Genomic DNA, 115,122 nt, shown 5'->3' with positions numbered 1-115,122 from the left:
CCTTTGTTTTTGCATACCTGGGGTTAAGTCACTTCTCTGTGCATTAAAGCAGGTTTTATCTAACTGCCCACCAGAAAATAAATTCACGACTCGACCCAGATTGATTGCCAGGTTGGGGGGGTTGCACGAGCAACGTCTTGTTCCATTTCATGCACACACTTAACGTTTGGTTACATTAATCACACAAAACCTATCACTAGGCCATTTCTTCTGCCAGGCAGAGGCGAAACTCCCTTGCTCCATCGTTACAGACTGCAGAACACGATCAGTGCTGAAGCCACGAGCTAAGATAAATATGTTGCGCAGATATTTCAAACATTTGCAATGGCTCGAAATCCAACTGTTTCCAGGACAAGGTTCTGTACAAGCTTCACTTGTTACAGACAAGTGTCTGTAAGGCATCTCCAAGGCTTTTATCCTATGCACGCTCCATCTTTCAAATGACTACTGTGGTAAATCAGCATGAGACATCTACTGTAAAAATCTGCTGCATGACAATTAAATGTGTTTGCTGGTGCCACTCATCCTCATTATATTTAGCAATATGAGCACCAGGTGGGCCAGTGAGGGCTGACCTGCTGCAAGGGGGAGCGTGGATGATCTCACTCCCCTGCAGCCCAGTGGTATGAGAGGGGAGGAGGAGGTGTCAGCAGAGGCCAAGACGAACAAAGGATATATGTCATTTTTCAGTTATTCTGCTGTCTTTTTTATTGTTTGGTACAGGTCACAGGGAAGCTGGTGGCCAAGACAAAGAGACATCTCTGCCACCTCTCTGGGGAACATTTCTCTGCAGCACCAGTAGCCTTGGTCCAAGTGGTACCCGCTCAGTAGGAGCTCACGTCCACTGGTGGCAACCAGATATCTTTAAACAGTAGAAAAAGCATGGTCCAGTAGTTGCACCCCCAAGAGATGATGTGATGGGGCACAACGTTGGGGGAGGGAATTGAAGCCCAGATAAGGGTGAAACGTGCACGATGAGTTGCGGACACAACACAAGCCGTCGAGTGCCATCTGCTGCTATCTGGAGATCATGTTAGCTCTGCGCAGGGCACGACACTTAGGGGTCTGCCTAATATGGAAGGAAAAGCAGGAATGAGCTCAGTGGTACTGCATCTGCTCTCCCAGGCTAAGGACAAGCAAGGAACGGGTCTGGAAATTGTATAGATCCACCGGCTGGCTCAGCACAGCCCTGTTGCAGAATTCAGCCATGCCCCTGCACTGGGGAGGAAAGTCTTTCCTGGTGATGTTTTTCTTGCCACCAAACGTTAATAACATGGTGTGAGGTCCTTACAGACAGGCAACTGCTGCCCTTTCTCCTCCCACTGCAGAGCTCTCTGAGGTGATGTTTTTCACTGCTGCAGGGACGGCTGGTTTGCATGGCCCTTGCTGATGCCATGGAGGCCCTCCAGCAGCCAGAATGGCAGAGCAAGGCTGGCAAACGACTACCAGGAGCTCAGGAGCTGCTGTAGCTCCAAAAATAGTTGGGTTGTACCGTTTTGGTCCCAGTGGGCCAAACCCAGCATCCATACAGAGCAATCAGGAAGCTGTCTGGGCAGCATTCGCTGCTTGCACAACCCTTCCTTGTCTTCTCTGGATGGATGGATGTAGCTGCTGCACCGCAATGTGACCTGTGGGCCACCAAGGGAACTTCGCTGCAAAGGGGGCGTGTGACACACGGTTGCCTGCCCTCCTCTTCCATAGCCCACAGCACCCAGAATTATGCCTTAATCATGGCAGGGCTTTGCCAGAAGACAGAGGCTACACTCTACAACAGCACTACAGCCAAAATCCCCGTGCCCATGCCTGACTCAAGAAAATGCAACCCCTTCCCTTGCCTTCCTCCTTGACCTCTCCCTAAGTGCAAAGTGAGGTCCAGCTCTGGTGTCCATGCCTTGTCTCAGTGCCTGGTGAGCTGTACATACAGGGCTGAGGCTGCCAAAATACTTTACCCTCAGGCAATGCAAGACCTGCAGTTTTTGAACAAGTGCTCCGATGATTATTTCATTACAGCATCACCATGTGAGTTTGGCCCCTCCTGTCATTCCCTTAAGAAAGACTGACTCGGCTAGGAGGGCAGGTTCATTTGTCAGTGGTGTAACAGCTGCAGTTAAATCCAGTTCTCATCCCTGCCATGCAGCTGACCAACTTGTTCACAGGCCTACCCTGATCACCCAGCCGCGATACCATAACCTGCTCCGTGCAGTACTCAGCACTGAAAATTGTGATTTCTTTAGAAATACAGATGTATCACAGAAATGATGAGACAGTTTCTGGTGGAAAACGCTTTGTTTTCTGATGCCAGACTCCCCTTGTGAACTGAAAAACCCTTTCTTCCTCATCGAGAGGTAAAGCAAACAGTAAAATTGCCTTTTTTTTTTCACCTAGATGGGTCTTTGGGTGTTGTGAGCTACTTCATGGCGTCATTTCTCTGACCCCACCATCAGCAGGCCAGGTCTGGGCAGAATCCGTCCCCAGTGCTGGGGATGGGGGATGCTGGGGGAGCAGTGCTGGGGCTTGGTCGGGAGGCAGGGGTGGAGAAACCAGCACGCGCCGTCTCTGCCAGCAGCACCTGCTCGTGTGTGAGTCAACTGCGGAGCGGGAGGCTCTTGAGAGAACATAAGAAGGAAAGCAGATATTTAAGAAATTAGTCACAAACATAATGGCTTAATCAAGAGCCTGTTGGAGGCAGTTAGGCTCTGTTTCACCAGAGGCTGCTCCGGCCACCTGGGCCGAGACGTGGGGGTGAGGGGTCCCGTTCAAGAGCGCGGCTGGCTCTCCGCATCCCTGCACCTCTCCCCACTTCGTCCCTCACCAGTGCCAGGGAAACCATCCTGCCACATGTGGCATCTCCATGAGCCAGCCCAGGAAACTGATCCAGATGGAAAATAACACAGGGAAGGAGAAAAAAAAATCACATTTTCCCCATGGCCAAATCTGATCTCTGCTGCTGTCCTCACCAGACCCTGGTACCCTCCCGCAAGCATGGCCAAGCGGATGGAGCAGGGCAGGAGCAAGTGGCTGGAAGGGAGGGGTGTGAAGGGTTGGTTTGGCTGAAACTCAGTGTGGATGGAGCTAATGAGCCCGGAGGTGGGTCACTGGCCTGGGATGGTGCATCCAGGCGGGGTGTCACACCATCCCGTATGGCGCTGGTACCCGGGCCACTGTGCTGAGCCATGCAGGCATCACCTTCAGGCCTTCAAAGTTTCCAAAACAGATGATGCAGTGATGGCCCCCCCTCCCTCGCACCACCTGATGCTCCTTCAGCTGTTGCTGTTTATCATAACAGCAGGTCATATATGTATCTATAATGACAATCTGGGTATTGCTACAGTACAAACCAAGGGAACAGAGGGGTGAAATGCTGAAAAGCATTTGCATGTTTATGCTGTTCACACTTGGTGACCAGTTAGGTCTTCAGTGCAAACTGAAGGTAAACCAAGTGCATCTCCCAAATGGGAAAATAAGGATTATTGCATGAAAAAAGAAAATTCAGATTGAATCATTTGAACCTAAGAATTCAGAGGCTGAAACTACTTTGTATTAATAGCTGTCTATTTAATTTCAAGTACTGACTGGAATACATCCTACTAATAGATAGGAACAGAGGACAGTGCTATTGGTGAATTTAGTTGAAACATTTCTGCTGAAACATTTTTGTGAGCAGAAACAGTAATTTTCACATATAAAAGCCTTTCTCTATTCCATAAAAGAAATCCAGATTTTCCTGAGGAAAGCCAAAATGCTTCAATATAGCTAAAACTTCATTTTGTCAAAAAATATCTCTGTTGGAAAACGAGAGGGAGATAAAGAGAGGATTTTCCTAGTCCACTCTAGCTATTAGCCACTTTGTTGTTCGATATCTTGATTTCATGACCTCTAATAAAAAGTTAAGCTCCAGGACAGGGAATAGTCCCTGCACGATGAAGTTATTTTTTCTGTCTCTACAAAATGCCTCAATAAATGTTTGGCAGAATGCAAGAAGCTCTGATAAGAGATATTGCCAATAAATTCCCAGCTGCATTAGGATGTAAACATAAAAGACAAGTGTTACCAAAAAAAAAAAAAAAAGTTACAATTTATGTTAAGAGCATTCAGGATGGAAAAAGCAGTTGCTATAAACAAAGCTAGAGGTTCAAATTAGATCTTTCTTTTGGTTAGCCCACCTACTTCAATCTGGCTCAGGAACTGAAGGCAGAATCTGACTTTTTCAGTGTATATCTACCATTTGCATATCAGGTCTATGAAAAAGTGCTATCAAACTTAAATCGTTACTTCTCATCTGTTCCCTAAAGGTGAACCCTTTGCAGAAAGAAGTAAGACTACGTGGCCACATTTTCCTTACAGTAAAACAAATGAGAGCAAGGAGGGAATAAAAGCCACCAGCAAAACTCACTCCTTCTGTTTAAAATTATAGATGTAAGCAAAGAGCCCAGGGAGCAGCCCATATTAGGCAAAGTGCACTCTTTTCTTGTAAAAAGTTTGAAGAATTGAAGGTCTGCTGTCCCCACTTACAATCATCAGCACGCCAGCGTACTGCAAATGAAAACAAGAGAAGATGCGAGGATACCAGAGCAAAAGGAGGGACTTTAAACTCCTTGCTGTAGGGACTGAAGGGTGGAGGGGGTGACAAGATGTGCACAGAGGGAAATCATGGGGTCACCCTGGTTTTGGCTTGGTCCCCTCAGCCAAGCCAGGGCTGGCATCCCCGCCACTGCACCCACTCTGCAACCCAGAGGGGACTTTTTGGCCAAGCTCCGCAGGAGAAGGCGCAGCCCCAGCGAGAGCCGCATCCCAGGGATTTGTTTGGGGTGCCCACCTCCATGCCACAGGTAGTGGTGATGGGCTGCACTTTGCTTGGCAGCCCAGCAAACTGCACCCTGTGCTCCCGAAGCTCCATCAGACAATGTGCACCCAAGACACAATGCTCTGCCTGCGATGACAAAATCAAAGCTCATTTTAGCTCTGAGAGCCTCACCGTACGTGACAATGCTGGGTAACCTAGCGAGGACATCGCTGGTAATCAAACCTGTTCAAAGCACGATGTAATGCTATACCTGGGTAAGGATCCCAGGTATGATTTCTGCCAGCTCTGCAGCTGAAAATGTGCTTTCTGGTATCTGGTCTCTCTCAAGCTTCAGGGATCAGATTGGTTTATGAACCTGCTTATATTAAGAGCAAACAATTTATCACTGCAGATTTTCCGTGGAGTCGCCTAGCTGTTGTTCCTCTGGTTTCACAGCTACCTGCCCCCGAGAGCTCAAACCTTGTCCCACAGCTTTCGGGAGCGCTGCAGCTTGTAGGGACTCTGTGGGCACCTCTCCCTCCTTCTGCCTCCAAGGCACACCTCAAATCTGACATTTTTAACCTTTCTTTTTACTTTTCCTGTAATTATTCCTGCAAGGTGGCTTTGATCAGAAACATTTTATAAAACATGCTGGTGCATAACATGAGCAGGGATAGTACACTCTATCCTTTACATGCAGTTTTCTACTTTACGTGCCATGGTTTTTGGGCTGGTTACACCACAATCAATAAGGTGTGTTTTTTTCCAGATAGACTCCACATACCATACAGTATGTTTAAAATTGCTGCATCAACAAATCAAAGTAAACAACCTTCTCTCCCCTGTGAGATGATGAAAAACATAAATTATGTAGTCTTTAAACAAATGGTAAAGAGTTTCCTTATTAGGCTTCAGGGTCCTGTGTGTGTATATGCCCCTTGTAAAATCCTTGTCATTCCTGGGTCTGTAGGTCTGTATAATGTTCTTCACAGATTCAATTGAGTGGTCAGCATACCATGCCTGGGCTGGGGGATTTGACATAGACACACACACATATGCAGATATATATATATATATTTATAAATTGCAATGAAAAAGTTAAAATCTCTGCTGATTCTTTTGCAGAAATTTTCTTGAGAGTGAAAGCTTGCCTTGCTTTTGGGAGAGTTCCTCTTCCATTTCCCTTCTGTAGCATTTTCTCCATTTCTTGGCTTGCATAGAAATGTCTTCTACGTTCAGCATCTGGCTTTACCAGGTAAGAAAGACACAGGCTGGGGACATGACCTTGTCTTTCCCAGCCACGCGTGCTCTAGTCCACCTCCATATCCCCCAAATGATGGACACAGTCACATCCTCACCCACTGCCCTTCCCTGCTCGCCACCTTCTCCTGGGCCACAGCCACCAAGGCACCTGAAAACCAGGGAATAACTTGGTTGAAAACTGAAAAAAGACACTGAAAAGACTGAATAAAAATGTATTGGCAGCTTTGCTCGGTTTCTCTGTGGCATGCTGGGCTGTAGTAAACATCTGGGGGAGCTTCCCAGGGGTAGTGGGTGGGGAGACCCACGAGGTGCTGTGCTCGCTGCCCCAGGATGGCAGGGCTGCCCATGGGCAGGGGACCAGGGCGGCTCACCGCAGCCCTGCAGGAACTGGCTTCTTCAAAACAGGACAACGTGGTGACCGTTGGCTACCCGAGAGCACCTGCGAGTATGAGAGTCACAGCACCGGCCTTCCCTACATAAATAATTTTGCTTAAACAAATAGCATCTAGTTCATTGTACTTGTTATGGGTAATATCTTGAATAAGGCAAATACTAAGGTTATCAGAGAGATATGTCTTATCTAAGGCAAATGGCGATTTTTAGGGGGGTCATCACTGTTGACTGATTAAACATGATCCTGATGGGATGTCTGGCATGTACTTATCCATAGAAATGCCTCACTTTTTCTGGGTAGCCTTTGAGAGCAAAACCCTGTCCTGGTCTCTTGCCCAACTTCTATTTCCCATGCAATTACCTGTTATCTCAAAGCAAATGTACAACAAAGGAGGAGAACCAACAAGAACTTTGCAAAATGGGGTGCTGAACCACAGCTAGGCCTCCAAGGATTACAGCAACACAAATAAGAAGTGTGCATAACCAAATGTACTCAATATCTCACAATCCTGGCAGTTCTCCATCTCCTTTCTACACCAGCTTTTCACCCCACCATGTTGCTGTGTCTAATTTGAGGTGTTACTCACATTAAAGCTACGAAATCTTTCGAGTTACTTTAACTGAGTCAATGAACATCCATCCTAGGATCAAGCCATCAAACTGCAATCTCTGAGGATGATCTTTTTTTTTCCTCTTATTTCTCATGGACAGGTAAGGAACTGTTCCTATCTTTGAAACTATAAAAAGGACTGAAAAACCACATACTGCACAGGTAAAATAGCAGGATTAAGGATGTCTTTAACTACATCATCACCTCAATTTTCTTGCCCCATTGCTAACAATTGCTCTTTGCCGTAGCTGAGCTGTTTGCTGGCATTGAGGAGTTCACCAGCGTGACCCCCTGTGAGACCTGGTGGCATTACATCTTTCTGAAAGCTGGAAAAAGGAAAAACTAGGAGATTAAGGCCAAAATTACCAACTTCCCAATTACTAGGAGTGCTCAGCTTGAGATTTTTCTGAATGCTCCATGTTTTACAGCATCAAGCAGACTTTGTGGTTTGAACATAAAGACTTTGCACCGTCTGTGAGCACTCAGACATCTGGAAATCTGAAGTCAAGTAGTAATCCAGTCCTTGTGCCCTTACATCCCTACTGAAGCACAGCCAAGTCAATGGATGTCTTCCACCCATCCCCTCTCCTCCCTCCCCCAGTGCACGCATACACACCCATTCAGCAGACCCATGAAGGGACAGGAGTGTCAGGAGCAGAGAGCAAATAACGCAATGATCATTATGTCCAGGGACTTCACCTTGGCTCTCCACTTCACATGGAAGGCACTCAGGTGCTGTAAAGTGTGGTGGCAATGTAACACAGTAAAATAAACATCTCACACTGAGCACCTAGAAAATGTGGAACACACTAAAAAATCTCATGCAAGTAATTTGCCATGTATTTTGTGCAACTCACATGATGGGAAAATCACCTCTGCCATTGCCACCAGGCAGGGTTCACCCCTCATGCCCTGCCCTGCTCAGCTGCCCAGCCCCAGGCTGTGGGAGAAACCAGGGGACATGGACATCAGGTTGTCCACCGTGGCATAGGGATGCTGGCCGTGTGGGAGATATCCCAGCTGCGTGACAAATAAAGCCTTGGCCAGATGGCATGGGGTCTTGACTGAAACCAGCCTCTGAGTTTAGTTAAGGAGATTGTTTTCAATTAAATGGGCATTTTCTAAGGTGATGAGTAATTTGAAGGTGATTGTTGGCTTTGATGTCTTAGCACATACTGCAGTTGACTTCTTTAAATCACTGCTTTTTAAAATCCCCGAGGTAAGACAATATACAGTTTCTTCTCCGATTTCAGCACTATCAGTCTTTCATGGTGCCACATGATTTTTATCTGATTATTCCTAATTTTACTTGTCCTGCCTGGTGAGAATTCCCTGAAGTAATAGCCCTCACATCCTCACCTGTGGCTTTGAAGTAGAAAGGTTCATGATCTGGAAAAGTGGGTAAAGACTTACTGGGAGAAAAAAAAGCAGCTCAGGCAAGGAAAGCTAGAGATAAGCATTTAAAAATCTTAAATACTTGCCATTTTACCTTGGTTGAGATTTTCTGCCACAGATAATTCAACGCAGTTTAACATAACATTAGGGACCTGACTCCCGTTTCATTTACCTCACTGAAGAAACAGAATAAATCCATTCTATTCAGAGGAACTAAACCATTTTAAAAGGGATTGGAGGTCACCAGTAGGCGTATGAAATCTAGGCAAATTTACATGATGTAGGAGTCCCCAGCTTTTCAGCCACAGTGTAGCTATTAAGTGAACGATCAGCAGTTCATTATATTAGTGTTGGCACGCAGTACAAGGTAGCAGATGACTGGGTAACACAATTCAAATGATCACTGTGAATCAGATTTAGCTCATGCTTTCATTGAAGGCTGCTCACCATTATCTCCTGCGCAGATCTTTTCAGGCGTCAGCTTCGGGGGAGCGTGCACTGAAATGCTCTCTCCCTATAGATCGATAGAGAGAGAAATGGAGCAGGAGGTCGATGATTTGAGCAGGACCAGGCTGGGCACTGCAGAAAGCAGCCCTTACGTGGACCAGCAGAGCTTCAAAGCCCCATTGCAGCATCTCCTACCCAGGGTGGAAACCACTGCCCACCCCTGCGTTCCCAGGACAGTTCGTGCTGTGGCAGGACCAATAAATAGATGCTGTTTACATCTCCACTTCCTCAGTCTAAATGTCAGGAGGGTTACGGGGTATATTTTGCTTTCATGCACAGCGTTCGTGAGGTGCATCCCACGTTTCCTGCTCTCAGTTTTGCCCGTGCATGCACTGATTGTGTGGATACTGCCTTATCTTTATCCCAGCTAAGCTTTTTTATCTGGACTCTGCTGTTTATTGCTTAATACATCTCCATATAGTCATTTGGTGGCGGTACACATGTCTTGTGAAAGGAAGGAAAGAAGTGGAAGAGCACTTCCAGTAGATTTAGAAACTTATTACAGTAACCAGCAGTTCATGCCAGACACTATACAGCCGAAGCATTGAATAGGATTTCAAAACCTACCAAAATCCAGAGATTTTAGGCTGATTTTTCTGTTATTTCTCTATCCCCCATTACTGGATCAAAATAGCACTTTTCAGTGTACAGACCTGTACCAGTACTACTTTGCCACATGGGTAAAAGAAAGACCCGAGCACAAGCACACAGGTCTCCAGCAGAGATAAGAATTTGCAGCTCTGTGCCTCCAAACAGCTCCCCAGCAGCGGTGGTGCTGGACAAAGCACTCTCCTGAACACTTAGGGAGGAGGAATAGCGCCCGTGACCCAGCAGTCTGCCACAGAGAAGAATCGCTAATGGCATTTCCTATCTCTTGGCAAAAGCTGCCGGTGATCACAATTTCCATTTCCACCCATCCCCACCTCCCATTAGACCAATTTGTCTCCTGCAGCAAAGTAGAAGAATGAAATATTTGTGGCGCTGGTATACATCATCACCTCAGTGGCCAGCAAAGCCAGCCATGCAATGCAACTTATTTAGAATGTCATTGTCATGCTTTAGAGACATTCTGGTGTTTTCTTTGCTTTTTCCTCACTCCTTTTTCATCCCTCTGTTTTTTGCCACCAGGATTGCTGTCTTCATTTTTGGCTTCCACCACAGGCGGAGACACCCGCAGTGACCAGCTCTGCCTGGTGTGTCACTCACCCCAAGCCGACACCTGCACAGCTCCTGGGGCAGCAACGTGCACCATCTGGAACTGATGGTCAGGTCACAGTGCTCCCTCCACATCCATAGGAGGACTTGGAAATAGTGTAAATGTTGCTGCATCCAGGATCCAGGTCCCTGGCTCCAGGAATAGGGTTTACAATCTCAAATCAGGCACCTGCCCCCTCCAAACTGCTTTCTGACCTGTCCCAGTTTGCAGACCTTCCCTTCCCAGGAGGTGCCCTGGAGGGAAACTGAGGCCTGCTGGCAACAGGGCTGCAGTGCCTACGCTACAGATCCATGCCCTTGTTGTTTGGTGGTGAAGTTAGTTGTGCCAGCTCAACAGATGGATGGGATGGTGAGACTGTGGGAGCATCAGGGAAGCATCTGGGGATGTGAGGACTCTTTATGGTGACACTGTTGTCACTTCCACTGCACCAGACAAGCCCCAGCGGTGGATTTGGCCATGAACCTTGGGTTTTTTACCCTGCAAAAACTGGATGGAAGGGTGGCTCTCCCAAGGCAGCAGTACTGCTCTGTGTTTTCCCCCCGCTGGCGGGAGGGCAGGCAGGTGGGGATCAGGCCCCATGAGGTGAGCCACGCTGCAGAGCTGAGGCTTGGAAGCCCCTCAAAGGGCAGCAGTGTTTGGATGTAGGAGCTTCATTCAGTCTGCAGTGAAGACGGAGCCCGTTTGCAAATCTGGATTTCAGCAGGACTCAAAAATCCTGAAGTAAAGACATCCTGTGATCTAAATAGGGCATGTCTTACTTAAACGTTCATTCAGGAAAGAGTTTAGCTCTTAATCCTTCCTTCTTGAGCCAGAAGGGAAGGATCAGTCCTCTCTGTTTTACTCCTATTATACAGCACCCTCTGAAAGATCATTAGACCCTTCATGATGTTTAGATATAACGGTGACGGGCACATCACGAACTCCTTAGAAAAATACATTTGCTTTGACTGTTGTAAATTAATTGGGTATTTATTTTCTTTAAAGCCCAAAGCCCCACCTCTTCAGTGTCTGGGTCAGTTTGAATAGGACTCAGAGGCCCAGCATTCAACCTGGGCTTTGAATAGGATCCCACAAAGCATTTGCTTCGTTCAGACCCTGAATGCAATGGCGAGAGCCCAACAAGTGAGTCAGTGAGGTTCTGTGAATCTGTTTATCAGACAGCAACAATCATTTGTGGAAATGTCTTTTGTAGCAACAGAAGAGTCTATTTGATGGTAGCACTGACTAATGTAAATGAGGATTAATTAATGTTTTCCTGCAGTGATGTTGGCACTGATAGCGCCTTATTCATGTAATTTAATTTCTATTGACAGGCTGCTAATGGAAATGGATAGCAATGGGTGTCTCTTCCATCAGGCACGCTCTGCCACAAAAATAATTCTCTGAACTGGCAGTTGGACTCATTCGTTGCTGGAAACGTGAGGCACTAAAAGAAGACAAGTCAGAAATGGGAAACAAAGGGACTTATTGTCCGATTCGTAGCAGTCGTCTCCAGGTATTTGAACCAGGATAAATTTGTGTGTTTGGGTCTAGTTTGGGCTCAGCTGCCCCTGAAGCCCAGCTTCGATTCAGCTCCAAATCATGGATGTGCAGCTTTACAGTGGGAAGGAGCATAATTAAAGCGGGCAGGGGGATGTGCAGACAGTCCCATAGCTCAGGGCTTGGGCGGGGAGAGGCTCAGCTCCTGACCTCCGCCTCCCTCGCAGCCCAGCACCGTGGCCGGGGCAGGAAGGGTACGGCAGGGTTAATGTGCATTAAGTTGGGTCCTTCCCTCCCCACAAGAAATCCTGCACATACAGATGCAGAGCAGTCCCCACTTTGAACACATCCCCAGGAAAGCCACTAATGTTATTCTAAAGCAGTAACCAGAAACGAATGCTGGTGTTCAGGGATGGTTTGAATTCAGGGATGGTTTGAGTTCAGCAAAAGACTCAGGTTGGGACCCTCTTATGAACTGACAAAAATGAGCCAGTTTTCTTCTGGTGCTCAACTCCACACTTTCTACAACTGTTCTCAATATTTTGAAGTGCAGTTGGGGAACTGCAGTTCATCAGAAATCACAGAAGTAGGAAAGCAGAAAGAAATAATCTGATGAAAAAAACATATTCCCTCTTACCTAGCTAATCCATATACAAAATTATACAAATATTTTTTTCTGTTTAATGTAATTAGTTCTGCACATTGCTTACTTCTTGAGCAAAGATACACTTTCTAAGTGTCCTTTTGTCCATGGAAACTCATGGTTAATTTCCAGGGGACCATGATTGTATCCTGTACTGAGGAAGTCCCACACAAAGCTGACTGAAAGGGCCTCCGGGTGAGCGGGGAATTACCACCCCACCAGAGCCCGACACAAGCCATCGCCCCTCTCCTTGCAGAACTGAATGGCAGGAAACCATCTTTCAACACCTTTGTATCTTCAAGCACCACCAAATGCCTGACACTGAAGAAACTTTAGATGTTGAAGGTCTTTCATACGGTCACCCTGAAACAGTCAGGGCCACGTTTTGGGTCATACTCCCACTCATATGACAGCCAGTAGAAAAATAGCTTGAAATGTGAAATGTGCCTGGTCATAGTAAGTGGGAAGGCTGGAACAAAAGCAACATACCAACCTGCCCACAACCAACCTGGAAACAAGGCACAGCAGCACCTCTCTGAGAGGCTGGAGCCGCCAAAGCAAGAGCCCCGTGGCCAGGAGCTGCCCCATAACTCTGCTTGTCCCCACATGTACCGGCCTGCAGCTCTCCCTCTAATCTGATCAGTCATTTACATGCTCACCATTAGCATTTGCTTAATCTTCATACCTTCACTGAACTCCATCCTTGTCCTTTCAAAGGGAGAGCAATAACCTCTCCCCTCCGGGTATGCTGCTGCCGGTATCTCCATTCTCTAACCAAACTGGAGGCTCTAATTTGACGCTTCTGCTGTGCTCTGCCCTGACTGTGGCAAGAGCAAGGAGAGTCCAGCACCTCAGAAAATGAAATCTTTGCCATCTAAAGTCAAGCACCCAGAACTGGAGGATACTGAAGTCGTGAGGGGCTGCGATGTCCGAGTGGACTGCAATGCTACCCTGTACATCAAGGTGTGGGGCTGGGTGAGATCAGCTGTGCTCAGAGCTGTGCCCTGGGTGCTGGCAGCAAAGCTGTGGTGGCCCAGCCTGCACAAGCCCTCCCAAGATCCCACCAGCTGAAATCATTGCTGCAGTAGCAATTTATTCCCCGCCGCCTTCTGGCATATCTCCTTGCTGCTGTGAGCAGGGAGGATCCCAGCTGTGGGGACCAGATCCCCCTGGTTCCCACCATGGGCACATTCAGACAAGGAGCCAAAACCACTGGAATTCCCCCAGGAGGGCACCCATGCCTGGCTGGGATACAGAGGCATTCTCCATCCCTCCTCCCGCTGATGCTGAATCAAAAATAACTGTGGCTTTCGTTAGCCAGGAGATGAAGAGCAGAAACAGCTCCTCAGCCTTGTGCTCAGGGCACCCCTAAGGAAAGCACTCTGCATTTAAAATTAATCAGATGCTGAAAGAGTTGGGGGAACAGGTACAAGAGCACAGGGCTCTCCTCTCCCTGCCATTAGGCAAGACCAGGGTTGTATGGAGAAATAATGCCCCTCATCAGACAAGCTCACATGGTTAGAGAAAACAGGCAGGTTGCCAGGTCTAAAAGCCCTTCCTTGGGTTTGAAAGAAGCAGCAATTCCAGTCTGGGGATATCTGCACTCAATTTCTTGAATTTAATTTTGTTAATTACTTAAGGTAAGTGAAAAGAAGGGTTAGCACCTGCACAGAAGAGAGGACTATTAGCAAAGAGATAAGGTTAGGAAAAAAAAGAGCAAGAATTCCTGCCTAAGGAAGGGAGAGAGCTTGGTTCAAGGTAAGACCTGAGGTAAAGCGTTAATAAAAGCCTGTGGAGTTTTTTTGCAGCCAGCAGAGCTATGGGGTCTGGTTTCCAGGCTCACCTTTGTCACAGAGGTATTTCATTCCTTTCCCCTCCTTTCCTACAAGCACCTGCCTGCAGAAAGTCCTAAGCATCCCATCTGTGACCAGACAGCTAGAGTGCTCCCCTAAAAGGTGAAGGGAATGGAGCTTGAACCTGTCCCCTCTTACAGAAGTGCTCTAATTAGGTGATGGTACGGAAAGTGACTCCAGCCCACCTCCCTTCCCCTCCTGCCTAGGGAGCCGAGCAGCAGCCCTGGCCCCTTTTAATGGGGATGCCAGTGGGGGTTATGCAGTGTGGCTTCTCTTCCCTTTTTCAGTGTCTCACAGCCATGCGCTGCGGCTGCTGCCTGGATTGGGCCCCTCACTGCCGACAGCATCCTGAACCTCAGCGGGGCTCGGGCAGCAGGGAGGCAGGGGCAGGCAGGAATTCCCACCCAGATTGCAGGTTTGTAGGGGACGTGTGGGAGAGTGGGCAATGCATTCGGGTGCTGGACAGAAACTGCAGCTGCCTGCCACAGGATGCCTGATGCTCAGTGCTCCCTGTCTGTGCTCTGGCCATGCCTGCACATGCCCCTTCTCCGGGGATCTGGCTGTGCTGGGACTCTAGCTGATTTTACAGGGCTGCCCCAAGGCTTTGCTGCCAGGGTGCATGCATGGGCAGTTTGCACCCAGTGCACAGCACCCATGGGACAGCACAGCTCGGAGAGTTTGTGCCAAGGCTGAGCATCGACCTGCTCCCACCTGGGCAGTGGTGGGTGCCCAGCAGCGCCCCCGTGTAGGTCTTGAAAGCCATCGCCCTGACAGAGGCACTGCTAAGGAGGCTGGGCAGCTCTGGGGTGGGCAGAAGAGGTTTGATCTTGGGTGCTTCTTCCTATTTTTATCACCTATATCCTTTGCTGAGCATAGCTTACAGAAGCCCCACACCAGATTATAGCCCATGAGAAGCACAGGGTTGCACAGAGGCTGGCAGATGCTGCCTTGCTGGAACTGAAACAGTTGCATAGAAGACGGGACGTGTTCTGTGAAAATCACTTTTGCACTGTTATGGGGTTCTGCATTTTGGGCATTGACAAACATCTTAAAACCCACTTCCATATGTTTGGTCCCTGGGAGGCTGAGTGCTGAGCATCTATGTGCAAGCCTCCTTATTTTCTGCTGGGGTACCAATAATTTCTTTTTTTTTTTCCTCATTCATTTGCTGTTTGCTAAGCCCATGAACTGACCTCCATGAACACGGTCACTTAGATCATCTGTCGAGGAGATGTGACTGGCAGGACTCACTTTCTGCTGGATCTATCAAGACTGTCTAGCAGTGTCTGATGAGCATGCTTGCTGATCTTCCGATAATAATAGCGTGTCACCCTACATCTTCAACACTCCTACCCCACGCAGGCTTTTCATATCTGTTTCATTTACAGATCACAATAATTATCTGTTTTACACATGAAGATACCAGCAGCAGCCCGGCATTGTTCAGCTCGCAGTGTTTCACCGCAGGTTGCAGTCTCCTCTCGCAGCCTGAGAGGTTAACAAACAGCCTATTTAATAAGTACCAAATTCTGTCAATGCCAGTAGTTGCTATGGTGAGAATTCCTGGGGCGGTGCTGCAGCCCTTGGTCACTCCAGGCAGACAAACGTGGGCTTTTCGGATCACGACACTCTGTTTACCAAGGTAGGTCTGAAACGCATCGGAGGGCAGGGGCAGAGGTTGCTGGAACGGGGAGCCTGCTAAGGAAACCGCCAGAAACAAACACTCACGGATGGGAATATTTAGGAATAATCACAAAACCAGCTCGTGTCGGCAGCACCGGTTTCAGCGCTGGCTGAGAGCTGTTCGGTTTCTGTTGCATTGGTATTTTTCAGGGCAACCCAGAGTGTGCAGGGATCCAGAGCACAAAATCCCTCGGCACAGCAGCCAGCAAAAGCACCACCGAGCAGCTGCAGATGGAGAAATATCTGCTCTTTCAGCCCTCGGGGAAGGCTGTGCAGAAGAGATGAGAAGGCTGATAGCATGTTGCTTGATCTGCCTGCTGCATCCTCGCCTCGCAAGGAAGATTGCAGGCTCCAGGGTTGTCAAACCGTCAACTTTCACTTGGTTTGACAACAAACTCGCTTCGCATATATGGTTACATTTAAAGAAAATAAGAGGAGGAAAAAAAGAAAGCTGTTGGAGCAAGTAATGTCCACAGATGCTTCCTAGAAGTAGAACATTATTTTGCGATCTGGCACCAACATTTTAGCAGCCTATAAAAGGTAAAGTTGGTACTACAGCCAGCCATTTGTACTGTACAAATAAGAGCTGTGAATATATTCTGGAAGTAATGTCAAAGAGGACCAGATGGGAAATGAGCAGCATTCATTCTAATTTAACAAAGACAGCTAACCCAGAATATGCATTAACATGTAGCATTTTTCGTCTGCCTCCATTCAGAACAGATTCTCGGTATCATTTCCAAGCAAAGGAAATTGAAGGAATACTTACTCCTTGGTGAATTACCGTTCTCTCATAATTGGAAAAGTTTGGCATCCGAAGCTAGGTGTAATATGTTTTGCCTGGAAATGTATGCAAGGACACAATACACCCACAAAACCCTGCGTTTGGGCGTGCAGCCAGCTCCGTGTGTTTTGGTCCATGCTGGATGGATCCAGGGTTTCGGAGGCCCCGGGCATGTTGCTGGCCTGCAGAAAGAGATTTCATACGGCGTGGCAGCGAGGGGAGGCTGCGCCAGCCGTACGGTGGGTCTGACACAGGAGCTGGGGGGTCTCTCTCCAGATGGGGGGCAGTTTGCACATTAAAGTAACAGCAGGTCCGATTCCCTGTTTCCTTGCATACATACATCATGGCTTGCGTGTGACATATGCTTTGGACACACACTTTGCAGGCTAAAACCAAATTCTGAGGCTACCAGATCCTAGGTGTATATTTTTAAAATGCAAACTCATTTTTGGCTCTTCTAGGACTGCATCAAGTAGGGTGAGCCTGTTTGAGGGGGGGATCCCTCAAACTGGGATTGCTTCATGTGTTTAGTAGAACCTCTGATCATATTTTTAAACAAAACACCATTTCCATTCCCTCTCTTTTTTTTTCTTAAATATTTAGAAGGGATTAACTACAGAAAACAAGACACATCCTGAACATTTTTTTGCAGCTTGAATTCAATCTTTGTATTCAGAATTGTTCATTACTGGAACCTCTCTCAACTTCCAAGCTCCTTTGTCTAACATTTCTTTTTTTGAAGTCCAGAACTGCTGCAGTTCCCCCAGACCCCAAATCCTGCCACATCACAAAGCCAAAGTTTTATAACATTCTGCTTGGTGGAGCTCTGCGTTTAAAACATATTGTTAATTTATGATAGCAATGCAACTTCAACATGTGGTTAACGAACAGGCATTTGCTGCACTCCAGAGCACTCTTCTTCATCCGGGAGAAATGCAGACACAACCTGTGCCGGGTCCCGGGGCTTTTTCTCTGCCGCTCAGCAGTGTTTTCTCAGTTTGCTCTGGAGCCCCCGGGCCAGATCCTGCCCAGTGAGTGGCCCTTCCTGAACCGAAATCATGGAGCCCTGCTCCACAGCCTCTCTTAATAACAGCAAACTGAGTGAAAGTCTGAAAACGAGTTGAGGTCAGACCGGATCACCATCAAGTTTCCATCTGACCTTGAAAAATCTGATCAAAATGCACAGCTTTAACTGCAAGTTGACACTGTATACAAAATGCTTTTTGTACAACCGAAGCATCTGGTTTAATGGATCCCTTTGGTCCCTTAGCTTTTTCTATGCAGAATCATACTTGGAGCAGCTAAGTGTAACTCCTGGCCAGTCATCTGTGTCTGCAGGGCACAAATCCTCCTTCTATCTCTCTCAATAACAGCTACAATTCATCCAGCTGGTATGTGAAGAAGCCACTTTCAGAAGCAGAATGGGATCTCCAACTTTCCAGGCGAAGGCTCTGCCCTTGATCCCAGGGACAGCTGTGCTGGCCTGGCTCCACGGGGGACGGGGTGCACCGGGGGCAGACCAAATCCGGCAGCAGTCCCCAGCTAAGGTCTGCAGCCAGCGCCAGATCTGTCCCGGCAGATTCACCCAAATCCCCGCTCCCCCCAGCTCTGGGATTCAGCCCTGTAGGTCCCTGCACCGCTTCCTACGGCATCACTGCACTAACATGTATATGCTGTGTAATTCTCTGTGAATAAGATACAGCGGAGCCTGCTGAAAGTAGTGGCAGCCTGTTTCACTACCTGCTTCATCGCTGCTCCGTGTGCTAAGCAGATGCAAAACTGGCTATTGGCGAGTGAAGCAAGGTACACGCATTGAGGCTTGCTTGTTCATGGCTTTGAGAGTTTACAAAGCAATACTGAACAATGTGAGACGGCTGCTGTGTGAGTATGCTAGGGAACATCATGGCCAGGAACAAAAACGCAGGCTGGAAAAAATCTTAACCTGCAATTATGTGCAGTATAGTGCACCAAATCCTCTACGCCCCACAACCTTTTTTTTCCATGCTTTCAGCCTCTGCAAAGCTAATGTGCAGGTTGTGTCCTATTCATTAGGGCTGGAGTAATGACTTACAATGGCTCCTGAAATCGCTACCCTTGCTGGCTAGGGCAAAGCAAGCAGCATGAATCTTTATAGGCAAGAAAGACTAATAATCTCTCTCCCTTCTCCCTTCCTCTAAAATCCTCCCTCACTCCTCCTCTCCCGGAACAAACACACTTTTAAAAAGGCTTTTAAATAATCTCATGTTCCTTAACAAAATTACAGCAGCAGTTTCCTCCTTTAATAGCACTCTTCTTCTTAGTAATCTTGTTTTAGCTACAGTTTTTGATGGGAGAGCGCTGGTAGATGAATCATCTGTTGCCCCTCTTGGTTATTTTGCCTGGCTCCAGGAAGAAGGAATTCTGTTTCAGAGCAAGGTCTCTTGTTCAGAAGAGGAAGCTCTCATTTATGTCTGCTTTTAACTAGGAGTGATAAAAATTTTATTTGAATGGTTAATCAGGGCATAAACAGATGAATTGTGAATGTGACGCTGATCCAGCACAATGGATGGCATGGTCCTGGCTCTGAGTCACTTATCTCAAATGAATTGGCCTGTCTTCTGCAAGCTAGAGGTCTGCTCCTGCACATCGCCTTCTTACAGAAAGGACTGGAAGGCACCGGCTGAAAGAACGGTCAAAGACTGACTGAGATCTGAGTGTTAATGGAGACAGGGGGCACAAGTATTTTAGTTCAAGAGCTCTGATGTGTGGGTGATCACTTCTCTGACAACTTCAGTTATACGTAAGCCCAAAGAGAGAAGTTTTTAGAAAGAGATCTGATTTTATTTATCAAAATATAAGGGGCTGGAAGAGACAGTGAGGAAGAAGAAAGATTGTGTGAACATGCACATCAGATCAAATTATGCGTCAAGCAGTGATACAAATAAATGCATTAGGAACTGGAAAAAAAATCTATGGGAATGTCATAGCTATTGGTCTTTTTTTTTTTTTTTTAAATCAGCGTCACTCTGTAAGTACATTACTGGGCCTTTGCACTGGAAGAGCTTCTCAGGCACACCTCCGCTGCTGAGGCTGCGCTGGCATGATGCTCACACTGGGACATCACCAGCGTGGTGTTCAGCAGTGCCACATACAAATCTCCATTTCCTTAGGTCTGACTGCTTTACTTTCAAGCACATTGCGTTACAGTGGTCCCTACATGGCAGAAGACCCTCATAAAAAGTAATCCCTCCTCCGGCGTTGGTAGGTTTTCCAGGTGACCAGAAATAGTGGGCAGTATCAGCTGAGGATGCTGCTGTGCGAGAGCCTAATATCAGTGAGGAATGCATGAACCCTACTCCACTGACGGTGAGTAGGATGCTTTCAAACAAAGAAGATGGAATCATAGCTTTAAACACCTCACATTTTTTCTTCTGTCATCTACCATACTCTCCACCTTACTCACATTTAAGTTTAACAAGCTGTGAGCTGATCAAGGCCAACCACATGGCTAATATGGTGAAAGGAACGTCTTTGTATGAAGAGAAATGTACCATTACATCTATGTACATATGTCTGATACCTCAGTCCATTGCACCTTAACAATTCATTGCATAGATACATGTCTGCTTTCCTCCCTACTCATTGAATATGTCCCTTCCACAGACGTGGATATTTTGTGGCATTTTCTTGAATTCTGCCACCTCCTCTTGGCAGGGCAACAGCACCTCCTGGTCAACAACAGCTCCTGCTCCTCCAAGTGGTCCAGATGCAGGAGAGGGATGTCAGGCCTCCCTCCTCTGACAGCAGATTATCCAAGATGTCAGTGGCTTAGTCTGAATCTAGATTGGGTTTCAATTAGATAAACTTCTAATTGCATCTTGGATAATTTCCCTGTGAATGTTCCATGGGAATTAGAGATCTGACGCTTTGGCAGTTGGCTAGAATCAACGTAGCCAGAGTGGGTTTTCTTAGCATTGGTCAGACCAGTTCACGTATGAAAGGAGCAAGGGAAAATTCCTTCCATGAATAAAGCACTAGCTATTTTGGTCACAAGTGGCATCAGCTACTTATAACTCTTTTCCTGGACATGAACGCATGGCTGTGCAGGTGGCATCCACCAGGAAGGTGTTGACTTGCTTGAAACTGGATGGATGGTCCAAGACAAAAAATTGGTGATCAGAGCTAGCATTCAACTCACAAGGTGCGAAGAGCATCTCTGTGCCCTGACCTGCTGAATTAATGCAACTAGGATCCTCAAGGACTGGTTTCAAAAGTGAACAGGTAAATACAAGCATCAAGTACTTGGGCAGAGGAGTTATAAACTAGGGGAAATACCATTACTCGTAAGAATATCATTGGAGGGATGCTGAAGAGGATAGGGGATCACCTGATAAAATAAAGCAAACAGCATAAAGAATAAATAAGAAGAGATTAAAACCTTGATACATAATCAAAATGAGAACTGAATTTGACTCTAACAAAAGAGAAGGAACCGCTTATAACATGCAAGAGGAATGCAGCTTGGGTGAGAATGACCATGAAACAACAGAGTTCACAAGTCGTAGGAAAGGAAGGAAGGAGAACAGCAAAATAAATACAATGGACTTCCAGAAACTATATTTCAAAAACCTCATAGAACTGATAATCATGAGAAACAAGTCTCAGAGAAAAGAGAACTCAGGAAGGTTGGCAGCACCTTAAAGAAACAATGGTAAGGACATCAATTCAAACAATCCCAGCAGAGAAGGGAAAGCAAATGTTGTAAGAGACGGGTGATTTCCTTAAATCATGACCACTTCATTGGCCTCTAATGCAAGAAAGAGTGCATTCAGAAAATGGAAAGAGATTTACTTGCATGTGAATTTAAATGCATAGGCTGAAGATGTAAGGACCAGACCAGAAAAGTCAAGTTGTAAAAAGAAATACGACCAACAGGATCAACAGGACATTAAGAAAACATAAAATACATTAGCAAGGACATGAAGGCCATGGAAGAACTAACCAACAGGGAAGGAAAGCTAGCAATGCGTGACATGAAGAGGGTGGAAATACTTGCCCTTTTTGCTTCAGCTTTCAGTAAAGAGACCACTCGCACACAATTAGTGCCACGGATGACAGAGAAAGAACTCAATCTAGAAGGAAGAAAGAATAAGTGAAGAATACTTAGCTGGATTAAATATTGTGTGGTTAGACTGCTTGTTGAAGCAATCTCATGGCTGTTAGCAGCTCTCTGAGACCCCACAGAGAACCAGCAAGGTGTCAGAAGACTGGAGCAAATAAAGAAATGTTCTATAAACATCTGGAAAATAACAAAGTAGTGAGTAACAGCTAACACAAATTTGTTACATCACCCCGATATTTTTCCTGTCACTGGGGCAGCAGGGTATGCGAGAACTAGTAGATGCAACAAACCTATCCTTTATTAGCGATTTTGACACTTGTATCACATTCTCATAACTAGAAAACACGATCTAAAGCTCCAAGGGTAAAAAGCTTCTCGGTGAAGGGCAAACCAAACTGAAGTCAACAACATCAAGCTGTTGCAAGAAAGAAAGAAAAAAAAGGAACATTAAAGCAACCATCATGCTTGCACACATAGCCAGGAGTGACTTCTGCCTGGTCTGTGATGTATTCCTCCCATTTCATCCAGCACTGCTAAGATCTCACTGGAACTCTGCGTCCAATTTGGAGCACTATATTTTAAGAAAATTGAGAAACAATGCCAGAAGGACCATAAGAAGAGGAGCCTGAGGGAAGACCTTATTGCTCTCTACAACTACCTGAAAGGAGGCTGTAGTGACGTGGGGGTTGGTCTCTTCTCCCAAGTAACATGCAATAGGACCAGAGGAAATGGCCTCAAGCTGTGCCAGGGGAAGTTTACATTGGGTATTAGGAAAAACTTCTTCACCGAAAGGGTAGTCAGGCATTGGAACAGGCTGCCCAGGGAAGCGGTTGAGTCCCCATCCCTGGAGGTATTTAAAAGATGGGTAGATGTGGTGCTTAGGGACGTGGTTTAGTGGTGGACTAATGGTTGGACTCGATGATCTTAAGGGTCTTTTCCAACCTTAACTATTCTATGATTCTATGATAAGAATGATCAAGAGCCTAGAAAATATGGTCTACAATCATATAAGACCAGAAAAATACTTTTTTTTTTTTTTTTTCATTTAAAGAAGAGACATCAGAGGGAGGCACAACCGTAGTCTTCAATGACATAAAGGGTAGCAGCAGAGAGGAAGGGAATATGCTGTGCTCCACGTCTGTTGCAAATAGGTCAAGAAGTGGTATCAAAGTGCAGAAATAGAGTAGCATACATTTTCTGATGGTTAACCACTAGAACAGGTTATCACAGCTATGAAATTTCTATCTGGGGATGTTTTTAAGATGAGGTCAGATACCCATCAGTTATGCAAGAAGCAGGCATCATTTGTCCTTCCTTGTGGAATGGGATAAACTAGATAATCTCTGGATATCCCTTCTGACCTTATTTTCTGTGATTCATACATCAAGAAAGTCATAGGTAGAGGTTTCTTTGAGGATAACTGCAATGAACCTGAAGAGCAACAGCTGGCTGTGGATAGTGAATACAGCATGGTCCGGTCAGTTTTGAGAAGGCTTTTCAGATGTGTTGTCTTCTGAAAATCCACAAAGATGACAAACCACTAGGAGAGCAAGAACTTCACTTTTAAGAGAGTGGATGGAAGTCAGATCAGCTGAGCTGGTTTTCTCATTTTTTTTCCCAGGTGACCAGTTAACACCTCCACCCTCACCCCAAGTGTTAACATTTTAGGCAGGGCTTTGAAACATGGAAGGTGATCAGTTAGGAGGAACTCCCAAAGACTGTGTTCAGTAGATCCCTTCATTTTATTATTGCTGTCCTTTAGTACCAAGCTGTAGAAACTGAGACCAACTGACTTCTTGGGCCAGACTTAGCATATGTTTCTGCTGGCAGAAGGCCAGGCCCCAAAAGCAGAAAGCACGCCAGGCAGCAAAGTTGAAACGATAGGAAAACCACCTTCTTTCTGCTCTGGAGCCCGCAGAGACCAGCACCAGCTCAGAGCTGGGCAGCCACTGAAATGGGAAAGGGCGGTGCCAGGATCTCAGCTCCTTTCGTGGCACAACTTCCAACAAGCATAACTTTACCTTTCTAGTAGTACTCAGGAAGGAAGACAGGTATAAACACTACCTTATGCCTTCTCTACTTGGTCTTCTCTTGGGCTGTACTAGCAGCTCAATCCTAACTAAGAGAAACCACTCCCAGGGCTTACACTGGAAGATATTTAAAAACAACATGCTTGTAGTTCAAGCCTGCTTTGCTTCCATGAAGAGCATGCATATGCATGTATACACTCGTTAAAGACATTACATGAGCCATACAAATCCGACAGGACTCTTCAGTCAATGTCAAGGGAGAAGACATGTCTTTACCCTGCCAAGTCCACAGCAAAGCTCATAATACCTTGCTCCAGCCAAGTTCCACAAAGAAGAAAGAAAGAAAAATCCTTCTCCTCTGGTTACCCTCTAGCTCTCTTCCTGAGCAGTCTTCTCCATTCATACTGTTAGCCCCAGCCCACAAGGCTTCTCATGGAGGAGGAAGGAGAGAAATTAATTCTTCACAGCTGGTTCTGTCCTGCAATGCCTTGCTTGTAGGACAGGCAGCTGTAGCCTTTCTGGCCAGAAAGGGAGGGTTAACTCCTACCCTGCCAAGTTTCAGATGGACAACATCCAAAATGATCTTCTTGCCTTCAACTTTCCCAAGCGGATGCGTTCTGGCCTGGGTAAATGAGATATATGTCCATATCTATATCCACGAGTATACTGACAAATAACATCCCTATACCTCTGCCGTCTTTAAGGCAGATGGATAAAACCTGCCCCTTCCTAGCTGCTGTGATCCTCCAGGGATATTTTATGCAAATGATTTAATGAGCATACTTGCAAAGGATTTGCATACAGGCATAAACTTAGCACAAGCGTGCAGCCAGAGCACAAAAGCAAAAATCCTGGCCCAGAGGGCTGGGAACGAGGAGGTGCGGGATGCCGGCACTCCACCCTGCCTGAGACTGGCGGTGAGCGTGTCCCTCCCCTGCCAGAGGGACCGATGTTCTCCGGTTGCGTCCCTTGTGCAGGATGAGTAACTGCTGACTGCAAGCTCAAACCCCAGTTAAAGTCAAGCATGACTTTCCTCAGCCCTGTTTCCACCCCTCTCTCATGTACAGCCCCCCATTCCCACTTGCTACCCTCAGCAGGGGCTGCCAGAGAAAGGAGAAGGAGCAGCGGCAGGAGGAAGCGAGGGAGCAGCAATGGGAGGATATTTATGGGGTTTTTATCTGGATCTTGACAGCCCCTGTTTTGGTGGGGAGGGAGTGAAAGAAGAGCACCTCAAAGCTTGTGCTCGGCATAGGGAAATTTATGTTGACTTCCCCTGAGCGGCAGGCAGGTGCCTGCCTGCACAGGGCTGCACGGACGGCCCCGCGACTCAACGCAAAGGCGCAGGGACCCTTCTCTGGGGAAGGCAAGGGGAGGATGACCCTGCAGCGCAGAAGGAAAGGTCCCGGCCTCACTTGCCGGGGAAAAGACGGCTGCCGGCACAGGGCGCAGCCAGATGCAGGACGGCCGGGAAAGACAGCGGGTTGGGTGACAGCAGGCTGGGCTGCAGGTGTGGGTGTAAGAGGAGACACGTTACACTTGGCAGCCAGGGCCTCGAGCGGGCCTTGGAGAGCGCAGCTGATTGGGAATGAGTTATGGAGCTGGCCGCCTGCAGCATGCTTGCTCAGAGTGGGGGAAGCCCGGTCCCGTGAGATGTCCTGCAGCAGGGGTCCGGAGCCCGGGAAATGCTGGAGCAAGAGGGGGGCAAATCCTGCCACCACACCCCTGGGTGCAGAAGAGTTCGCTGGCCTATTGGAAGAGTCCAAGACACCCCAAGGGCCACACAGGACCTTTTGCTTTTCATCTTATCTAACTTTATCGCCCCCAAAATGCTAGTGGGCGGCAGCCCCCGCAGGAAGGCAGGGACTGCGCGGGAGGCTGGACTGTCCCCCTTCAGGGCTGGTCCTGCATGGATGGTCTGACGTGGGTTATCCAAGCTGCAAGGGATGGCTCCTCTTAGCCTTGCTCAAGCATTCATCTCCAGATCTGGCCACCGGGCTTTTTTAAAAACTCAAAGTTTGTATGTTAAGAAATATTTTTGCCATGTTTTCTGAAAACCGTCACTATCTGTGCATAATGATAATGAAACAACTTTGCATACCTGCAGAAGAAAAGAGTGAATATCCATAGCACTTGAGAAATAATAATAACCACAGTGAGAGAACTAAGGAGCTCAGGCTGAAAATGGGGCTGCAGCACCAAGAAGAATAAAATGAAAATTTCCCTGAGCAGAGAGAATGCCTGGAAATAGCTGCACCTCCCCTCTCTGGTCCTGTGAAGTCAGGTTACAGCGAGAAAAGGCATTTTTAAATGGCACTAGAGTTTTTGAGTACTGTAGAATACTTAAAAAGGCGAAACCAAAGCACAAAAAGAGCATGCAGTGTGCTCAAGGTAACAAAGAAATTCTGTGATACAGCAGGTAACCGAGCTTGGCTCTGTAGAGCCTGAGCATATGCTCTAACTATTGGATCATCTTTCTTCTGTATTACATTTGCTTAGCTTGGTGATAAAAATATATGCCTTCCTCCACAGGCATATTGACCGCATAATGCTGAACGTAGATTATGAGGTTTTATGTTTGTTTATGATGATACATGCAAACAAAATACCTGTCTTGCAAAATATTTTGGCTGCCATCCACCGCAAAACAATCGTTAGGCAGAAAGCTAGTCTAAGAAACTCCTTCCCTTCAGCCACCAGAAAAAGTAATTATAAACTAAAGAGCATTTGCCTATTTGGAAGCCAGCGAGCAGCACAGCTGGACAAGGGTAGGGCCCCAGCAAAGTTTCCGATTAGCAAAAAGCAGTGACTTTAAAATAACACCTCGAACCTAGGCCCTAGCCCTCCCTCAGCTCCCTCCTGCTTTCCCTTTGCCGCCTTCTAAAGGCGGTTACACCAGAGGTTATCTTAACCAAAAAAATGCTTGAATGCAGTTATGTTGGGAGGCACAGTTTCAAAGAGAGGACACAGAATAATTAAAAGCAATATTCACCGCTCCACTTCAGAGAGCTCCTGTTTGAGCTCAGGAGGGATGAGAGGGAAAGTAAGGGATGCTTCCTGGAGAGCAAGTAAGGTGAATCAGGACAGCAGAGGGGTAGGCTCAGGACAGGGGGGAGATAGGAAACCGGAGCAGATTGTGGCGAGTGGGAGACGTGGGTGGGGAAGGAGAAGCAGGTCTGTAGGTGGGGAAGCAGGAAAGCAAGGGGAGCGGGGCGGACAAGAGGATTTTGGAGAGCGGCTAGCCAGCTGGCACACATATAGCAGCTGCTGCTGTGTCAGCCTAGGAGAGTAGCTGCAGCTGCACGCTGGCCATGAATAGCAGAGGAGCAGTGTGCCGGCTGGCTGCTGGAGGGACGGGAGGCAGCCGGGGCGCTGAAAAGGCAGGGAGAGGCTCTGTGAAAGGTTTTCCGTGCAGGGGAACATGACAGCCCTTTGATTTCTGAGCTGTTTGTTCTCCAATTGTCCGCTCCGGTGGATGATCAGTACTAAAGAGTTAAAATGGGGGTGGGGTGGGGGGAAGAGAAACAGAAGGAAAACTTAGGTCCTACATGCGGATCTGGGCTTTGATAGCATATCCATAGCGTGCAGTTGTCTGGATGTATAGCTTTCATAGTTGTCAGCAGGGATCAAAATCACAGGGTGCTTAAACTAAAGGAGAAATCTCTGCTCAGTTACTCTCATACTTGCTTGAGCCACCACTGGAGGAGGACATGATCCCACCACTTGGCCATCTGCTCTGTGTACCGCACATGTCACTGAGAGCACTCTATAAGCGATCCTGTGTGAACTCCTAGGCGGCTGTGGGTGCGTGCACCCTTTGTGCTTCTACGTGAGTGTGGGTGCACGCATCCCATGCGCTCCTCCATAGCTATGGGTTCATGCTCCTCAGCAGCTGCGGGTGCATGCACCCCACGCACTCCTCTGGGGCTGTGGGTGCTCCCACCCCATACACTCCTCCATAGCTGTGGGTACACACACCGTGCTCCTACATGGCTGTGGGCGCTCCCAAGCAGTGCAGTCCTCCATGACTGTGAGTGCATACAGCGTACGTACTCCTCCACAGCTGTAGGTGATTCCACCCTGTGCACTCCTCTACAGCTGTGGGTGCTCCCCACCCTGTGCACTCCTCCACAGCTGTGGGTGCATGAACCATGCATGCTACATTGCTGGGGTGCTCCCACCCCAAGCATTTCTCCTTGACCGTGTGTGCTTGCATCACACGTGCTCTTCCACGCCTGGCCACGCACACACCCCGTGTAGCTCTACAGGAGCGTGGATGCACATACCCCATGTGCTCCTCCACGGCCAGGGGCGCGCCCACCCTCCGCACCCCTCCACCGCCATGGCGTGCACATATCCCACGGTTATTCCTCCAGCACTGTGGGTGCAAGCACCCCCCCCCCCCAGCTTACACACGAGTGTGGGCGCTCGTACCCCACTCGTGCTGCCCGTCCCACCCCCGCGGCCGGCGGGGTAGAGCACGGCACGGCAGGGTAGGGCAGGGCAAGGCGGGGGCCGCCGCCCGCCGCCCTTTAAGAGCCGCGGCGGGAGCGGCGCTGGCCCCACCCGCCGGCCGCGGGGCCGGGCCGTCCCCCTCATTAATATGAAGGCGGCGGCAGCGGCGGCGAATGGGTAATGAAGCTGTCACTCCGGCACCTACTTGTTGGGTGTCCGCGGAGCCGAGGCGCACAGAGGGCGAGCGGAGCCCGCGGGAGGGGAGCGGCGGCGGAGCGCTCCGGGCGGCCCCGCCGGCAGCCCATGCCCTGCGCCCCCCGGCGCGCTGCGGGCGGCTCCCCCGCCGCCCATGCCGGGAGCGGCCGCCGGTGCGCGGCCGGTGGTGGGCTCGGCGGGCTCCTCTGAGGCGGCCGCGCGGAGCAGCAGGCATGCGGGGCGCCGGGCGGCGGAGCCGGGCCCCCCGAGCCGCCGCGCTCGGCCTGGCGCTGCTCCTCGCCTCCTGCGTGCAGGTAGGGGGGCGCGGGGGGCTCCGCTCCCGGCCGCGGGGCGCCGCCGGCGGCGCGGCTCCCTCCTCCCCGCTCCGTTTCCACCTTGCGCGTGTCTCCTATGTATACATATATAAGATATATATGTATACGTGCCGCCGCGGCGGGGCTAAACCCGCAGCCGGCGAAAGTTGGAGGAGGCGGCGGCGGCGGGGAGGGACCGGGGAGCGCCCGGCCGCAGCCCCGCGCTCCCCGCGCTGCCCCCCGGCCGCGGTAGTAACGAGTCCGTCTCCCCTTTGATTTTTATTTTTAGGTGTCCCGGTCCACGGGCTATTTCGAGCTGCAGCTTAACTCGGTGCGGAATGTAAACGGCGAGTTGCTCAATGGGGAATGCTGCGATGGCATGAAAAGCCCCCAGAACCTGGACTGTACCCGGGACGAGTGCGACACTTACGTGAAAGTCTGCCTCAAGGAATATCAGGCCAAGATCACTCCGGTCGGACCCTGCAACTACGGATTCGGATCTACCCCCGTTCTCGGTGGAAATATTTTCTATTTGAACAGCAACAAATACTCCCATCAAGGCAGAACCCCCGAGACGGGCAGGATTGTTATTCCCTTTCAGTTTGCCTGGCCGGTAGGTTGATGATCGGGCTGTTATCGCCCCCCCCCCCTTTTTTTTTTTTGTTTGTTTCCGCACCCCTTCCCCCCGTCGGTTCTGCAGCGCCTGCCCGCTCCCCCGTTAGAAAGCCGGGAGCTGCCGGTGCGCTGCCCGGGCGGGGCCGGCCGCTTCCCGGGGCCGCGGGGCAGGGCTGGCGGAGGGGGGTGCGGGGGCTGTGCGCTGCCCCGGCCCCGCGGAGGGGCGCGGGGGCCGCCGCAGCCTCGCATGGGGCCGCCGGCGGCGGGGGGCTGGCGGGGACGGCCCGGGGTTGCCGGGGCGCGGCTGCGGACTGGCCGCCTCACGGGCTCCCGCACAGGCTGCAGGTGCGGCTCGCAGCGGCTTGTGCGCGAAAAATTAAAAAAAAAAAAAAAAAAAAAAAAAAGCGGGGTAATGGTGAGAAGCCGCCCGCGGAAACCGGAGCCCGACGGCGGCCGCGGCGCCCCCGCGGCTCGGCGCAGTGCGGGGCTGCCCCCGGCAGGGGGCGCCGCCGGGCGGCGCAGGTGGGGGCGCGGGGCGCGTGCCGCGGCTCGCGAAGGGCGCGAGCTGCCGCCCCTCCTGGGGCGCGGGCGGGGCCGCTCGGCGGCGGCGCGCGCGGCGGCCGTTGGGGCGGGGGCTGGAGGGGCGGGAGCCGCCGCCGGTGGGGGTGAGGGCGCGGGCGGGGGCCGCGGCGGGGCCCCGCACCTGCGCAGGGCTGAGCGCGGCGCTCTCCGCCTGCCGGGTGGCGGAGGGAGGCTGGCGCTGCCCGCCTGCGGGCGCATGAATCGGGAGGGAGCGTCCGAAGCGGAGCCCTGCTCTGATCCGGTCAGAAACCGGATCGGTGCCTCGGCTGTGGGCGTGCGAGACCCTGGTGCTGCCCCCGTCCCTCTCCGCCCTTCCCGCCTCGCAGGATCGGGGGGGTTTCTGTGACTCGCCCCCCAGTCCGTTACCTCGGCCCCCGCCTCCCCATGCGCCGCCTGACCGAGGGGGCACGTCCGCAGGGGCTGCGGGCCGAGGCTCGTCCCCCGCCTCGGAGGACGGGGGTCCTTAGGCTTTTCGGGGGTGCTGGGTGCTGAGAGGGGCCCGGGCTGGGGAGCGGCGGGCGGGAGGAAAGGCCGGGCTTCCTGCCCGGCTGCAGGCAGGTAGGATCCTGCAGGGAGTTTCACAGCTGTTGCTCCTGGCCCTTCCAAGTGGGCCACGGGGTGGGAGCTGGCAAGTTGCGAGGCGCTGAGGAATGGGGATGGTGCAATGCCCTAGCTCAGGAGGGAGATGAGTATCGGAAGCCTGGGTACCTGCGGATTGCATTTGGCATCTGGTGACTAACAGATGAAATGGCCCTTGCCGACCTCTTGAGATACGTAGCTCGCAGGATCTTTGTTACTTGGAAAACTACTGCTAGGAATGGTCAGGGACAAAACTGCTCAGTTGTATTTTATGGTAAAGGAACCCCATCCCCATAAATCACTTAACTTTCTGTGCTACCAAGGACCCTCCAACCTGATGGTCATGCACTTCAAATTAAGAACTGACCACTATTTGAAGGTAGGGGTTTTGCTTGAGTTAGACGGTTAAAAAAATGGTACAACCAATGAATTTCTCTGCCCAGAGGCGGTTATGTTCCGATTGCCACATTGGGATGTTTTGATTGCATTTGTTGGTGCTGTGCCCTGTTGAAGTTAGAAAGATTCCTGTTAACAGGTATAGCCAGTACCATAAAAACGGGGTATTTAGAACGCTGCTCTTAAGTTATAAGATCAAAGGGGAAAAATAAGATTCATTCTTCTTTATTGACCATTTAATACAGGCTTGACGAAATCATAAACTCTTCAGTAGGAGATTTTGGTAACATTAGCACCTCAGATTTTATGTTATCTGCATGAGGAAGTAAAGGTAACTTAACTCACACTTTTATTTTGCCAGTTTCTAGTATTGCTACTTGAAACAAGAGGAGGGTTTGATAATCCTTACAATGCAGGTCCCGAAGCCCAGCCTTTGGTTTTTCTCTGTTGGAATAAGCACATTCCTACCTTGCAGCTGCCGGATATTGTTGTTCTATGCTCATCAAGTCCTAAGAAAGGCCTTTTTGACCTACCTCTTGCAGCTAAATTACCACAGTGTCTCTAGCATACAATACTGTGGCTGCTTCTGTGTTTTTATCGTTGCCTCCAGCACTTTAAAGGACTTGAAATATTTGGTCTTTCTGTCCACCGTTTTCTTGCAGCTGTTGCAAAGCAGCCTGTAATTTATTTAAACAGTGCCACTGCAGTTTAGTGGGTGGCTGGCTGATTTTTGGAAGGTTTACTGAATACTCTCCCTGCCCACCCTCGATTCTAAAAATAAGTTGTGGAGTAGTTGTACTTTTAAAAACAGTCCCTGTATTGCAGTCCGTGGAGGCACTTACGGAAAGAAGTTCCTCCTGTATGTTGTAGTTACATCCTGAACTCTGGATGTTCAGCCCGTTGATGGGGAACATGGCATCTTTGTCACAACTGTACGTGAGCCACATAGACTCTGCAAGGAGAGGCTTAATTGTAATGCTAGTTTAACGCAAGGGGTTTTTGAAGTAGGTTGAGTTCCTGGGTTAGGTTTCAACTCCGTGGGGTAATTTTAAAATCATTCTCAAATAATATTCTCTCTCTACTCAAGTTTGCAAATAAGAAAAGACAATATGGACATAGTCTTTTCATATGACTTTTTTTTTTTTTGCTGTGCAACAGTAATGAAATTAATGTTCCTTTATTGAATATGCTGGGAAGGGACAAGACTAAAGAGAATCAGAAATTGTGTCCTTCACTTCAGAAACAAATCTGCCTTGGTGCTGGCAGTGAGCAAAGGACTTATTCCAGTAGTTCTAGGTTGCATTTTTACGACTGAAAAATCCAACCCTAATGAAAGCCAGCATTGGTATATGTGGACTTCTTACTGACCCTCATGTGAGTGATAACTCCCTCACTTAAGGAGACTAACTTATGAATGTATAAGTCGCTCGAGGGAGGTTTTCTTGATGTCTGTTTGATATTGCAGTGTCCCGAGCTAGCAGTAGCTATAAGGCAAGTAGTATCTTGAAAAGTGTTTTTTTGCATTGGTTTTGTTATACTGATTATTTTTTAATTTTATTTTACATGGTAAAATTTTACTGTAAAATTTGGACAAGTCTCTTCTGTAAAGCTGCAGTACCAGAGTTCAATGACTTCTACTGTTTGATACAGTGTCAGTTATCCAGTTTATTCCTATTTCCTGTCTTTTTTTTAAATATCATTAGTCTGATCTCTGATTTGCAAGAGGAGCTTGGGATATTGCCAAAAAGTTCTTAAAATTGCTACCTTGGGATACATCATCCACAGAAATCTGGCAGTGGGAGAGGCTGAGGAACAGCTAGAACAATACAGCTGTCATCTTCACCCACCTACCTCACATTTCTTTCTTTACCTCCTACTGTAAAACTTGAAGCTTAATGCTTGTTTGAGATTGTTAACAAACAAATGATGCAATTAAAATTTATGTGCAACTTTAAAACAAAAAAGACAGAAGAATTCAAGCAGCTTTGAAGAACTGATTCTGATCACTTACGCAGTTTAGGTTTGTTAGTCGAGCATTATTTTTTCTAGTACAAAGCTGTTTGAACACTGAAGCTTCAGAAATACACAGCAGTACACAGCAATATTTAACAATAACAATTAGGTTATTGGCAGAATTTTAGATTTGGGTTTAATTGAAGGCTGCTTCTGAAGATGATGTTTTAAAGTTATAGGTGTTCTGCTGGATGGGTTGTGTGGAACCATTTTTCATACTCCTTTGTAAGAGGGCATGAAATGGAGTTGTGTGTGTGTGGTTTTTCCCTCCACCCTGTTCCTTCCCTCAGGGAATTCACAGCTTTTCCTGCACCATAAATATTGGTATGGCATCCATTACTTCAGTTAATTAGTCATATAGAGGAATTGTTCTGACTAGTTGTGGATGTTGAAATCATGTATTACAGTACGCATCATTATCTCCCCTCGGCCCCTCTGCTTTTGAGATTCTAGTGTGACTGACCGTGCAGTATACATAGGAGTACAGTATACTCTGAACTCCACAGGTGAACTTCAGAGTTCAGGGCCTTGGAGAAAAGTAGCAGAAAAGCAATTTCACCTCTCGTTTTCCTTGGTGCTTAGCTAGGACTCTGGGTACCTATCTGAAGAAGGGGTAGTAGAGGCTCAGGCAGCCCTCATGACTTGCTTGGGTAAAGGGTGCATTCCCCACTGGAATGTGGGCAGCTAACTTATTATTTTTGTAAGTACTGATCTTAAGTTTTTCCTATTTAGAGTGTGATTGTAGCACCTCTCTCTCAATTTCTGAAGTAATATTAACTTTCAGGTGGATAAAAATGTGTGAAAGTATATAAATTTAATATCCAGGCCCTGTGTGAGTTTCATCCACGTGCAGTGCACATGTGAGTCTCATCCGAATGCCTGGAAGGGTTCAGTCTTGATCTAAAACGTACACAGGAGCGTGAACCATCAAATATGTAAAGCTGTTGAGAGGATAACTTGGCTGCAGCAGTAAATGTTGTATTTCTTAGAAAGCAACCCCTCCTCTGCCAAAACCTGAGCAGGAATACTTGAGCTTATAGGTTTTATTACTTAATGGGTACAGTGTTGTTTGGCACTTTCAGGTGTTGTCTACTTCAGTGTAGGATTCTGCATCAAGCTCTCTCAATCCTTCTAATTTGAAAAATGAAGGTGGTTAGGCCATGGAAGGCATCTATCCTTGAAGTGCGTTATCTGGGGTCCTTGGTGCCTGTAGGGAACTAGATAGCCTGACTGTAGGAAACGTTCTTGTCTATTTCTGTTTGACTGGTAGATCTACAGTTGGTCTACCTTCTGTCTTAACACAGCCTTCACTATTCTCTGATCAGGATCTTGAGGCTTTGTAATGAAAACATCCTGGATTAGGTTACTCTGTGCTCCCTGATAGAGTAAACATGCATCCTGTCAGCTTGAATGGCAACCCATTGTGACAGATATGCCTAAATTAAGCAAGCTGAAGTTAGACCATTTAGTGCTGAAAAAGGTGCTTGTACACAGCTGTACCCGAGGAACTATATGTACACTTTTCTCATTTAAAAAGATCAGAATTTTACAAATGAAGCATCCTCGAGTGATACACAGCAGGCTTTACCTCCAAATAGTTGTTCTTTGCTCCATTGACACTCCCTTTAAAAAAAAAAAAAAGTGCATGCAAACACAGAGTCCCAAGCAAGACCTGAGGGCAGGGAATAAGAAGTGAGATGTAAAGTTCAGCTGGTATAGTGATGGCTTATAATGCACATGCATCACACGTCATTAGCAGAGGAGGTCAGCATGGAGAAAAATAGTGTAGTTGATAGCCATATATTGATGAACTACATAAATGTTTAATGTTTTATTTGCCAGCAGCCTAACTTTTTCCCCCCAGGTGGAAGGCTCTGCTGATAGCACAAAGCTTCCTTTTTAATACTGGACCACTTCCCCCCCACACACCCTGAACTGGCTGCTTGCTTACTGACTGCATGATTGGCTTGTCAGTAGACGGGGTCTGTGGTAGACTCTGCTGTGGTAACTGGGATGCCAAACTATTTATTATTTTGATGAAACACCTGCAGTCCTTTGTGCTTATAAAGCCTTCCCCTGCCTGTTGCAGTTCATGGGCAGATGTATTGTGGATCAGAAAACATGGATCCATGTTTCCCCAGTCTTGGGGAAGCAGATCAGGGAATTGACTGCTTTCACCTCCTCAATACTGTGTTTGCCTTCAAACTTTTTTGATCAGAAATGAAAGGTCGAGGTTGGGGGAATGATTTATTATATAAATGATATTCCTTTAGTTTCAAGTTACACAAATGCAAAGAGTACCTTGCAGGTTTTGTTATATTCTTTACTAAAAGAAGATAATCAGGTGACGTTTTGGAGACCGACTTTAGCAATGCTGGGTAGTGACAACTCCAGTTGATTTCAATAGCAGCTGCAGGTGTCACCTCTAAAAAAGAATCAAGGCCTTAATGGTGAGCACTTCAGAACCACTCTTTGAAAAAGGGATTTATTATTGGCATGCTGTGTGTGCCAGCAACTATTTGCAGCTTGCCCAGAATAGAAAGCCTAAAGACTTAAGTTTCATGTAACTATAGAAAATCTGTCTTCTAATTTTAAGCAGAAATGTTCTTCGTGCTCTTAATCTTTCATACATCGATGTCACTAAATCTAGAATTTCGTATATCTTTGAAATAAATATGCCTCAGAGGACAGCATTCTGCTAGCTGTTTAAGCTTTATACCTTAAAGTTCTGGGGAGTTTTTGAATGTCACAGAGATGGTCAGATAGTAAAGAACCCTTCTATTTATACTCCTTGAAAGCTTCCTTAAATAAACACTTGCTTATTTATTAGAAACACTGAGGCTGAACTCAAAACTTGCAGACAAATAACCTTACCTCCCAGACACTGAGAGTGGTATGCTTAGACACCTCTTGTCAACTTTCTAATCTTTGTTCCAGAAGGTACTCCAGCCAGCCTATCAGTGAAATGCTATACTCTTAGCCGCACAGCTGGTGTGGGCATTAAATCTTTGACTGAAAATGGAATAGGTATTAAAGTAGTCAGGGTTACTCTTACACTAGAGGATGTGAGCTGGAGAAGAGGGAGAGGTAGAAACAGAACATGTTCCATTCACCGCAGTGTGATGGAGGCTTCGTAGCACTGTCTTTGGACTGTTTGAAGATGTTTCAAACACTCAAAAAAAACCAAACCCAAAGTCTGTATATGAAAGATCTGCTAGAGACATGACTACTACTTGGAGCTTTAATCTTAAACAATCAGGTTTATCTTTAACATGGTTGGGATAAAACCATAATTGGTTGTGTTTATATCAGACTTGTGCTGTTTGGCCTAATTGGGCTGTGTTCCCACTGTATTGTAGACTTTCAGAGTGATCCTGTGAAGTTCAAGGAAATCTGTCAGTGGAGATGTTGAGAAGCTTTGTGTTGTAAAATCTACCTTCTGTATTTGATGCTACTGCTCGTATTCCTTGCACAAGTCCAGCTTGCTTTGAGTCACTGTTAGAGTTCACTGTTTTTCAGCACAAAAGCTGCAAAAAATTAAGCTTCTGTCAAACAATACATGATGTGAAACAGCTATGTTTTCTGGATGTAAAAAATGCCAAAGATGGTTTAGTGCATTTTTAACGTTTGTCACTAATCAGTTGCAACAAAGTTTTTCTTCTATGAGAAAGATTGTGTTTGAGACAGAAGATTATTTTTTTTAAAACTTTCAAAATGACTTTTGTTTGTGCCATCCCTGTGGGCCAGTGGTGGTCTGGCCCCTCTTTTGAGCAATGCCATTGAGTCACTACGTGTAGGTGAGATGAGTGAAATTCGTCCTTTCTGTGTAGTCTGACTCCTTCACCTGTTTTTCCTGTAGGTGTTGCTTTGTGTGAATGTTGGCTCTGAAATACATGCTGTGAACATGCTTTAGAAACTATTAAGTTCATAAAGCAGCTATGATCGCATTGTATACTTGTTCATCTGCAGAAGCTTAAAATTACTGTGTGCCTGAAAGCTTCCCTCCCTCCTCCTCTGAAAACAAGGCCGATGTTTTGTCAACTTTGTGTGGGTCCTATTTGCATTGCTTGCTCTAGTTCAGAGCTGCTCAGCCTACTGAAGAGACTAAAAAGGGAGGGTCGCTTTCCTGCTAGCACATGAATTTACTTTTGCTTTGTCCTCTCCAATTCTAGCTGCTAGCTATCCTCTGATCTGGAAGAAGCTTGGGAGCAGCAATTTGGAAGGAGAGAGGCTACTTCAAGGAGTGAGGAGTAAGGGTATACTGGCATTGCTTCTGGCTCCTCAATGCCTAGCCCCAGATGCTTACCCAAAAATAGTTGCTGCTGTTCTGTGGCCGTAACTCCACCATTCTCTTCCTCTTCAGCACTCTGATAGGCCTTCGAGCTTCTTGCTAGAAAGCTGCTCTGGTTAGTGGGTGTCTAAAATTGATTGGTCTTTGGCCAGAGATGACCACTGGCAGTACTGTCTGCCGTATCCAGTTGGTGGCTTCTGAGCTGCATGTTCAGCTGTTGTGTGAGCAGGAGGTGGACATGTAGCCTGACTGCTTTCCCCTTCCCCTGCCCCCAGGGTCGGGGAATGAACCAGTGTGGATGGCTCAGACCATCTGTGCTAGGTCGTGTTGGGTACCTGCTGAACTTCTGCCTCTCATGGGGTGGTGCGACCCTCTTAGAGCTGCTGCCTTCCCCTGCTCTACACCCAGGGAGACTTGTCGGGAGGGAGAAGGCTGAAGAGAGCTGTGTGCTGGCTCTTGTGTAGATCATCTTGAGTCAGGGAGGAGTGGCCATCCCTGATTCAACCGTAGACTTTTGGTGCCTTTGCTTAATGTATAAGGAAAAATACTCTATATAAAACTTAATCTTTAAGACTGCTGTCTTAAGTGGAGACTATCATATGTGCATTGATACTATAGATGAGCAGTGAAACTAGACTAGGACTGAACAGATGAGTTTATTTTTAAATTACTGAGATTCCTTTGGCTTTTTTTTTCTGGTCTGATGGCCAGAGTTTTGCTGAAAGATGCTTGGTTTTAGAAATCCAATGTATGCAACATAGTAGATACCATTCAGCATCACCAAAGATTTAAATACCATCCAGCTCTATGAGAGAAATGCTTGCTATTTCCCTGAAATGTCTCTACTGCTGCTTTTGATAATGAGCATTTTTCTTGCAATTATGTTCAGACAGTGTTTTACTGTTACAAAATAGTGTTAAGAGTTGGGCTATAGCTTATGCTCATTTATTAAACTTTATTTCCAAGGTAATTTATTTAGAGTTGTAGTTAGCTTTTATTTTGTATAAAAAGGAGGAAATTTAAAGGTTTATTTTTATTAATTGCTGTTTCAGATACTAAATAAAGTATAAAAAGCATATTTGATGTGAAGATCTTCTGATAGCAAGTGCTAAGAGGAACTCTCAGCTGAAACACATAGTAAGCATGGATTTTTATCTGTGGCTGAAATGACTGTTTGCTCCTCAGTAGCAGTTAGAATGCTATATTAGATGGAAGGGGCAAGGCATTTCAAGGCTAAATTACAATCTTAGTCTTACTTGATTAGAGCTTGCAGAGGTTGCTAAGAAACAGCCTAATAGTCCTTGAGTAACCAATTATATGCCCCTTGGACAGATGCACAGGTGCTTGTTCTCTGAAGTTTTTTTTTTTTTAAATCTGAGATAAGACTGGAGTATTAGTACATAAACTGCAATCTGTTTACATCCTGCTTCGGGCTTGAAAGTCTTGATTATATATATCTTGTTCCCAGAAGGATGTGTTCTGGTGTTTTTTGTTCAGTACGTTACTATTTGATTATTATTACACTTAAATTGTTTTTATAATGCCTCTTCTACTTCCAGATAGTCCACTAGGTCTCTAGTCTCTCTTATGCTTTCTAGTACTCTAAACATACCAGCTTAAGAAACTTTAAGCATCTAACATTCAAATTGGATAAATTTACATTTCTGGACTTCCAGTGAGTAGGCAATATTAATACTGGTGCAGTATCCTACAACTGGTAGAAAGTGCTAGTTGCAGGTAAAGCTAGCTTTCCTTACTCTTGCTGAAACATGTTCTGTACATGAGAATCGTAGTGAATTATCCTATCAGCTGGCAGTTAACATAAAACATCAAATAGGATTCTTTCAGTCTTTTTTTTTTTTCCTCCCTGAATATGTATAATCCTGTTTATAGCATTGTAGAGTTGAAATGCCTACCTTAAAACACAATCTACCCTTTTAATGTTAAAGGTCCATGATTCCAGCTGGAGAACTTAAGCTCTAATTAGGGAGCTTGTTCATACTTGGAAGGTTTGACTGATATGTGCTTTCAGCAGTAAGTTGAGAAATATGTAAATAGCTTAATTATTGATCTACTCCAGTCAAGACTGAAGTAGAACTTTTTTAGGGTGTGCAGTTTTTGGTACCGTTTACTGTTCTTCCTATTGATTGAGGACAATCTTAATAGCACTGGTCTGGTAACCTGTGCTGCTGCTTAATAGATTGTAGTGGCAGTTCTTTTCTTTTACACCATGTACAAAAAAGTTTTTTGGGGTGCTTTTGATAGTTCTAATTCTCTTTTATGTTACAATAACATGATTTTCCTTATATCACAACATTGAAGGTTTTACTGTAACTGGCTGCATGTAATCAGCAAAGTCCAGAATTCAGACCATGTTTACTTGGACTATTAAAAGCAAGTATAACCATCTGCTGCCCCTCGCTAATGACTGTTTTTTGTACACAACAATGAGCTGATAGCACCTCCTGTGTTGGTTATAAACTGTTGTTTAAACCATATGTTTATATATAGGCCCAAAGCGTTTTAGTGTTGTACTTGGCTGTTGGAGACTTTTGTAGAACCGAGTATTGTTTCCATGGTTCATCCACACAGACCAGTGCTTTCTTTTATCAGAAAGTGAGGAAGGGAAGGAAGTAGAGAAACTGAAATGTTTAGACTTGCATACACACTTAAGATGTTGGTTGTCAAATATTTAGTGCTCCTGCAGTGCCTTCGGATGTTTGCTGTTAAGCTGTGATAATTTCAGGGTTGTATGGTTTGTAGCTTGCAGTCACTTCACATCTCCTTTTTTGTAAGAGGTGAAGGGTAAAGTGGTTGCTCAAACCTAGCTGGTGGCAATTCTTTAGAGGTTAATTTCCAGAATTCAAATCCCTTTTTTCCTAACACTGCATGTCCTGGACTTAAACTGTGGACTGTCAGAACGTAATTGTCACAGGGCTTAGAAGAACAAACTGTTGCATATCAACAGATCTTCTACGTATGTTCGTATGTACTCCCAGATCACTGCAAATGTAAGGTAAATAAAACAAGCTTTAGCTGGCAGGAAAATATAGTCTTGACTTGTGGCAGCTTGCTGTCAGTGATAATTTGTTTGTCCCTAAGCCCTTAGGATGGATTTTCAAGATTTGGTAGTCTGTGAAACTTCAGCTTGCCAAGGAATCTGGGGAAGACAAAACAGTGGAAGAGTCAGTGGCAAATGAAGTACTAAAACTGAAAAGTATTCACCAGTAAACATTCTTGAGTTACGAGTCCATCTTTGCACTAGCAAAATTAGTTTCCATTTTTTTTAACATTCACTTATTTCATGTGGCTTCATTCTGTTCTCTATTAATATTCATCCTTATGAGGAAAGCTCTAACATTGGTACTCACCAGAAAAGTAACTAGGGGTCAACAATGAAATGAACGCTAAGACTTGGTGAGATAATCTCCCTTTCATAGCTTCCAGATCCATGTCAACGGGAGGAGAAGGGAAAAAATAGAGAAGCACTCTTAATTCACTTGTTTAGAGTAAATTTACAGGGCAAGTACATGCTTTCAAAGGTTGTTTCATGCACTTTGCTGCACTTGTTACAAAGCTTTCCTTCCAAAGGCATGCCGATTTGCGTTTTGTCTGATTTGTAATAATATAAAGCTATATCAGATCCCCTCCAGTTTACGTTAATCTGAAAGATATGATTTGATATTAAAGTTCTGATGCTGCTTTGTTGTGATGAGATTGATCAAGTCTTCGTTGTCATATATTCAAATAGGTACCTTGGAATTGTGGGCTACGTATCCTGTTGTATGCTGTGTTTATTTGCTGCTGTAAGCAGTTCATTTTTAATAGCAATTAAATACAGCGTAATGGTTGGTGCTGCAAACGTGATAAAGTTTTACTGTTGCCACAAAGTACTGTTCAGAAGATTCAATCCTGCTACTGGAATATGATACAAGCATTTATTTCAGGAACATGTTTATAAACTTAGTTTTTTCACAACTAAACTCTGGTGCTCTCATGTGTGTTTAACAAAGCGTGTATGTCTGTGTGCAGAATCCCTATTATAATCCTTTATTCAAGTTCTTTGTGTGTGTTGATCTACATGAAAGAACTTGCACCATCTCTTACAGTGGTGACTCTTATTTTTCTGCTCAACTTATTCCCGTAAATTTATGGAGAACAGCAAGATACGGATATAGCTTTGGTTGTGTCTGTAGTGTCCTGATTCAGAGAGCTGACGAGGTGGTAAGGGAAGGTGAGCAGCTATCTATGAAGTTGAAATAAGGTATTTTCTTTCTGTTTGTTTCTCTGCCAGCCTCTTTAGCATGTGCAGAAATTCAAAACTGAGCTGGTGTTCAGTTTGGGTTTGAAATGAAGGACAGCTTAAGTGCGTTATCCCCTTTTTCTGGATTAATGACATTTCTGTCACTAGCCACAAGGAAATCTATAATCTATTTGATAAGTCTCTTGTGCAAACGTGAAGTTCAAATTGACTGAAACTGTCGTGCAACTCGTGGCAATAAAACCTAGACTTTTTTTTTCCTTACGGTGAGAAGGCCTATGACGATACCTGTGCTCAGAGCCAACACCATTGGAGAAAGATGATGCATCTTGTTTGGAGCTGTGGGCCAGTGAAGCTTTTACCTCACGTGTCCTCTTTCAAATGTGACTGATGCTGCCCAACTAGCTCTAGAGTTGACTCAGTTGGGTAGGATGATGAGGGATTTGAAAAGAACTTATTAAAACAGTGCCCTAATCTCTGCGCTCCCTTAGGAACAGAAGTTGAGTGTGGGCCTCTCTTTTTCCTAGGGCAAGACAATCTAGGCTCATTAGTTTGAATTGGTGTTGTGGGCATTTGCTTTTTCAAAAACAAAGGGAAAGACTGCAGTGCTGTCAACAGCTAACACTATTTAAAAGGGTTAAGATTAAAACACTACTCTCTCTTTCCGGGAAATTTGCATACATAGAACTTGGGGGCATATCTATTTTTTTTCCTACATTTGCCTACCTCCTTAGTATGCATATTTCCAATACAAAAGAGAGCACATGCAGGTGTTCTGTGTTTAGAACAATAATTAAAGTATGTTATTACATAGTTAGTTTAATTCCCTCTTGACTTCAAGTTGAAATTATAATGATGCATGGTTTGGGTGCCCAGAGGACACTAATATCCATGCCACATGGAGCGTGGAGGGGAGGGGAAGAACAGTATTAATTACTAGTTCATCTTTGAATTCTAAATATTAGCATAAAACAAGTCTTGCACTAACCGTTAATGGGTCTTCATGGTTGTTACATACACTTCAAAAGAGACAATCTAGCTAAATTTTCATTAATGCAAGAAGAAAGTGTACATATAATGGGCTTAATTTATCTTGGACTTCTTCCAAAACTTTAGGAAAGGAGTAGGATGTGGATACTTGGTTAATATCAAGTTTGTCTGAAACAGTTCAAAGGTGGTAGCAAGGCTGAAAGCTTCGGCTTAAATCTAATAAAATGATGTTAAGCTGGTACCCAACTGTCTGCATGGTGTGGTACTTGTACACGTCTCTTTCTAAAAGGCTTTTTTCTCTGTTCTCTAATTTCATCAATACTTTCTTCTGTTCTTTGCTATTGGATTAACTTGGTGGATTTCTGCAAACTGCTAGTGCTAGCTCCAGCTGTGGTGGAGAGGACTGTATCTTAATAGCTGTGAAGTCATGAAAGTATCTAAGATGTAAATAGCTTGTTTATTTCCTTTTCTGTAATGATCAGGCAAAATCTCTATTGAAATTTAATCCTGTGACCCCCTGTCTAAAACAGTGTTTTCTGGTAGGTTTCTGACTTTTCTTTTTATCCACTAAAATTGGATACTAGCAGGGAAACATCTGCTGGAATTGCTACTCTGTTCTCGTGTATATAACTTCTGATTGAATCTCAGTTTCTAATCTCAAAAATCAACGCCCTGTGTTCTCCCTAAATAGGATGGCAGGGAAGGCTATTACTTGAGGTTCTAGCAGGTTTGCAGGGTTGATGCGCTTGGGTTTAATTTCATTTTCCTTCCTGCTGCTTCTGCTCTAGAACCGTCAAAAAGAGAAGTGAAATCTGTGGAGGTTACACTAGGTTCTCCCATCTGAGAGACAGGTACAAGACAAACCGTGGCACTTGTTTACCTGAGGGTAGTCAAACTAGTGTTGTCTCTTCTTTCTGTATGGTTGTAGTATAGCATACCAAATTCTATTGTTTTGATAGCTGCTATGTTTTAAATAGTTTTGTTTTGGTAATTGGCTGGCTTTCCTACTGTCTGATTTCTTCTGAGGTATAGAAGGGAGGCTTGCTGATGCTATTTTATATCCCGGTTTGCTTTCCAGAAAACCTCATTGGAACAGGTACATTAATATCTATATCAAAGGATATTTAAAGATCGGTTATATATATATAACTGATATATATATATATATACACACGCATATATACACACACACATATATATATGTATATATAGATGTGTTAAGTAAATTAACTAGCAGAGGGGAGCTGTGGCAGTAGGAAGGATGGCTAATGCTTCTTCTGAGCACTGGTATTGGCTGGTTGCATTAGCTCTTTTGTGTTCTGCACTCATCACTAGCTCTGACCAGCTATTGAAACAAAGCTAAGATGAGCAGGATGTTTTGTTAAGAGTCTGTTTTCAGGTGTATTTTACTTTGTGTACATACCATCCTTCTTTATAGTGTCAGTTGTTCTTCCACAGTGGTCACCTATGAACAGAGCATTGCAGTTCTTGGGCATCTGGGGAAGAGCTGGCAGTTGGGAGCAGCTGTCCTTTTTGAGGCCTGTTTTCCACATGCCTAAAGCTTTTTGTGGGATGCTAGACCTCTGTCCAGCAGATCTAAGGGTCACCTCCGAGATGCAGGCAAAATCTGCCATGCTTTTTGGAGACTGGAATGTGTGTGGTGGGGTGGGCTTCCTCTACACAGAAGAAAAGCAGTTTTATTGAGTTGTTGAATGGTATTGAGTTTCTGGAAGTCTTTTCCCATGACGTGTTAGAGACCTGAAGGAGAAGGTCTTCTGTGGGTACTGACCAAAATGCTTAAGGCATTTTTTTTTTTTTCCTCTACAGTTTGCAAGAGTGCAAATCAAAAAGTTTACCTGAAACAGGTGTACCTCAATATGGCTTCAAAAGGCCTGTGATGTCTTAATTCCTGCTTTCCTACCCTTGTTCCTTTTGGTCTAAAATGTGTTTCCTGGGGTCACTAAGGATTCTGGTCTCGGCTCAAATTCTGAATCCGTGTTGACTGAGCCTGTGCTGTCTGTCAGGTACATAGCTACTGAGGCAGATCCAAAGGGCTGATAGGATATATCTGCTGTTTCCCTTTATCAGGGGTACTCTAGGTATCCAGGCAGACTATCTAGGAGCATCTGTTAGAAATCTAGGCAATCAGTCTGGCTTGCTCTGAAGAGACTGGATCTCATTCCTGTAGTTTGTGTTCGGGATCTTGAGTAATGACAAGGATTCCTTACAATATTTGAAGATGGGTTTTATGGATAGCGGTGTCACATCTGAGGTGGTTCAGTCAAGTTAGGGAAACTTCTGCAGTAAGTCTGTGACTTTTTTTTGTTTTTTTCCTTACAGCTTTAAAGTTCTAACACTACTTCTTTTTTGTTAGCTGGTATTTCCAGACTGTTGCGGATGCTCTTGCCTTCGCAGCTTTTGTGCCAGTCATGCTAACGTAATCTTCGCCCTTCCTATTCTGTTCTTCTCCTAATTCCCCCTGGAGAATATAGGTGATGTTTTGAAAGCTGTTTTGTTCCTTCTTAGAGAGGCTGGTTCCTGAGTGGCTGGGCGGTCCAGCTTTTCATGGGGGAGGTACTTCTTGCTTGTGCTTCAGCTAGTGTGGAAGAACGTGTCTATCTGGAACTGTGATACTTCGCTCAGTGACATATATAGACGGTGCAGAATCACTTAGTGGAGTAAGAGTAACTAGGAATAGCACCAGCCTTCATCTGTGTTACGTAGATGCCAGTAGGGATTGGTTTTGACTACTGTAAATAGAATAGCTAAAGTTTGGAGATGAATTGCCTACTTATTTCAGTTACCTTTCTGTGTAAACTTCAGTTTAGTCTTCTCCAAGACAAATACTAGTTTTCTTATAGCTAAACCAGGATTTTTATCACAAATGTGGTGACAAATTCTTGTGTGAAAAAATTGCTATAAAATCAGTAAGCTTAGTATTTCACTTGACACTTGTCAATCTTCAGCAAGTTAATAAATGATAAATGCTTGTTCTATTTGTGCATTTCTCTTATCTTGCCTTGGATGACAGTATATTCTGCTTTGTGTCACCTGACTTACTCACTCTTAAAAGACTGAGTGGGTTACGTTTTCCACAGGGGAAGTTTCAGAAATCCTCTAATCCTTTATTCCAAATAGTAAGATCTCACAGTTAATAACTGTAGCTCAGCTTGTCTTTTTTCTGAATAGTATTTGTTACATCTACTGCAACAGGTACGTGGCTTGCTATGCATTATTGCGTTACATGGTTTGGTGCTTTTTTGCGATTATTTTATTTCATGTGAAATTTCAGTATTGCAGAAAGGAGAATCTTGGTTAAATTTTTTCAATTATGACTACTTCTGTCACAGCTTTCAAAGAGAAGTTCTGAGGTATAATTATAAATCTAATTCAGAACTGTTTTTTGTTTCTTCTGGCTCCCTTTTTTCCCCTCTAACATTTCTTGGTCATGATTTTGATTGCCCTGGGGTAGATACTGATGGCTTGGGCAGGCATGCAAGGTTCTACAGTGTAAATTTTTTTTTTTTAAGTAGTCTCTTAATGTCAGCCATCAGAAAAAGTGGAATACTTGCTTCAGAACAGCACCCATACTGAAACCAGAGTTCAGGAAACGTAAGCAAATGTTCATGGAAGTCTAAGGGCAAGAATAGTGAAAATTTCTTTTCATTCTCCCAAGCTTTGTTTTCAACCTGGGAACTTCCTGAACCAGTTGTGATTGTTCTCTCCTAAGTATTTGTGGCAGTCTGCTCTTGGACCCACAAAGCTCTTTAAAACCACTTTGCCCTTAGGCAACCTGTGAAACATTTTGCCAAGCCTTGCATGAAGTGCCATCTTCTCTTCTTTTATTCTGACCGGGGTTCCTGTTAGCTTAATTTGATGCCTTTTAGTTCTTGTCAAGAACAAGGAAATGGATGAACTATCAGGCTGAGGAGTTTTGACTAGCTCTTTCATTCCTCTCATGGAAATCATTTGGTTCTTTCTTCCTTCTTGTTGCCTGTCTCTGGACCTTTGATTTCTGAGGTCCCCCTCTTTGGGGATGCTATTCATCCCATCTCTTGGGAGAGGGAGACGAGGAGAACCACGCTGCTTCCTTCCAACTTCAATTACAGAATCACACAGTGGCATAACACTGAATGTCTTTTTCCTTGTTTCTCCCCCTGTTCTCTAGCCTTCCCTTCTATCCTGGGTGCACTTTCCCAACTGACTTCTGAATATTAAGTAGCCAAGATATGGATGAGAGTGGGAAGCAGATCTCTTGATCAAAGAACTTGTGCTGAGCTTGTGAAGGGAACTTGCTTAGCTAGAAAGAACCTGGCTTTGGTGGATTGAAGGAGTAGCTGTTTATGGAATCGACAAGTCACAAGACATATTTTGTTGAAACCTTGTTTATGAATACAAATTTGCACAGAATAACAAAGTCACAAGTGTCATTAACTCAGGATTATATGAGGGTCTCTGAAAATGTGTTTACATTCAGCAAGGTTGGAAGTTTAAATGACAAGATTTGAAATACTGCACTCCCATTATGACAGTTGGTATAAAGAATTCTTAAGGATACCGTGGAAAGAGAAAGAAATAATTTGTAAGATTAAACTGTGTATATGTTAGTCTAAGAACTGGTTTCAAGACCTCCTAGAATGCCACTATTCTAGTCACTAGAACAAAATTGTAGCTACTGATCATTCACCTAAGATTAAATTCATTATTTTTTTAATTAGCATTTTGCTTGCTCAGTCAGTTGGCAAAAAAAAAAAGTTAATCTATGCTACTTGTGATGTATTGATTATTTTTATAAACCAATACTTTTGTTGAGACTTGTGGTACAGAGGAGGTGACACGGGCAGAAGGCATTTGCAGTAAAGTAGAAGTGCTTCAACAAAACTGGTAAATGTGGTAGCTGATAGTTTGGATTGGTATTAAACATCGATATTCTTCTTGTTTCTTGCTGGAAAATCTCAGCAAAGGCAAGTTATCACAGGAGCCCTTGTAGTTGAGTAGCTAAGTTTTCACTGATGCTTTTTTGTTTGTTTAGTTCTGGAAGTATAAGGAAAATGATTTGGAAGCCAATCCTATGGTGTTTGTCCAGATTTAAGCGACCACAGTTGACAGCTTGGACTTCAGGGTTGGAACTTAATCTCCCTGAGTACAGCAGAGATGTGTATATGTTGGAATCAGGGGAGGGGGGATGGAGTAGGGTGGGGATGAATAGCAGATACCTATAAAAAGCAGAGGCAGGCATTACTTCTATTCCACAGGACTAGTATTGCTGCTATGCATGTAATGGTGAAAGGCACCCCTTTAAAATAGGGACAGGCTCTTTTAGAACCTTTAGTGCCCTGTGAGCTGAGAGTAGCTGGCAGATCAGCTTTTCTGCAGATAAGTACTGACATGACTACTGCTGGGTCAGATCTCCTGCAGTTTTTCTAAATAAGAAGCTAATGACTTGCTTCTGGCACCGTGAAAACTGTTAGTGAGGTACATGCTTCCCGTTTACTCAAGGATGCTGTTGCTCTGTCTGTAGCAGCTGCCTGACAGAGGGTGCTTTCAAAGGTCAGGGCCAGTACTGAGGCACTGGGAACAAATACTCTGTCTCTAAAATGTCATTTTTCACAAGGTTGAATTGGCTGAGATTTGCTTTGAGTTTCTGTCTAGAGTGCTAAGTTACGAGACGCTTGTGGAGTCTTTCTTCCAATGGTTTAGCTTCTCATGTGTAGTTGGATCTCCAGGGAGCTTTCTGTTTGCTCTGTATGCGGTCTGAGGTGACTGCATTAATGTTCTCCCTTGAGGAGCACTAGTCGGAGACATGGCATTTTGGCCTCTTGTGAGCTACCTGAAAATGGGTCATTGGTTTCTACAGGCATTAGCTAAAGGTAATATGTGACTTCAGATGATTTTTAGAACTCCACAGCTAAAATGTTTGCTATCCCATGATATATCAAGACCTCCTCATATCGAGAAATTCCTGTTGCATTCTGCCATTGCAGCAGGATCGGAGTATTTTCCAACCTTCACTTGAAGATCTTGCTACAGATATAGCATCTGGTAAGGTATGTCACGATCTAGTAGTTTGATCACCTTGGAGAGAAACACACTATGCTTCTGTTTTACAAATCACTGGGCACTGCCAAATAGATGTTGTAATACTCCTTTGAGTTCCTCCTTGAAGTTGTTTTATCTTTTAGATGCATGCAGCTGGTAGTTGGTAGGATTCTTCCACCTAGTTGCTGGGTAATTTTCTTTAACTGGAGGTGAGTCTCTACCTGGGTGTTAAATTTGATATATTAACTTCAAGACTGACTAACTTATTCACCTGTTGTTTTTATTTGTGCTCCTTTTGCAATGAAATGAGTCTTAATAGTCTAGACATCTAGATTTCCCCCTGCCACCCCCATATGCGTACACACATACACACCCCTGCAGTTTTGACTTTGCGTAGTTTGGGGGAGGAGTGGAATGAAGTGTTCAAACTCATGTAGGCAGAGATATCGTCTTGTTGGCTGTTAATCATGGCAAAAAATACCCCCCTCTCCCCCCTGGTTTTGCAGACTTCCTAAAGATTGTCAGGTGGGGCTAATTCATGAAGAGTTCCCCTCACACAACAGTAGGGCTCCCAAGTTTGTAAACATCATCCTGCTTTTGTGACTGGGCCAAGAGAAGTATAACTGCAGTAATTGCTTTCAAATAGAAGGCTTCAGCGTGCTCAGCTGCTTTCTGCTGTCTGCTGCCGATGTTTGCAGTACTCTAACCCAGCCTTCCACAGCACTCCTAACAAAATGGGGTTGTTTGGCCCTGGTTTCCAAAGGGAAGGCTTTTGTTTGGGACTTGCTATGCCAGTGGTGCTTGCCTAAATGAAAAATGAGGGTTTAGAGGGTGGGCATCTTTATGACTTTGTGTGGTGGAATGGCCTCTGCGTTCAGCAGACAAGTTCTTGCATGAGAGTGTGGCTGAAATATCCTTCAAGTTTCAAAAAACAGCCCTCTTCCCCCTGCAAAATGAGGAACACTTATTCCTTCAGTAAAGGTCTCCATTATGCCTTTATAAAGTCTCTTTCTAAAAGAAACCGCAGGCTTCTTCAATCTGTCTGCCCTTAAACCTGTGTTGAAGATGAGTCCTGGACCTTCTCAGAATCTTTCTTCATTTCTTCCTTATTCACTTTGCACTTCTGGCTTATTCATGAGGAAGCTGTAGGAACTTGCCTATCTGCAGGGCTCCTGGGGAAGGAAATGGAATACACTTGCCTTTAAGTCAGATTTCTCTATGGCAAACAGGCTGCCTGGGGGAGGGGGAGAGGTGCTGGAAAAAAAGGGGTGGGGGAAGCCCTCATACCTGTGCTTGCCTCGCTTGTCTAAAAGTTTCTTAGGAAGGCAAATCTGAGAGTTGACCATGCTGATCAAGACTTAATGGACTTAGTTGCAACATGGGTGATGACTTATTCCAGAAGTTACAAAAATCAGACTAGTAATAAGAATAGTGATCTGCTGCTGTTGTTTGACCTGTTTTTATGGTTGAAATGTTCAAATACAGATGTTGCCTATCCTTGATTGAGGTTTGAAAGGAAATGGTGCTTACTGGCAATGAGACCCTACCTTTACTCTGTGACTGTGGAACAGGAAGATATTGTGGGCTCTGAATTTGTTTAGGAGCCACATTTTTTCTGCTTTGGAAGAAATCGGGAATCAGCTATGAAGTTTCTCCCTGTAGAAACTCTAGTCAGTCCTTGTAGTCAAATGAGATTGATAATTCTTTGTCTGTTAGAATAAAAGTATTTTAATACATGATAGCTTGTTATTGATACAGAAAATGTCAAGTGTTGATTTCACTCAACCTTAGCTTTTTGTGCTTTTCAGACCTTGAGTTTGAGAATCTAACTTCTATACCTGATTGAAAGTGCTGTCAGCAGATTGATCATCTTTCTTGGGATGAAAAGTTTGATGTGTCTGGTTTGCAAAAAAAAACAAACAAACAAAAACAAAAAAACCCCCAACCTTTTGAATGTTGATTTGCAAATATCAAGGTAATATAATAGGTCATGAAAAGATAATGCCAAACTAATATTACAGGTCTTGTTTCCCCCCCTCCCCAGCAAGGAGGTCGCTGGGATAGTATTGGGAGTGTTTTGTTTAGTGTAAACAGTGGAATAATGCTTTGAAGTTGCTTTTGTCAACACCAATCCTGAGAAAAACACAACTGAAGCAGCATCACCAGGATAAACAGGCTTAATTTGTATCTTTCCAAACTGCTTGGCATATCTATTCAGTTAACTCCTCCGAAATGGGTCTTTCATAAAGCTGTGCTCTTCTGCAGAAGTGTGCTGATGCTCTTCTTCTGACTCGTAGCATTTAACATCTTCTGTTTTTTTGATTTGATGAGCACAAATGCGGTCTTATATTTAATTCTTTCTGGAAGATAAATCTAGACACCAAAGTCAGTAGAAACAAGTATATTTTCAGTGCTGTATGTTCACCCCGATCCCTTCCCCCTCCAATCTGTGCCATGGTCACTTTTAAAATATTTTCTACATATTTTGCTAGGACTAGTTGACATGAACAACAGATACTACTTTACAAAGCTTTTCTTCTGATGTGTAAGAACAGACTGGAATGTGCATGTCCTGCTGTTGTGAGGTGCTGGTCATATCAGCCTACAACAAGAGTTCTTGTGCAAGTTAGAAAAGAAGCGGGTGTGGTGGTGTTTGTGTGTTATGCATAAAAGACTCATGAATTTGGGGCATTCTTAGATACTTGTTAGAAAACTAGAGTTTTCTGTTAGATTTATGTGGGAACTTGAACACGCTTATACCTGTATCGGTAGCTTCTGTGGAGGACTTCTTACCTTAAATAGCTTTTAAGCTAGCCTGTTCTTATTAAAGATGTATCAAAGAGCCAGTATACTGCTGGATGATGTGAGGGGTTTAAAGATTTGCAGTATGGGTAGACCTTAGATTCTGGACAAGAGCTAAATTAATGTAAGTTCTGTAATTATTTTCTGGAAGCACAATTTAAGAAAGATGTTGTCTGGTGTAAGTATCTGTGCTACAGAAGAGGTACATGCAGCTGGTGATAGCGGAAGATGTGCTGGGTAGTCTATGTTAGGCTTTCTGTCGAAGAGCACAGATGGGACTAATGCAAACCAATGGTAGAGCTTTTATAAAGTGATTATGTCCATTATGTAAGCTAAAAGTGTTCTTCAAAATTCATATCCATTAGTGTTATTCAGCCCATAGCTCTTACTCTGATTATTGGGCAGGGTTACAGTATGGATGAGCGTATGGATATTAAAATTTCCACTAATAAATGTTTGTGAGAGTCAAATGTTTCTGATAGTTGAGCAATAACTGGAAAACTCTCAGTGCAGCATACCATGAACATATTTGGTAACACGGATGCTTCTTTGTAAGTTTTCAGCTGTTGTTTTAAAGTGAAGTGCAAAATTCAAAAAGAATTTAAGCAGATCTAGTCAAGACTTGATGCTCATGGTGGTGGGGGAGAGGGGTGTTTTGAACCAGTTGATGAAGGATCTGTTTCCTGTTTTGAGGTGTAGTAATTTTAACGTGATGATCCATCTCACTACCACGGAGAGGAATTACTCTTTAAAGTTATTGACTAGCTGTAGGTGAGGAAGAGATGACAAGTTGGATTGGTAACCTTGGCTGTCTTCTCTAGATGTAGAATAGCCACAAACATCAGTTTCTCTGATTACATTCTCGCTATGTCTGTCAGGGGGTTTTGAAGTGTGACCGTGTAACCGTCAGTAGAAAGCAGAAAGTTGCGCAACTGAGAACTGTCCTAGCTGAAACTGATTTTCCAGTAAATGTATATTTGTCTGTCAATACTGTTTACTGCCATTTGAATAACATCTGTAATCTCCTACAAGTGTGACTACTAGCCTTCCTGAAATGTTACGCTCCGTGTGCTTGCTCACGTGTAAATGGCCAAGTGCTTGCCTTTTAAGCTCTGAAGTAGACATGGGGAAACTGAGGCTATGGGATGCCAGTAAGTGAAAGGATTTAATGGTATGGGTCTTATCTTTGTTGTGTATGTTCTCTCAGCTTTTTATAGATGGGCTCATAGTTCTTGATGGCCACCAGCGAGAGGAGGGTAAAAGCAAATGCTTGAAACCAGGCCTGTGCACCCTGGGGCTTGCAGAGCCATGTCCTTGCCCTGCCTGCCACCAGGAGGCAGCACGAGCTGTGCGGGCTGCAGAGGTCAGTTATTTGGCCAGAAATTCAGTTATTCCACATCTTGGAAGAAGAGCAGTGCACCAGTCATAGCTGCTTGTAATGTACTATTAAATTTCTATAAGGTAGTAGAGGAATATTTTCAACTCCAGAATCTATGCCAGCTTAGGTGGTCAGATTTGCCACCAGAGCTATGGGACTCCTTATTTTAAGCATCTTAAAATGGGTAGAATGCCTCTTTATGCCCATTCATACCTTCCAGCATGTGCATGCTGGAACAGTGCATTGCATGGAGCTCTCTTTACCTGCAAAAATTCCCTAGCATCCTAGGCAAAGATACAAATCTGCTTTCAAGTGGAATGATGGGAAGGCATAGTTGATCTGTTTCCTAAGACAGCAAGTCCAGCTTAAATTTTTTTCTGCCTTAACCTGTGTGGGCAGTCAGATGCAGCAGCCAACTTGCAGTACGAAAGACCAGCACTTACATAAGATGAGTAAGTGGACATCTGGAAGTACTTGAGCACTATTTTGTACTTCTAATACAAATCAGTGGAACACAGGAAAACTGAGGGATATGTTAGAAGATCAGTTGTTAAAAGCAGGCGAGGTGGGTAACAGAGCTTTGGATCATGCACTGACTTGCAGAATTGTGTCTAGGTTAACACTTTTAATTTTGACTCAAAATAAGGAGACTTGCAGTTGCCAGAACATAATGTTAGGGCCATACCATATAGTACTTATTTTCTGATACTATTCACTTTACATTTATTTTTCAGGTAGCAGTTCAGGAGAGGGGTGGCAAGTAGTGTTTTCAGAATACAGGAGGATCCTATCCTGCTTCCCTAAATGCTGAGACTGGGGGGGCAGGGGAGAGCAGGGAGTTGGAGGGTGAAGCTACTGAAATGCTTCGCTAACATTTGCTTTCAAAAAAAATTGTGGAGTTCGTCTGTGCTATATTGTCGTACCTCAGAAGTAGAGGCCTCTAATTTCTCAGCTGATCTCCATCAGTTGTTCCTTTCCAAAGACAGTTCAAGCCCAAGTATGCCTCTGTCCATTGTAGTCACCGCTGAGCTTCCTTTTTCCCTTCTCCCTTGAGTCCAATCTAACTATTTATCACTAAACCTTTATCTGTTTCAATAATGGAAGATCTTCCCTAGTATATGTCTGAAGGCAGAAAGTACAGAAGAAACAGTTTTCAAAGGCATAGCTCGTGGTGTATATGTTAATGTAACTAAGCAATAGAAAAATACATGCTCAGTTAAGTGCATTTCTGAATAGACTCATCCCTTGCTGTAGTCATGAAGGATCTCAGGCAGAGCCCTTCTGCTTAGGGTGCTGCACTGATCTTTCTTCTTGTTGCTGCTGCTGCTGTTCTAATACAGGGAGATTTCAGTGTTATGGTCAACCCTTCTTGGTGAGGAGGTCAGGGGCGTACAAAGCACTTATGAGCTATCTCAAAGTCAAAATGTACATCTCTTGATGTAACAGTAACATAGTCCTAAGCACCCTATGAAAGATAGCTGAATTTTTACATAATTCTCTTCCTGAAACGGTGCTCTTAATTTCTTGGCTGAGTGTCCCCAGGTCCATATGAATTCATATATTATAAGCCTGTGAATCGTGTGCACGTTAAGGCTTGGCTCTGCTGTATTTAACGAGCTTCAGTTTTTGGTGTGGCTTGCCTCTAAGCACAAAGATGTATATATGAGGGTTTTAGGATAGTGGTGCAATAACTCTTTCTGTACTTGGAGGTTTTTTCCTTGGTTTTAAATGTATGTGAGAATCTCAATGTTAGCTTGGACAAGTTGGAAACTATCAAAGCTGAAGGGTTTGACAGCTACTCTTGTTAAACTCAAAACAGGTAAACCCTACATGTATGCATAAGGTAACTTTTTCCTAAATAAGTTTAGTATTTGAATATCAATATCTGTCCTACATATTTGGTCATAAAACCAAGAAAAATGCCTGAAGCCTTGCTTTAGTGAAGTAAAGCTGCCATGTTTTTTCCAAATCATTTTAAAACTGTCTGAAATCATGCTTTTCCTCTTTCCTCAGGGGAAGTATACTACAAGTGTGCTTCCTTTAACAGTTTCTGTTTCTGCTGTATCTTTTGCAAGTCCATTTTTTCATACTACCCCTTTCATGAGAAAGAAGTCTAAATTCTTGATAGATGCAGGGTGGATTTTTGTATGTTCTTCTTTAGATACGTTTTTCTAGAAAACAGCAAACAGATCTGTTACATAGACTGATCTTTTGTGTGCTTCCTAAAGGATGGCTCTGATTTTATTCCTTTTTTTTTTTTTGGTCTTCAGTTGCTTAAGTCTTAAATATCCTAGCTGTTTCCCAGTGTTCAGAACCCTTCACTTCATTCAGACCTCTTACGGCTACTTCTAAAATGGATTTCTGTGGCTAAGTAAAGCTGAGAATTGGATGCAGTGGGAGGAGAATAATAATAATAATTCAGTCCTTGGTGTGTGTGGGGGAATGTTTTTGTTTTGCTGTTAGCATGCTTTGCCCCAGTTTTTAATGCTGTGACATTTCATGCTTTTGAGAAGATGCCTTCAAGGGCTTTCACATGACAGCAGAGAAGTGAAATTTCTAACTGCTTTCAGCTGGCTTTCTTGTAGCAGCAATATCTGCTTATTCCAAATCACTGTGTGTCTGGTGTGCAACAGTAGTTATTTATTGCTATCTAACTGGTGTCTTGTTTCTTTTCAGAGATCGTTCACATTAATAATAGAAGCATGGGATTGGGATAATGATACAAAAGCGGGTGAGTATTTGTGTAAAACTTGCAGTTTTCACTTACTCTGTGCTGTATTTCCACAGATTGGGGAGGGGGGAAATGGTACGCTGCTGCGATTGGCCATCCCTCCAAATCAGTCTGAATGCAAGCCTGCTGTCTAAGTAAAGGGCATGTACAAATACAAGCAGTGAATACTGGGTTAGGAACTGTGAAAAATTATTACTGGTAGGAAAAAGGATGGACAGTAGTAAGTGAAGATTGTAATACATGACTCAATAATTAGCTTTAAAAAATGTTTAAAATCATGGCAAGCTCTTTTTTTTTTTTCTTTTTTTAAAAAAGAAAACTGTCTGTGCTATAGAGTTGCACTTTAAATTCTCCTCAGTTTACCCATAACCACAGTGTGCAATACTTCGCATGATCAGGTAAACAAATAAGCATTCTTGTTCCCCATAAAGGAACCATGCTTGATGTTTTTGATGCAAGTGTTCTAAATCATGGTATGATTCCTTCTCCATCTGTTTCTCCTGAAGTACTGAAAGTTACCTTTCATTTCTGGTCTGTAAATGCTAATGCTTAGTATCAGAGCAGGACTATTGATCTGAATGAAAAGCAAGATTATTGTATAAATACTTCGAAATCATATGAAGGTGCTGGTTGCCATATTGCTGCTGAAGTAGGACTCCAGCTTGAACCTACTCTTTGGTAATGGTTTACAAACCTGTCTTAAAATAATCAATGCTTTTGGCTACAAGGGTTAGGTGAACTTCAGGCTTTCATTGTGGTTAATGGTGGACTATTTAGTCTTGTCTGGGATTAATATAGAGGAAGATAAGTGTTTGGACATGAAGACAGCAAAGGTTTATGTCACAAATCATCATCAGTTTCTAATTACAGGTTCCATTCTCTGCTGCTTCACTGGCCATCCTTATCAAGATGCATCAAGCATAAAAAAATTGGCAAAACTCAATTGATATTAAGGCTATGTTAGAGTTTCAAGGTCCTTTTCCTTGAAGACTGGGATCAGTCCCACTTGCATTTTCCTGACAGACTTTCCTAACTTAGAGGTTTTCCTAATGTACTCTGTCTCCAATGATAGACAAAGTAATGATGACTTTGTAGTTTGTTCCTGAGTCCTCCCTTGGTTAGAATTAAGCTTCTTTTGTCCTGTTGTTTAACAGCTCCTTCAACCGGTTGGTCTCTTCTCCCTAGTAACAAGTGATAGGACGAGAGGACATGGCCTCAAGCTGTGCCAGGGGAGGTTTAGGTTGGATATTAGGAAAAATTCCTTCACTGAAAGGGTAATCAAGCACTGGAACAGGCTGCCCAGGGAAGTGGTTGAGTCTCCATCCCTGGAGGTATTTAAAAGACGGGGAGATGTGGTGCTTAGGGGCATGGTTTGGTGGTGGACCTGGCAGTGACAGGTTAATGGTTGGACTTGATGATCTGAAAGGTCTTTTCCAACCTAAGTAATTCATGGTGCTGCAACCCTTCAGTTGGTCCGCAGCCTTCTTGAATGGCACTTCCCAAAGTACATACACGTGGTATTCAAAACGAGATCTTGTGCACTGAGCAGAGGAAGTCTGAGTCTTGAATAAGTTTAGATATCCTACATAGCAACAGATTGTATGTGTCCTCTTGAATGCTTTGTTCAGCAAGTACTACATGAAGTTAATTCCTTTAAATAGTTTCCAGCTTGGGAATAATTTAGCTAGGGGCAGCTAGTACAGTGAATATTGGAATATTCATGCCCTAGTTCTAGATGGCAGATCAACTCATGAGATGGTGTAGATGGGGGTGAACATGAAGAGCCTATCCTGCAAAAGAGATCTGTATGCATTTAAGTGCTGAATTTTGTTTTTTAATAAGCTACTTAATGCTCTTCTAACTTGCTGTGTTTATGTCTTAGAATCTGCAGAATCCTCTTGCAAATCTGTAGCTTTAAAATCCATTTTTTTAAATACTCTTGATAAGGGGACGATCGCTTTAGGCTTCTGTTAAGTCTTTCTTATGCCTTTTAGTTTTTTTAACATGCTCTAACAAATCTTTTTACTTGAATTGATGTCACTTTTTTTTTCCTGAACTTCAGGACAACAGGATATATAGTGTGCTTTGGAGGCCCAATGGGCCATCTCCTTAATTTAACAGTTTCCATAACTACAGGAGTCTATATAAGTGTCAGATTACAGTTTAGCTCTCATGAGAAACTGCTAATGGAAAGTGAACTTCCCTTTAATACAGGCTGCCAGAGAGGTTCTGTTAAGCTATATTGTATTTGAAACTTAGAAGGCTTGTCATGTGAATTTAGGAAGGCTTTGTTGGCTTATAATTTGGCAGAAAACTAGCTAAATGCTTGTCTTGGTTAAATGTTTCTGTAGTCTGTTTACTGATTCCATGATAGAGACCTGTTGCTTTGCCATGCTGTAATTTAACCTTGCATATTAGATTTCTAGGACGAAGTCCTTAATGCTGAAGATTTTTTTTCTTCTTTTTTTTCTTTCTTTTTTTTTTTTTTTTTGAGTGGTCTTGGCTGGGTGTCCTCCAGTAGGTTTTGCCTTGTGAATCTGTCAAGGTGCAAAGTCACTTCCCTTGTATTTCTGCAAGGACCGCTGAACTGCCGAACAGGGACAGATCAGTAAAAAATCGTATGTAAGATAATAGGAAAGGGAATATGTCAGCTCCTCCAGAGAAAAGACAAACAATATCAGCATTACCTTTTGTATTGCCCTGTGAGTAGCTTGTTGGGAATGTTTGACCTCTGCCAAAAGTTAATATGTTGATGATCAGTGTTCTTATTTAAGTGTAGTCATGGCTCCTGATTGCACAGTTACAGTTAAATACTCTTCAGACAAGGATTCGTCTTCCAAAAATCAGATGCTTAATTAAAGAACCACCTTTTAGCCATCATCTCGTGTTACGCAAACATGTGTGCTGCTATCTGCTTTTCTAGAGGGACTTGCAGAAAACTTCTTAATAATCAAGAAGCCTGGTTGCTTCTGAGGTGTGTGTGTGGGGAGGTTAGAGGGGTGTATGCTGCTTTTTTGACCAATAACTAGACAAATTCAGTTACGCAGTTCGTTGCCTTTACTGAGGGCTAAAAGTAATGTGTGTGAGTTCCTAACTTGAATTTTAATGGTAAACCTGATGCAGGGAGCAAACTCGTCTCATCAAAACACTTAAATATGAGAGAGTGACTATCTTCAGAAACACTTTGGCATTGTGGAGGAGGAAGGAGGAACCTTGACAAACACGTTCCTCCCTGTGATTACAGATCTCTTCGGAAGATGCACCTTTTATTCAGGATCAGTTTTAAATTTGAAGTAAAGCAGAATTCTCGTACTTCGGTACTTAAGAATTTAGTATTAGAAAGTAAATGACTTGGAGCTGATTTCCTAATGCCTTTTGTGGTTCAGGGTAAATTATTTGGCTTGCTTATTTAGGCTGTTAAGGCCTACTTTTACTGATATAAGCTAGAGGAAAAGCTCTTAAGACTCAGAATACATTCTTTTTCAGAGGAGTTTGTGAAGATAAAGTTTGTTCAAAAAAAAAAGTCACTACTGGGTGATTTCCCCCATTCTTGATCCCAGGTATTAAGAGGACCATTCTGCATAGGTATATTTGCAATAGCTGTAGTGCTTGTTCCAGTTGTTTAACTGTCTGATGAATCTGCATTAGCCTGAAGATGCTGGATAAGATTTTAATTATCTAAACCACTCCTTTAATCTCAGGACCTGTTCTTCAGTCCATCTGATGCACTTTGAGGAAACACTTCATAGCCATGGCTGTTGCAGGTTGTTTTAATGAGCCTGTGTTGCTTATAGCTGGAAAATAGCTCTATAATGCCTATTTGCTATTTGTTCAAATTCCTTGACTGTACAATGATTCAGCACTTTTTCTTTATAGTTTTTCATCAAGGGTTTCAGATCAATAGTCATTAGAGAAGAAGAATATCATGAAAGGATGTTGAATCTAATCATGAAGCTTTTAATGGTGATTGGTATGATAGATATCCTGTCCAGTCAAAAATAAAATGTAGGCAGCGTTATCTAGCTTGCAGGTTTCTTGCCCACTCTTATACTGGCTACATGCTGCTGGATGATAGAGGAGTTCACGTATAGGAATTTGAGAGTTAAACAGGGGTAGACTTCAGTGTGTCTTGTCTAGCCATAAAATGTTTTTTGCAGACTAGTCCAGGCAAGCATGAATTGTAGCCTATATATGGCAATACTACTTTTAATATTAAAGCAGAGAGATACTTTGAGTTCTTAATAATTGGCGAACCTTTCAATGCCTAGTTAAAACAGCTTTTTTTTTTAGTTCAATATTCCTTAATTTTAAGAGGAAAGATTTTTATGGTAGAAGCAAGCTTGAAAAAAAGATGTTGAGATAACAAAATGCATTGCAGAGCCCAGTACTTCTGTAGCTTTCCTTTTCCTTTAATGTCGGAGTGACTGAAAATTGTCACTTGAGTCCTTTTACCTGCTGACGGGGAAGTGCAGCTTTGGTAACCGATGCACAGGATACCTCTCTGCTGTCAGTAACTTACTAGGTGAGAAACAGTCACTCCTTTGGTTTTATTTTCTAAACGAATTAGGTTAATGAGTTCTAGAAAGTAAGTAGGTGAAACACATTTGCTGACAATGATAGTTTAGTATTGCTTGCTACCAGCTTGGTGTGTTTTCTATTATTATTAATCTGAAGTTTAGACTTTATCTCACTACCATTACAGACTCTTGCTGCGTGCAAGTTTTTGGTTCTTCATTTCTTTTAATGTGCATTTTAAGGAATATTTATTTAAAGAAAATAGATGCTAAAGCTCTGAGCTGGCAATATTACAGCTGTTCCATAAATGGGTGTGAAATTCATATATACAAGTGGAGCTTCTGTTCCTTTTTCTTGTCCTGAAATAGAGCTTGGGGTTCCAGCTGCAGCTTGCAGAGTCACCTATAAAACCTCTTGTAGTAGGGTGTTACCAGATTTGAATAGTGAAAACATTTGAAAGCTCTTATCACTGGGGTTACTCACTGCCTATCCTTACCATGTTTTGCTTATTCTTAACATTTGCTGAAGCAATTGTATAATTTTATTGTACTGACTATAACTGCATCTCATCTCCTAGTACTGAAGCTTCTATACCGAGAATAAAGTGAATACATACAAAATGGATATTAACTAAAATGAAACTTTGTGTTGGCAGTTCCATAATCTTATCCTAGAATCATCTTGTCCCATGTGACAGCTAATACTTTGTGCACATTTGGTCTCAGTTAATGGAGCCTGGCAGGAGCAGTGCTGCTGATGTCTGTGAGGGCAAAGCAGGGTGCTTATAGAGTGTATTGCAACAGTGATCATGATTATCAGTAGTTCCACTGGGGATAAGGATAAGCAGCATACAGAGTTGAGAATGGTCCCTTGACAATCCTGGGTTCACTTGTATATTTCTTCTGCATGTTGAATAGTAGCTGCATAAAGTGATCTATGAAACGCTTGTTAAAAATATTTTGCCTTTACTGTAGAGAGAATGATAAAATGGAAAAAAGCTACTTTATGCACATAATGCAAGCCTACCAGAGCATTTACTATTGCTTAGTAATTTTGCAGCAAATTGAAAGTGTGTTTTGTTCCATTTTTAAAATTAAACTTGCACCAGAGAACTTTAATATCTCATCTACTAGGTTATGCAGATTTTGCAATTTTATAAGAACAAAAAGGAGGCAAAAAGAGCCTCATATCAAGATAAAGCTGCTGGTTGTCAGCGTGTGGGTGTGGTATGTTTGGCTGCCTTGAAAAATAAGCTATTTCCTATGGATTATGTTCCAGGGTTTTTTAATATTTCCTTTGGGACACTTTTTTAAATTGGCCTTCCTGTAATGAACTTTGCAAGGCAAAGGAAAATTCAGTTATACAGTAGATCTTTATCATCTTAATGTTTTCTTTACTAGGTCTTCTCTTAACCAGTTAAATACTTTTGATTTGAATTTATAAGCTCTTGTGTGCTATCAAACTTACCACCTGTTGAATTTACCTTTTCTTGAAAAGGTGAAGACTTGTTAATAGAACGAGTGGCACATGCTGGCATGATCAACCCAGAAGATCGATGGAAGACACTACAATTTAATGGTCCTGTTGCCCATTTTGAAGTACAAATAAGAGTGAAGTGTGATGAAAATTACTACAGTGCTCTGTGCAATAAATTTTGTGGCCCTCGAGATGATTTTGTTGGTCACTACACATGTGATCAAAATGGAAACAAAGCCTGCATGGAAGGTTGGATGGGAGAAGAATGTAAACAAGGTAGTATTGTTTGCTTCATTTTAGATTAGCTCTAATGTGTATATAATAAACTGCAGTAGATATTTCTGTAGTGTCAGTGCTGTACCATAGTAATTTTAACATATACGGACTTTGTCCTTTGAATACAAATCTGAAAAAACATTCTCTGTGAAGAGTGGAACCCAGGGCAGCATACAGTGCTGCTTGCGGTGTGTGCTGTGGGGGCTACACAACAAATTTGGGATTTGAAATAGTGAAACATCTTTTTACTAATTGACTTTATTCAATGGTGGTGTTACTTCAAAGCAAGATGATGTATTACATCTGTTAATGTAAGATTCTATTGAACAGTGATGATCTCGGTAATACAGTAGACTTTAGTCCTGTAAAATGCCCTCATAACACTATTTTTGCAAATGAAAAAGTTTTAAGTGTAATGTATGCAAAGCTGAAAGCTTTTTGATAGCTCTTAATGTGAACAGAAATTAAAGTGTAGTCGTCCTTTTTAATATACCACTCAATCAAATCTCTGCCTCTTGCCTTCAGTCTCAGTGAGTAATTAGTGCTAAAATTACGTGATGTACTTGTCTTTCTGTTGAGGGCTGCTTGTTTTTGTTTTCTGTTCCTTTTCAGTAAAAAGCCTGTTAATGAGAGGAAAGACCATTTTTAGGGCTTACTCAAGGTTATGTGCATCTTTTGAAGCTTGGGATTTCCAGCATAATACCATTCTAATATCAGGTTTAAAAAATAACTGTATTTGATAAATGTTTTGGTGCTGACACTCTTGCTGCAAACCTATTTGGTAGCAACTTTTTCAAGGAGTTACCTGAAGTTATTTTTCATAAACAGTTGTAATGGGGTTGTGCTTTCTGAAATAGCTAGCGGGAAGCAACAACTATTGGACCAAGGCAAAAGACAGTCTGTTTTGTACAAGCAACAAATAAGCTAAGTGACAGAAGCCCTAGCTGAACAGTTGCAGATTGCTGCTGTACTAATGGATACCTAGCTGCCCAGACTGATGCCTAAACCTTTTCATTTTTACAGCTGTATGTAAACAAGGATGTAATTTGCTCCATGGGGGTTGCAGTACACCTGGGGAATGCAAGTAAGTCTGCATGCTTGAGTATCTTTTTTTATGACTACTGATCTTCCTAGTATTTTCTGTGTATGTTGCTACTTTTTAAAAGTTTTCTTTAAAATGGAAAAAATTCTAATCAAAAACACGGATGGAAATAGATCTGAAGTAGGTTTCACATGTGTAAGAACTGTATATACTTCATACTGTTTTGCAATCCTATTGTGTTTTTTTGCGTGTATGGGACTCAACAGACTTGCTTCATGTAATCCAAAACTATGCCTTTATCAAATGAGAATAATCTTTTTTCTTTTTTTTTCTCTTCAAAATACTCAGGAGCTTTGATCTTAATGTACTATCTGTTCCCCTCAACAAAAAGGGGAACTTGCTCATTGGACTGTTAGGACTAGGAAATGCTCGCAATGCTAGAACACTCAAATATATGTATATTGATCACCAGAATACAGTAAGCTTCACTTTTCCAAGAAAAAAGGAGGTTTTGGTAGTAATGGAAATAAGAGTAGCAACCCTAACCTAAACTTTCTACCCCAAGTGAATGGGTTTTGGTCCCTGAATCCACAAGAAGAGAGTCTCAAATGTTCCCTTAACTTTGTGATGAAGCCTGGGTAGCTTCTGTGGTAGCAAGAGGACTTGATTGTTTCCTTGTAAAAGTTCAGGCATCTAATGCAGTATGTGAAGGGGAAATGGTGTTATTTTTACACTGGCTGTTGAAGAAATGGGACAGGTCTACTTGCAAGTTTGGGAACTTGTGTAAGTTCTTGAGTTTATTTGTGGCCAGAGTTGTATGCATCACTGTAAGAGTGGATTTGTACAGTGGTTCCTTTTTAAGCCATTGAGTCTACTTGCTTGGAATGATGTGAAACTGAACTGGCTGCCAGAACCCCTGAGAGCTGATAAATACCATTTGTGGCAAGCCGTGATAGTTTAAGGCATTTCTGCTTCATCCTTCTACTATTAACTACTACAACCATCACAGAAGTGGCAGAAATAGGATGCAGGTTGCTTAGCTTTGCTGGGCTTAGAGCTAAGCTGGGGTTGAAGTGCCAGTTTGTGAGCTGTGGCACCTGATGTGCAAACAAGTGCCATCCTGCTGGAGAGTCTGAAGTTTCTGACAGTGGGGTGTGGCAGATAACAAAGTAAATCCTAAATCATTGCACCACAGAGTGGGTTCTTACCACCCTGAGGCTTCCATCAGATGCTGCTGACTTGTAGAAGATTTGGTGTGTTGTAGCTCTCAAATCTGACTGAAAACTGCTAATTCCAGTATATGAAGTGCAGGGTTTCAGGGCATGTGCAGTTTCACTTCTGAAGAGTTATAAAACCTCCCTTAAAAGATTTTTTTCAAGGCAGGTGTTTAAACCATGGCTTCCTTTTTGTAAGAAAGAATATTTCTATTTAATGTTATTTGGGATCTTTTCATATCATTAAATATTTTGTTTGTGATTTGAAGTATTATGTGCCCCTACTGCTGTTGGTGATTTTTTTTTTAGGTTACAAGTAGAGGTTGTGGTTGAGAGCTGGGCCAGTATCACTTCTGCCTAAGTGTTCTTTCCCTTGAGCCTCCCAAGAACACATTTTTCCCCTTGAGAACCTACTCTAATGAATATTGATTCATGTAAGGGTTTCTGGAGTCCTGTGGGTATCAAAGGAGTGTCCTAGGAGCCTGTGAATGTTTGCTTTTTGAACGCAAGGAGCCTTTGAATAAAAGTGAAAAAGCAGCAGGCTTAAGCAAATGTAAAACAGTACCCTTTTTTGGAGGGGGTGAGAAGGAGTGGTGCAGTTTCCTTTTTAGCTTTCGTTTCTCTGTGATACCAGCTGTATCTGGGAAGACAGAAGTTGGAGAGGAGGAGGAAGGCTTAAAGAAGGGAATACAAAACCTTTGAAGATTGGGGGCTGGATGGCTATGGTACCTTTTTTTTTAAGGTGTCTGTCTCACATGAGCAAAGCCTTTCCTTACAGCATGTCACTTGACGTGAAGAAGCATCTAATGTTGTAAGTCTAGGTGCCCCCCTCCTAACCTGCCCAGCTAAATAAAGCTCACAAAAATAACACTGAGTCTATCGAAGGACTCTGACCAGAAATCTCCCTGTTTTCTTGGATGGTTTCTCTCATCTGAAAGGAAGTACTGGGAGAAGGAATAAGGGACTCAGTGTTTCAGATGGATTGTATGCCATTTGTCTTGTTTCTTAACACCCATCTGCTGAAGTGATAGATCTGTGATCAGCAGGCTGAAGGAAAACAATAGCTTTTCTATGTATGACCACTCTGTTTCTAGTATTGCAGAAGGTTCTCAGCTACCTCTTTAAATGTGATTTGGTAGCTTGAGCTTGTTCACACAGATATCTTTAGCTTGTATTCTGTAATAGTTATTAAGCTACATTAGAAATGTTGCTTTTAACCCAAATGGATAATACTTTCTGTAGAAAAATGATGCTGAACTAAAAATAAGCAAGGCTTACAGACATGACCTTTATCTTCAGCAGTACAAAGGAAGCTGTTATTTAAAAGAAACTGCTATGTTTGGTGCTATTGAATTATAATCTAGATTCCTTCATCCTGGTTTTTGGACAGTTGCCACTGTCATTTAACAGGTGAAAACAATGTCCTTTTTTTAATTCAGAAAGAAAATGAAAATGTGAGAAAAACATGGGTGTGAGATGTATAGAAGTCTACTGGTGCCAATAGCTACTTGGTTGCCAAGATCTGCAGTGGCATTTATAAATAGAAAAGTTGGAAAATGGTTTCCATCTTCAACTTGTATGAACATGCAGGTAACTTAAGCAACAGCTCTGAGGCTTCAGCCCAACTCTCATAGCAAGGATCTACTCTCCATGCTTTGATGTTCCAAAGTAATTTAGAGCTGTTCTTGGATTAAATGTTATATTAAAAACAGATCTTAAAAGTAGCTCAATGACTGCAGACTGAATAAAGGATACGCTGTTAGCAGTTACGATACATCATCTGTTGGGCAAGTTCATGTACCCCTTGTTTTGAGGAAGTTATGGTGGTGTGAAGTTTGACATTTCTTTTGTTTAGCTTTCATCAAAGAAATGGAAAATAAGTAGGGGATGACCTGATGTCTCAAAATGACCTGATTTGGGAAATGATTTTGTGGTATTGCTGGGTCTAGGTGATAGGTTTTTGTCATCGTGGAGGTAGTTCAGAAAAAGTAATAATTTACTGGATAATGAGCAAAATTACATCCTTGAGGAAAGCAAAAGCAACTTAGTTGGATCTTGCAAAGATGGGAAATTGCAGTCTTAAAGGTTTGTTTGTTTTTTTTTTTAATTTTATCCATATCTGGGCTCAAAGTGTCTTATTGATTGACTTCCCCAGCCCAAAGTAGCAGGAAGGATTGTCAAAGAAGCAACACTGCCAAGCCATGATGATTGGTGCTTCTTGTATGTTTTTGCATCATTTGAAGTGCTTTGTTAAATTCCATTAAACTCTAGAGAAGAATGGAGTTTGATCTAATGGCTTATAACTGGCTTAGGCTCAATCACTTTATGAAGTTATCAAAGTGAATATAGAGAAACCACAAGTGACAGTCTTCTTCCTTGATTAAAACTGCTGACTTGAGTATGTTTGGTACCACTCATAAACTGTCAGTAGGCTAACAGCTTAATCTTTCACTTCTTTGTGATCCACAGTGGTATGGGTTTGGCAGAAGTCCAGATATGCCTTGTATCTGGGCTACACTGTCATATTCCTGCCAGGATGATGGTATTTTCAGAAATCTTTCTACTTTTCCTGTTGCCTTTGAATGTTTGAATTTCTCATCCAAAGCAAAATGGAAGGGGTCAAACCCCTAACAAGCTGCTCAGCTTGTGTTCAGCTTCTGGAGCTATGGTAGGACCTAGATTATGTCCTGGGAAATGCAAGTCTCACGTCACACAACTGTGATATGAAAATTTCTTTAGAATATGTAGACTAACTGAAATGAGTTAGAAATGGGATTGTTAATAGTATTTTAATGTGAATTTGTGCAAGGTGAGCAAAGCAAGCATAGAGTTTTTAAAACTTTTTAGGTAAATTAATAGTTTAATCTGTGTTCTTTGAACTGTCTTACTCTAGAATTACTTATGAACAACATGTGACAAAGTTTTTTGCTTTTACAATGTTGGTGACTTTGTTTTTATTTAATCATGTCTGTTTGTTGTGTTGAAACAGATTTCTCAAACTTACTGCCCAGTGCCATGCCTTTTGTAGGCCTTGTATTCTACTTTGGCCCTGCTTGTGAGGCTAATTTCTTGTGTTCAGCAGTGCCCGCAGGTGCTGTGTGCCTCTCCCAAGTGGTTTTGCTCCCTTAATCTGTCACTATAAGGACCAGAACCTGCTCAACTATTATTCAATACTTTCTTTACAGAGATGCAGGAACAAAAGCCTGAGTTGCAAAATGAGCTACAACTACCTGGAGTGTTGGGGGTGTGACAGTGTTCTAGAGATCCTTTGTTAAATGTTAAAGGCTTGCATAGTCTTCCTGTCCTTTTCAGTAGGAGGCCTACCAATATTATTAATCTCTTGCTTATGTTTTCATGACAGTTGAGCGGATAACAGGGTTAGCATCAACATTTGGGAACTCTGCCTAAACTTTAAAAAAAAAAAAAAAAGCAGATGGATTCTTGTAAACTCATTCTTGGGTACAAGGTGATCTGGTGAGGCATCTCAAAGCAGGTTGTTATTGACTAACAAAAGATCTTAGAGGACTGAAAAAAGAAGGAAATACTTTCTCCCCAGAAAGAAGCAGGCATTGTAAGAAATAGGGTCCTTCCATCCTAGCTAGATCAGAAATCTCAAAAGAACACTGAAACAGGTATACCATTTCTAAACATCTAGAAAATGCTCACAGATGAGTTACTGGCTAACCAGGACTTGTCAAGAGCAGATCTAAATGATATGGCTTCCTTCCACAATTGTTCCAGAATGGAATTATGAGAAATCTCATAAGCTCTCAAATTAGGAGAAGTCTCATAAGCTGCTCTGAACAGTAAACTAGAAGGTCTTGTTTGAGCAGTGTGCTAGCTGCTGTGACATCTGATCATTTCAATTCCTGCAACTTGGACTAGCTATGGTCCCTAAAAAGCACAGAGCTACTGTTTGGCCCCGCAGGAATGCGCTTGGTACCAGTACCTGGACGTCATCTTCTGTCTCCCCTTTGATGCCAGGTATTGTATCACAGCTTCGAGTTTCAAAGAACTTGCAAAATTATTACAATTTCTGTGTGTCTCATCATATAAATTCCCTTGCCTGTTATCAAAACCAGTATGCTTTTATTATGGTTTGGTTTTTTTTATGTCCTAGGGGGGTGAGCCTCCTGGGATTGTTGGCAAGTATTTCACAAGTAGACGTATTAAGTTAGACAAAAAAGAATCCCATGTTTTGTTTCTTTATTGGTCAAGGAACTGAGGCACGCTCTGCACTCAGTTCCTTGGATGGTTAGCGGGTAGAAAGGCACAGAATATATCCTAAAGGTGGATGCTGCTTCCAAGAGAATGTGAGCGGGTGTACAGGAAGTAAAAACATGTAGTACTTTACCCTGTGTCTACAATAGCAGGTAGTGCAGACAAAGTAGAACAGTAGATCAAAGCAGTGTTGAGAACCCAATATCTATACTAAAAACAGTTAATCTTTTAAATTTTAGATTAGCTCTAGTCTGTTCTTGTGGACTGAATGCCTGTTTGCAGCTGGAACACATTAGGTGTGCTCCTGGCACACACTGTCTTACATTACCTTAGTTTAACCCAAAAGGAATCCAATTCCTTTGTTCCAAAACAGCTCTGTGATGTGAACTAACACACCATCAACACGAATGATCAGGCAGTTCACTTAAAAAGCATGCTCCTGGTGTGAACTAATGCAAGTGTAGACACACCCTTAGAGCCACTTAATGCAAGTTAACGGAGCAACCTTTCCCCATATGTTCTGTGTAAACAATTTTGAACCATCCCCTCTATCAGCTCCTTCACAAAATTCTAAAGTACTGGAGTGAGAACGTTAGCTTTCAATGACTTCCTTTATTAGAGGAGAAAAAAGTTTGTAGGGAAAGGTTTGTAGATTTTGGTCTAATAAGAATGCTGGGGGTGAGAGGAAAAGATGACAAACTTTCAGGTAATTAAATTATTTGAGTTCATTAATGACCATCTTTTCCTTCCCTATTCACAAAACCATCATGCCTATTTCAAAGGTAGGAAAGTGGAGAAAGCGCTTACTGTGACGAATCTTAGTAAGCAAGTACCATAGTAGCTATAACATTGAATCCGGATGCTCAGAATCATGGGATCTCCTAACAGCTAGACCATATTGCTGCCTGCTATGCAACAATTAATCTCTTAAAAGATTAAACAGACTTTCTTATAGTTATTTTAAGTAAATAACTAATATAAAGCTATTGTTCTGGCCTATGCAACACCATCCTGTTCACGTCATTAGAAAATTTAGTGGTTTTCCATTTAAGAGGGTTATTTCTCCCCCACCCCTGAATGATGTATTTCGCTTCTGCTCTTAATGTCACTGTTTTGCTTCGTTTTCCTGTGTTGAGTGTTTTGGCCACAGCTTCCAATTGAAATATGAGTGGGAGAAGCTGCCTTCAAAAAGCCTGCTTAAAAAATGATGTGTAAATACAGCACAATGATCTTCAGCTTTTGTAGGATGTGCAAGATACCAGTAAGGTGTAACGTGTGGTAATTAAAGGCTTATACCACATTGCCTATATACTCCCTAGGATTTTTTCAATTTATTTTTAGGCCCCATGTTTTGACCTAGACTTGAAGTAGTTTGGTTTTGATTTCCTTCACATTGACGGTTTAGGTGTACTTGTGCAGTAAGTGCTGACAAAGCTCTGTAGCTAGGTGTAGAACAGAATTTATTTAGGTATCCTCTCATTCTCAAGTATTATGAGCCTTTTTGTAACGTTAATCAGAGTGGATTAGTGACTGGGTGAAACCTACAATATGAAGTTTCTCAGGCAAACTTTCTGCACAGAAAGTTCAGGATTCTCAAATAACCAGAAGTGATTGAACCAGGAGAATAAACCATGTGTGAAGATAGTACAAAACAGCTGAGTTAATATTGGCCATTGAGAGCACCCTAAATTTTTGGTATGTAACAAGCATCTTCCTTTTGGATAAGGAAAAGCTAATCATGCAAGATGCTGAGGGACCATCATTTACAGACTATCAGGATCTGGGTACATCTGTCTTCCTTTCTGCATCATTTCCATTAACTGCCACTGTAGGATTTATCGTAAAATCATGGAGTTTGGAAAGTCCCACCTCCTGCCCAGAGGAGGTCTAGTTAGACCAGATTGCTCAGGGCCTTATCCTCATAAATAATGTATCTGTTTATGTACAGCAACATGGGATCTTTTGAATGCCTTGTGCCATCTGATTTGGAGATGCTCAGTTTAAACCTAGCTTTCACTAAATAATTGTAACGCAAACATCCTCAGAGGAAAGCAAAGACTGGTATTAGCTTTTCCTTTAATTATGACTGTTTCAGAAGAACATAGGGAAAGCATGGTTCTGTAGAAAAATCTCTTATTTTATTGAACTTGACCAGTATAGCTTTTTCAGTAGCCCCAGGAAAAGCAAAAAACCTGAATATTCTTTCTTTCTCCTTTCCCCACTTTCCCCCTGGCTCCTGCCTCTGAGTACATAGGTATCTTTGAACTATGCGTAATGGCGGGTGCTTCTGTAGGATTCCTTGATGCTGAATTTACTACTTTAAACACATTGAGATGTACTATAGAAGGTCTTTTCTCCTTGCCTTGGAATTTAGCTGCATGAAGCCCCGCTTGCTTATTGTAACCAAGTATACACTATGAGTTGAATTATTGTGTCAATGACAACAGTATTTTTCCTGCACAGTTGCAGTTTCTCTAATCTCAAGACTGAAATGTTATCTAGAAACTTTGCTAATGTTAACTCCTGCCACCTCCCTTTCCTCCAGCCTTGTGTTTAAATTCTCATTTTCTATTGCCACCAGACTCTCATCTAAGGAACATGGAAGCTGTGAAGCATGTCTGTAGAATTATCAGGATCTTTTCTGCAAGTTCTTGATTTTGAGATAACTAGCAATTGTTCTGCTATTCCTATTGCACCCTCTCTGTGTTAATCCTGACCTGAAGGGATGCTTTGGTCTGGGAGCAGATGCCTGTACTTCAGCCTTCCATCAGGAAGTTACTAAACTGTAACAATCTATTTATGGTAGCTTCTTTTGTACTGCTAATAACCCAGCAAGCGCTAAGATTAAGCCATCTCTGATTTTGTTTTGTGTGTGTTTGGTTGTAAAGACAAGTTAGAGCCGATGAAGTCAGCAGAGGGGAAGGACAAAGGAAGCAGAATCTTGATTCCAATAAGAATTTTCTTTGTCTGTTGAACAATGGGAATCCTTATGAATTCTCTAAATTTGGCTTTTTTATTTATTCAGATGTGAAAAATTTAAATTGCAGAAACTTCCAGCAAATCATTCTTGACTTGGGGGGGGGGGGGGGGGCGGCGCAGGGAAGAAGTAACTTTAGCCCACCATTAACTGCACTAGCAGTTTCCTTTCGGCTTTTACACAAGTAATTGTTACTTGAAAAGGAATTCTGTTTTCTTTGTTGTTTGTTTTTTTTTTTTTACTAGATGATGTTGCTTTTGTATCTGTATGTTTTGCACTTCTCATAGTGGATCATTAACCTTTTTTCATCCTTGTGTTGTGGCTTTGTATTTTTCTCGTAAATGACAACGTGCCCATTTCTGAATTGATTTCACTTTATTGATCACCTCTTGCTCTAGGGGTGAGCTGAGATCCATGGAAACATTATCTTTTTAGAAGGAAGTGGAATTAAAGCTGCTCTAGCACCTGCTAATGTAGGATGCAACCAGACTTCCTCTTCAAGAGGAAATCCTAATTTACTCTTCCTTGTAAACTGAAGGCTGATCAGCTTACCACATAGTAACCTTTTGACTTGTAAACACTGTGTTCCTTTGGACTGCTTTTAGCCTCTAGAAATTATCTCCCTCGGGCTTGGTGGTAACTTTAACGGTAAACTTTGACTGTGGCGAATACCATGAGAAAGCAGCGAACCTTTTCTGCTGAACTAATTTTGATGCAGTCAAGCATGCCTACAAACTCAAGTAGGTGTTTAAGATACCTTCAAGTTCTAAGAAGGTGGCTGTATTTTTCTTTGCACTCTTAATCACCAGTGCCGTGTTAAACAAAGAAACCTGTTATCCATTGGGTATGGAAAACAAATTGAGTTATTGTGATTATTTGCTTTGTGATGCAGACTTTCAGCACTTGAAAATGCTTGTTATATGTGGGTGGGGAGTTGGCTCTGGCTAGGATAGTCATGGTGAATCACTGGCAGTAGTGCCAGGTTTGGCATGGATGGAGATTTGGGTTGGGGCCAGTAAAGCAAGTTACAGTGCTTTTTTTTTTATTGTTTATTACCAGCCCCTGAAAACATTTTTCTGTCCTTGAGGAGGAAGGAAGAGATCAAATTTAGCAGGAGCAGTATTTGTTTCCTCTTACTGCTAATACAGCTAAAGAAAGCTGCTTCTGAAATGCGGGTGTTCTCCAGGCTTCTGACAGCCTTGCTTAGATGAGCAATTGGAGGCCTCTGGACTAGGTACACAGCTGAGGCTTTCCTTAGGGATCCTGCAGCTGTGGAGTTTTGAATGAGGAGCAGATACTGGGACTAAGAACTCAAAGTAGTCCTAGAACTTTATAGAAAAAAAACTGTCTTGCAAGGATCTGCATCTACATTCCTTCTGCCTATGTAAATAGTAGAAATTTAAATAACATGCTGCCAGTGTAACCTGTTCTATTCCTCTGGGGATTGATACAGCTTACTGAAATGGTGGAAGTGGATTGATTCGCAAGGAACCAAGACTCCTTGTTTATACTTCTTTTCCTTGTCGTCTTTCACGCACCCCAAAGACTTAAGAGTTTATTTTCTGTTCTTTTATGGTATTTAAAGCATGCTGATAATAGAATGGTTTTGTTAAATCTAAAAAAGTACTGTTTCCCTTGTAATGCTTTTTTCCCCTAGGCACAGGGCTCCACTGGCGTGCATGTGCCCAAGTTGCATTCAGTGGGTTTTTATGCATCTCTTTGCTGCTAGTATGGCTCTTGAATTGTTTATAAGGAATACTCTTAAAATAACAGGCAGAATTTTTTTTTTGTTGGCCCAAAAGAACAAGCTTGATATTTCATACACCTTTTAATCAAAAAGAAATATATGTTAAAAAAGAAAGGCTAATGCCTATGTTTCTTCTTTTTTTTTTTTTTTTTTTTTAAGTTTAGACTTTAACACTTTTCCTGTAGCACGAACAGTTGCTTTTGTTAGCAGAATTCTTTTACAGGATAACGTAAAGATAACTGGTCTCTGAAGAAATCTTGTGAAAACATTTCAACTCTGCTTAAAACAAATGAATTATTAATGTCTTTTGTTTCTGTTCTCTCTCCTCCTTTCTCCAAAGAGCACCCTTTTTCATAATGTCACTAGGGAACATTGACTATATAATAGAATAAATCTGTAAAAAGGGTTCTCTTGAGAAACTAAGTCCTGAGAAAATTGAGAAGACAGCTGCATCTCTGGCTGCCCTGGTCTTTCAAGACTGTAGCACTCCAGAACAAAGTAGCTAATACCTTGAAAGCTATCTTCATAGAGAGAAAAAAGCTATGGTGCTTGATGCAGTAAGCCAACAGTCTCCTTTTGAAAAGTAGTTTCAATTTCTTTATACCAATCACAACTTTTATCCTAGTGTGAGATGATTATGTGAAGATGGGACTTCTTGTGAAAGAAAAACTAATTTATGTACAGTTCTCATAACGCATAGTGTGTGGTGTTGTTTGTTGCCATGGTATGTAACATGGTTGAGCAAGATGAGTTCCAGTAAGGATGTTCAACAGGACTAGTATGTCCCTTCTAAACAGGAGAAATAAAGTTGTGCTATCTGCACATTGAACAGTTGACCTTGTTCTTGAGAATGGTAAGTGTAGTGTTCTAAATACCTGTAATGCTGATAATTAAGCATCACGTTGCTAACTTTTTTAACATGTGAACTTACATCTTAGGTGTCATTATGGTTGGCAAGGACAGTTCTGTGATGAGTGTGTCCGCTACCCAGGCTGTGCTCATGGGAGCTGTAATGAACCATGGCAGTGTAATTGTGAAACCAACTGGGGTGGCCTGCTCTGTAACAAAGGTACTTAACATTAATGTACAGGAAAAATAATTAAAGTTGCATGATTAACTGATAACTTATTAACCATTTTTTTCCTGCTAGTGTGCAACTACCTGAGTATTTCTGTGCCTCATTCTTTTATGGCAGTTGATGCCTAAACATTATGAGTATATCAAGTTTAAGACAAAAGGCTTGGAATCATCCCGACTCTTCTAACTCATGCAGTTGTCTCTTGCTCATCCTTCTCTGTTCTGTGGATAGTAATGAGATGACAGGCTAGCTAATGGAATATGGGGATGATGTGGGTGAATGATGTTCAAGCCAGAAAGGCATCTGTATGTCTGACTAGGGATTAAAACAGTGAGATTTGTGTTCCCTGTTGATTGACACTTTTCTCTGTCCAGATCTGAATTACTGTGGAAATCACCATCCTTGCCTGAACGGTGGAACCTGTATGAATACTGAACCAGATGAATATCGCTGTGCTTGCCCAGATGGCTACTCTGGAAAGAACTGCGAAATTGGTATTTCTGAATATTGCATGTATCTTCAGAAAACTGCAACTGTTTTAGGCATGGCTATGTTCTAGTTAGCCAGGTGGCATTTTTAGATGCTCGTTGTTGCATTATTTTTGTAGAGTGGAAGGCCTGTTTTCTCCTTTCCAAAAGCTAGCTTGGTTTCTGATATGCAACTCGTCCTTTCAACTTGATTGTTACTTTGTGTGACAGTGGGGATATGCCAGCTCCATCTTTCCAGCCATAGGCTAGCTATTCGAAAAACCTGAAGACAACAGAAGTGCTGCAACAGTTTCCCTTGGATTTAGATAAGACTGAGAATATTTCTTCCTTTTGGCTTCTTCACTTCCTTAATCCAAGCATGCAATTGGGCTATAGTCTCATGGAAATGGGTTACAGGTGCACCTTCCCATTACCTTTCTCCCTGCTACCCATTTTCTTGTCTTCTGGCTTGCTTGCAAACATGCATCTTATACAAGCTGGCGACTAAGGAAGAAAGTAGTGATGGACACTTCAGTTTTAACTGTGGTGTGGGGTTTTGGCCCAATTTTTAGCTGCCTTAATGTGTTGACTATTCTTTTTGATCAACTGAAATTTGATTTTTAAAATCATCTTTTAATATGGGACTCTTAATACATTTGGATTAATGATGCAGATGTTAACTGCTACGGAAATGTGTTCAAGCCCTCCTACAGAGTCACCTTGGGCAGTCTAAATGAAAAGTTAAGTGTATTCTCTGCACCCATTGGCAAAATGGAGGAAAGCATTTAAACCATATTTCTGATGAAGTATGCCTTCTTGACTAGAGTTTAACAGATCTGTGTCTATCCAACATGAAAAACTGCTTCCTATCTCAGCTGCACTACAAAGATAGTGTATTGCTTTTCATGTGTATCTGTGTATGTGTTATACAAAGACCAAAATTTTCATCTGCTGGAGACTATTGGTATTTGGAGACTTCTCCTGACTCTTCTGTCTCTGGAGATAAAGGGGCAAGTGCGCAATTTCTATTTCTTTCCTATTTTGCTTTAAAGATTTGATGTTTGGAGAAAAATGAAAACTTTCGCTTCAACTTTTTCACCTGTAGTATTCACTTGGGTGTTCTGAGGTGACTTTTCCTTGCCGTTATGGATTGTTAAATCCTTTTTTTAGATGTGATATTCCTAGTCTTCCCACTTTGAATTTTGCTATTCCTTGATATAGTTATAAGTGTAGATGGAAAGAACTCAGGTTTTTTTTTCTTTAACTCAACTGTTTGGCCTTCAGTTCACTAAACTATTATCAGCAGAAGGTTTTCACATTTAACAGGATGTAGGTTGTCTTTGAGCTTCTATAAAGCGCTCTGTGGTATTAATGATACTGTGAAAGCTTGAATTTTGCTTCAGCTGGTAGAATGTGATGCAAAGTTTTGGCTATAATGGATGAAATCTTGTCTTAGCTTGCTCTGCAAGTTGTGGGGAAGCACCTTGGCTCTCCAGATGAGGAGGCAGTGATAAAGGGAGCCGTACATTTGATGAGTTCTGTACGGATTATGAGCAGTAGATTGGTAGTAGAGCTGCTTTAGGTACTAGTACCTAACTAGTAACATCCTAGACAATGTAAATTCAGCTTGCAAACTAGATAACATCCCTGAAAGAAAGATTCCAAAAAATAAATGCTACCAACAGTTAGAAAGCCTTACCTAGTAAGAGGATGGTTTTCTTCTTTCCAAAAGCTTCCTTGGCTTCTGACAGGGAAAATATCAAAAGTGATGGCATACAACTTGTCCCTCCTACTTGATTGTTGCTTAGTGCAGGATCTGCAAGTGTTACAGCCCTACATGGAGTGACAACAAGCAGTACTGCCTGTAATACCAAGTAGCTCTATACTTTGCTGTTTCCAAGGAACAGTATTAGAATGAAGCTAAACAGATCTTTGACACTTAAACTACTACTACTGTTCAGACCTCTGCATACAGCATGTCTGTTTTGTCTCACTGAAGGAAAAAATAAGAAGTGCTGGAGCACTCCAGAGGTGGAAGTGCATGGCTGGAAGCAGTAGGTTAATAGGGAACTTCTCTAGCTCTTGGGATATTGAGATATGAGTAACTTGTCTGCCTTCAGGCATTCTAGTCAGTAGATATGAAGGATGAGGCACCTTCAGTAAAATCCTGCTTCAGTCTCCTCCTGGGAATTGTAGTCTCTGCAGCTGGGAGAGGGAGGCTCCAAACTTCTGTACAGGCACCTCTCTACTGCTCATGCTCTTGGTCACTTTAATCAGAACACAATTTCTAACCATGTAAGTTCTCCTTAACTGATATTGGAAGAGTATTTAGCAAGAATTTCTTTTTCTCTTTCTTCCCAGCGGAGCACGCTTGCGTATCTAATCCCTGTGCTAATGGTGGAATTTGTCATGAAATTTCATCAGGCTTCAAGTGTCACTGCCCATCAGGGTGGAGTGGACCAACATGTGCTATTGGTGGGTATGCATTTACTGATGACTGACCCATTGGGTTGGAAGGGTTGATGCAACTTACTTGACAGCCGTGCTCTGTGGGTATGGAATTTGGTGGTAGTCTTTTACCTTACCTGTCTTTTAACAGCCATGTATTGGGAGCCTCTGAAAAGATTAATGGTACTGTGCAGCCAGCAGTAACTATTTGATGCAGTTGAGATCTACAGGTTATCGAAAACATAGCTGGACCATATACAAAGAAATGCCCTGTTGCCAAAGCTTGTAGGATAATTTCTGACTCTTTAGCTGGTCTAAGGCAAAATACAGAATGGGTTTGTTTTAAGAGGTATAAATGTGAAAATGAAAGGTTGTCTTCTTAAAGTAGTAGAAGAGTAGATTACTCACTTAAATGCTTAAGTGTCTGGTTTGGAAGACAGGGAAGGGGTTGAAATGTATTATGGACCTATGTAATTGGTTTACATGTTGCCTGTGATTTGGAACACAGAATTTTTATCCATTTTTCAACAGCAACTATCCTCAAAAAAAATACTGGCTAAACTTGTGTCATCATCTAGGAACATGACTTTCAGTGAATGTGTTAATCGTTGGCAGATTAACTGAATCATCTTGCTGTTTGCAGACAGAAAATTTCAGACTTCCTCTCTCCCCTATCTCAAAGATGTGAGAAAAGCCTAAGTAAAAATTAGGTTAGAAATGTTAGTCTGTTCCTAAGCTTATTTGTTTGTACATTCTCCCCCTTCATCTCAAAATAACTTTAAAAAAAAAAAAACCCACAAGTTAAGCCAAATTTTAAACCATGTAATGGAAGGCACACTTTGACTTTCCAGATATTGACGAATGTGCATCTAATCCTTGTGCTCAAGGAGGGACCTGTATTGATGGTGTTAATGCATTTGAGTGTATATGTCCACAACAGTGGATTGGAGCAACATGTCAGCTTGGTAAGTAATTACCTTCTAAAGTTTTGAAGACCACTGGAGATTATTCATAAATAATGAATGACTCTGTGTAAGTGTGTTTCTGATACGATTTTTATTGAAGAAAACATTGAAGATGTGCATTGCTATTGGTACCTTGGCTCTTCTTTAGTAGATCTTAAAGCCAGAAGTTTCAAGTGAACCTGTAACTGTTTAAGCCCCGACTTAAGCTTACTGATAATAGTTCTTCTAGAATGCCCGATAACTTTTCTGTTTCAAAATACAGCATTGGTGATGGTAGCTCCTTCTTCATGGTGGCAGAACAGTGACTATAAGCTTATGGAGGCAAGGAAGGGATTTGCCCTGACTAACATATTACCTTTTTGAGTTTTGGCAAAGGGCAACAACATAAGATAACATGCATGTGCTACTACAGACAAGTGTGCATTAAAAACCTGTGGTATGTAAATGGTTTTAGTGGCATACCAGTGTATAATATGAGCTTCTGATGCTTGGATTGCATGGAAACTTTGCTTGGTGCTGTGGTAATCTGTTTCTGGGTTTGTTCTTTATTCTCTTCTTTCTTTTATCTTCTTTCACAGATGCTAATGAGTGTGAGGGGAAACCCTGTGTTAATGCTTACTCTTGCAAAAATCTCATTGGTGGATATTACTGTGACTGCATTCCAGGATGGACAGGAGTAAATTGTCATATCAGTTAGTATTTCTTTAGTATATATGTTGACCATAGGATGCTTTATTCTTTAAAAAAAGGTTTTTATGATGAGCAATAGTATACATACTTGTACAAGAAAAAACACCTGTTGTCAGGATTTTCCTAACTTCCAGCAATGTAAATTGAAAATACTGTTTGAAAATTTATTTAGAAGTGTAATTGGTATTAAAAGGAGGTTAGATATACACTTATATAACTCTAATAAATCTCTTCCTATTCACTCATCCCTGATTCTGAATAATATTGTGTACTGATTCAATTGAAAATACTTTTAGCTAAAATGTTAGATATGAAATTAGCTGATAGCATTTGATTTAATTTCTATTACACTGTAATAGAAATATATAATATGTAATTTTCTATTACATATTCTTTAAAATAAGAATCTCTTAAGATATCAAGCATCCTTGCTTTCCATTGAAACATCTAGAAAAATCCTTCTGAAAATAACTTGTTCTGCATTTTTATGCTAGACCTGGACTTTACAGCTTAGTCTTCCAGTATAAATTCTAATGCCTTGCATATTTTATCCATAGATATTAATGACTGTCATGGACAATGTCAACATGGAGGAACTTGTAAGGTAACTCTTGTTTATTGCATGCCGTGTGGAAAATAAATCTTATTCTGCCTAGTTATGAGTTATATAGTTGGCAATTACAGGTTGGTTAAATGTTAAAAGTGTAGCGTTGCACTTGCAGGCTCTTGTGCCATTTCACAAAATAATTTTATGTGGTGCTACTGCTGTTCACAAATCCAGAATATAGAAATAACTTGAATTCTTGTGTGCAAGTTCTATCAATAAATAAATCTTTCTACTTTTGCTTTTTATTTCCCCCCTTCTGTGAAGGATGAAGTGAATGGTTACCATTGCTTATGCCCTCGTGGTTTCACAGGAAAAAACTGTGAGATGGAAACAAATGAGTGTGAAAGCAATCCGTGCCAAAATGGAGGCCGTTGCAAAGACCTGGTGAATGGATTCAGTTGCCTGTGCTCACAGGGCTTCTCAGGAGTCTTCTGTGAGGTGAGGGCAGTGGTGACATTACTGCAATACTTTTCATGGATTAAATTCTTGAAAGAAACCTATCTCTGGGTTTAAATGGGAGTAACCCAAGGCTAAAGCATTACTGACTAACGTAGCTGTTACTTGACACTCTGAATAAGCAAATTTGTTGTGCAGTGGTGTCGTAGTAGCTGTAACACTTGAATTTGCAGCCTGATAAACTGCAAGTTGTTGCACATAAGTGTTGGCTCTCCTAAATGTTTTATGGCTGCAAATATTCCTTAAGCTTGAAACATTTTCCTTTGCAGTTTTCAGGACCTGTGTCCTTTTATTATACTAGAATGTTTTAGCTCTTCATCCTCGTAACTCTGAAGTACATAATTGAATTACCTTTCAGGTAATCCTACTGCTGTTGGTAGAAGTATCTACATAATTAAATGCAGGCAGATACACAAGTATTGGCTCTCGGAACTTTCTGCTTGAGAGCATTTTACGAATATGCAGTTCTAGTGCTTAAATAAGGATTCAGATCTGAAATACTGAAGTGCTACTGATAATTTATAAAGTACTTCATGATAATGACGATCTGTCTCTTTCTAGGGAGGACATTAGACTTTTCAATGTAAAATTATATTGCCCTAAGTATGTACTTTCTGGGTTTTGCTGATAGCCAAATTCATGTAAGTGTTATGGTCAGCCAGGTGGCATTGGATTAGAATTTGGTTGAATTTGCTCCAGATTTTTTCATGGAGGACATTAGAGTGATCTCTCTTAAATGTTGAAGTAATTTTATTCTGTATTATTTGCATTGTTAAAGAAACAATGCCCTCCTTTTATTCAAAATTAAAAAGGGTTGCAGATACTGACCAGTTTAATGAAGCTGGTGCAGTAGCTAATAGCTCATGTACCATTTCTACATAAGGATCATAGCTGGAGTGCTCTACTCTGGGCTGATTCATACCATACTGTGCAATTAAAGTTTTAGCAAATCTGTTTGAGTAATAGGGGGGAGTTGGCTGCTTGCCTTGTGTGTTGCAGGAAATATCTACCGTTGATTCCAGATGCTAAAGTACCAGCTACTGAACTTGCATTGGGAAGGGGAAATTTACACTAATGGAAGGAAACAAATGGAGACATCTGATAGAGGAGATCTGAGAATCATTCTCAGACCTTAGCTATTTTTTGTAGTTTGCTTTGAATGTTACATATGAGAGCACGAAATAGCTTGCTGAAAATCTCTCTATTGCAGCTGGAATTGTGCGTGCTATTCTGAATTAAATTCTTAACACCATTTGTGTTCCTTCTGTTTTGGTTAGCTTTGATTTTTTTTTTTTATTCCCCCCCCCCCCCCCCGCTATTTAGCTACAGAACTACTAAAAATAGTGACCAACTATCCACTATCGGACTTAATTTTATGTCTGTAAGGCTGAGAAAGCTATCTTTCTCACAAGAGAGATGTGAAGAGGGAAAAATTCACTTGAGGGAAGGAAAGAAATCCTTGAGAATAACAATTTGGAGGAAAGATACTGTGATGTTATAATATCCCTTTTGGGGCTGCTTTGTGGATTTTGAGGCCAATTTAGGGCATGACCAGTCAGTCTTAGATCTGAAGAAGCAGAATTGCTTTGCTACAGCAATTTGTCTGTGTTAAGGGTTATATTATGAAAGCTAGGTTTATATTTTGCTTTTTGAATCAGATGGTAAGAAGTGTTCAAAATATACCTAGTATTTCTGTGTGTAAATTGGCACGGTGACAGAATTTGAAAGAATAAGGCCCTGAGCAGCTTGATCTAACTAGACCTACTTTGAGCAGGAGGTGGGAGTAGCTGACCTCTAGAGGCTCCTTCCAAACTATGTGGTTCTATAATAAATTCTATGTGTTAATTTGAGATGGGGAGAGAAATTGCTCTAGAGAATAAGATTATTATTTTTAAGGTTCTGTGTATTTTAAGTGTCTTGCAGGCACAAAGTTGACAAGTGCACTGGTATTTAACTTGAATTATAGTACTTAGTATGTGGGTGTGAAGGACAGAGAAGTGACTTAGAATGATCCAGAACAGTCACAGTAAGATGTCTCTTAATGGCTTGTTCTTTGCTAACTAAGTTACTGCAAATGTGCTTATTCAGCCTCCTGCAAAAGAATATCTTTTTAGTAGTATCAGAAATGCTTTGTGTTAATCAACCCTAAAGTAACCTGAAGTTTCTCTCTGTGTTGCAGGATGGAATGCAATATATATGATTCATAAACCTTCTTAAAACTTTGAGGTTCCTTGTAAATTAGCTTCATCTGTGTCTTTGGCAACACAGATAATCCTGCTTACTCCTGGGAAATGAAGCAGCTGCTGCTAACTATGGTCTCTCTTACAGATGGATATTGATTTCTGTGAACCTAACCCTTGCCAGAATGGGGCTAAATGCTATGATCTGGGAGGAGATTATTACTGTGCCTGCCCTGATGACTATGATGGAAAGAATTGTTCTCATCTCAAGGACCACTGCAAGAACAATTCTTGTAAAGGTACCTGCTGTGGTCCAGAAACTTGTCTTGATGTATTGGTGGTACATTAAAAAAGAAAAGTAGTATTTTGGAAACGGCATAATGCAGAAACATTTTTATTGTGCTCACTTGGACTTTGTGAAATAGTGAGGAAGTGAGAAGAAATGCTTGTAACAGTCTTTATTTGTAAAGAGATAGAGGGTAACTTATAGTTAACATAACTTTTAAATTGTGATTAGTCTTAATCGTTGCATAACTTTTTTTAAGACTAAAAACTGATTGGTGATGCAGATTATTAGTCTGATGATACACTTCTCATTCTTAGTAATAGACAGCTGTACAATAGAAGTCTTCAGTAATGCTACCCAAGAAGGAGTCCGTTTCATTTCGTCTAATGTTTGTGGGCCTCATGGACGGTGTATTAGTCAGCCAGGAGGAAATTTTACCTGTGCCTGTGAAAGAGGTTTTACTGGAACATACTGTCATGAAAGTAAGTAGCAGTTTCCTCTAAATGATTTTGTTGCTCTAAAACTTCCTTAGAGTTTTTGTAATGAAGCTTTACAACATAAAATAAAACATTAAAATTTTAATAAAGTTGCATGAAGCATTGTTTCAGGTGTACTGCTTGAAATCAAGTTTCTTCTGGTAACAGTTGTCTTTGTAGGGGTTCATGCTTCCACTGTGAAATAAAACTGGTTTTAGTCCAACTCCGATGTGAATGTGTCTGTACCCACTACCTTTATGTACAGTCTTACATGAAAGCCATAGATTGCTCCAACATGGGGACGATAAAGAAGGCACAGACATATTGACAGCACAGCTTAGGAGCATGCATATTGCTGTTCCAGGTATTTTTTTGAACACCTGGCTATTTTTGCCAGGTAAACTTAATGCTCAGGTTCAACTTGCTTACATGAGAGAGAATACATCTAGAAACTGTACCAGGCTTGAAAACAGATGTTTGAGCTGTTTATATATATATATACACACAGGAGTATAACTTTGTGCTGCCTTTGCTAGACACACAAGTGTAGATCGCTCCTCTAGGTAGGTGAAGACAGCCTTGAGCAGTAAGTGTTGACTTTTTGTTATAGATATCAATGATTGTCTTGGGAAGCCTTGCAAGAATGGTGGGACATGCATCGATGAAGTTGATTCTTTTAGATGTTTCTGCTCAAGTGGCTGGGAAGGAGAACTGTGTGACACAAGTGAGTATTGCTAAGTGTTTCAGGGTCAAATACTACGGCTTTGCTCTAACAGTTAGTGATGGTTGGTACATGGTTAATAATAATGGGGTAGTTTCTCTGTTCTATAATTACAGTCTACCCAGTGTTGTTTGCAAAAGTATTTTCAAGAAGATTTTTTGGGTAGTAGCTCTGAAAGGCTCAGTTCCTTTAATAGGACTGTAATCTGATTCTTTGGTATAGTACAGGATATATCTCAGCAGGAGAGAAGAACTTCTTTTTCTCCTGAGGAGAGACAAAAGTGAATATACCCTGTTCGGGAGTCTACTCATTATATTGCTTTTATTGCTATAAGCATATGTACTTAGTACTTACTGTACATAAAAGTTTGTCCCTTACCCAATCTACTCGTATGCAGTAGTTTCCAAATGTGAAAAGCTTTTTAGCTTTAAGCCAGTGCAAGCTATAATGTGCTTCCACCTTACTGAAGGAATTTAGAAATATAATATCTATTCCTTTAGTAAGAAAAGAACTGATGAAGCCTGAACTTTTACTCGATGAATATTATGAGTCAGTGTGTTGTATTTTGGGTTCAGTGGGAGCAGGCCTTTACTCTTGCTGCCCTGGCTTGAGGCAGGTTTGGGCCTTAGTTGACAAAGAGGTGTACAAGGCCGGTTCATGGTTAAGTTACCTCAGAGAAAACTACAGTTAGTTGTTTTTCTACTCTGAATGAAGTCCCTTCTATAAAGTGATGGCAGGGACTTGCTGAGACTTATTACAGGACATGCACCAATTGAGATGTGAAATAAAGACTGAGAAGCTATTGGCAGCTATCACTGTCAAAAAAGCTTTTTGTGTGGTCTAGATGAAGTTCGATCTGGAATAATTATGGTCTACCTATTAAAACATTTTTCTCAAGTGAAAAGAGTTCTCTCTAAAATTCATGTTGTGTATGTATATGTATACACACACATATATATATTTGTGTGTATATATATATGGTTAAGCCATCTAATGGCTTTAATTCTCTGTATTTTGAGACATAAAGCAGGAGAGGGAGCCTTAGCTATCTCATGTGGATGTGCCAGGTTGGGATTCCTTTTCAGGACACTGTGGTCCCTACTAGAAAGTTTTCTCTGAAGTTCAGAATACAGCTGTTTGCTGGAAAAACAGAACTACTTTGGTGCTCTACTTAGAAGCCATACTGAATGATACTTTTTCTCTTAAGCTGTCAGAAAATCTTTCATAATTCATGTTGCTCTGTATTAAATCAGTTTTTTTTTTTTTTCTCACTTATACAAAGATAACCCCATAACAATGAGGAATGCTGTCTTCCTAAATAGTACACAATTTCCTTTATGAAGAAGTATTTTATATTTTCTCATGGCTGTGGCTAGGCTAGATCATCTAATTTGAGTAACTTTTTTTCTAGATTTCAATGACTGTTCTCCTAACCCATGTCACAACGGTGGCCGATGCATTGATTTGGTAAATGACTTCTATTGTGAGTGTAAGAATGACTGGAAAGGCAAAACTTGCCATTCACGTAAGTGTTCTGTACTTTGATCTTTAGTTTACCCAAAGATTTGTTTTCTTTCTTTGCATGAGACTAGAGTTCCTGAAATTTAAAATAAAACAATTGCAGTGAAATAATAGGCATATTTTCATTACCTCTTCCAGTTTCCCAGCAGCAAAATGGAACATTGGAAAAAAAAGTATTCGTTCATGTAGTGAAAGTGTTGTAAGAGATGCTCTTAGGTTCCACTCCTTTGGTTGCTTACATTAATACAGCAAGTGGAACTATGAGTTTCTAGTACTGTTGCATTTAAACGTGAAGTATCTTTAAAAGTAATTTTGTGATTAAAAATTACCTCATCTTAAAATTCAGCAAGACCAATGGAAATTAATACTGTTTTATTGTGATGTATAGGTGAATACCAATGTGATGCAAATACTTGTAGCAATGGTGGAACATGCTATGATGATGGAGATACATTCCGCTGTTCATGTCCTCCAGAATGGATAGGAAGTACTTGCAACACTGGTAAGCTCTTTAAGTTGTCTACAGCTAAAGCTAGAAGAAGTAGAGAAGTGTTTAAATAATACTGAACTGCTTAGTAAATAGGCATGCTGTTCTTCTAGCTGGCTAGTTCAAAGCTGTTCCAGTTGGCTGGTGACTGAAGTTCAGAGTAATTTCTTCCACTCACCTGACATGATACTGATTTTTAGGAAGCTGTTCTCCACAGGCTGCTTACATGGTCTTTTACATAGCTTCTCCTAAGCAGATTTGGAACACTTGGACTTGTGTCTTGACTTCTCTATTCGTCTTGGAGACCTGTGTAAAGGTTTTCTTGGGAACTTAGTCCCCCACTTTGCTTGAAGGTTCATAATGTGAATAAATTTGTGATCGAGAGGCATGTGAGCAGACATACTCAGGAAAAATGAAATTAAGTAATTCATCCTAGGGGATTTGCAGGGTTACTGCCTGCTGTAGGGAACATTCAATCCCTTGATCTTCTTGGGGATTGAATGTAGTCTTCATGGTGCATTTTTCTGAATATGAAACTTCCATTAGGACCAAGAAATTGGATGAAGGTAATTTAGTACAGTTTTTCTACTTTTTAGGTACAATTGTGGCATTTAATCAAAATCTGAACTTTAAATACTAGTATTTTATTATGAAGTACACCTCATGACCTGGGTAACTCACTGCCAAAGTAGGAATTTAGCAGTATTTGGAGGATGCTTACACAGATGGGGAAAAAATAGATAATCTTTTTTTTTATAAAACTTCATGGTTCAATCAAACAACTGAATTGGGATGATGGTGAAGGTAGGTGATAGATTATCATGCAATGTGACTATTTTTGGACTCCCTTGACCTTCTTGTAAGTCTTGCACTGTTGACTTAAATGCTATTCAGGATTGTGATATTGACATAGCCAGATGATAGATACTTTTTGTTTTCTGTGCTAAATAGAGACCTTTTACTGTTTTCAAAGCTAAAAACAGCAGCTGTATTCCAAACCCTTGCATGAATGGTGGAACGTGTGTTGGCAGTGGAGATTCCTTTTCTTGCATCTGCAAAGAAGGATGGGAAGGACGTACATGCACACAGAGTAAGGCTTTTCTGCTTTCTTCCCCTGCATTCCCCTGGGATAATTAGGAGTGTCTGGCACAGAGCTGTTAACTGAAATAAAAGCAAGTTTATAGAGTTCATGTGCCAAAATACCTGAATCATTCGGGGTGGGAGGTAGGTAAAGATGATGATGCTCAAGTAATGAATGAAGAACTTGTCATGCTTCTTTTTGCACCTAGTCTCTGCCAAAATAAGACTTTCAACCTTCTGTAGAAATATAATTTTTGGGAACATGTGCAGAGCAAAAAAAATCCTTACAGAAATACTAATTTTAATAATTAAAAGTATGTGGAAAGGCAGGCAGTAGTGTATATTCCATCATTTTCTCTGAGGATAGCAGTTAAATACTTTGACATACCAATACGATGAATGGGCTAGGTGGAGTAAAGCCTGTAACTTTGTTTTTTATTTTTTTTTCCCAAGGCATAACATGGGGGGGGGGGGGCGGGAATCTAAATTTGAGCTCTGTTTTTACTCTAAATCTACTGTGAAATTACTGTTGTATTGATGCATGCCCTAATTAGCTATTTTAAAGCTGACAGTGCTAGTGTAAATGCTAACAAATAATTGGAGGCTATTTTATAATGGGAAAGATTTGTTTAAGAAATCTGGCTAGTTGCACACATATATATATATATGAAGTGCCAAAGTAATAGTAATTCTTTGAAAGCTTTTAGAGCCTGGCTGAATTATCTACTACCAATGCAACTGATACCCTGTTTTATTTCTGTTATGTTGTCATCATGCTGCATATCAGTCTGTGCTGTTGATATATCAAAATACACCAAAGTTGCAAAATTTTGTATTTGTCATCTATTCATAAAATTTAAGGTACTTCATTGGTCTGTTAGGTCTAACTGTGAACTTTCTTTGCAAATGTGGAAGAAAACATTCAATTCTGTATTATTTTTCTTTGCTTTCCTTACCAAATACAGTGTCCTTTGAACTATAATATTATACACTAGAAAATAAATATGCCACTACTTACACTAGTCTGTATTCTTTTTTTATAGATACCAATGACTGCAACCCTCATCCATGGTAAGTATGCGAACTCCAGTTCTGTATCTATTGTGAAAATAAAAGTAAGCACAGTAATATGGATTTCCATTTCAAATTAGAACTAATTCTTCCCTAAAATAATTGAAGCCAGCCTCTTTAAAAATCTTAAAACAATTTTTTGCCATGCCTTATCTATTCCTTGACAGCAATGAAGACCACAAAACAATCCTGAGTTGATTCATACATGAACAGATAAAAGTGGTTTAGTGTAGTTATTGTGCCAGAACTGACTAGTAAATTACTGTGATATGGAATGTATCAGACTAATAACATTTCAAGCATCTACAATTGAGTTTTAGACTAAAAATGAGGAAATCAAAACGTGTTAGTTTACAATAAATAATTTTAGATAATATAAAAATGTCCTGTTAGATCAAATACTATGTAAAAATATGTTTTAAAAATAAAATTAATTCTTTGGAAGATACAATGGGAATATTTTAAATATGGAGGTTGATATTTATGGTTATATGTGAGTGATATGTGAGTGAAGCAAACCACCGGCTTTATCTTTCTCTGTTGTCCATTCTGATGCAATAACCTGTACTTCATGTATTAAAAAAAAAAAACAAAACAAACCTTGCAAAAGCTCAGGCTTTCTCCATATTCACTTTACTATGCTGTTTTATCTTCTTGAGTTCTGTTGATATACTTCCCCATGCATGCATGCACTTTTGTAGGATGTTGCTGTTTTAACAGGTGACTTACTAAGCAATATTGTTTATCTAACATTATGCTTTGTTGATGGGATCATCCCCCTGAACAGCAGCAGAAGGTATAATTAACAAAGCTTTAATTAGAGACCAATGAAACAATGTTGATGGCTTATGAATTAGCAGGGACTCTTTAATTCTGCATTGTTGAATAGTGAGAAGGTACTATGAATAGGAACAATAGAAATTTGCATTTGAACATGCTGCATGAGACCTATGGTATTTGCTCATCTTTAGACTAGTGAATCTACCCTGAGAACGTTCGGTGTAAGGATAAGTTTATTATTTTTACAGTTACAATGGAGGCATCTGTGTTGATGGTGTGAATTGGTTTCGATGTGAATGTGCGCCTGGGTTTGCTGGTCCTGACTGCAGAATTAGTAAGTACCCGTATGCGTAAAGACCTGAAAAGTCGTGCCATTCTGACACACAAATCGGAAAGAATACCCTATGACCCTTTTTGTGTGAGGTTAGCTGAATTCCAAATAATGAAGCAGAAGCCACCTGTCAGTCCGCCAGGTACTGATACCTTGTAAATAACAGCAACTTACGTTCCTTTCTCTGTTTCTTTAAATGGAACTGAAATTACTTGGCTTAAATGATACTCAAAGAATTGGTTGCTGGATTTCATGAGACATTTCTGAAGGTTCTGGGGTGCTGGCTTCATAGAAGCTTATGAAGTTTTAAGTATATTTCTTGATAAGCAACTTGTCATTAAAGATGGCATGTATCACTAGGCGTTCAATTTAACATTAGAAACTGAAATCCACTGAGACATGATAAACGAAAACTAAAACGTTAGGAGTGTAGTGCTGGCATGTGAATAACAAAGAGAAATGTGATAAAAGTCTTTCAAAGCTATAAAACAAACCTGTTACACTGCAGTTATCCTGAAGGATAGAAACTGAAAAGAAGAGGGAACAGAAGACCCTAAAACTTCATTGAAGTGTTGTGGAAGTGTTGGTTTTTGGTTTGGTTTGGTTTTTGTTTTGTGGTTTTTTTTTTTTTTTTTAAATGGAATATTAGCATTGTGACTTGCATATGATAGATACCTTATTCTTTATTTTATTTCTGCCTCTTTGAAAGATCAGGCTTTGAGTCTTCTGTAGCCTCAAGGCCATTGGGCTTGGTCCTTCCACTCCATCACTATGGTGGTGTGCTTTCAAGTTGAGATTTCATCCTCTTTCTGGCAGATAGTAAATGAGCCAACACCTCTAGTCAGAGGGCGAGTGTAGCACTTGTGGTAGCATCAGCTTAGTGATCTCTGGATATAGAACCAGGGATGGCAGGTAATCACGTATCTAGATCCAGACACACAGTGAGGGATATTGAATTCTCCTTTTCCCAGACAAGAAATGCAGAGAGGACTATTTGTATTCAGACAAATACTGTGCATTTGTAATGGGCCAGCAGACTTTTTTTTTCTTGTTTAGACTGCTAGAGACAAAAGGAGTAGCTCTGACAAAAATGCCTTTTATGGCTGACAACAGAAACAGAGTTAACAGTCACTTTTTTCAGCATGCAGAGGCTGGAGAATCTTAAACCAACATAGCTTGAAGAGAGGAGGAAAGAGTAGTTAAACCCTGTAGTACCTTAGATACTTCTGTATTTGCATAAAACTTCATCTTAGAGCACTTCTGAAGGAAGCTAGAATAGAACCAAAAGCCCTTCCACATCTATTTGGTGTTTTCCATTGCCTACATAGTTAATAGTCTCACTACTACCATTTATCACATTCACTTTCTAAGTCCAGTCCTTTAAACACAGAAGATGAGCTGATACTGTGCATCAGTCAGGAACTGGTGTTTAAACAGTTTTTCTGAGGGGTTGGAGTGGGCCTTCATTTTCAATGGAAGGAAGGATACTTTGGAAGAGAATGGTTATGGTTGAAAACAAAGCAGTTGGTGCCTGTGGCTCACAACTTGACAGGTTGGTTTCTGTTGCCTTTGTTGGTAGACTGTTGCATAAATTAATATTGGTCACTTCCCCAGGATAAGAAATAACATGTTGCTGTGCATCTGAATGGACTATGCTTCCCTGCCTTTTTCAATAGATTTGTATGGCTATGGATCTTTGAAGACTGTTTTTTTTTTTTAAGAGGCTTTTATGCTAAGTGTGTATGTACTAAATTAATCTACTCACTATTTCAATGTTGTTAAGAAAAGTAACATCAAATGTCTGTTACAAACTAAACTGTTAACTCTTCTTCCTTATGGTGAATTGTATTGCAGTAAGTCACTTTTTTCAAGCACTGTTGAGCCAATTCATTGTTCAGCTCTCGCACTGTGATGACTTCCTGAAAGCATGTGCTTTTATAGGAAGCCTAAATGCCTGAGATTAGTGCCAGAACAGGATGTGGGACTTCAGTTCTGTAGCTGAATGTGGAGTAGACATTAGCACCTTCAGCTGTCCAACACCTCTGCTCTGTGAGATGAGTCAGCATATGACTGCTTCTTCAATCACCAGACCTTCAATTAGGGTGCAATTATGAGAAATCTGTTAGAGGCTACTGCTGAAATGGTAGAACTGTCCAATTAGGAGATGGATTTTGAAGCCAAACTGTCCTTTGCTTGTTAAGAAAGCAGGTATTGTCAGGTTACATCTCAGTAAATGTTCAGTTATGATGTTCCATGTCCTTGTCACTGAGTTCTACCTATTTTCTATCTAGATATTGATGAATGCCAGTCTTCCCCTTGTGGATATGGTGCCACTTGTATAGATGAAATAAACGGATACCGATGCACTTGTCCCCCTGGAAGAATTGGTCCTAGGTGCCAAGAAGGTATTCTTATATCTGCTATCAACCTTTACCCAAAAACCATTAGAGTACAATGTAGCCAGTATAGAGTTTATATACGGTAGTCTGGTGCGTAAGGAACAGTAGCTGGTATTTTTTGATTTTAAATTTGTATAGCTTCAGTAGCTCGAAGAGGTGAAGTGTCTGAGTATGCTTTTTTTTTTTCCTTAGTGATTGGAATTGGAAAGCCTTGCTGGCTTAAGGGAATGACCTTTCCCCATGGCAGCAGGTGGGATCAAGAATGCAACAACTGCCACTGTTTGGATGGCCGTATTGACTGCACCAAGGTAGGCATTTTGACCAATTTTCTTAAATCCTGCTGGCTGAAACAAACCTACTGTAAGTTAATCTTTTTTTTTTTTCCATCTGGACTCCTGCATAGGTCTCCCCCAAACTGCTTTTGTTTAAAAAAAAGTGTCTAATGACTTCCTGTAAAAATACTTATGGGATTACCTTTATAATCATGTGCTACTGTCCTGCTTTCTATCTGCTTAGAGCAAGCTAGAAACAGACAGGCACTTTTTACAGAAAAGGAAATATAAACTGGAATGGAATAATGATCCTTGAAAGGATAAATACATCACTGCCAAAGCTTTGCAAACACAGTTTTAGAGCTCCTAATTTTGTGAAATAGTAGTTCCAAGGTAAAGGACATGTAGGAAGAAAAGTTTCTTCAGTGAGTAATAATCACCTTTCTGTATTGTCCTTCAGTAGGTTTATGAATTGACAAATTGCAACCTTTGTATATTTGTTGTGGACTACATCCTGCTGGTTGTGACTTAGAAAAAATAAGACTAGCCTAAATGCAGCTTGAGCATGTTAGCCTTTCAGCCCTCTTGAGATAGCATTTCAGGATTTGTGGTACCTGTGCAGCTTTACATCACAGCTCTGAGAGAGACAAGATCAGTGCTGCTTACAAGTTGTAGGACTAGGTGGCTGGCTCCAGATGAGGGCTAATAGCACTTGCAACATTGCCTCGCATGGCAGTCTCCCACATTTTACTGGAAGCACCATTTTAAAAACCTCTGGGCCGTATTAATCTATCCAGCCTTAATCTTGCTTTGTTTAGCTAGGTTTGCACTGTAGGCAAAGAAATAACTAAACCTTGCACTTAGTCATTTAGAAATGCTATTTTAGACCCTTTATGGTGTTGCAATTTCAAGTTTGAGATGTCTTCAGCAGATAACAGTAGGTGAAGGTAACTAGAGTCTCAGAAATGGTGGTGCGGTAAATGTGACTTATCCGTATGTGGTGTTTGGTTCTTTCATGCGTAATGGTACAAATACGCTTTCTTGCTGACAACTATGCTTTAAGAAATCCGTAAGTTCCTAAACTAATAGCTGTATGGTATTATATAGAATTCTAAAGGTTACATCATGAAAGGGAGCTGTGTTTGGAAGCTTGCTGCACCTCAGTAACTTGGGGTGTACCAGCATACTGTTTCCATTTGGGAGAGTGGTTGAAGTGACAGTGCTTATCACCAACGTGCATCAGCTTTTACCATCTTCAGCATTCTGTGGCAAGGATCTCAGTGTAAATATTGAAGAGAAATTAATCCTTGTGGAGGTGTTTCTAGATTATAGAAGCCTAGATGACTAGTTTAAAATAAGTGCTTGAACTTGTGTATAACTCAGTTATGTGGGACAAATCCATAAGCCTCTAAGGAGATATGCCCAGTCACTGTCTCGGGTAATCTTTGCACAGTTTTTACTCTTTTGTCAATACAAAATGTCCTTGTTTTGTGGAAGAACAACTCCATCTGCTAGTAGGACTAGAGCAGGATCAAAATATGGATTTTTTTTTTTTTGCAGTTAGTAGTAGATCATGACCATCTTAAATGAATTGCTTATTTTGATTTGATGCATAAGAGCAATTAACTGTAACAGTACTTTCTTCTTTTTAATTTCTAGGTGTGGTGTGGGAAAAAACCTTGTCTGTTACACAAACACTGGGATAATTCAAATAACCAGTGTCCCATGGGTCAAGAATGCCAGGAGAAGTATATGAAATGTTTTCAGCCACCATGCACGGACTGGGGAGAATGCAGTGCCTCTGAACCTCTGCCTACCAATATCAAGTGTCTGCCTAATTCTGGATACTTGGACAATGACTGTGCTAGAATTACTTTAATTTTTAACGGAGACAAAGTCCCCCAGGTGAGAACAGAATTATTAATGAAGTACAGCAATATATGTAGGGATATATTCCATGTCAAAGCATGGAAGATTAATGTTTCTAATATGACTCCTTGCCACCATAAACTTGCAAAATTTATTATTAGACTTCTCTGTTGCTATTAATTGTGCTTTGTCTAAAGGGCAAGGCAAAATTAGGGGTTGTACTGAATGTTTTATTTTCTTTTTTAAATCTCAAAGAACTACTTTCTTATATTTCAGGATGGGCTCAGGCTGTACTAGGATAGTCATGCAAGCTCAGTTTCTCACCCTTCATTCCAAAACCCCATTCTTCACTTTTCTGCCCTTTCTTGCTGCCCTCTTTGCTGCCTTCATCAGGTCTTGGTAACTGCAAAAACTGAAGATGTTTATTTTTGTGTACTTGAACTAAAGTCATACAATGTCCCTTGCTTCTAACAGGGCACTACAACTGAAAATATCTGTTCTGAAATCCGGTATTTACCAGCTACTAGGACCGTTTCTAGGGACAGAACTCTGATAATAATATGCGATCTGTCTTACTCCACAGAGAATGCAGTGGAAGTTGCTATTGTAAGTATGAGACTTGTATTAATATATATATATATATAGGAAACTTTTCTTTTTAGTTTGAGCTGGGAAAGAGGTTGTTTAAGCTTGTTTCACTTCAGTGCAGGTACTGCAGTCTGTGGCTCTAGTCTGACTGCAAAGCAATTTTGTGATCTTGCAATTTGCTGTAAAGCTAGATAGCTGAAACTGCAAGTTTAATGACAGAAGGCTACCACAACCTCCTGATAAATTACTCCAAAGACTGATTCAGCCCAAATTAGTGAACAGGTGCCTACCTGTTCTGTCACAAACCTTGGGCTGTTGACTTTCTCAGTAAGGAGATACAGTTGCAGGTGGCTGGATTGGATCTTGTGAAGAAGTTTCTGCTGTGCATTTAGAGTATGGCTGCTTCAGGGTGTTCATTAAATAAGTGCTAAGTGGGAGGTGGAAGAAGGTACAATTTGAGTAGATGAAAGTAATTGTTTTCTACTGAGCTAAAGACTTGCTTTAGAGGTATTTACATCCCAGTTGCTTGATGCTTGCGTATTGCTTAGTTTCGACGAAAGAGTTAATTACCATTTGTAAAGTGTTTATCCAGGCAGAAGCTGGATTGTCTGTCTCTACCAGTACCATAAAGAACATGCTGAGCCATGATGCAGGAAGCAAAGATTATGGTATAAATAGAGCAGACTGTTATTAGTTCAAGCTTCTATCTAGATAATCCACATGTCTTGAAGTGCTCCAAACTATGATTAAGTTTAGCTCGGCAGTGTAAGTAACATGGAAGTCAGCTGCCTTTTATTTGAGGTATGTTACATTAGCAAGTAGGTGTGTTACCCACGAAGTCTGATAGTCTGATCTGCAGTTTGGATAGAGCCAGCCATGCTATTGTTACAGTAAACTTTTAGGGTACTGTTTTTGACTACTGTCAGGTGAATTCAACCTAGTGAACTCAATTAAGCTGGATTTAAAAAGTAGATGTCCATGGTTAGGTGACTGCAGTAACTTTTTGTTTTTCCCCTTTGCTCCCTTTAGTCTTTTGTCCCACATAGAGATGAACAAGATAATAGCCTCATACAGAATGCTGCTAATACAATAGTAAATGCAATCACTAAGCGGCAAAACAGCACTGTTATGTTGGCAGTAACTGAAGTCAAAGTAGAGACCATCGTTGTTGGGAATTCATCTTCAGGTAAGGTTCCCAGTGCATACATTCTTTGTGTGTGTAAGCATTTTCTGTTCCCCTACTGTCAGTCTCATCTTCCTTTACATGTTTGGGAAAATGATAGATTGGGTTGTTTCTTTAATTGCTATTACTAACTTGAAGAGAAAGTGGCTTTAAATAAAATCAAGATTCTGTGCTTGTGTGCTGGTTTAAACTTAACCTCATCCCTAGCTTAATATCCCCACCTACCCTTGCCACTGTTTTGGCTCTGACTTCCAGCCCTGTTCTCCAGTCTAAGCATACCTTTCACAAGATCACTTCTCATTTGCTGTTCAAATCCTTTCTGATTCTCTTACGTTAACCTTAGCTCAGCCTCGGCCCTCGATGCTGCTGCAGCACTATGGAAACTGAGGCTGTAAGGCAATGAAAATATGGGGAAGGGGAAGATACATAGTGTGATACTGAGTCTCTTCTGAAGTGCTTATGTATTATTTACCTCAACAAAAGTTAAACACGTCTAGTATCTTCTAATACTTGGCCATGATAATGTAAAACTTTGCTCTCTTTCAACATGTGTTTCTCACTAGTGCACAGCTGGCTTAAAATGTAATGTTCATTCCTCTTAATGAGGATATGGTGTGATTGGGGTGACCTTTACCTCTGAATATTGGCTTTCCAAGAGCTATGCCAACATAAGCAGTTGAAGATTTTGCATGCCTGTGTTCCTGCCTGGGGGAGGCAGGAGATGGTCTTGTGGAAGACCCCTGGTAGGCTGCAATTCAACTAAACCCGAGTGGTAGGAGACTCTCTCAACTTTTTCCTAGACCTCCCCAACACAACCTTCTGGAAGATGTTCAACCCATAGTCCAAACAGTTAGTAAATTGCCTGGTTCCATTTCCCGTCTAGGGAATGCCTTTCTTCTGTTAAATGTAGTATTTCCTCAGCTCCCCTGAAGGACTGTACCAGCTTTGTTCTTGTCTTGAACAGAAATTGCATAGATGATAAAGAATCAAGCTGACATTCTGACACACCTCAGCCTCTCTTTCTTCTGATTGTGTTAAACGCTAGGGCAAAAGGGGTGGGGATGACTTTGCCTCCCACCTCAATAAGATTCAAAGATTCTCCTAAGAAAGTGCATAGACTTTGACTTCTCACAGCTAGTGCTAGAAAATGGTTTCCAGAATCCTCATTTTAATATGGATGCTCAGTATTGACCACTCGGCCCCTGATTCTTTAAGTGGAGTTGTTATGAAGTAACCTGGATTATCATGTTCTTCGATTTGGTTTGTTTTATTGTTACCCCTTAATTGGGTGAGGTAGGTGGAAACCTATCACAAAATGTGGTGTAAACCCCTATGTCTGTGTTGAGAATCTCATTCCTGTGGGATGCTCAAGTGTCTAGATGGAGATGATCGTTTAGACACTTCATTAATTTCCTCTAGCTTTAAGAAAAAATATTCTGCATTTGGAATCTATATACAAACAGTTTTCTGTGTAAGAACCTTTTATTAAATAAACTTGGATCCACAGTCATATGACACAACAATAGATGTGATAGCAGTGGGAATGCCAGCTTTGTATTCTGGTCTTGGAGAAGCTGATATGAAGAGCTTCTTTTTCCTTGAAGTATTTTTCTCCCATTCATGGTTCAGTATTAGATTGCTTATGAAAAATGAGGAGAGAATAGCAGTTACTCCTAAGAGCACAATTCTTCCCCAAACTGTTGAAATACAATTTTTAGATCCCTTGAGGCCAACCATGTCTGCAGTTTATTTATCCCCCTTTACCAGAAAGAAATGTTTGAGAATGTGTCATATTCCACATAAGAATATGTTCAGAAGACACTTCAACATTAGGATGAATGACCGTGGCGTTGAAGTGGTTGGTTGTTTTCTACGGCCATTTGCAGATTATTCTGTAAGCAGTTGTCTTAAAACTGCAGAGGGAATTTGTTTGAGTCAGAGGTTAGAGTGGTAGGTTGACAGCATTTGTCTGCAGAGCTTTTGAGCAATCCTGCCGTCTCTACAAAAAGCAAAGCACCTCATGTCTTATTGCCTCTTACCATGGGTGAATTCCTCCTTGTCAAGAAGAGTAGAACAATGTTACTCTGTCCTAGCAGTAAAGCCCTTGGTAGGGGGGGAAGTCCAACCGTACATAAATTTTCAGGAATGGTTTCCTAGAGGAATAATTTGGGTCTGTGTGGCTGGGAGAGCACTAGTGGGGTGTTTGATTGGGAATGTGGAGAAAAGCAATTGCCTCAACTCCTTTGTTTATTTGTTGAACAGTGAAGACTCTCTTATCTCTAGTGACAATATTCTGGTGTTTTACTCTGAAGTGAAACTGGAACATCCTAAAGAGTGCATGATTGATTCAGTTACATAGCTCTAACCTGAATGTTTTTTGAGATAGTTGATAACATAAATGTCTGTGGACTTCAATGGTAAAGGACTCTTCTTTCTGATAGTAAATGCAGGACATATTTCTGACACGAGTGCCAGTATTTCTAGAGCAACTCAGAGGCGTAGTACGCTTTATAGCCTGCTCCTGCAAGAATGGACTTTTTTCTTAAGAGTCGTTACTGAGATTTTTCTGGGCCAACTTAGCTTAGGTGCTTGAGAAAGAGATGCTGCTTATGTAACCAGTTTGTCTGTTGGAAGGGGGAAAACATTTCAAATGTAGCATTTTCCCCTTCATCATTAAGCAGGGAAAACTGTAACTTAGTTTAAACTAGTAAAGAGTATTTCTGGATGCACTAGTGCATTCAGACAGTTATCATTGTGCTGTAATGGCATCTTATTTTGTTTCTCCTGAAAATCTTTCTAGGGCTAACCTGTAGTTATGTATGGGTACTTCTGTTGCAGATGTCCAGTGCTATATATCTAGTTCTGTTAACTCAAGACTTTGGTGTTTTTTTTATTTGCCCTCTAGATTATTTGGTTCCAATTCTTTGTGCGGTATTTAGCATTGTATGGCTGACTTGTATAATCATCTGCGTGTGGTGGACTCGGAAGAGAAGAAAAGAGAGAGAGAGAAGTCGTCCTCCCAGAGAAGAGGGTGCCAATAACCAGTGGGCGCCTTTAAATCCCATAAGAAATCCTATAGACAGATCTTACAGTAACAAAGACATTCGTTATGAATGCAAAAACTTCATATCTCCTCAAAAAAGAACTTGTGATGCAGTAGAGGAGTATGTAGAGTATGAGGAAGAAGAGGATGAAGAGGAGGAAAGAGATGAGGAAATGGACAAATTCCTCTCTCACAAACTTGCAAAGCCTTTGCCAACAAAGGCATCTGACACATCAGAGAGCAGTCCAGTAAAGAAATCCCATCAAATAGGCAAAATGGACAACAGATCTGTAAAAAATGTGAATGCATCAAACTTTGAAGGCAGTAGAGACTAACCTGTATTTGGAATGTAGGCAGACTGCGCCTACGCTTGCTGGGGAGGGGAAAAATTGACATCTCCACTTTTCAAGGACTAAAAATCTGGAATCAAATGTTCATAGTTTCTTTATTTTGCGTAAAAAAAATAAATAAATAAATAAAAATAATAAATAAAATTTATTTTGTTTCTTTAGCCTTGTATAAATTATTCAATGACTGTCAGATGAAAAAAATGAGTAATCTTTGATAGTTGCTATTTTTGTAAAGTTTACTTATAATACACTCGCTGTGTGGCAGAGGAGAGGTTGTATTTTCAATATGTGTAAAGTTTATTACAAAAGACTGTACACTGTTTACAGAATGTATTTCTTTTTATTACTTGCTCTAATTTAATGGTGGCTTTAAAACCTCCTGGTTGAGGAAATTGTGTGAACTTTAAACTGTTTTCTTGACTTTGAATCTCTATTAATGGCAGCTCACTGCACTTGTTACGTTAGTAGCTTCTGTAAGATTTTTTTTTTTCCAAATTTGCCTTACACACTTTGTAATAGGAACAAAAAAAAATCAGAGATCTTTCAACTGTGGTTTAAAAGTGGCCTTTTTATTTCTGTTTAATTACTTTAGAATTGCAGTATTGAAGCATGTGACAAGTGCCTTGAGATTAAACTTTTTCTATAGCAACTGTCAAAGACTGCCATATTAATATAGTAAAATTGTGAGAACTCTAGGTTCCCCAACTGACACAGTTTATTTTCTAATAGTGAAAGTGCTTTTTTGTAAATATGTACATATTAAATGAATCACTCTGTATATTTGATTTAATAACTTAAATATTTTGGTCTTTTTTTACGTGTCATTCCTTTTAATTTATGTTGCAGAAAAGGAGGTTTTATGGCAGTTTATAAGACTTTTTTTGGTATTATGTCCAGATTAGAAAATGATGTTAATACAATCAATGTTAGGAATCTGTTGGTCATTTGTATTTACATAGGAACATAACCACTTACATGTAAATAGATCCAGAAATGTTTGTTTATCCCCATGTTCAGCCCATCTCAAGAACACTAACGGGTGCATCTACTGTACAGTACCAACATAGTGAGGCATTGTTTTTTTTCTTTTGTGAATATGTTAATTACATGTGGTATTACTTTTTTGCGTTTAAATACAGGCCTAATGAAGGGAACAATATTTTCCTCAATCTTGTTTCTGTTGTGCTTTATTCATCTTTTGCTCTAAAGAATAAAAGGCTGGCAAGCTCAGAAGATGGGAGTACCTCATTAGAAATGGTTATTTGTAATGGAAGGCTTATGCTTTTTTTTTTTAAAGGCTTTATTATTGCTGTTAACTGGGCAAACTAAGTTTATTTTAATTACTGAAGAAGCATAACACTACATACACCTAGTTACCCTGCCAGTGAGAGGAGCGGATGTTTGAGAGTATAAACTCTGGCCCATGAACAATGTAAACATGAATGTTTTGAAACCAGTTATTTTATACAGGAACGCAGGATTTGCTTTGCAGGATCTTCTGTTTTAGTACATTTTTGTTTGACATGTTCTTAAAAAAAATTCAGAAAAGAAACTATTTATTAAAGCATTTTATAATGATGTTTGTTGTAACTTTTTTACTTGTGCTAAATATTCAAAACTTATTTTGATAACCTGGTTAGGAGTTAGTTTAGAAAAGGGTACTATCCTTCTCATGTTCCCCAGTATAATCCTGAGTATTTAAACCAAAAACACTTTTTTTTTCCTGCTACTCTTGTAACTTTTTGTACTGTAATGCTGCTGTCTTCCATAATCTAATAAAATGATTCCCTCATTGTGTGTAAGATACTTCAGATTGTGTTTGCTTTCTAAGTGCTTGGAGTTCTGATGTGATGAGGCTAAACGAAGGAGGAGTGAAAGTCCTGATTTAATACACGGTGCTTCCTGCACCCTGAGCTTACCGCCTGCATCCAAGCGCCGATACTTCCTGAGCCAACGTGGCAGCCTTGTCCTCTGCCCACTGCTGCGCCACTAACCCTTCACGTAGGAGGTGGTATCCCACGTGTGGTCTGGAGACACAGACGCCTTCAGTACCTAAACCGGGACTCTCCCCACGCTGCCCCTTTGCAAAGGACAAAGGCTGGCTTTAGCTGATGGTTACTGACCGTATGTACGATGCGCCTTTTTTGAAATGGCTCTCCTCCCAGCTGCTGAGCGGAGGCTTGTCTAAGCAGCATCTTTTTGCTTCCTTGGGTGGTAAGAGGGCTCTTGAGCATGTAGGGGCTTGAGGCATTCTTGCCAAATTGAGCTGGGTTTTTAAGGTAATATCTTTCTCCTCTATTCTGCGGCCATTCAGACCTTTTACTTGTCATGCTCCAATTTCAGTTTTGTAGGTCTGTGCCTGTTTCTTATGGTGACTTGAATGGCTTTTGTATAGAATATTTTCTGTAGTGAAAGGTAAGATAATATGGAATATAAAAGTTGAAGTTTCCTAGTAGTTGTCAACCTCCAAAGCAGAATTCTAGATCCTAGCAGGCTTTTTATTCCAGTCATCGTACAGTTACTTTTTTTATTATTTCCTTGAATTACTGGCTTGGTTTTATGTTGATAAGTGGGAGCTGTTTCTAAGTCAGTTCTAAAAATGAAATTCTATTGTTATATTTGACTTCCACTTTTCAAATATCTGTCTCCTGCCCTTGAAGAAAGGCTGATGGGGGAGGGGAAACACAAAGCTGAGATAAGGAACCAACACTTTTTCAATGATGACTTTCTAAAATCAACTCCTTGGTGCTGTGGGAAAACTTAGTGGCTGCCACTAGCTCCTCAGAAATAGTGGGAGCAATGCTATAACCATTCAGGACAGTACCAGGTTAGAAAAATGTCTTTTTGTAAGATGTGCTATTCTCAGAGGCTGCAGTATTTGTGAGTAGCTGCTGTAGAGAGCAATTTCTGATACTCACAATGCACTTAAAATAGCCGAGAGAATGCTGCTTGTTGGAGTTTTTACATGAATACAAATAAATGTAGTGGGTGTTGCTGCTGTAGGCAAAAGGAGAAATAATAGATTATTAGATACATATAGAATAAGGCTATTGCTGCTCTGTCATGCAGCAGTGAGCTGGCTCCTGAAGGTGCTAGTTCTGCTTTTTCATGTTACGGAAAGAATATATGAAGTGATGGGGTCACAACAGTGGTCATCACCCACTGTTCTAAACGAAGGGTCAGAGCGTTCCCCAATGGCTGATACCGTGCCCAGGACTTGTTCCCCTGTGGATTCATGAAACCAGCATGGACAAGCGTTCAACTTGGTAGTGCTGTTTGCCTGCCAAAACCAAGAATTTTTATGCTATTTTCATGTGATGACCAAGGGCAAGTTATGTAGACTGAGGTAAGTGAAAGAAGATGAATAAAAGAGGAGGATGAACAAGAAGTAAACTTTTTTTGACTTGCACGGTTTAACCTTGACCCATTTTATACAGATTTTATTTCTATGCTGCTCTTAAATCAATTGCATGTCTTCTCGGCTTGCTCCAGATCACCTTATTCAGTAGTTTTGTTTCCGTTTGACTTATTTTTACATGAAATTCAACTCATACACCTCAACTTCTTGCTGGTGCACATGCGCTAAGCATTATGTTACTTCCAGGATCATATCTTGTTACAAGAACTACATAATGAGGAAAAGTAGTAAATGGGCTCTTCCTTGGGATTTTTCTAAGCAATGAGTAGTTCCAGGTTAATTTTTCTTCTCCGATGCTCTTCTCAAGATCTGACGCTAACCTGAAACACTTGGTGAGCTCAATTCTTTTAGCCATTTGTTGTTGTCTGGTTTGTTGTCCAGCAGACCATGTCATTAGTCCTCTTGAGGTCAAACTGTGCTTGGATGGAAAGTTAGTTCGTACAGCAAAATAACTCACTGCTGCCCCATACTTTTTCAAGAACAACCTAAAAGTTGAAAGGCATTTTCCTTGCTCCATTGAAAGCTGCAGAGGACACTAGTTGCAATGTGAGTTGTGAGGTAGCTTGGACAATAAGGGATGGGGGGAGCATGGAATTAACTTGTACAGGAATTTGGGTTGGTTCAATTCAGTCACACGTGTGTATCTGTCTCACTGTTCTTGAGTGCTGATGGGCTATCATAGTCCTTTGGATGCAACAGAGAAAGGATGAGCCTGAAGTAGAGTTCAAGTAGCTTGTACGCCTTCCTAGGCAGCTAGCATCCCTTCTGTTAGGCAGTGCAACTGTGGCCTTTGGGGGGCTTACTGTGAATGAGGAGGGTAGAGGTTGGCTTTGCTTTTTCTCTTTTCTCAACAGTGAAGTAGGTGTTTGAGTCACTTGGTAGGAATCTTGCTCTTGCTTTGGAAAAATTATGTCAATCTCAGACTTGCTCTGTTCAGTGCTGCAAAGCAGTCCCTAACTAACCTCTTGTCCTTATTTCATCACAGATGGTGGAATAAAGAATGGGATTATAAAACAGTACAGGAACAAAAGGTCCCCTTGGGAATGAGATAGGACTAAATCCTTCCCATGTTCATCCCTTTTACAGCACCCATTCTCATGCACACGGTGTTTCTGTGAGGATATGTGGAACTTTTGCTTTTGCTCTGTATACAAGTGATTTCTTTCAGTATGACAGGGACTTAGTGCAAAAATATCTCTTCTTCAAACACTTGATTATAAACATCTCCTTGCAATCAAATGCTTATAAGAATGTCATAGGTAATATTCTTAAATAGGATGTATTTTTTTTTTCTGCAGGCATCACTAAGTTCCATGGTTCATTGGGTCACCTTTTCCCTTGCAAAAGCCAGTAAAATCTAGGTGGTTTACATGAATCTCCTTTTTACACTGTATATACTACATCTGGAGCAAGAAGAAACAGACATTGTACAGGGCAGTGTCTGTATTCATAGCATTGAGTCAGTCTTACAAATGAGCTGGACAGAGACCCAGCTCTCCTGCCTCAAAGTTATTCGAATTATTTTATCCAGGTTATTTGCAGAGAGTCAGCATGATTTGCACAAGGTGTGTGATTTCCCAATGATTCAACAGTGCTATCTTGATGATTCTTGAAGCCAATAACAAGTCCCATAGTTCATACCTATAGCCTGTTCCTACAACTATGCCGAAGGAGCACATCCTTCTCAAAGGGCACTTTGCAATACCTTCCTGAAAGGAGTATGTAAATCAACTAGGTTGAGTGAAAAATGACCAGGTCTTTAGGAACTCAGAGGAGGAGCTTCAATTAATTTCTTTCCCTGGCAACAAACCTGCTTCAAATTTTTCTAAATGGGCAAAAAAAAATCATGGAAACCTTAAACAGGCAGTGTTTAGGACGCGTTATGCTTTTGTTCATCTTAATGATACTCCATCCATATTACTCTTTATGAGACACAAAGAATTTGTGCTTTTCTGAAAACCAAACTAAGATTTCTTTTTTTTCAGTGGTGGGTAAGGCAGAAGGATCACTTCGCGGGTGTAAACGTGACAGTACTGTAAGGATGCAAGAACGGGACTAGGGAGTCACACTGTTTTCTGGCCTATGGGTTCCCAAGAGAGACTACTGCTTTCAAATGTTCTGTCAAAAAACTCCACAAAACCAACCAAATGCAAATCCTTCAGCCCTGTTTGGTAGGGAAAGACTTGTTGACTTGTAGATCTTTCTCAGCTGCTATCCTATCTTTTCTCCCACCCATCTGAAGGAGGCTTGGGTTGGAGGGGACTTCTTCCTGCGGCAAAAGCATTTGCTGTGCTAATAGGCTACATATGAAAGAAGGTTGAGCAGGGAGCTGTGGAGCAGGTTTGGAAACTGCTGTGGCAGCGGCATACATAAGGCCCTTTGAAGGCTTGGCCATCTGCCTGGAGGCATAACTCTGGGCATAACCCCACCTATTAATAAAGCCCTACCTGTGGGTGGAAGTTGATTCAGCCAGCAGCCCTACTGTTGCAGATCAAAGGCCCATCTAGTCTAGTACCCTGTGTCCTGCAGTGGCCATAGGAAGATGCTTAGAGAAAGTGCAAGAAAGCAGCAAATTGCAGCATGAGCCCTTCTCATAGCCATCCAGCTTCTCTCAATCAGTGGTTTAGGGGCTTCCTGAGCCAGACATGTTTGCTAGGCACCTCTTCTCCATGGCATCATATCATCCCTTTTATGCTTTAGGCCTCCACAACATCCTGTGGCAATGAGTTCCACAACTGCGCCATGAATTGGGTGGAAAAGAGCTCCCTTTTGTTGTGAACGTGTTCCTTGATAAGGTGATGTGAATACAGCAAGCAGTTGTTACCTCTTCACCATCTCCACAACATTTGGGATTTACAGTGTGGACACCCCTCTCCCTAAGTCTTGGGGTTCAGAGTCCCAGTCTCTTCCATCTCCACTTGCAGAGATGCTGTTCCACATCTCCAGCTGTTTTTCCTGTTCGAGCTCCATGCCTTTCCAAATTATTCTCTGCCGCTTATTGAGTCGGGATGACCAAACTGAGCAGCATCTGATGCACGGGCACCCCACACAGACCAGCACTGTTCTCCACTTTGTTCAAATTCTTTCTCAACAGTCCCTGGTGGGCTGGTTACTTTTTGGCCCCTGCTGGCTTCAAGACTGATGAGAAAACGGAGACGGTTGTTTCATGCCTTGGCTCTGTATGTGCCAGGTTCTTGTCAGAGTGAGGGTGCAAAGCTGTCTGAATCCCGCTGCTCCGAGTGTGGGGGTCCTTGGAGAAGCTCACTCAACCCACAACTGTCTGCGAGGAGCAGCACTGGGAGGTGGGGAGAGGGGGTCCACACTGGGCCTGAGCGTTGTGATCCCATTTATTTGGGAAGGGGGGAATATGCCAACGCCCAGGACTCGTGCATACAAGGTTACTAGAAGAACTAACCCTGCAGCCTCCCCAGCAGGGAGGAGGCTGAAAAGGACATGGGCATCAGTGAGTGGAGAAGAGGACTATATTTTGCAGAATGCTACATCAGTAAGATCTAGAGAAGAGAGTCAGGTAGGTACCACATTGCATTGGTTCATCCCTCTTCCATTTCCCTGATGCTGAAGAGCTGTGAAACAAGTCACAGCCAGCACAGTCTTTCTCAAAAGTGGTGTGTCCACAACCCCGCGCTCTCCAAGATGAGGCCTAAATGGCCACGTTTATGCTGTACCCCCAGCACTCGCGGTTTGCTGTTGCAGAGGCAAAAGGGAGAAGGAAGAAGGGTTGGGCGGCTGGTGGCCGTTGTCCCGTGCCCAGCCCTGGGCAGACACGCGGTTGCTCAAGCCAGGAGGAGAGCAGGCTGGGCGGCTTCTCCACAACGTTATCCAGCAGAGAGTGGCAGCTCCTGTTCGTCACTGGGCTGCCCGTTATTAAAAGCTTGCCCACCTCTAAGTACTGCTGCAGACAGCTGGTTGTTTTAGAAGCAGAGGAAATACCCTGGCAGGGCTTTTCTATGTCCTGGTACCTGACAGTGCTGGAAAAAACAGCAACATAAACAACTCCATTCAGAAATGGCTCAAAATTACAGTTTTGTATATTTAGGAGCTGTAGTTTTATATGAAGTTGTAAGTGTTGTTACATTGTCTTAAAATAGTATACAATAGCTGTTGGGGAGAAGGGGGTTGTCCCTCCTTTGGTACCTCTGTTACATGCAATCCCAGGACCTGACCTCTTTATGGGTTAGAAATTCAGGGACAGTCTGTATCTGTTTCTCCTTTTGCCACGTGGCTTATCTAGTTCTTCCCTCTTTGGTGGTCCCTTCACTGATGTATGTCTACACGACTGGGCTACACTCCAAAATCCTCTGTGTGTTACTTACAAGGAGGTATAAAGGGGCATGAGAAAGGGCCGTTCGGTGCTGAAACCCCAAGTCAGCCTGAGCAGATGTGCAAGCCAGCTCTTGCTCCGGCCAAGGTGACATCCCTGACCTGGCCTGCCGTCCGTGGGGCTGAAACTCCCCCGGGCAGGGCTGGCCCCTCTGCAGGGCACCGAAGGTTCAACTGCTGCAGCATTTTCTAATCACCACTTCCCAAAAGCAAATGGAAATGGTGAGCGCAGCAGCTTCTCAACAGGAGGCAAAATAAGGTGTTGCTGGAGTTGAATGTTTGGGAAAGTTAAAAGGTGAGTGTGGATCAGCAGGCTCTCCTCTCTATTTCTCTCCTCCTTCCCTTTTCTTTTTTTTAAATAAAATGACAGCCAAAAAAAAAGATGAAAAAAATTAGTAGGAAAGAACTCTGCTTTCTCGCGATGTCCTTGAGCGTGCGCTGGGAAGCACGAGGGTGCTGCCTTGGATCCCTGGACCCCAGTGGGCTGCTGGGGGGTGCCTGGATGCAAACCTCAGCCTGGCGAGGGTCCCTGGCGTGGTGGCACGGCACAACCCTCGTGCATGGCCCTGAGGTGCCACAGATGCGGTGGGTCGGCAGGGAGGTGTTCTGACAGCCCGCTGACATCACTTTCAGTACAGATAAACCAGCGAGGTTATCTCAAGTGCAGCAATATCCTCTAAAAAAGTGAGGAGGAGAACCTACTTTGCACTGTGTCACCATGGATAAAAACCTGTTAATGAGCAGTGGTGGTGGGAGCGGAGACCCAGCACCTTCTACGGGCATTGTGCGGCAGCAGCAGCCCGCGTGTGCGGGACCCCCAGCGAAATGCAGCGGAGGGACTACATGGCCAACATTTTCCAGCCTGGGTGTTTAAATTTTGCTCTATATTTAGTGCCCTAAATGAGTGCTTTGATTTGCAGTGTTTCCAAGCACCTGCTGCTTCTATTGACTCTGGTGGTCTATATGGGTCCCAGCAATCCTCAGGGTTAAGCTGCTCTATCTACATGCCTAAATTTGGGTACTTGGGTTGGGAGCTGCGGGTGCTATATTCTGCTTGGGTTTGTGTTTCTCCTGCTGTGGGGTATGGTGCTAAACTGGGGTTTGTGGGCCAAGTGTTTTCAAAACAAGGGTGGCTTTGATTTGCCAGTTTCTGGTTCAGCTCATCTGAGCAATTAATAGTTTATTAGAGCAGAGAGTGATTAAAACTTCTGGAAATAAAAACTGAATTAAGGCAGACTACTTTTTCCTAGCAGCAGATGCCTGATGCACACCCAGCTCGGCCGCTGCGGTCCATCTCTCTTGCAACAGGAGTGTTTTTCATGGCCTGTCCCCTGCAGACCCGGTGGAAACACTGAGCTCTAATGCTGAATGCAACCGTCCTGCTGTCAAAACCTCCAGCTGGCTGCAACAGCTCAGCGGGGCACCGCTGCCAGCGGAGCCAGCACTTGCCTTTTAAGGAGCTCTGGTCTGGAACCGGGCATAAACACTTTTCCCTTTCATGCTTCTTTCCAGGGCAGGTAATTTATGTATCTAGGTAAGCACTGGCAACCATGTCCATGTTTCTGTCCCTTTGTAATATCCTGTTGTTGCTTTCCAGAGAAAAATACCAGCAGATATTCAAGGTTACTTCCTTAGCATGCTCTGTGTGTTTTCAGCCTGATTGTATCTGCACTGCTTAGACATTTCCTGATGTGCTGTATCTCCCCTGCTCTTGCATCATGGGCTGAGCATTAACTTTGCATCCTTTGATGCAACAGACCTTTCTTTCCTGACCACGGCCCCAACTATCTTTCAGAGGCTTGCTTCCAGCCACGTTCCCTCTTTTCTGCTACTCCCACTTTCCCAGATTGCTCTGCAGATACTTCTTCATGGTGCTCGACAGACCTTGAATGTTGAGGCAAGTCTTTACCTGGAGCAGGAGATGAAGAGTGAATGTGGCAAGGATCAGATGCCCACACGGGTGCTGGAAAGGACCCTCAGCTCTCTTACTTCAAGACAAATGACATCTGCCACAGATGGTTTTAAAAAGTGTCTCTCATCGCGGGCTGACTGCTCCAAGGCTGCATCCAGCCATTGCTCTGGTTCTTTGCAGCACCTGGATGAGATGGAGCAGCCCTGGGATCCTTGCGTGTGCCTGGTTCACTGACCTGACCCTGCTCCCTTTGCTCATCCAGACCCTGAGAAGTGTGAACCCAGGTTTGCTGTTCCTCATTGCTGCAGGATGCTTCTGCCTTGAAATTCATTAGAGCCCATGCTCATCTCCAGTCCCAGGCCTGGGCTTCGGCAGCACGGTCCAGCCCCCAGCACAAAGCCTGTATTGCACATGATGCTGCAGATGAAAGCTGTTGTTTGTTTACAAGCTTTCCTCAATTAGAACTCATTTGCTGCTCACACACTATATTTAAAAGCTCATGTTTAAATCAGTGCTGGTGATTTAGGAGTGTCTGTTTTGTTTTCTTTCCTAGATACATACGATAATTCCTCCACCTGTTAAAAATGTGTTGCTAGTATTTGCTGTCAGGTTTCTTTTTCTTTTTTTTTCCCTGCCAGGATAGCCAGAGGCCTGCAAGTGTTTGTTTAATTGTAGCTGTTTATTTCTCATAAATTTCCCTGTCTGCAAATCCATTTGGGATCAGGCAGGAAAGAGCTTTGCGATCAAGCTGGATTTGATCAAAATAGACAGAAAGTTTCAGTTTGGGCATTCTGGCAGCCCGGGATCTCTTCAGAGCCAGTCTTTCAGTGAGCCTTTCCGACACAAGCCCTCAGAAGTGTCAAAGGGGTAAGTTCATGTCCTGGTGCCACTTTGTAGACCAGTGTCCTGGCCGGTGTCAAAGGTCCCGGGCAGCGGGGCAGCAGCCGGAGCTCTGCCCACGGGGTGCTTCCCTGAGCCCCCCCAGCCTCAGGGGCCCGCTCCCAGCAGAGCCACTGCGCCCTCCCGCCGCGGCTTAGGTGACCTTTTAGCCTTCATTGTCACAGGTCAGCTAAGTGGGGAAAAATATGATTGGATTTTTTTTGTTGTTTCTCAAGGTTATTGTTTTTACAGCTTTCCTGCCATTTTCTTTCTACTCTGTTTATTCTTCATTATGCCTTTTTGTTAATCCATTACAAACTTATCACCTGATGTCTATGTGTACATTTTTCAGAAAATCAAGTCAATCACATCAGATTTATCCATGGGAGGATAACTTTAGCCTTTCAAGAAAAGTTTTGTTGAGATTGCAAAGCCCTTACTGTAAAAATTGTCCTGTGTTTGTGTGCACTTATTTCATTTCACCTTTCCATGAATGAAACTTGTGGGAGTTTCTTAGCCAATTTCCAATGTAAAGTTAGGAAACTTGGGGTAAGCCCAGGATGAAAAGACAAAAGTACAGGTGAACTGATCCAGCAGACTTCCAGCGAAGGGGAGCACCCCCAAGATTTGACACCTATGGCTTTGGGTTTCATCAGTCATTTCTCCCAACTAAACATGTCCTGCCACAGCCTTATTTGTAGCATTTTCCATTTTAATATTTTTTTTTTCTGTCCACCTACTGAATTTTTATGACATTGTATGTTTGCAGAGACCAAGATGGGTTTTCCAATGGGCTATGGACTGGCATGCTGGCAGAAGTGTTCCCAGTAGGTATCTGACTGGGACACAGCATTTCTTTCTTCCATGCCCTTGGACCTTCCCTATATTTCATGCTTTAGCCAAGGGCCAAGTGCCAACCCCCGTTTCCCGCTTCCACACTGTGGAAGTCAGCAGAATCATTCTGGAATTTCTGCAATGTGCATGAAAAATTCTTTTTCCTTTCATAATTTTTAGAACAACTTGAATGACTTTGAGGATGCAGTCAGGAAACATAATCATGAGTAAGATAGAAACAAGAAAGAAAGTTGAGTCCTTGTTGTATCTTCCATGCTATTTCCATCTCCAATGGATTTCCTCCCTCAAATTGCTTCTCTCCAGAGTCACACTCTGCCAGAGATAACTAGGTGGCGGTGAGTGAAGAAAGGAACGGTATTGTCTACAGCTTTGAACCATGAATAGCTCTTGGAAAAACAGCAGCAGAGAGAGATACAAGTTCACGTTGATAAAGCGGGTTGCCAAGTGACAGAAGACTTGATCTTGTTTCACTGAAGTTGGCGATGAACTCCCACAGACGTCACTTTTATCACTGCTCCCAGCCCATCTTGGGTACCCTCCACCAGCAGCTTGGTCAGAGTGTGGGCAGAGCGTGGCTCTGAGGATTTCTGTGGGGATAGGGCTGGCTTTGCTAGTTGAGCATCCTGCTGCAGCTGCGGGGGCCAGGGTAACGTGCACCCATGAGAACCGTGCTGATGCTGTGCAGTGTTGTTTGGCTTTGTGTTGTTGAAGGAGTGAGCCCACATACATACACATATACACATCATGTTTATGTATATCAGGGCCTCATTAGCCACCAATTTGTAAGCAAAAGCCCTAGCAGACAGCATCTGCTGCCATTGACCGGTCCCCGTTGATGAAGACTGAGGCCCTCAGCTCTCCATTGGTATCACAACTCATCCTCAGTTCTGACTCCATCAGCAAAAGCCAACCCTGACTGTGTCAGTCCAAACCCCAATATGCTCCTCGAATGGCACAACGGACTGATCCCAAGCGAAGGGCTCACCTCCTTGGCTCTCCACCAGACCCACCACTGTGCCTTCACCAGGTGATGGAAGGGGATGAAGCAATTTAAGGCCGTTTCGATAGCTGCCCACTTCCCTACTACCCTTTTCTGCCCGCTCAGCGCACATGGCATGAAACATCAGGCAGCCCTGCAGCACCGTCACTTACCGCTGTCACCAAGACCATTCGTCAAAGCCCTGCCTAATGTCAGCCGACAAAGGGAAACCATTTTATTTCGGTGCCTCCAAGGGGGCTAGATGAATAGCTGAACTGCAGCAGCCTAATGGATTTTGGAGGGGGGGGAAGTGGGACGGGACATGGCAACAATTTGCTGGGAGGCGTGTGGGGAAATGTTGTTGCAGCGATGAGGAGCGGGAGATGGAGTAACAATGGCTCCGGTTTACATTGTGCTGCGCCGGCGCTGTGATCTGCTGCCAAGATCAACCCAGGAGAGAGGAACTTGAAAATAACACGAATAGTGTGGCAAGAGAGATACCCTACAGCACATCCTGCTCCCTCGGACTTTGCCTTTGAGTCAAGAGTGAAATATTGGAGCTATTGTGGTGAAGTGAGACTTAAAAATAGAAGGAAAAATTGCTGCTCTTTTTTTTTTTTTCTCCAAGGGGACATTAATTGTTTTTAAGTTGTGCTACTTCTAGTTTGAGGCAAGAAGGAAAACACTTCAAGGCATTGAAAGGGCTAGAAAACATGTCACTCATCAGCTGCGGTGTGAGGGCTGCCCCTTATCTCCATTGCCATAGCAATGCTGCTGCTCTGGTTACTCTCCCCAGTGGGTTTCACACCGCTCCCTGCAGTACCCTCCATGTTCAAGATCCTTTCATAGCAAGTCTGGTTAATACCACGAGTCTTATAAAAAACTAGTGCCCAAGCTCAGCTTTGGGCCTGGGGGACCGTTTCTGGTTACTTGGGTCTGTACCCTGCGGGAGAACGGAGGGCTGGCGCCAGGGGTTTCTGCACAGGAGGTGAAGCAGTCTTCCAGGCAAAAGATAGAAATTGTCGTCTGTCTTGCAAGAGCAACACCCTGGAATCAAACTGGGTTTGGGGTGTTACAAAGCTTATATTTCTGGTAGTGTATTAATCCATTTCGTTTTTTCTTATTGCGGGGATCGGTGGGCTAGGGCCAGTGCAGTTGGCTGGTAAAGCTTAGGGGTCTCTGGGTGTTCAGAGAACTGCATTTACATGAATGTGGGATGAAGCAGACCATCATCAGATCTTGTCATAACAATGCGGATGCTGTTTATCTGACATCTTCAGAAATAGCACACCCCTCTGTGTTAGGCTCCTGTCTGGGCGCTGCCAGATGCTGCCAACGTTGGACATCTTAGAGGTGCTTTTCTAGGTGCACAAAACTCTCCCTGTCTGCCTCTGAGCTTCCTTGGGAGCAGAGAAGCTGGACTGGGACGCCAGCACCACCACTACCCCTGGACAGCTGTGGACGGCTTCCAGCCACCCTCCCAAGGGGTGGCCCCCCATCCCAGACCTGCTGCCACCCTTCGATGAGTGACTGCAGCCACACGGGGACCAGGCTGCTCCCCTACAAGGAGAACACTGCACTGGTTCGTATAAATATAGCACATGACATTTATGTCTGAGTTTACCAAATTCAGCCCTTTCCCACCGGTAAACTGTGAGAACCAGCAGGGTTGTAGCTTTTATGGCCAGAAGGAATTGCTAAATCTGGATTTACCCAGATCACAGAACTCAATTGCTCGAGCTCAGTAGCTTGTTTCACTAAAGGCCACATTGCTCTGAAGATGCTGGGAGATGGAGTGCCTCTTTGTCTTTGTCCCAGTAACTGGTCACCATCATTGCCCAGTTCTGGTTCAAATATGATTGTCCTTAACTCTCAGACCACTTATGTCTTTGGTAATGTTAAAGATTCCAGTAGCACTGAATATTTTCTCCACTTCAAAGCATGTATATCAGGCTGTCTCTCAGTCCTCTTTTTGCTAAAATTAAGGAGAGATTCAGCTTCTTAAAAGACTGTCTCTAAGGTCTGCCCTCCCCCCCATCCTTGTATTGCTGCTGTGTCTTAAGTCCACGATGTATAACATATATCCCCAGCATTCAGCATCAGAAACCTGGTCTCTCACAGTTTCCAAAACTAAGGATGTTTCATTTTTCCAGAGGATCTGGAAAGGGCCCGTGACCAAACCAGGCACTTTGGGATGAGTTTAACTGAAGACGACTCTGTGGCTGAGATCCTCCTGGCAGCAGGTCATGGGAAAGCACCTCCATGGGAGGTGGCCACCACTGAACAAGGAGCCGATGGTTTCTGCGGAAGGGTGGGGGACACGGCTGCAGCTTGCCCAAGTGCACATCTCCTCCAGAAGCTCAGAGAAGCCACCGTGCAACGGCTCATTTCTGCAGCAGATGATTGAATCAGCAGAAGGAAGTGAATAAAGAACAAACAACAGATCTTAAAAGATGGAAAAACTGCTTCTTATCGATGTGAAGCCTGACGAAATAACCGAGTGAGTGCTGTTCAGAGATGGCACAACTTGATAAAAGTGATGAAAACACAAAATGAGGGCAGAGAAATAGCTCAGGGGCCGGTACTGCACTGGACATGGGGGTTGGCATCCTGGACGGGATCCCTGGCCAGCCGGGACAGGTCTGATGACAGTGCTGTGATGAGTGATCAGTGGTGTTTTGAGTCTGTCACATGCTCAAGGAGGGGTATTGACTCAAACGCTGAAAGAGGAGAAGGCTCAAGTCTTTAGCATAGGGGCTTTTCAAATGCCCTTAAAAAGAAAAAGGAGAATAACACCAACAACACCCAAACATTGGAGGAAAAATGAGTCATCATCTACAATCTGGACTATTCATGCTAGGTTATGGCAATGGTTTTAGGCCCCAAAGCTCTGAGAGAAAGCTGGGGCGAGGAGGTTCAGGACGTAGGACCCTGACTGCCAGAGCTGCTCACTGGAGAAAGAGGTTTCCTTTCCACGATGTGTTTTTTAGCTCAGCACCCAAAGAAAGCCTCCCATGCAGCCTTCCCTCTGCATTCAACCTGTGGGGTGCAAAGTGGACAGCCACCTTCCTCCTTCCCTCCATCCCAGGGCAAAGCCCAAGAGCTGTGCTCACCCTGCCGTGCCCTTGGCTTTGCCCCAGGTAGAGAAGAGCCAGGATCACCTATGGTTTGCACCAGGGACAGGGAGAAAAGCCCATTCACCCCCTGGCTAGCTAGTGTCTGGCCTGGTACCCCTTAGGACAGAAAAATTAGAGGTCAAAGGGCTCCAGGGACCACAGTCTGGGCCCAGGTTTTGGCCACACATGGTCTCACCTCCAGTTTTAGAGGTAAGAAACTAGCCAAAGAGCACATTGGATCTGTACTGGCCACACTTCTGGAATTGTCCTTTTGTCCATAGGAATCACTGTCCAGCTGCAGCTCTTTTGCCAAGCTGGGTTTAGTTCATCACAGAACAGAAACATACCCCAGAGTCTGTATACCGCATTAAGGCTCACTTGAAATCTGCCTGTTGGGCTTTGCTCACTTCATCATGTTCAAAGAGCCTGTTATGCTTTTCAGATCTGCTTTTTCCTTTACCTCGAAGGAAGATAATGGCACAGCTCCCTATTCCCTCGGACTCCAAAGTGGTTGTGAGCTGTAGCAGTGGCATCTCAATGTCCTGGAGCAATGATATGTTAACCTTCTGGAGGAATGACATGGCAATGTCCCAGAGCAACGACATGCTAATGTCCTGAAGCAATGACATGCTAGTGTCCTGGAGCAATGACCTGTCAACATCCTGGAGCCAGAGGTAAGAACCAAATCCTCACTTGAGCCATGGCAATATTTATTTTACCAGAGGACCATGAGGCAGATCAGACTCATGGTTTGTCACTTTCGGCACAGAGTGACTTCATATAAAAATGCAGGACTGCCTGAGAAACTATGCTGATTGCAGCATTATTAATTTTTAGTAGTAGTAGTAGTTGTAGTAGTAGTATTTATTATTATTATTATATTGTATTCTTTCTCTCTTTTTATTCTTCCACATGGTCCCCAAGCAGCTCAGTTCATCTCCCATTTCTGTCCCCTGAGCACAGTTATTGATCCCCACTGAATTGTCTTTCCTGCTACAGAGAGTCCTCTTTAATGCAGATCCTTTGTGGAGTTTTATTCGGTTCATCAGGGGACAGAAAAATATGCCACAGTCTGCATTTCCCATCAGAATGCACCTGAAATTTCGATGAGCAAAAAAAAAAACCCAATAAAACTCCCCACCCACAACCTGCCAAGAAAAACCCAAGCCCATAGTCAATAGTTCCAAGGAATTCACAGGGACCTCGCTCACGTTCACCAGACAAATTCCTTGCTGGGAATTATTAGCTTGGTTGGAAGTAAGTGTTTTCTTGCCCTCTGTGCAGTGTTGCATCTCAGATGACAATTTAAGAATCATTTGCCCGCAGCTGGCAGACTCCAGAGATGGGCAATGTGCCATTTCATCCACCGGTCTGCATGATTATGTCACTAAAAGGGGTCACAGCATGGGGTCTCTTTGGTTATCAAGT

At 42.5% G+C, this 115,122-nt stretch overlaps 1 protein-coding gene across 2 annotated transcripts; it reads left to right on the top strand.

Moving 5' to 3' along the window:
• The first annotated feature begins 28,365 nt into the window (after positions 1-28,365).
• JAG2 (jagged canonical Notch ligand 2) lies at positions 28,366-99,991 on the top strand. Of its 2 annotated transcripts, XM_087747020.1 has the most exons (26): positions 28,366-28,701; positions 28,991-29,314; positions 55,324-55,378; positions 61,391-61,645; positions 62,669-62,729; positions 73,785-73,915; positions 74,299-74,418; positions 76,753-76,866; positions 77,691-77,804; positions 78,383-78,496; positions 79,052-79,098; positions 79,366-79,539; positions 81,886-82,036; positions 82,341-82,505; positions 83,110-83,223; positions 84,632-84,745; positions 85,130-85,243; positions 86,202-86,318; positions 87,352-87,379; positions 88,408-88,493; positions 90,782-90,895; positions 91,082-91,197; positions 92,821-93,066; positions 93,505-93,636; positions 94,648-94,804; positions 97,707-99,991. In XM_087747020.1, exons 1-26 carry the CDS (start codon positions 28,366-28,368, stop codon positions 98,177-98,179), a joined length of 3,972 nt encoding a protein of 1,323 aa, XP_087603146.1. In that variant the 3' UTR covers positions 98,180-99,991. The 2 variants fall into 2 exon arrangements, with proteins under 2 accessions (XP_087603146.1, XP_087603147.1); XM_087747021.1 differs by lacking the exon at positions 78,383-78,496 and having other exon boundaries at positions 28,590-28,701.
• The last annotated feature ends 15,131 nt before the right edge of the window (positions 99,992-115,122 follow it).

Source organism: Nipponia nippon, unplaced genomic scaffold (assembly GCF_047370975.1).
Source record: "Nipponia nippon isolate SJK-2023a ecotype South Korea unplaced genomic scaffold, ASM4737097v1 scaffold_11, whole genome shotgun sequence".
Classification (NCBI taxonomy): Eukaryota; Metazoa; Chordata; class Aves; order Pelecaniformes; family Threskiornithidae; genus Nipponia; species Nipponia nippon.
The sequence above is the reverse complement of the archived record's forward strand: the minus strand, read 5'-3'. Positions and strand labels throughout refer to the sequence as shown.

Excerpts from the sequence above, each read along its gene's own strand:
- JAG2 (XM_087747020.1), top strand. The coding sequence starts at position 28,366 with ATGGGTAATGAAGCTGTCACTCCGGCACCTACTTGTTGGGTGTCCGCG. Across the intron at positions 77,805-78,382 it reads TGGAGCAACATGTCAGCTTG|ATGCTAATGAGTGTGAGGGG; the intron begins GTAAGTAATTAC and ends CTTCTTTCACAG. Across the intron at positions 79,540-81,885 it reads TCTCAGGAGTCTTCTGTGAG|ATGGATATTGATTTCTGTGA; the intron begins GTGAGGGCAGTG and ends TCTCTCTTACAG.